The following is a 144,179-nucleotide window of genomic DNA, read 5'->3' on the forward strand; positions in this document are numbered from 1 at the left end:
TTTTATTGGTTTGACTGGGTAATATCACAGCGTCCTCTCGAAAGGGCTTAGGTTATTGCAAGGAAATGTGCCAAGTGAACCCTTTTTTTCCTACAGCAGGCCTTGCACATTAAAAACTTTAAATAGATGTTGCAGCTCTATATATTTTAAAATCTAATTAATCTTGTAATAATCAGTTTTAACATTTTTTAAACATTGGTTGATATGAATTCCTCTGAAAATCTTATACAAAGAAAAAAATGTCTCTCACTTGATTCACCATACTTTTTAATCCCACTACCACTGTCTGTTATAAGAATTCATCACTGGTAAGAAACATATAGTTTGTAAGTTGGTTTTTGGCAGACTAGTATTAATTTAGACACTGAACTGTGACTGCAACCCCAGCACAAATCAAATAATCCACTCTGATGGGTCCATTAATCTATCACTGCTAAAATGTATATTTTGCAAGCAAGAGAGGTATAATGTGTTTGGTCATTTACATAAAATGTACCATCATATTCAATACCTCATGGTTATTTTCATGGTGTGTATAATATCACATGAGTTTTATGTCAAAACTCAATAATGTAAACTAATAAAAAAAAAGGGAAAATAATTAAGCCACTGCCCAAGCATAAAAAAATATTAAATTAATCATTTGGTAAAAAAAAAAACTACAATGATTATAATAAGTAGATCAGTACAAGTACATTATACACTAAAGTGTACTCAGGTAATTTAAAAAAAATGTCAATAGTTTATGTTACACTTTTGTCCAGTAGATGTCAGCAGGTGACCCCAAATTCCAAACGGAGAGTAGAAAACCATTGCAATTTGCTACAGATCTTCATAGTATAACATTATGTGCACAATCAATTCAGGTTCTAAGAAAGTAAGACCCTCACAAGAGAAGAGATCACTTTACTTCCCTGATTTATGTTTATAGATCCAGATGTTCTTACTGCAAAATGGGATAACTAGAGAATAGAAATCACTGTAGCTAGGGAATTATACAGCACAGTGCTCAGATGTTTCTCATTTACAATCCTATTTGAATCTATTTTGTTAAAAAAAGGTTTATTAAATATTGTGTCCCTATCAATAGCAGTTTTGAGGTGGTGTTAGGAGTTGCTATGTCTCCAACTTATTACTGTGTCACCCCAAAACCTCAAAGGAGCCAACTGTCATAAATCTGCAGGGTAGTGCAGCACTATACAAATAAATGATAATAAAAACAGTGCCTTTTTTACATGCCCAGTGCTCTGCACAGAGTAAGGAGAAAGGGAAAAGAGGAAAGTAACAGATAGGCAATAAGGTCCCTGGCACTACCCCCTGCACCTGAGATATTTGGTTTTGTGATTAATATTTTGCTACCCCATTTTATTAAAATCTTGATCTTTAGAATATATTCTTAACAGAGTCACTAGATTGGCTTTTTGTTTTCTGCCTGACTGTGCTTCCCTTTTCTGTAGTAGAGAGCTGAGGTCTTATTCTATTATAGGACGTCCTTCTTGCCCAGCACAGGTCTCTTGAGAAGGGCGGAGACCAGCGCTTGGGTAAGGCTTTGATGCACACATCCCATTTCTTTGCTATGTCAATCAAGCAAAGTTTTGAACTCTTGCTTTTATCTGACGTGAATTTCCTCAGAACTGCTAGATCTTCTGAGAAGAAGCCCCTCTCAGTTTATCTTTGATTTGTTTTGTACACGTTCCATATTTGTAAAGCTATTGAGAGTCTGCTGACAGGTCAAGACAGGTCCTGACTTAAAGGGACAGTCAACACCAGAATTTTTGTTGTTTAGAAAGATAGATAATTCCTTTATTACCCATTCCCCAGTTTTGCATAACCAACACTGTTATATTAATACACTTTTTACTTCTGTGACTAACTTGTATCTAAGCATCTTCTGACCGCCCCTAATCACATGACTTTTAGTTATTATCTATTGACTTGCATTTTAGCCAATTAGTGCAGTGTCTGCCACTAGCCAGGGGCGTGATCACAATGCTGTCTATATGGCCTACATGAGCTTGCTCTCCCCTGCTGTGAAAAGTAAATAAAATAGAGGCGGCCTTCAAGGGCTTAGAAATGATCATATGTGCCTCCCTAGGTTTGCTTTCAACTAGAATACCAAGAGAACAAAGCAAAATTGTTGATAAAAGTAAATTGGAAAGTTGTTTAAAATTACATGCCCTATTTGAAAAATTAACGTTTTTTTTGGACTTGACTGTCCCTTTAAAGCAGTAGCTCATATAGAAGAGAAATCATTAGGTGAATACCTGTTGGGGGTAAGGGCACCTATGATTTATCTTGGGGGGCAGTCAGAGCTGGTTCTAGGGGGTATTAAGGGCATTGAACTCCCTAGTCAATATTGCAGTGTCTCAGTGCTTAAAGGTGTCTACAGGCATATATTTGCCATTTGTGACATATTCTGTGATTTATGTAGGCTACAAATAGGGTTAAATGGGGGAGGGTAAATTAAATAAGTACATAAAGAAGAAGTAACAGAAAATAATGACCCTACACACACACAAGGACTGCCTTCTACCTGATGGGCCATAACAAAGGCTCTGGGTTTGATGATGCAACTTTACAAGTATTGCAAATGCCATCAAAATTCAGAAACAGTTTATTCTTTGCTTTCCAGATACTAAACCCATCAGGTAAAGGGACCTCAGCCGTTATAAATTTACCCATCAAGTTCCCATCCTCCCAGAAGCCCCTTGTGCAGGTGCGGAACTACCATTGGTGCAGCAGGTGCAGTGGCATCAGGGTCCAAGTGCTGGGGGCCCATAACAGCCAGCCTATACATAGGTGTGTGCAGAATGTGTACAATCCTAATGCAGGAAGCCTTTTATTACTGCAAGTAGCAGGTCCATCTATCTATCTATCTATCTATCTATCTATCATCTATCTATCTATCCTCAAAACCATTATACAGAGCAGAATGTATTTTATTACTTTTTGCTTTTTACTGAGTTACCTTTGTGGGGCCACAAAAAAATGTTGCAGCAGGGCCCTCTGTTGAATAGATCCGCTACTGCCCTTGTGCTGTGACAACCCAACAAGGAGGGATAGATGGCTGCTGGTCCTGTCCCAATCCCCTCCTGAGACCAGGCCTTGCCCAGCTTATGTTCATACTAGGTGCCGTAACCATGGGGCGTTTGTTTAAGGTTAAGTAGGCTTGTGCCTACGGCACTGGGTTACAGAAGATTGGGTTCTATGGCATCTTTCCTTTCCACTCCTATACTCTCAAGTGTTTATGCATTAAATGTATTACTAACCAGTAATCCCTGATTATATAGCGTGTGGGCAGGGGGGGGGGGGGGGGGGGGGGGGTCGGCTTGTAAGAAGCCACCCCCTCCCCCCACAAATGAACAGGATCAGAGAGATTGGAATCCACCCCAATGTAAAGAAATAAAATTATTAAAAAGCAGGGAAATGGTGAGTCTCAATGAGTGTGTAAAAAAAATCTACAGATCTATTAATGTACCAAAATAGTGTAGCGATATTGTGTTGTGAACCTCAAATAAGTGAAATAATAATAATATGTAACAAGTAGACCTTACATGTATCTACAAAATGTAATCTATCAAATAAATACGTGTATACGCAAAAGGTGACTATTAAAGCTGCAGAATATGTGTCCTTGAGTATAACTTTATCTGACATTAAGCTGAATAAACTTTAAGGGAGTGAGATCCTCAACGTTTCATAAGTATATATCCAGGAGATAAATGTGATAAAACAAATAGTCGCAAGTAGGGGTAAAAACTTCTATATTTTATTACACAATATACATATACAGGGTTATAAAATTGGATCTTTCTAACCCAAACCTATTACCAAAACTACCCAATGGTAGGAAAAAATTGTACAAATAACGGGAACGTCTCCCCAATGATAATATATAACCTAAAAACTTATTGCATTTTTTCTAACAGTAAGTTTATACATAAATGCCACTAATTCTAAAAAGCATACAATAAGAAATGGTTATTAATATACACCTCAAATTAAAAGACCAACATAGCTTCCCTGTTGGGATCCGCAGTGTTCAAGGAGCAGACTGAGATAGCGGTGTTATGTATTATACAGTTCCAAAACTTGTTATTTGTGCTCAATGCTGCAAGAAACAGGTGTTATACCTTGAAGGCACTTACAGTTCTTGGATCTAACTGGTGTAGGTACGGAGGAACCAAGTTACCTTATCTTCATCATATTCGAGGTGGAGCCGTTACAGATCACTTGCGTCTACTCTTACCCAGTGACTGGAAAGCACTGCATGTGTCTTGGCGTCTGACGTCACCTACGAGTTTCCTGAGTTTAATTGGTTGTTATTGGCTCAGAATAGGTATCCTCCAAATTGTGTTATGTCAAGGTAGCAGTCCCATTCATAAGGTATATCGATGTTACCCTGCACTTAGTGCTTTTGCACACAGGGAAATGGTGAGTCTCAACAGAGATCTCTGTGACTGTTTTTATTCAAAATATACAAGTCGTGAAAGCTCCATTTGCTGATTAGTGGAACAACTACATTTTCATTGTGATAACCCAGGTTACGATTTCACCAACATACCACTCTGTTGAGACCACTCTGTTAAGACTCACCATTTCCCTGCTTTGTAATAATTTTATTTCTTTACATTGGGGTGGATTCCAATCTCTCTGATCCTGTTCATTTGTGGGGGGAGGGGTGGCTTCTTACAAGCCCCCCCCCCCCACGCTATATAATCAGGGATTACTGGTTAGTAATACATTTAATGCAGTGATTTGCAACCTTTTTTTTGCCGTGGCACACTTTTTTACATTAAAAAATCCTGCGGCACACCACCATCCCAAAATTTTACAAAATGACACATTGTAGCCTAATACAGGATATATATATATATATATATATATATATATATATACACATACTGTATACACACATACTGTATGTACTGTGCTGTCATGCCATGCCTCCTACAAACTATACATGACATATTGACATTCTTTTACAAACAATCATAATGATTGTCTGTGAATGAATGTCAATAGTTGTAAATGATGCCTGATGAGCCTGTCACATACCTCCCAATATTTCAAAATTTGAAAGAGGGACACCCCCGCACTATTGTCAGTCTGCCGCGGCACACCTGAGGATATCTCACGGCACACTTGTTGAAAAACACTGATTTAATGCATAAACACTTGAGAGTATAGGAGTGGAAAGGAAAGATGCCATAGAACCCAATCTTCTGTAACCCAGTGCCCTAGGCACAAGCCTACTTAACCTTAAACAAACGCCCTTATACCTTCAGCTTCTTTTAGCGCACCTACACTCCTTTTTAACAACTATTGTCTGTCTATTGTTTGAAGAGTTGTAACGGGGAAGACAACTTTAATAAAAGCCTATAATGCATATATTAATCAGATCAATGTATAATATAGATGACGTTTTGCTGTTCTCATAATGAGTACTGTTAGAGGCCAATTTATTAAAGGTATTACGGACCTGATCTGACAGTGCGGATCAGGTCCGCAAGACCTTGCTGAATGCGGAGAGCAATGCCCTCTACGTATTCAGCATTGCACTCACAAGAGCTGTGCACTCACAAGAGCTGCTGGCGCAACGCCGCCACCTGCAGATTTGCGGCCAATCGGCCGCCAGCAGGGAGGTGTCAATCAACCCGATCGGGTTGAATTCCGGTGATTCCTGTCCGCCTCATCAGAACAGGCGGATAGGGTTATGGAGCTGCTTCATGACTGCTGCTTCATGACTGCCGTTTCTGGCGAGTCTGAAGACTCGCCAGAAACACAGCCCTTCAAGCTCCATACGGAGCTTCAGACTCGCCAGAAACACAAGTTATGAAGCAGCGGTCTAAAGATAAAAGGCCATAACCCTGTCCGCGTGCTCTGAGAAGGCGGACAGGAATCGCCGGAAATCAACCCGATCGAGTACGATCGGGTTGATTGACAGCTCCCTGCTGGCGGCCTATTGGCCGCGAGTCTGCAGGGGGTGGGATTGCACCAGCAGCTCTTGTGAGCTGCTGGTGCAATGTTAAATGTGGAGAGCGTATTGCTCTCCACATTTAGTGAGGTCTTGCGGACCTGATCCGCACTGTCGGATCAGGTCCGCAAGACCTTTGATAAATAGAGGCCATAGTGTGTTACAAGAGGCACAGTGTTGTTATTCTATGAAAAGTTTTGCATAAAATCGTGGACATTAAAGCTGTTTATTGTGCAACTGACCTGTAACGACTGATTGCACATTGGCTGATAAACAAAACTCCTACTATTTTATTGGTAAACGGTGACACCTCACAAGTATAATCTATGGGGATAGGGATAAACTGGCACTACACTGGTTTTAAGTAAGAAAAAGAATCATTAGATTCCGGTGCTACCCCTTGGAAACAATTGGTTAACAAAAGGGAGAAAAAGAATAGACAGGGGTTTATATAGCACTCATACTTACTTATGTGGGTATGAAGTTAGTTAAAAAAACTATACTTTAATTATTTGTTTAAAAGATATGGGGTAACAACCCCTACCGTTGGCTTGTTTTTAGTTTAGTTTAGTTTCATGATATTAGGTAGTGGTTTGTGTGTAACGGTAGGGGTTGTTACCCCATATCTTTTAAACAAATAATTAAAGTATAGTTTTTTTAACTAACTTCATACCCACATAAGTAAGTATGAGTGCTATATAAACCCCTGTCTATTCTTTTTCTCCCTTTTGTTAACCTCACAAGTATAACAACGGTTTTACTTCTTTTCCACACAAAAAAACCCAATAGAAATAAATTGTAGTATGTCATAAAAATGCCCTTTCTCAGATGCAACAAAGAAAACAATGTGCCTATTAAATAAAGTAATCATTCAATAAACGTCACACTACAGATTACTAGGTTTAGTTTAATAGAAACAATCCCAAGAACCTATGGAGTTAACTTGTTTTAGTGCAGTTCTGCCTTTATACCCCTGATATCAACACAAAGTGATTCCCGGGAGATGAAAGCGAAGAAACACAATGAGCAGGTATGTACCCAGCCTTAGATTGCTCTCCTGCATCAGGTGTGGGCGGAAAAGAGAAGAATGATTAAAAGCATTGCCACAGATCCTCTTTTCCAGCTGTTCTGCTGACAGAAGAGGACTTCCAGAAAAAAAGTTTTTATCAAGGCAGGTGAGCAAACTTACCCTATCAGTAGAACAGGACACCAGCGAATAAATACGTAGAAAATACTGCCCAGTGTTTGCTTCAGAAAACAAACATTCATATATAAAGCACTTTTGTTGTTACACTAGAGAAGGGGACGGACAGACTAAATCAGCCACTCAGGTGGTATTTTACAAACGTGATCAATATTGATAGGCTTACTGTAGAAAATAAAGAAGACTGAAATATTAAAAGAAAATAAATGCCATATTATAGTGAAATCATGGCCTCTAAATTTAGGAAGCTGCAAATGGTAATTTAAGAAGCTGCAGTCTTAAAATTGTTGTGCCCTGACCTCTCCACCACCTTAGAGCTGGCAGATTAAAATCACCTAATACTGATGTAACAAGGCTGATTGACAAGCTCTCGCGTGATAGGCTGTGCAAGAACATGCTGTGGCATTGAAAAAGTGTCTGCTCGTGCAGTGATAAATGTGGACAGCAAATGCTGCCAGTTTGCCACAATCCTAAGTGGAAAGGTTCCCTTCCTGGGAGCATTGTTAGTCCAGAATGATAAATCTGGCCCTAAGTGTGTGGGAGCCTAACTGAAAATAAATAATAGTTTAAAACCAGTACTGATGTTTTAGTTTCAGAAAGATGCTGTATAATTGGTGATGCAAATTTATGCTAATTACCATGGTTGGCAAGAAAGCTGGCATTCCTACTAACATGAGATGGAAATGTCCTATTATTTTGCTTCATATACTCCATTCCATGATGTCTCCTTTGGGATGTTCAGTGTCGAATATCAGAAACAGAACTGTCACATAACACTGAAACACAGTGACACACTTTTTGAGGTCTGTTTTACAGGTAACACTATGGATTATTAAAATCATGCTATAAAATTAGGTAAACTGTGCAAGTCTACCCAGACCCTCTTTACATTCATTATATCTAACTAAAATGTTAATCAAAAAGTGTAACAAACTAACTTACAATGTCAATTATATACTCAGATTCTTTATACAGACTGTTTTCTAAAATCAGATATTTCAACTAGCAATGAACATTATACTTTTCAAAAGCTGAACAGATTTATTCAAATATATTTATCAAAAGAAAAAATAAATCTAAAATTATCTACATTTTAAATGTTTTTAAGAATCTCATTCTTACAAATATTTAGCAATTTCCCATCAATTAAATAATAAACTTCAAAATTAAAACCCTTTAAATGCTTTATATATACAGTATATATATATATATACACACTTCCAAAGTACTTTCAGTATTGACTTTGCCTGCTTTTTTCTGGACATTTAACTCTGAAAGTTGTGATTTTTCCACTGACCCAGACCTCAGAACCCTGACCCTACAACATGCTATAAAGTGTGAGCCAGGTTGAGTCCAGTAAGTTATCTTAGACACAAGCAGGGCTCTTCTTCAGAGTGTGATGATAATCTACAAGTGCAGACCCCTCCTCTCTGCATGCCTCAAACACTATCTTCATTTGCTTTGAAGATTTGTGAGTGGATTTCCCAGCCTATGAAGGATTGTGTACAGAGAGAGAATTCCCAACCCATAAAACTTGCAGAGAGTTTGCACAGCCTATTTGCATCCATCAGTGCATGATGGAAGTTATGTCTTGTGTGAGCATAGCTGAAGACTGTAAGGCAGCAGTGCTAAACTCCCCCTTGTGCAGGAACATGCTGCTGATGACTTTGTTGCTCAGTCTGCTGGATTTAGGGGCAATGGGGTCTGAAAGCCCTGACTGCAGTGAGAGGAAAGACGACCCTGCTTGCTTGGAGTTACTGGTAGCCATGCCACCTCAGGACGCCAGCTGTGATGGACCTGTAAGCTGCAGACTGCACTTCCTCTCGCCAGATGAGCAGCCTGAGGAGGTTAAAGAGCAACATCATGACACTCACCAAGAGTTCAAGCAGACCATGAAGCAGGCTGGAGCAGAAGGAGGGGGCAAACAGCAAAGCCCCAAAGCCAAAAATGTGGCAGATAGGTTGAACTTAGTGGAGACCAGCATCATCTCCATCACCTCTAAGCTCCAGAAACTGCAGGAAGAGACCAAGGTGAATCTGAGCAGGATAGAGGACAGGCTGAACTCCCTGGTGGTGCTGCTCCTGGGTATCCTGACTGGATGTGAGATGCCCTGTAATGAGTCAGTGCAGAGACTGTCACTGCTAGGTGAGTGTGAGTCAGTGTAGAGGCTATAACTGCTGGGTGAGTGTGAGTCAATGCAGAGGCTAAAACTGCTGGGTGAGTATGAGTCAGTACAGAAACTGCCACTGCTAGGTGAGTGTGAGTCAGTGCAGAGGCTATAACTGCTGGGTGAGTATGAGTCAGTACAGAGACTGTCACTGCTGAGTGAGTGTGAGTCAGTGCAGAGACTGCAACTGCTAGGTGAGTGTGAGTCAGTGCAGAGGCTATAACTGCTGAGTGAGTGTGAGTCAGTGCAGAGATTGTCACTGCAGAGAGACTGTAAGTCTGTACACAGGTTATTACTGCTGGGTGAGTGTGAGTCAGTGTAGAGGTTATCACTGCTGGGTGAGTGTGAGTCAGTGCAGAGGTTATCACTGCTGGGTGAGTGTGAGTCTGTGCACAGGTTATCACTGCTGGGTGAGTGTGAGTCAGTGTAGAGGTTATCACTGATGGGTGAGTGTGAGTTATTGCAGAGGTTACCACTGCTGGTTAAGTGTGAGTCAGTGTAGAGGTTATCACTGATGGGTGAGTGGGAATAAGTACAAAGGTTATCACTGCTGGGTGAGTGTGAGTCAATGTAGAGGTTATCACTGCTGGGTGAGTGTGAGTCAGTGCAGAGGTTATGACGGCTGGGTGAGTGTGAGTCTGTGCACAGTTTATTGCTGCTGGGTGAGTATGAGTCAGTGCACAGGTTATCACTGCTGGGTGAGTGTGAGTCAGTGTAGAGGTTATCACTGCTGGGTAAGTGTGAGTTAGTGCACAGGTTATCACTGCTGGGTGAGTGTGAGTCAGTGCAGAGGTTATCACTGCTGGGTGATTGTGAGTCAGTGCAGAGGTTATCACTGCTGGGTGAGTGTGAGTCTGTGCACAGATTATCACTGCTGGTGAGTGTGAGTCTGTACACGGGTTATCACTGTGGGGTGAGTGTGAGTATGTACACAGGTTATCACTTCGGGGGGAGTGTGAGTCTGTACACGGGTTATCACTGCGGGGTGAGTGCGAGACTGTACACAGGTTATCACTTCGGGGTGAGTCTGTGCAGAGGTAATCAATGCTGGGTGAGTATGAGTCAGTGCAGAGGCTATCACTGTTGGGTGAGCGTGAGTCAGTGCAGAGGTTAATACTGCTGGGTGAGTGTGAGTCTGTGCACAGGTTATCACTGCTGGGTGAGTGGGAATAAGTACAAAGGTTATCACTGCTGGGTGAGTGTGAGTCATTGTAGAGGTTATCACTGCTGGGTGAGTGTGAGTCAGTGCAGAGGTTATGACTGCTGGGTGAGTGTGAGTCTGTGCACAGGTTATTGCTGCTGGGTGAGGATGAGTCAGTGCACAGGTTATGACTGCTGGGTGAGTGTGATTCAGTGTAGAGGTTATCACTGCTGGGTAAGTGTGAGTTAGTGCACAGGTTATCACTGCTGGGTGAGTGTGAGTCAGTGCAGAGGTTATCACTGCTGGGTGATTGTGAGTCAGTGCAGAGGTTATCACTGCTGGGTGAGTGTGAGTCAGTGCCGAGGTTATCACTGCTGGGTGAGTGTGAGTCAGTGCACAGGTTATCACTGCTGGGTGAGTGTGAGTCAGTGCAGAGGTTATCACTGCTGGGTGAGTGTAAGTATGTGCACAGGTTATAACTGCTGGGTGAGTGTGAGTTTGTACACATGTTATCACTACTGAGTGTGAGTCTGTATACAGGTTATTACTGCTGGGTGAGTGTGAGTCTGTGCACAGGTTATCACTGCTGAGTGAGTATGAGTCTGTGCAGAGGTTATCACCGCTGGGTGAGTGTGAGTCTGTGCACAGGTTACCACTGCTGGGTGAGTGTGAGTCTGTGCACAGGTTATCACTGCTGGTGAGTGGGAGTCTGTACACTGGTTATTACTGCTGGGTGAGTGTGAGTCTGTGCACAGGTTATTACTGCTGGGTGAGTGTGAGTCTGTGCACAGGTTATCACTGCTGGGTGAGTGTGAGTCAGTGTAGAGGTTATCACTGCTGGGTGAGTGTGAGTCAGTGCAGAGGTTATCACTGCTGGGTGAGTGTGAGTCAGTGCAGAGGTTATCACTGCTGGGTGAGTGTAAGTCAGTGCAGAGGTTATCACTGCTGGGTGAGTGTGAGTCAGTGCAGAGGTTATCACTGCTGGGTTAGTGTGCGTCTGTGCACAGGTTATAACTGCTGGGTGAGTGTAAGTCAGTGCAGAGGTTATCACTGCTGGGTGAGTCTGTACACATGTTATCACTACTGAGTGAGTCTGTACACAGGTTATCACTGCTGGGTGAGTGTGAGTCTGTACAAAGGTTATGACTGCTGGGTGAGTGTGAGTATGTGCACAGGTTATAACTGCTGGGTGAGTGTGAGTTTGTACACAGGTTATCACTACTGAGTGTGAGTCTGTACACAGGTTATTACTGCTGAGTGAGTGTGAGTCTGTTCACAGGTTATCACTGCTGAGTGAGTATGAGTCTGTGCAGAAGTTATCACTGCTGGGTGAGTGTGAGTCTGTGCACAGGTTACCACTGCTGGGTGAGTGTGAGTCAGTGTAGAGGTTATCACTGCTGGGTGAGTGTGAGTCAGTGCAGAGGTTATCACTGCTGGGTGAGTGTGAATCTGTGCACAGGTTATCACTGCTGGGTGAGTCTGTGCACAGGTTATCACTGCTGGGTGAGTGTGAGTCTGTACACATGTTATCACTACTGAGTGAGTCTGTACACAGGTTATCACTGCTGGGTGAGTGTGAGTCTGTACAAAGGTTATGACTGCTGGGTGAGTGTGAGTCTGCGCACAGGTTATCACTGCTGGGTGAGTGTGAGTCAGTGCAGAGCTTATCACTGCTGGGTAAGTGTGAGTCTGTACACAGGTTATCACTACTGAGTGTGAGACTGTGGACAGATTATCACTGCTGGGTGAGTGTGAGTCTGTACACAGGTTTCACTGCTCGGTGAGTGTGAGTCGGTACACAGGTTATCACTGCTCGGTGAGTGTGAGTCTGTACACAGGTTGTCACTGCTGGGTGAGTGTGAGTCTGTGCACAGATTATCACTGCTGGTGAGTGTGAGTCTGTACACAGGTTATCACTGTGGGGTGAGTGTGAGTCTGTACACGGGTTATCACTTCGGGGTGAGTGTGAGTCTGTACACGGGTTATCACTGCCGGGTGAGTGTGAGTCTGTGCAGAGGTAATCAATGCTGGGTGAGTATGAGTCAGTGCAGAGGCTATCACTGTTGGGTGAGCGTGAGTCAGTGCAGAGGTTATCACTGCTGGGTGAGTGTGAGTCTGTGCACAGGTTATCACTGCTGGGTGAGTATGAGTCAGTGCACAGGCTATCGCTGCTGGTGAGTGTGAGTCAGAGTAGAGGTTATCACTGATGGGTGAGTGTGAGTCAGTGTAGAGGTTATCACTGATGGGTGAGTGTGAGTCATTGCCGAGGTTATCACTGCTGGGTGAGTGTGAGTCAGCGTAGAGGTTATCACTGCTGGGTGAGTGTGAGTCAGTGTAGAGGTTTTCACTGATGGGTGAGTGGGAGTAAGTACACAGGTTATCACTGCTGGGTGAGTGTGAGTCACTGTAGAGGTTATCACTGCTGGGTGAGTGTGAGTCAGTGCAGAGGTTATCACTGCTGGGTGAGTATGAGTCTGTACATAGGTTATTACTGCTGGGTGAGTGTGAGTCTGTACACAGGTTATTACTGCTGGGTGAGTGTGAGTCTGTACACAGGTTATCACTGTGGGGTGAGAGTGAGTCTGTGCAGAGGTCATCAATGCTGGGTGAGTATGAGTCAGTGCAGAGGCTATCACTGCTGGGTGAGTGTGAGTCAGTGCAGAGGTTATCACTGCTGGGTGAGTGTGAGTCTGTACACAGGTTATCACTGCTGGGTGGGTATGAGTCAGTGCACAGGCTATCGCTGCTGGGTGAGTGTGAGTCAGTGTAGAGGTTATCACTGATGGGTGAGTGTGAGTCAGTGTAGAGGCTATCACTGCTGGGTGAGTGTGAGTCAGTGCAGAGGTTATCACTGCTGGGTGAGTGTGAGCCTGTGCACAGGTTATCACTGCTTGGTGAGTATGAGTCAGTGCACAGGCTATCACTACTGGGTGAGTGTGAGTTAGTGTAAAGGTTATCACTGATGGGTAAGTGTGAGTCAGTGTAGAGGTTATCACTGATGGGTGAGTGGGAATAAGTACAAAGGTTATCACTGCTGGGTGAGTGTGAGTCAATGTAGAGGTTATCACTGCTGGGTGAGTGTGAGTCTGTGCACAGATTATCACTGCTGGTGAGTGTGAGTCTGTGTAGAGGTTATCACTGATGGGTGAGTGGGAGTAAGTACACAGGTTATCACTGCTGGGTGAGTGTGAGTCAGTGTAGAGGTTATCACTGCTGGGTGAGTGTGAGTCAGTGCAGAGGTTATCACTGCTGGGTGAGTGGGAGTAAGTACACAGGTTATCACTGCTGGGTGAGTGTGAGTCAGTGCAGAGGTTATCACTGATGGGTGAGTGTGAGTCTGTGTAGAGGTTATCACTGATGGGTGAGTGGGAGTAAGTACACAGGTTATCACTGCTGGGTGAGTGTGAGTCAGTGTAGAGGTTATCACTGCTGGGTGAGTGTGAGTCAGTGCAGAGGTTATCACTGCTGGGTGAGTACGAGTCTGTACATAGGTTATTAATGCTGAGTGAGTGTGAGTCTGTACACAGGTTATGACGGCTGGGTGAGTGTGAGTCTGTGCAAAGGTTATTGCTGCTGGGTGAGTATGAGTCAGTGCACAGGTTATCACTGCTGGGTGAGTGTGAGTCAGTGTAGAGGTTATCACAGCTGGGTAAGTGTGAGTTAGTGCACAGGTTATCACTGCTGGGTGAGTGTGAGTCAGTGCAGAGGTTATCACTGCTGGGTGAGTGTGAGTCTGTGCACAGATTATCACTGCTGGTGAGTGTGAGTCTGTGTAGAGGTTATCACTGATGGGTGAGTGGGAGTAAGTACACAGGTTATCACTGCTGGGTGAGTGTGAGTCAGTGTAGAGGTTATCACTTCTGGGTGAGTGTGAGTCAGTGCAGAGGTTATCACTGCTGGGTGAGTATGAGTCTGTACATAGGTTATTAATGCTGAGTGAGTGTGAGTCTGTACACAGGTTATGACGGCTGGGTGAGTGTGAGTCTGTGCAAAGGTTATTGCTGCTGGGTGAGTATGAGTCAGTGCACAGGTTATCACTGCTGGGTGAGTGTGAGTCAGTGTAGAGGTTATCACTGCTGGGTAAGTGTGAGTTAGTGCACAGGTTATCACTGCTGGGTGAGTGTGAGTCAGTGCAGAGGTTATCACTGCTGGGTGATTGTGAGTCAGTGCAGAGGTTATCACTGCTGGGTGAGTGTGAGTCTGTGCACAGATTATCACTGCTGGTGAGTGTGAGTCTGTGTAGAGGTTATCACTGATGGGTGAGTGGGAGTAAGTACACAGGTTATCACTGCTGGGTGAGTGTGAGTCAGTGTAGAGGTTATCACTGCTGGGTGAGTGTGAGTCAGTGCAGAGGTTATCACTGCTGGGTGAGTATGAGTCTGTACATAGGTTATTAATGCTGAGTGAGTGTGAGTCTGTACACAGGTTATGACGGCTGGGTGAGTGTGAGTCTGTGCAAAGGTTATTGCTGCTGGGTGAGTATGAGTCAGTGCACAGGTTATAACTGCTGGGTGAGTGTGAGTCAGTGTAGAGGTTATCACTGCTGGGTAAGTGTGAGTTAGTGCACAGGTTATCACTGCTGGGTGAGTGTGAGTCAGTGCAGAGGTTATCACTGCTGGGTGATTGTGAGTCAGTGCAGAGGTTATCACTGCTGGGTGAGTGTGAGTCTGTGCACAGATTATCACTGCTGGTGAGTGTGAGTCTGTGTAGAGGTTATCACTGATGGGTGAGTGGGAGTAAGTACACAGGTTATCACTGCTGGGTGAGTGTGAGTCAGTGTAGAGGTTATCACTGCTGGGTGAGTGTGAGTCAGTGCAGAGGTTATCACTGCTGGGTGAGTATGAGTCTGTACATAGGTTATTAATGCTGAGTGAGTGTGTGTCTGTACACAGGTTATTACTGCTGGGTGAGTGTGAGTCTGTACACAGGTTATCACTGCTGGGTGAGTGTGAGTCAGTGTAGAGGTTATCACTGCTGGGTAAGTGTGAGTTAGTGCACAGGTTATCACTGCTGGGTGAGTGTGAGTCAGTGCAGAGGTTATCACTGCTGGGCGATTGTGAGTCAGTGCAGAGGTTATCACTGCTGGGTGAGTGTGAGTCTGTGCACAGATTATCACTGCTGGTGAGTGTGAGTCTGTACACAGGTTATCACTGTGGGGTGAGTGTGAGTATGTACACAGGTTATCACTTCGGGGGGAGTGTGAGTCTGTACACGGGTTATCACTGCGGGGTGAGTGCGAGACTGTACACAGGTTATCACTTCGGGGTGAGTCTGTGCAGAGGTAATCAATGCTGGGTGAGTATGAGTCAGTGCAGAGGCTATCACTGTTGGGTGAGCGTGAGTCAGTGCAGAGGTTAATACTGCTGGGTGAGTGTGAGTCTGTGCACAGGTTATCACTGCTGGGTGAGTGGGAATAAGTACAAAGGTTATCACTGCTGGGTGAGTGTGAGTCATTGTAGAGGTTATCACTGCTGGGTGAGTGTGAGTCAGTGCAGAGGTTATGACTGCTGGGTGAGTGTGAGTCTGTGCACAGGTTATTGCTGCTGGGTGAGGATGAGTCAGTGCACAGGTTATGACTGCTGGGTGAGTGTGATTCAGTGTAGAGGTTATCACTGCTGGGTAAGTGTGAGTTAGTGCACAGGTTATCACTGCTGGGTGAGTGTGAGTCAGTGCAGAGGTTATCACTGCTGGGTGATTGTGAGTCAGTGCAGAGGTTATCACTGCTGGGTGAGTGTGAGTCAGTGCCGAGGTTATCACTGCTGGGTGAGTGTGAGTCAGTGCACAGGTTATCACTGCTGGGTGAGTGTGAGTCAGTGAAGAGGTTATCACTGCTGGGTGAGTGTAAGTATGTGCACAGGTTATAACTGCTGGGTGAGTGTGAGTTTGTACACATGTTATCACTACTGAGTGTGAGTCTGTATACAGGTTATTACTGCTGGGTGAGTGTGAGTCTGTGCACAGGTTATCACTGCTGAGTGAGTATGAGTCTGTGCAGAGGTTATCACCGCTGGGTGAGTGTGAGTCTGTGCACAGGTTACCACTGCTGGGTGAGTGTGAGTCTGTGCACAGGTTATCACTGCTGGTGAGTGGGAGTCTGTACATTGGTTATTACTGCTGGGTGAGTGTGAGTCTGTGCACAGGTTATTACTGCTGGGTGAGTGTGAGTCTGTGCACAGGTTATCACTGCTGGGTGAGTGTGAGTCAGTGTAGAGGTTATCACTGCTGGGTGAGTGTGAGTCAGTGCAGAGGTTATCACTGCTGGGTGAGTGTGAGTCAGTGCAGAGGTTATCACTGCTGGGTGAGTGTAAGTCAGTGCAGAGGTTATCACTGCTGGGTGAGTGTGAGTCAGTGCAGAGGTTATCACTGCTGGGTTAGTGTGCGTCTGTGCACAGGTTATAACTGCTGGGTGAGTGTAAGTCAGTGCAGAGGTTATCACTGCTGGGTGAGTCTGTACACATGTTATCACTACTGAGTGAGTCTGTACACAGGTTATCACTGCTGGGTGAGTGTGAGTCTGTACAAAGGTTATGACTGCTGGGTGAGTGTGAGTATGTGCACAGGTTATAACTGCTGGGTGAGTGTGAGTTTGTACACAGGTTATCACTACTGAGTGTGAGTCTGTACACAGGTTATTACTGCTGAGTGAGTGTGAGTCTGTTCACAGGTTATCACTGCTGAGTGAGTATGAGTCTGTGCAGAAGTTATCACTGCTGGGTGAGTGTGAGTCTGTGCACAGGTTACCACTGCTGGGTGAGTGTGAGTCAGTGTAGAGGTTATCACTGCTGGGTGAGTGTGAGTCAGTGCAGAGGTTATCACTGCTGGGTGAGTGTGAATCTGTGCACAGGTTATCACTGCTGGGTGAGTCTGTGCACAGGTTATCACTGCTGGGTGAGTGTGAGTCTGTACACATGTTATCACTACTGAGTGAGTCTGTACACAGGTTATCACTGCTGGGTGAGTGTGAGTCTGTACAAAGGTTATGACTGCTGGGTGAGTGTGAGTCTGCGCACAGGTTATCACTGCTGGGTGAGTGTGAGTCAGTGCAGAGCTTATCACTGCTGGGTAAGTGTGAGTCTGTACACAGGTTATCACTACTGAGTGTGAGACTGTAGACAGATTATCACTGCTGGGTGAGTGTGAGTCTGTACACAGGTTTCACTGCTCGGTGAGTGTGAGTCGGTACACAGGTTATCACTGCTCGGTGAGTGTGAGTCTGTACACAGGTTGTCACTGCTGGGTGAGTGTGAGTCTGTGCACAGATTATCACTGCTGGTGAGTGTGAGTCTGTACACAGGTTATCACTGTGGGGTGAGTGTGAGTCTGTACACAGGTTATCACTTCGGGGTGAGTGTGAGTCTGTACACGGGTTATCACTGCCGGGTGAGTGTGAGTCTGTGCAGAGGTAATCAATGCTGGGTGAGTATGAGTCAGTGCAGAGGCTATCACTGTTGGGTGAGCGTGAGTCAGTGCAGAGGTTATCACTGCTGGGTGAGTGTGAGTCTGTGCACAGGTTATCACTGCTGGGTGAGTATGAGTCAGTGCACAGGCTATCGCTGCTGGTGAGTGTGAGTCAGAGTAGAGGTTATCACTGATGGGTGAGTGTGAGTCAGTGTAGAGGTTATCACTGATGGGTGAGTGTGAGTCATTGCCGAGGTTATCACTGCTGGGTGAGTGTGAGTCAGCGTAGAGGTTATCACTGCTGGGTGAGTGTGAGTCAGTGTAGAGGTTATCACTGATGGGTGAGTGGGAGTAAGTACACAGGTTATCACTGCTGGGTGAGTGTGAGTCACTGTAGAGGTTATCACTGCTGGGTGAGTGTGAGTCAGTGCAGAGGTTATCACTGCTGGGTGAGTATGAGTCTGTACATAGGTTATTACTGCTGGGTGAGTGTGAGTCTGTACACAGGTTATTACTGCTGGGTGAGTGTGAGTCTGTACACAGGTTATCACTGTGGGGTGAGAGTGAGTCTGTGCAGAGGTCATCAATGCTGGGTGAGTATGAGTCAGTGCAGAGGCTATCACTGCTGGGTGAGTGTGAGTCAGTGCAGAGGTTATCACTGCTGGGTGAGTGTGAGTCTGTACACAGGTTATCACTGCTGGGTGGGTATGAGTCAGTGCACAGGCTATCGCTGCTGGGTGAGTGTGAGTCAGTGTAGAGGTTATCACTGATGGGTGAGTGTGAGTCAGTGTAGAGGCTATCACTGCTGGGTGAGTGTGAGTCAGTGCAGAGGTTATCACTGCTGGGTGAGTGTGAGCCTGTGCACAGGTTATCACTGCTTGGTGAGTATGAGTCAGTGCACAGGCTATCACTACTGGGTGAGTGTGAGTTAGTGTAAAGGTTATCACTGATGGGTAAGTGTGAGTCAGTGTAAAGGTTATCACTGATGGGTGAGTGGGAATAAGTACAAAGGTTATCACTGCTGGGTGAGTGTGAGTCAATGTAGAGGTTATCACTGCTGGGTGAGTGTGAGTCAGTGCAGAGGTTATCACTGCTGGGTGAGTGTGAGTCTGTGCACAGATTATCACTGCTGGTGAGTGTGAGTCTGTGTAGAGGTTATCACTGCTGGGTGAGTGGGAGTAAGTACACAGGTTATCACTGCTGGGTGAGTGTGAGTCAGTGTAGAGGTTATCACTGCTGGGTGAGTGTGAGTCAGTGCAGAGGTTATCACTGCTGGGTGAGTGGGAGTAAGTACACAGGTTATCACTGCTGGGTGAGTGTGAGTCAGTGCAGAGGTTATCACTGATGGGTGAGTGTGAGTCTGTGTAGAGGTTATCACTGATGGGTGAGTGGGAGTAAGTACACAGGTTATCACTGCTGGGTGAGTGTGAGTCAGTGTAGAGGTTATCACTGCTGGGTGAGTGTGAGTCAGTGCAGAGGTTATCACTGCTGGGTGAGTACGAGTCTGTACATAGGTTATTAATGCTGAGTGAGTGTGAGTCTGTACACAGGTTATGACGGCTGGGTGAGTGTGAGTCTGTGCAAAGGTTATTGCTGCTGGGTGAGTATGAGTCAGTGCACAGGTTATCACTGCTGGGTGAGTGTGAGTCAGTGTAGAGGTTATCACTGCTGGGTAAGTGTGAGTTAGTGCACAGGTTATCACTGCTGGGTGAGTGTGAGTCAGTGCAGAGGTTATCACTGCTGGGTGAGTGTGAGTCTGTGCACAGATTATCACTGCTGGTGAGTGTGAGTCTGTGTAGAGGTTATCACTGATGGGTGAGTGGGAGTAAGTACACAGGTTATCACTGCTGGGTGAGTGTGAGTCAGTGTAGAGGTTATCACTGCTGGGTGAGTGTGAGTCAGTGCAGAGGTTATCACTGCTGGGTGAGTATGAGTCTGTACATAGGTTATTAATGCTGAGTGAGTGTGAGTCTGTACACAGGTTATGACGGCTGGGTGAGTGTGAGTCTGTGCAAAGGTTATTGCTGCTGGGTGAGTATGAGTCAGTGCACAGGTTATCACTGCTGGGTGAGTGTGAGTCAGTGTAGAGGTTATCACTGCTGGGTAAGTGTGAGTTAGTGCACAGGTTATCACTGCTGGGTGAGTGTGAGTCAGTGCAGAGGTTATCACTGCTGGGTGATTGTGAGTCAGTGCAGAGGTTATCACTGCTGGGTGAGTGTGAGTCTGTGCACAGATTATCACTGCTGGTGAGTGTGAGTCTGTGTAGAGGTTATCACTGATGGGTGAGTGGGAGTAAGTACACAGGTTATCACTGCTGGGTGAGTGTGAGTCAGTGTAGAGGTTATCACTGCTGGGTGAGTGTGAGTCAGTGCAGAGGTTATCACTGCTGGGTGAGTATGAGTCTGTACATAGGTTATTAATGCTGAGTGAGTGTGTGTCTGCACACAGGTTATTACTGCTGGGTGAGTGTGAGTCTGTACACAGGTTATCACTGTGGGGTGAGAGTGAGTCTGTGCAGAGGTCATCAATGCTGGGTGAGTATGAGTCAGTGCAGAGGCTATCACTGCTGGGTGAGTGTGAGTCAGTGCAGAGGTTATCACTGCTGGGTGAGTGTGAGTCTGTACACAGGTTATCACTGCTGGGTGGGTATGAGTCAGTGCACAGGCTATCGCTGCTGGGTGAGTGTGAGTCAGTGTAGAGGTTATCACTGCTGGGTGAGTATGAGTCTGTACATAGGTTATTACTGCTGGGTGAGTGTGAGTCTGTACACAGGTTATTACTGCTGGGTGAGTGTGAGTCTGTACACAGGTTATCACTGTGGGGTGAGAGTGAGTCTGTGCAGAGGTCATCAATGCTGGGTGAGTATGAGTCAGTGCAGAGGCTATCACTGCTGGGTGAGTGTGAGTCAGTGCAGAGGTTATCACTGCTGGGTGAGTTTGAGTCTGTGCACAGGTTATCACTGCTGGGTGAGTGTGAGTCTGTACACAGGTTATCACTACTGGGTGGGTATGAGTCAGTGCACAGGCTATCGCTGCTGGGTGAGTGTGAGTCAGTGCAGAGGTTATCACTGCTGGGTGAGTGTGAGTCTGTGCACAGGTTATCACTGCTTGGTGAGTATGAGTCAGTGCACAGGCTATCACTACTGGGTGAGTGTGAGTCAGTGTAGAGGTTATCACTGATGGGTGAGTGTGAGTCAGTGTAGAGGCAATCACTGCTGGGTGAGTGTGAGTCAGTGCAGAGGTTATCACTGCTGGGTGAGTGTGAGTCTGTGCACAGGTTATCACTGCTTGGTGAGTATGAGTCAGTGCACAGGCTATCACTACTGGGTGAGTGTGAGTCAGTGTAAAGGTTATCACTGATGGGTAAGTGTGAGTCAGTGTAGAGGTTATCACTGATGGGTGAGTGTGAGTTATTGCAGAGGTTACCAGTGCTGGTTAAGTGTGAGTCAGTGTAGAGGTTATCACTGATGGGTGAGTGGGAATAAGTACAAAGGTTATCACTGCTGGGTGAGTGTGAGTCAATGTAGAGGTTATCACTGCTGGGTGAGTGTGAGTCAGTGCAGAGGTTATGACGGCTGGGTGAGTGTGAGTCTGTGCACAGGTTATTGCTGCTGGGTGAGTATGAGTCAGTGCACAGGTTATCACTGCTGGGTGAGTGTGAGTCAGTGTAGAGGTTATCACTGCTGGGTAAGTGTGAGTTAGTGCACAGGTTATCACTGCTGGGTGAGTGTGAGTCAGTGCAGAGGTTATCACTGCTGGGTGATTATGAGTCAGTGCAGAGGTTATCACTGCTGGGTGAGTGTGAGTCTGTGAACAGATTATCACTGCTGGTGAGTGTGAGTCTGTACACAGGTTATCACTGTGGGGTGAGTGTGAGTCTGTACACAGGTTATCACTTCGGGGTGAGTGTGAGTCTGTACACGGGTTATCACTGCGGGGTGAGTGTGAGTCTGTGCAGAAGTAATCAATGCTGGGTGAGTATGAATCAGTGCAGAGGCTATCACTGTTGGGTGAGCGTGAGTCAGTGCAGAGGTTATCACTGCTGGGTGAGTGTGAGTCTGTGCACAGGTTATCACTGCTGAGTGAGTATGAGTCAATGCACAGGCTATCGCTGCTTGGTGAGTGTGAGTCAGAGTAGAGGTTATCACTGATGGGTGAGTGTGAGTCAGTGTAGAAGTTATCACTGAGGGGTGAGTGTGAGTCATTGCAGAGGTTATCACTGATGGGTGAGTGTGAGTCAGTGTAGAAGTTATCACTGAGGGGTGAGTGTGAGTCATTGCAGAGGTTATCACTGCTGGGTGAGTGTGAGTCAGTGTAGAGGTTATCACTGATGGGTGAGTGTGAGTCAGTGTAGAGGTTATCACTGATGGGTGAGTGGGAGTAAGTACACAGGTTATCACTGCTGGGTGAGTGGGAGTCAGTGTAGAGGTTATCACTGCTGGGTGAGTGTGAGTCAGTGCAGAGGTTATCACTGCTGGGTGAGTGTGAGTCTGTACACAGGTTATTACTGCTGGGTGATTGTGAGTCTGTACACAGGTTATTACTGCTGGGTGAGTGTGAGTCTGCACACAGGTTATCACTGTGGGGTGAGAGTGAGTCTGTGCAGAGGTCATCAATGCTGGGTGAGTATGAGTCAGTGCAGAGGCTATCACTGCTGGGTGAGTGTGAGTCTGTACACAGGTTATCACTGCTGGGTGGGTATGAGTCAGTGCACAGGCTATCACTGCTGGGTGAGTGTAAGTCAGTGTAGAGGTTATCACTGATGGGTGAGTGTGAGTCAGTGTAGAGGCTATCACTGCTGGGTGAGTGTGAGTCAGTGAAGAGGTTATCACTGCTGGGTGAGTGTGAGTCAGTGTAAAGGTTATCACTGATGGGTGAGTGTGAGTCAGTGTAGAGGTTATCACTGCTGGGTGAGTGTGAGTCTGTACACAGGTTATCACTGCTGGGTGGGTATGAGTCAGTGCACAGGCTATCGCTGCTGGGTGAGTGTGAGTCAGTGTAGAGGTTATCACTGATGGGTGAGTGTGAGTCAGTGTAGAGGCTATCACTGCTGGGTGAGTGTGAGTCAGTGCAGAGGTTATCACTATTGCGTGAGTGTGAGTCAGTGTAAAGATTATCACTGATGGGTGAGTGTGAGTCAGTGTAGAGGTTATCACTGATGGGTGAGCGTGAGTTATTGCAGAGGTTACCACTGCTGGTTAAGTGTGAGTCAGTGTAGAGGTTATCACTGATGGGTGAGTGGGAATAAGTACAAAGGTTATCACTGCTGGGTGAGTGTGAGTTATTGTAGAGGTTATCACTGCTGGGTGAGTGTGAGTCAGTGCAGAGGTTATGACTGCTGGGTGAGTGTGAGTCTGTGCACAGGTTATTGCTGCTGGGTGAGTATGAGTCAGTGCACAGGTTATCACTGCTGGGTGAGTGTGAGTCAGTGCAGAGGTTATCACTGCTGGGTGATTGTGAGTCAGTGCAGAGGTTATCACTGCTGGGTGAGTGTGAGTCAGTGCAGAGGTTATCACTGCTGGGTGAGTGTGAGTCAGTGCACAGGTTATCACTGCTGGGTGAGTGTGAGTCAGTGCAGAGGTTATCACTGCTGGGTGAGTGTGAGTCTCTGCACAGGTTATCACTGCTGGGTGAGTGTGAGTATGTGCACAGGTTATAACTGCTGGTTGAGTGTGAGTTTGTACACAGGTTACCACTGCTGGTTAGTGGGAGTCTGTACACTGGTTATTACTGCTGGGTGAGTGTGAGTCTGTGCACAGGTTATTACTGCTGGGTGAGTGTGAGTCTGTGCACAGGTTATCACTGCTGGTGAGTGGGAGTCTGTACACTGGTTATTACTGCTGGTTGAGTGTGAGTCTGTGCACAGGTTATTACTGCTGGGTGAGTGTGAGTCTGTGCAGAGGTTATCACTGCTGGGTGAGCGTGAGTCTGTACACAGATTATCACTGCTGGGTGAGTGTGAGTCTGTACACAGGTTATTACTGCTGGGTGAGTGTGAGTCTGTACACAGGTTATTACTGCTGGGTGAGTGTGAGTCTGTACACAGGTTATCACTGATGGGTGAGTGTGAGTCTGTACACAGGTTATCACTGCTGGGTGAGTGTGAGTCTGTGCACAGGTTATTACTGCTGGGTGAGTGTGAGTCTGTGCACAGGTTATCACTGCTTGGTGAGTGTGAGTCTGTGCACAGATTATCACTGCTGGTGAGTGTGAATCTGTACACAGGTTATCACTTCGGGGGTGAGTGTGAGTCTTTGCAGAGGTAGTCAATGCTGGGTGAGTATGAGTCAGTGTAGAGGTTATCACTGATGGGTGAGTGTGAGTCAGTGTAGAGGTTATCACTGATGGGTGAGTGTGAGTCATTGCAGAGGTTATCACTGCTGGGTGAGTGTGAATCTCTATACAGGTTATTACTGCTGGGTGAGTGTGAGTCTGTGCACAGGTTATTACTGCTGGGTGAGTGTGAGTCTGTGCACAGGTTATCACTGCTGGGTGAGCGTGAGTCTGTACACAGATTATCACTGCTGGGTGAGTGTGAGTCTGTACACAGGTTATTACTGCTGGGTGAGTGTGAGTCTGTACACAGGTTATTACTGCTGGGTGAGTGTGAGTCTGTACACAGGTTATAACTGATGGGTGAGTGTGAGTCTGTACACAGGTTATCACTGCTGGGTGAGTGTGAGTCTGTGCACAGGTTATAACTGCTGGGTGAGTGTGAGTCTGTGCACAGGTTATCACTGCTGGGTGAGTGTGAGTCTGTGCATAGATTATCACTGCTGGTGAGTGTGAGTCTGTACACAGGTTATCACTGTGGGTTGAGTGTGCGTCTGTACACAGAGGTAATCAATGCTGGGTGAGTATGATTATGAGTCAGTGTAGAGGTTATCACTGATGGGTGAGTGTGAGTCAGTGTAGAGGTTATCACTGATGCGTGGGTGTGAGTCATTGCAGAGGTTATCACTGCTGGGTGAGTGTGAGTCAGTGTAGAGGTTATCACTGATGGGTGAGTGGGAGTAAGTACACAGGTTATCACTGCTGGGTGAGTGTGAGTAAGTACACAGGTTATCACTGCTGGGTGAGTGTGAGCCAGTGTAGAGGTTATCACCGCTGGATGAGTGTGAGTCAGTGCAGAGGTTATCACTGCTCGGTGAGTGTGAGTCTGTGCACAGGTTATCGCTGCAGGGTGAGTATGAGTCTGTGCACAGGTTATCACTGCTGGGTGAGTGTGAGTCTGTACACAGGTTATTACTGCTGGGTGAGTGTGAGTCTGTACACAGGTTATCACTGTGGGGTGAGTGTGAGTCTGTGCAGAGGTCATCAATGCTGGGTGAGTATGAGTCAGTGCAGAGGCTATCACTGCTGGGTGAGTGTGAGTCAGTGCAGAGGTTATCACTGCTGGGTGAGTGTGAGTCTGTACACAGGTTATCACTGCTGGGTGGGTATGAGTCAGTGCACAGGCTATCGCTGCTGGGTGAGTGTGAGTCAGTGTAGAGGTTATCACTGATGGGTGAGTGTGAGTCAGTGTAGAGGCTATCACTGCTGGGTGAGTGTGAGTCAGTGCAGAGGTTATCACTGCTGGGTGAGTGTGAGTCTGTGCACAGGTTATCACTGCTTGGTGAGTATGAGTCAGTGCACAGGCTATCACTACTGGGTGAGTGTGAGTCAGTGTAAAGGTTATCACTGATGGGTAAGTGTGAGTCAGTGTAGAGGTTATCACTGATGGGTGAGTGGGAATAAGTACAAAGGTTATCACTGCTGGGTGAGTGTGAGTCAATGTAGAGGTTATCACTGCTGGGTGAGTGTGAGTCAGTGCAGAGGTTATGACGGCTGGGTGAGTGTGAGTCTGTGCACAGGTTATTGCTGCTGGGTGAGTATGAGTCAGTGCACAGGTTATCACTGCTGGGTGAGTGTGAGTCAGTGTAGAGGTTATCACTGCTGGGTAAGTGTGAGTTAGTGCACAGGTTATCACTGCTGGGTGAGTGTGAGTCAGTGCAGAGGTTATCACTGCTGGGTGATTGTGAGTCAGTGCAGAGGTTATCACTGCTGGGTGAGTGTGAGTCTGTGAACAGATTATCACTGCTGGTGAGTGTGAGTCTGTACACAGGTTATCAGTGTGGGGTGAGTGTGAGTCTGTACACAGGTTATCACTTCGGGGTGAGTGTGAGTCTGTACACGGGTTATCACTGCGGGGTGAGTGTGAGACTGTACACAGGTTATCACTTCGGGGTGAGTGTGAGTCTGTGCAGAAGTAATCAATGCTGGGTGAGTAAGAATCAGTGCAGAGGCTATCACTGTTGGGTGAGCGTGAGTCAGTGCAGAGGTTATCACTGCTGGGTGAGTGTGAGTCTGTGCACAGGCTATCGCTGCTTGGTGAGTGTGAGTCAGAGTAGAGGTTATCACCGATGGGTGAGTGTGAGTCAGTGTAGAAGTTATCACTGAGGGGTGAGTGTGAGTCATTGCAGAGGTTATCACTGCTGGGTGAGTGTGAGTCAGTATAGAGGTTATCACTGATGGGTGAGTGTGAGTCAGTGTAGAGGTTATCACTGATGGGTGAGTGGGAGTAAGTACACAGGTTATCACTGCTGGGTGAGTGTGAGTCAGTGTAGAGGTTATCACTACTGGGTGAGTGTGAGTCAGTGCAGAGGTTATCACTGCTGGGTGAGTGTGAGTCTGTACACATGTTATTACTGCTGGGTGAGTGTGAGTCTGTACACAGGTTATTACTGCTGGGTGAGTGTGAGTCTGCACACAGGTTATCACTGTGGGGTGAGAGTGAGTCTGTACACAGGTTATCACTGTGGGGTGAGTGTGAGTCTGTACACAGGTTATCACTTCGGGGTGAGTGTGAGTCTGTACACGGGTTATCACTGTCAGTGTAGAGGTTATCACTGATGGGTGAGTGGGAGTAAGTACACAGGTCATCAATGCTGGGTGAGTATGAGTCAGTGCAGAGGCTATCACTGCTGGGTGAGTGTGAGTCTGTACACAGGTTATCACTGCTGGGTGGGTATGAGTCAGTGCACAGGCTATCGCTGCTGGGTGAGTGTAAGTCAGTGTAGAGGTTATCACTGATGGGTGAGTGTGAGTCAGTGTAGAGGCTATCACTGCTGGGTGAGTGTGAGTCAGTGCAGAGGTTATCACTGCTGGGTGAGTGTGAGTCAGTGTAAAGGTTATCACTGATGGGTGACTGTGAGTCAGTGTAGAGGTTATCACTGCTGGGTGAGTGTGAGTCTGTACACAGGTTATCACTGCTGGTGAGTGTGAGTCTGTACACAGGTTATCACTGTGGGTTGAGTGTGAGTCTGTACACAGGTTATCACTTCGGGGTGAGTGTGAGTCTGTACACGGGTTATCACTGCGGGGTGAGTGCGAGACTGTACACAGGTTATCACTTCGGGGTGAGTGTGAGTCTGTGCAGAAGTAATCAATGCTGGGTGAGTATGAATCAGTGCAGAGGCTATCACTGTTGGGTGAGCATGAGTCAGTGCAGAGGTTATCACTGCTGGGTGAGTGTGTCTGTGCACAGGTTATCACTGCTGATTGAGTATGAGTCAATGCACAGGCTATCGCTGCTTGGTGAGTGTGAGTCAGAGTAGAGGTTATCACTGATGGGTGAGTGTGAGTCAGTGTAGAAGTTATCACTGAGGGGTGAGTGTGAGTCATTGCAGAGGTTATCACTGCTGGGTGAGTGTGAGTCAGTATAGAGGTTATCACTGATGGGTGAGTGTGAGTCAGTGTAGAGGTTATCACTGATGCGTGGGTGTGAGTCATTGCAGAGGTAGTCAATGCTGGGTGAGTATGAGTCAGTGTAGAGTTTATCACTGATGGGTGAGTGTGAGTCATTGCAGAGGTTATCACTGCTGGGTGAGTGTGAATCTGTACACAGGTTATCACTTCGGGGTGAGTGTGAGTCTTTGCAGAGGTAGTCAATGCTGGGTGAGTATGAGTCAGTGTAGAGGTTATCACTGATGGGTGAGTGTGAGTCAGTGTAGAGGTTATCACTGATGGGTGAGTGTGAGTCATTGCAGAGGTTATCACTGCTGGGTGAGTGTGAATCTGTACACAGGTTATTACTGCTGGGTGAGTGTGAGTCTGTGCACAGGTTATTACTGCTGGGTGAGTGTGAGTCTGTGCACAGGTTATCACTGCTGGGTGAGCGTGAGTCTGTACACAGATTATCACTGCTGGGTGAGTGTGAGTCTGTACACAGGTTATCACTGCTGGGTGGGTATGAGTCAGTGCACAGGCTATCGCTGCTGGGTGAGTGTGAGTCAGTGTAGAGGTTATCACTGATGGGTGAGTGTGAGTCAGTGTAGAGGCTATCACTGCTGGGTGAGTGTGAGTCAGTGCAGAGGTTATCACTGCTGGGTGAGTGTGAGTCTGTGCACAGGTTATCACTGCTTGGTGAGTATGAGTCAGTGCACAGGCTATCACTACTGGGTGAGTGTGAGTCAGTGTAAAGGTTATCACTGATGGGTAAGTGTGAGTCAGTGTAGAGGTTATCACTGATGGGTGAGTGGGAATAAGTACAAAGGTTATCACTGCTGGGTGAGTGTGAGTCAATGTAGAGGTTATCACTGCTGGGTGAGTGTGAGTCAGTGCAGAGGTTATGACGGCTGGGTGAGTGTGAGTCTGTGCACAGGTTATTGCTGCTGGGTGAGTATGAGTCAGTGCACAGGTTATCACTGCTGGGTGAGTGTGAGTCAGTGTAGAGGTTATCACTGCTGGGTAAGTGTGAGTTAGTGCACAGGTTATCACTGCTGGGTGAGTGTGAGTCAGTGCAGAGGTTATCACTGCTGGGTGATTGTGAGTCAGTGCAGAGGTTATCACTGCTGGGTGAGTGTGAGTCTGTGAACAGATTATCACTGCTGGTGAGTGTGAGTCTGTACACAGGTTATCAGTGTGGGGTGAGTGTGAGTCTGTACACAGGTTATCACTTCGGGGTGAGTGTGAGTCTGTACACGGGTTATCACTGCGGGGTGAGTGTGAGACTGTACACAGGTTATCACTTCGGGGTGAGTGTGAGTCTGTGCAGAAGTAATCAATGCTGGGTGAGTAAGAATCAGTGCAGAGGCTATCACTGTTGGGTGAGCGTGAGTCAGTGCAGAGGTTATCACTGCTGGGTGAGTGTGACTCTGTGCACAGGCTATCGCTGCTTGGTGAGTGTGAGTCAGAGTAGAGGTTATCACCGATGGGTGAGTGTGAGTCAGTGTAGAAGTTATCACTGAGGGGTGAGTGTGAGTCATTGCAGAGGTTATCACTGCTGGGTGAGTGTGAGTCAGTATAGAGGTTATCACTGATGGGTGAGTGTGAGTCAGTGTAGAGGTTATCACTGATGGGTGAGTGGGAGTAAGTACACAGGTTATCACTGCTGGGTGAGTGTGAGTCAGTGTAGAGGTTATCACTGCTGGGTGAGTGTGAGTCAGTGCAGAGGTTATCACTGCTGGGTGAGTGTGAGTCTGTACACAGGTTATTACTGCTGGGTGAGTGTGAGTCTGTACACAGGTTATTACTGCTGGGTGAGTGTGAGTCTGCACACAGGTTATCACTGTGGGGTGAGAGTGAGTCTGTACACAGGTTATCACTGCTGGTGAGTGTGAGTCTGTACACAGGTTATCACTGTGGGGTGAGTGTGAGTCTGTACACAGGTTATCACTTCGGGGTGAGTGTGAGTCTGTACACGGGTTATCACTGTCAGTGTAGAGGTTATCACTGATGGGTGAGTGGGAGTAAGTACACAGGTCATCAATGCTGGGTGAGTATGAGTCAGTGCAGAGGCTATCACTGCTGGGTGAGTGTGAGTCTGTACACAGGTTATCACTGCTGGGTGGGTATGAGTCAGTGCACAGGCTATCGCTGCTGGGTGAGTGTAAGTCAGTGTAGAGGTTATCACTGATGGGTGAGTGTGAGTCAGTGTAGAGGCTATCACTGCTGGGTGAGTGTGAGTCAGTGCAGAGGTTATCACTGCTGGGTGAGTGTGAGTCAGTGTAAAGGTTATCACTGATGGGTGAGTGTGAGTCAGTGTAGAGGTTATCACTGCTGGGTGAGTGTGAGTCTGTACACAGGTTATCACTGCTGGTGAGTGTGAGTCTGTACACAGGTTATCACTGTGGGGTGAGTGTGAGTCTGTACACAGGTTATCACTTCGGGGTGAGTGTGAGTCTGTACACGGGTTATCACTGCGGGGTGAGTGCGAGACTGTACACAGGTTATCACTTCGGGGTGAGTGTGAGTCTGTGCAGAAGTAATTAATGCTGGGTGAGTATGAATCAGTGCAGAGGCTATCACTGTTGGGTGAGCATGAGTCAGTGCAGAGGTTATCACTGCTGGGTGAGTGTGTCTGTGCACAGGTTATCACTGCTGATTGAGTATGAGTCAATGCACAGGCTATCGCTGCTTGGTGAGTGTGAGTCAGAGTAGAGGTTATCACTGATGGGTGAGTGTGAGTCAGTGTAGAAGTTATCACTGAGGGGTGAGTGTGAGTCATTGCAGAGGTTATCACTGCTGGGTGAGTGTGAGTCAGTATAGAGGTTATCACTGATGGGTGAGTGTGAGTCAGTGTAGAGGTTATCACTGATGCGTGGGTGTGAGTCATTGCAGAGGTAGTCAATGCTGGGTGAGTATGAGTCAGTGTAGAGTTTATCACTGATGGGTGAGTGTGAGTCAGTGTAGAGGTTATCACTGATGGGTGAGTGTGAGTCATTGCAGAGGTTATCACTGCTGGGTGAGTGTGAATCTGTACACAGGTTATCACTTCGGGGTGAGTGTGAGTCTTTGCAGAGGTAGTCAATGCTGGGTGAGTATGAGTCAGTGTAGAGGTTATCACTGATGGGTGAGTGTGAGTCAGTGTAGAGGTTATCACTGATGGGTGAGTGTGAGTCATTGCAGAGGTTATCACTGCTGGGTGAGTGTGAATCTGTACACAGGTTATTACTGCTGGGTGAGTGTGAGTCTGTGCACAGGTTATTACTGCTGGGTGAGTGTGAGTCTGTGCACAGGTTATCACTGCTGGGTGAGCGTGAGTCTGTACACAGATTATCACTGCTGGCTGAGTGTGAGTCTGTACACAGGTTATTACTGCTGGGTGAGTGTGAGTCTGTACACAGGTTATTACTGCTGGGTGAGTGTGAGTCTGTACACAGGTTATAACTGATGGGTGAGTGTGAGTCTGTACACAGGTTATCACTGCTGGGTGAGTGTGAGTCTGTGCACAGGTTATAACTGCTGGGTAAGTGTGAGTCTGTGCACAGGTTATCACTGCTGGGTGAGTGTGAGTCTGTGCACAGATTATCACTGCTGGTGAGTGTGAGTCTGTACACAGGTTATCACTGTGGGTTGAGTGTGAGTCTGTACACAGAGGTAATCAATGCTGGGTGAGTATGAGTATGAGTCAGTGTAGAGGTTATCACTGATGGGTGAGTGTGAGTCAGTGTAGAGGTTATCACTGATGCGTGGGTGTGAGTCATTGCAGAGGTTATCACTGCTGGGTGAGTGTGAGTCAGTGTAGAGGTTATCACTGATGGGTGAGTGGGAGTAAGTACACAGGTTATCACTGCTGGATGAGTGTGAGTCAGTGCAGAGGTTATCACTGCTCGGTGAGTGTGAGTCTGTGCACAGGTTATCGCTGCAGGGTGAGTATGAGTCTGTGCACAGGTTATCACTGCTGGGTGAGTGTGAGTCTGTACACAGGTTATTACTGCTGGGTGAGTGTGAGTCTGTACACAGGTTATCACTGTGGGGTGAGTGTGAGTCTGTGCAGAGGTCATCAATGCTGGGTGAGTATGAGTCAGTGCAGAGGCTAACACTGCTGGGTGAGTGTGAGTCAGTGCAGAGGTTATCACTGCTGGGTGAGTGTGAGTCAGTGCACAGGCTATCACTGATGGGTGAGTGTGAGTCAGTGTAGAGGTTATCACTGATGGGTGAGTGTGAGTCAGTGTAGAGGCTATCACTGCTGGGTGAGTGTGAGTCAGTGCAGAGGTTATCACTGCTGGGTGACTGTGAGTCTGTGCACAGGTTATCACTGCTTGGTTAGCATGAGTCAGTGCACAGGCTATTGCTGCTGGGTGAGTGTGAGTCAGTGTAGAGGTTATCACTGATGGGTGAGTGTGAGTCAGTGTAGAGGTTATCACTGATGCGTGGGTGTGAGTCATTGCAGAGGTTATCACTGCTGGGTGATTGTGAGTCAGTGTAGAGGTTATCACTGATGGGTGATTGGGAGTAAGTACACAGGTTATCACTGCTGGGTGAGTGTGAGTCAGTGTAGAGGTTATCACTGCTGGATGAGTGTGAGTCAGTGCAGAGGTTATCACTGCTCGGTGAGTGTGAGTCTGTGCACAGGTTATCGCTGCAGGGTGAGTATGAGTCTGTGCACAGGTTATCACTGCTGGGTGAGTGTGAGTCTGTACACAGGTTATTACTGCTGGGTGAGTGTGAGTCTGTACACAGGTTATCACTGTGGGGTGAGTGTGAGTCTGTGCAGAGGTCATCAATGCTGGGTGAGTATGAGTCAGTGCAGAGGCTAACACTGCTGGGTGAGTGTGAGTCAGTGCAGAGGTTATCACTGCTGGGTGAGTGTGAGTCAGTGCACAGGCTATCACTGATGGGTGAGTGTGAGTCAGTGTAGAGGTTATCACTGATGGGTGAGTGTGAGTCAGTGTAGAGGCTATCACTGCTGAGTGAGTGTGAGTCAGTGCAGAGGTTATCACTGCTGGGTGACTGTGAGTCTGTGCACAGGTTATCACTGCTTGGATAGCATGAGTCAGTGCACAGGCTATTGCTGCTGGGTGAGTGTGAGTCAGTGTAAAGGTTATCACTGATGGGTGAGTGTGAGTCAGTGTAGAGGTTATCACTGATGGGTGAGTGTGAGTTATTGCAGAGGTTACCACTGCTGGTTAAGTGTGAGTCAGTGTAGAGGTTATCACTGATGGGTGAGTGGGAGTAAGTACAAAGGTTATCACTGCTGGGTGAGTGTGAGTCAGTGTAGAGGTTATCACTGCTGGGTGAGTGTGAGTCAGTGCAGAGGTTATCACTGCTGGGTGAGTGTGAGTCAGTGTAGAGGTTATCACTGCTGGGTGAGTGTGAGTCAGTGCACAGGTTATCACTGCTGGGTGAGTGTGAGTCTGTGCACAGGTTATCGCTGCTGGGTGAGTATGAGTCTGTTCACAGGTTATCATGGCTGGGTGAGTGTGAGTCTGTACACAGGTTATTACTGCTGGGTGAGTGTGAGTCTGTACACAGGTTATTACTGTGGGGTGAGTGTGAGTCTGTGCAGAGGTTATCACTGCTGGGTGAGTATGAGTTAGTGCACAGGCTATCGCTGCTGGGTGATTGTGAATCAGTGTAGAGGTTATCACTGATGGGTGAGTGTGAGTCAGTGTAGAGGCTATTACTGCTGGGTGACTATGAGTCTGTGCACAACTGCTGAGTGAGTATGAGTCTGTGCAGAGGTTATCACTGCTAGGTGAGTGTGAGTCTGTGCACAGGTTATCACTGCTGGGTGAGTGTGAGTCTGTGCACAGGTTATCACTGCTGGGTGAGTGTGAGTTTGTGCACAGGTTATCACTGCTGGGTGAGTGTGAGTCTGTGCACAGGTTATCACTGCTGGGTGAGTATGAGTCTGTACACAGGTTATCACTGTTGGGTGAGTGTGAGTCTGTTCACAGGTTATTACTGCTGGGTGAGTGTGAGTCTGTAGACAGATTATCACTGCTGGTGAGTGGGAGTCTGTACACTGGTTATCACTGCTGGGTGAGTGTGAATCTGTACACAGGTTATTACTGCTGGGTGAGTGTGAGTCTGTGCACAGGTTATTACTGCTGGGTGAGTGTGAGTCTGTGCAGAGGTTATCACTGCTGGGTGAGCGTGAGTCTGTACACAGATTATCACTGCTGGGTGAGTGTGAGTCTGTACACAGGTTATTACTGCTGGGTGAGTGTGAGTCTGTACACAGGTTATTACTGCTGGGTGAGTGTGAGTCTGTACACAGGTTATCACTGATGGGTGAGTGTGAGTCTGTACACAGGTTATCACTGCTGGGTGAGTGTGAGTCTGTGCACAGGTTATCACTGCTGGGTGAGTGTGAGTCTGTGAACAGGTTATCACTGCTGGGTGAGTGTGAGTTTGTGCACAGATTATCACTGCTGGTGAGTGTGAGTCTGTACACAGGTTATCACTGTGGGGTGAGTGTGAGTCTGTACACAGAGGTAATCAATGCTGGGTGAGTATGAGTATAAGTCAGGGTAGAGGTAATCACTGATGGGTGAGTGTGAGTCAGTGTAGAGGTTATCACTGATGGGTGAGTGTGAGTCATTGCAGAGGTTATCACTGCTGGGTAAGTGTGAGTCAGTGTAGAGGTTATCACTGATGGGTGAGTGGGAGTAAGTACACAGGTTATCACTGCTGGGTGAGTGTGAGTCAGTGTAGAGGTTATCACTGCTGGGTGAGTGTGAGTCAGTGTAGAGGTTATCGCTGCTGGGTGAGTATGAGTCTGTGCACAGGTTATCACTGCTCGGTGAGTGTGAGTCTGTACACAGGTTATTACTGCTGGGTGAGTGTGAGTCTGTACACAGGTTATCACTGTGAGGTGAGTGTGAGTCTGTGCAGAGGTCATCAATGCTGGGTGAGTATGAGTCAGTGCAGAGGCTATCACTGCTGGGTGAGTGTGAGTCAGTGCAGAGGTTATCACTGCTGGGTGAGTGTGAGTCTGTGCACAGGTTATCACTGCTGGGTGAGTATGAGTCAGTGCACAGGCTATCGCTGCTGGGTGAGTGTGAGTCAGTGTAGAGGTTATCACTGATGGGTGAGTGTGAGTCAGTGTAGAGGATATCACTGCTGGGTGAGTGTGAGTCAGTGCAGAGGTTATCACTGATGCGTGGGTGTGAGTCATTGCAGAGGTTATCACTGCTGGGTGAGTGTGAGTCAGTGTAGAGGTTATCACTGATGGGTGATTGGGAGTAAGTACACAGGTTATCACTGCTGGGTGAGTGTGAGTCAGTGTAGAGGTTATCACTGCTGGATGAGTGTGAGTCAGTGCAGAGGTTATCACTGCTCGGTGAGTGTGAGTCTGTGCACAGGTTATCGCTGCAGGGTGAGTATGAGTCTGTGCACAGGTTATCACTGCTGGGTGAGTGTGAGTCTGCACACAGGTTATTACTGCTGGGTGAGTGTGAGTCTGTACACAGGTTATCACTGTGGGGTGAGTGTGAGTCTGTGCAGAGGTCATCAATGCTGGGTGAGTATGAGTCAGTGCAGAGGCTAACACTGCTGGGTGAGTGTGAGTCAGTGCAGAGGTTATCACTGCTGGGTGAGTGTGAGTCAGTGCACAGGCTATCACTGATGGGTGAGTGTGAGTCAGTGTAGAGGTTATCACTGATGGGTGAGTGTGAGTCAGTGTAGAGGCTATCACTGCTGAGTGAGTGTGAGTCAGTGCAGAGGTTATCACTGCTGGGTGACTGTGAGTCTGTGCACAGGTTATCACTGCTTGGATAGCATGAGTCAGTGCACAGGCTATTGCTGCTGGGTGAGTGTGAGTCAGTGTAAAGGTTATCACTGATGGGTGAGTGTGAGTCAGTGTAGAGGTTATCACTGATGGGTGAGTGTGAGTTATTGCAGAGGTTACCACTGCTGGTTAAGTGTGAGTCAGTGTAGAGGTTATCACTGATGGGTGAGTGGGAGTAAGTACAAAGGTTATCACTGCTGGGTGAGTGTGAGTCAGTGTAGAGGTTATCACTGCTGGGTGAGTGTGAGTCAGTGCAGAGGTTATCACTGCTGGGTGAGTGTGAGTCAGTGTAGAGGTTATCACTGCTGGGTGAGTGTGAGTCAGTGCACAGGTTATCACTGCTGGGTGAGTGTGAGTCTGTGCACAGGTTATCGCTGCTGGGTGAGTATGAGTTTGTTCACAGGTTATCATGGCTGGGTGAGTGTGAGTCTGTACACAGGTTATTACTGCTGGGTGAGTGTGAGTCTGTACACAGGTTATTACTGTGGGGTGAGTGTGAGTCTGTGCAGAGGTTATCACTGCTGGGTGAGTATGAGTTAGTGCACAGGCTATCGCTGCTGGGTGATTGTGAATCAGTGTAGAGGTTATCACTGATGGGTGAGTGTGAGTCAGTGTAGAGGCTATTACTGCTGGGTGACTATGAGTCTGTGCACAACTGCTGAGTGAGTATGAGTCTGTGCAGAGGTTATCACTGCTAGGTGAGTGTGAGTCTGTGCACAGGTTATCACTGCTGGGTGAGTGTGAGTCTGTGCACAGGTTATCACTGCTGGGTGAGTGTGAGTTTGTGCACAGGTTATCACTGCTGGGTGAGTGTGAGTCTGTGCACAGGTTATCACTGCTGGGTGAGTATGAGTCTGTACACAGGTTATCACTGCTGGGTGAGTGTGAGTCTGTTCACAGGTTATTACTGCTGGGTGAGTGTGAGTCTGTAGACAGATTATCACTGCTGGTGAGTGGGAGTCTGTACACTGGTTATCACTGCTGGGTGAGTGTGAATCTGTACACAGGTTATTACTGCTGGGTGAGTGTGAGTCTGTGCACAGGTTATTACTGCTGGGTGAGTGTGAGTCTGTGCAGAGGTTATCACTGCTGGGTGAGCGTGAGTCTGTACACAGATTATCACTGCTGGGTGAGTGTGAGTCTGTACACAGGTTATTACTGCTGGGTGAGTGTGAGTCTGTACACAGGTTATTACTGCTGGGTGAGTGTGAGTCTGTACACAGGTTATCACTGATGGGTGAGTGTGAGTCTGTACACAGGTTATCACTGCTGGGTGAGTGTGAGTCTGTGCACAGGTTATCACTGCTGGGTGAGTGTGAGTCTGTGCACAGGTTATCACTGCTGGGTGAGTGTGAGTTTGTGCACAGATTATCACTGCTGGTGAGTGTGAGTCTGTACACAGGTTATCACTGTGGGGTGAGTGTGAGTCTGTACACAGAGGTAATCAATGCTGGGTGAGTATGAGTATAAGTCAGGGTAGAGGTAATCACTGATGGGTGAGTGTGAGTCAGTGTAGAGGTTATCACTGATGGGTGAGTGTGAGTCATTGCAGAGGTTATCACTGCTGGGTAAGTGTGAGTCAGTGTAGAGGTTATCACTGATGGGTGAGTGGGAGTAAGTACACAGGTTATCACTGCTGGGTGAGTGTGAGTCAGTGTAGAGGTTATCACTGCTGGGTGAGTGTGAGTCAGTGTAGAGGTTATCGCTGCTGGGTGAGTATGAGTCTGTGCACAGGTTATCACTGCTCGGTGAGTGTGAGTCTGTACACAGGTTATTACTGCTGGGTGAGTGTGAGTCTGTACACAGGTTATCACTGTGAGGTGAGTGTGAGTCTGTGCAGAGGTCATCAATGCTGGGTGAGTATGAGTCAGTGCAGAGGCTATCACTGCTGGGTGAGTGTGAGTCAGTGCAGAGGTTATCACTGCTGGGTGAGTGTGAGTCTGTGCACAGGTTATCACTGCTGGGTGAGTATGAGTCAGTGCACAGGCTATCGCTGCTGGGTGAGTGTGAGTCAGTGTAGAGGTTATCACTGATGGGTGAGTGTGAGTCAGTGTAGAGGATATCACTGCTGGGTGAGTGTGAGTCAGTGCAGAGGTTATCACTGCTGGGTGACTGTGAGTCTGTGCACAGGTTATCACTGCTGGGTGAGTATGAGTCAGAGCACAGGCTATTGCTGCTGGGTGAGTGTGAGTCAGTGTAGAGGTTATCACTGATGGGTGAGTGTGAGTTATTGCAGAGTTTACCACTGCTGGTTAAGTGTGAGTCAGTGTAGAGGTTATCACTGCTGGGTGAGTGTGAGTCTGTGCACAGGTTATCACTGATGGGTGAGTGTGAGTCAGTGTAGAGGATATCACTGCTGGGTGAGTGTGAGTCAGTGCAGAGGTTATCACTGCTGGGTGACTGTGAGTCTGTGCACAGGTTATCACTGCTGGGTGAGTATGAGTCAGAGCACAGGCTATTGCTGCTGGGTGAGTGTGAGTCAGTGTAGAGGTTATCACTGATGGGTGAGTGTGAGTTATTGCAGAGTTTACCACTGCTGGTTAAGTGTGAGTCAGTGTAGAGGTTATGACTGATGGGTGAGTGGGAGTAAGTACAAAGGTTATCACTGCTGGGTGAGTGTGAGTCAGTGTAGAGGTTATCACTGCTGGGTGAGTGTGATTCAGTGCACAGGTTATCACTGCTGGGTGAGTGTGAGTCAGTGCAGAGGTTATCACTGCTGGGTGAGTGTGAGTCTGTGCACAGGTTATCACTGCTGGGTGAGTGTGAGTCTGTGCAGAGGTTATCACTACTGGGTGACTGTGAGTCAGTGCACAGGTTATCACTGCTGGGTGAGTGTGAGTCAGTGCAAAGGTTATCACTGCTTGGTGAGTGTGAGTCTGTGCACAGGTTATCACTGCTGGGTGAGTGTGAGTCTGTACACAGGTTATCACTGCTGGGTGACTGTGAGTCTGTGCACAGGTTATCACTGCTTGGTGAGTATGAGTCTGTACACAGGTTATCAATGCTGGGTGACTGTGAGTCTGTGCACAGGTTATCACTGCTTGGTGAGTATGAGTCAGTGCACAGGCTATTGCTGCTGGGTGAGTGTGAGTCAGTGTAGAGGTTATCACTGATGGGTGAGTGTGAGTTATTGCAGAGGTTACCACTGCTGGTTAAGTGTGAGTCAGTGTAGAGGTTATGACTGATGGGTGAGTGGGAGTAAGTACAAAGGTTATCACTGCTGGGTGAGTGTGAGTCAGTGTAGAGGTTATCACTGCTGGATGAGTGTGAGTCAGTGCAGAGGTTATCACTGCTGGGTGAGTGTGAGTCAGTGTAGAGGTTATCACTGCTGGGTGAGTGTGAGTCAGTGCACAGGTTATCACTGCTGGGTGAGTGTGAGTCAGTGCACAGGTTATCACTGCTGGGTGAGTGTGAGTAAGTGCACAGGTTATCACTGCTGGGTGAGTGTGAGTCAGTGCAGAGGTTATCACTGCTGGGTGAGTGTGAGTCAGTGCACAGGTTATCACTACTGGGTGAGTGTGAGTCAGTGCAGAGGTTATCACTGCTGGGTGAGTGTGAGTCTGTGCACAGGTTATCAATGCTGGGTGAGTGTGAGTCTGTACACAGGTTATCACTGCTGGGTGACTGTGAGTCTGTGCACAGGTTATCACTGCTTGGCGAGTATGAGTCAGTGCACAGGCTATTGCTGCTGGGTGAGTGTGAGTCAGTGTAGAGGTTATCACTGATGGGTGAGTGTGAGTTATGGCAGAGGTTACCACTGCTGGTTAAGTGTGAGTCAGTGTAGAGGTTATCACTGATGGGTGAGTGGGAGTTAGTACAAAGGTTATCACTGCTGGGTGAGTGTGAGTCAGTGTAGAGGTTATCACTGCTGGGTGAGTGTGAGTCAGTGCAGAGGTTATCACTGCTGGGTGAGTGTGAATCAGTGTAGAGGTTATCACTGCTGGGTGAGTGTGAGTCAGTGCACAGGTTATCGCTGCTGTGTGAGTATGAGTCAGTGCACAGGCTATCACTGCTGGGTGAGTGTGAGTCAGTGTAGAGGTTATCTCTGATGGGTGAGTGTAAGTCATTGCAGAGGATATCTCTGATGGGTGAGTGTGAGTCATTGCAGAGGTTATCTCTGCCGGGTGAGTGTGAGTCAGTGCAGAGGTTATCACTGCTGGGTGAGTGTTAGTCTGTGCACAGGTTATCACTGCTGGGTGAGTGTGAGTCTGTACACAGTTTATCACTGCTGGGTGAGTGTGAGTCAGTGCACAGGTTATCACTGCTGGGTGAGTGTGAGTCAGTGCAGAGGTTATCACTGCTGGGTGAGTGTGAGTCTGTGCACAGGTTATCGCTGCTGGGTGAGTATGAGTCAGTGCACAGGTTATCACTGCTGGGTGAGTATGAGTCAGTGCACAGGTTATCACTGCTGGGTGAGTGTGAGTCAGTGCAGAGGTTATCACTGCTGGGTGAGTGTGAATCTGTGCACAGGTTATCGCTGCTGGGTGAGTATGAGTCAGTGCACAGGCTATCACTGCTGGGTGAGTGTGAGTCAGTGTAGAGGTTATCACTGATGGGGGTGAGTGTGAGTCATTGCAGAGGTTATCTCTGATGGGTGAGTGTAAGTCATTGCAGAGGATATCCCTGATGGGTGAGTTTGAGTCATTGCAGAGGTTATCTCTGATGGGTGAATGTGAGTGATTGCAGAGGTTATCTCTGATGGGTGAGTGTTAGTGAGGAGACCAGGTATTACTATCTTCTAATGCTGCAGACACACCTGGGCTTTAAAGGGACATTAGACTTTATGATGCACTTGAAAGAGTATTTAAATAAATTGATAGTTTAAACAAAAGGAGCTGAAACTGTCTGTTCAGGAGCAGACAGTGCTTTTTTGTGCAATAATAATGAGATAGAAGCTCAGAGGCTGATACATACAATTCTCATTGCTCTATTGGTGGACAGTGAAGTGCCCCAAACGCATAAAACTAGTAGTTTTTGTGCGTATATTAAAGGGATCTTGTATTTAACAATAATCTTCCTCCGTCTAACGCCCCAATGTTAAAAGGACCGTCAAACCCATGAGAAATGGCCTTTTTGTTGTCTCACAACCCATATGTTCGGCAATATTTTAGAAGAAAATGGGATGACCCTCTGTGCCATGTGACAATGTGCCTTCTGTAGAAAACAATAGGGATCACTGCCTAATCAAAACTTCACCCACATCACCAGTGAACTCGTATGTCAGCAGTGGGGAGGGGCGCGTTTACACAACGTAGAACCAGCGTTCACTAAAACTAAAAATGGTTTCTGTGTAGTAACAGTTAAAACACATGTTTCAGTAGATTTCTTACAACTGAAAGGCTGGCGAGACTGCTATGGGATAAAAGATACACCTAAGATGGAGAAACTCACAGCAATGTTTCCCCATTAATATACAGGTTAACCCCTTCTTGCCGTTATGATGTTCTATTCCGTCCTTATTGCGTTAGCTTCCTTAGAACAGCATGGAACTTTTGGCTATCCTGAAGCCTCTGCAGCTTTCTAAATGGGATCGCGGGCTGGAGAGGGCGTGAATAGCGTCATAGGCACACTCCCCCCTGACACTATCCCATCATTAAACGATCATATGATTTCAAATTTTACTTATTTGTTTACATCAGAATTTTGTTCCGACATGGACAAATAAGTCGAGGCGAGAAGGGATACTCCCATGGAACAATGATGAAACTCCAATGGAAAACTTCGATTCGCTCTGTATGGTATTACCATTATTAAAGGGACAGTTAACACCTTAGACACACTCACCTAATTGCACAGAATGCTAATTAACCTATAGGAATGGGGGGATGTGGTATATTATACATGTGTATACAGTTCATTATATGTATGTAGTATTCTGTGGAATTAAGTCTTTTCATCGTTTAAATAAACTTGTTTTATAGGAAGAAGATTTTGTGTACGGAATATTAATATCCCATAGAAGACAGTAGCAACATTTTTTTGTTTTACAAAAAGTGCATTTTCTCAGCTTTGCTCTATATAAAAAGTTCTCACTACTGAGTGCATTTTACTTCTAATATTGCGGCTACACTGTTTATATCGGAAACGTTTGTTACAGTGCGGTCACAATACTGGAAGTAAAACACGTACAGTACAGTGTGAACGCAAAGCAGCTATTAAAAGGAATATTAAAAAAGCTGTGAACTCCAAAAACACATTTTACATAGGGCAAAGCCAGGAAAATGCATTTTAGTAAAACAAAAAAGCCACAACAACTGTCTTCTATGGGCTATTCATATCCCAAACACAAAATATTTTTTCTAGAATGAAAAGAACATGCCAAAAGTTAAAAACACGTTTATTTAACCCCTTCCCGCCGCTAGGATGTTCCATGCCGTCCTAACTGCGCTGGGCTTTAGCGTCGTTAGGACGCTATGGAACATCCTTGCCGTTTGGCTGTACTGAAGCCATAGCCGCTTGGTAAATGGGATCATGGGCTGGAGGACGTGAAAAGCTTCACAGGCACTCCCCCCTGACCCAATCCCATCATTGAAATCACACGATCGTATGAACGATTGCGTGTTTTCACCTTTTACTTATTTGTTTACATCAGAACTTTGTTCCTATGTAGACACATAAGTCCCGTCCGGAAAGAGTTAAATAATGACTTTCTATACAGTATAATATGTAGAAATAACACAGTGTAGACACATAAGTCCCGTCTGGAAAGAGTTAAATAATGACTTTATATACAGTATAATATGTATAAATAACACAGTGTAGATACATAACTCCCGTCTGGAAAGAGTTAAATAATGACTTTTTATACAGTATAATATGTATAAATAACACAGTGTAGACACATAAGTCCAGTCCGGAAAGAGTTAAATAATGACTTTCTATACAGTATAATATGTAGACATAACACAGTGTAGACACATAACTCCCGTCTGGAAAGAGTTAAATAATGACTTTCTATACAGTATAATATGTATAAATAACACAGTGTAGACACATAAGTCCTGTCTAAAAGAGTTAAATAATGACTTTATATATACAGTATAATATGTATAAATAACACAGTGTAGACACATAAGTCCCGTCTAAAAGAGTTAAATAATGACTTTATATATACAGTATAATATGTATAAATAACACAGTGTAGACACATAAGTCCCGTCTGGAAAGAGTTAAATAATGACTGTATATATAGTATAATATGTATAAATAACACAGTGTAGACACATAAGTCCCGTCTGGAAAGAGTTAAATAATGACTTTTTATACAGTATAATATGTATAAATAGCACAGTGTAGACACATAACTCCCGTCTGGAAAGAGTTAAATAATGACTGTATATACAGTATAATATGTATAAATAACACAGTGTAGACACATAACTCCCGTCTGGAAAGAGTTAAATAATGAGTGTATATACAGTATAATATGTATAAATAACACAGTGTAGACACATAAGTCCCGTCTGGAAAGAGTTAAATAATGACTTTTTATACAGTATAATATGTATAAATAACACAGTGTAGACACATAAGTCCCGTCTGGAAAGAGTTAAATAATGACTGTATATACAGTATAATATGTATAAATAACACAGTGTAGACCCATAACTCCCGTCTGGAAAGAGTTAAATAATGAGTGTATATACAGTATAATATGTAGAAATAACACAGTGTAGACACATAAGTCCTGTCTGGAAAGAGTTAAATAATGACTTTATATATACAGTATAATATGTATAAATAACACAGTGTAGACACATAAGTCCTGTCTGGAAAGAGTTAAATAATGACTTTATATATACAGTATAATATGTATAAATAACACAGTGTAGACACATAAGTCCTGTCTAAAAGAGTTAAATAATGACTTTATATACAGTATAATATGTAGAAATAACACAGTGTAGACACATAAGTCCTGTCTGGAAAGAGTTAAATAATGACTTTATATATACAGTATAATATGTATAAATAACACAGTGTAGACACATAAGTCCTGTCTAAAAGAGTTAAATAATGAGTGTATATACAGTATAATATGTATAAATAACACAGTGTAGACACATAAGTCCCGTCTGGAAAGAGTTAAATAATGACTTTATATATACAGTATAATATGTATAAATAACACAGTGTAGACACATAAGTCCTGTCTGGAAAGAGTTAAATAATGACTTTATATATACAGTATAATATGTATAAATAACACAGTGTAGACACATAAGTCCTGTCCGGAAAGAGTTAAATAATGACTGTATATACAGTATAATATGTATAAATAACACAGTGTAGACAGATAAGTCCTGTCCGGAAAGAGTTAAATAATGACTTTTTATACAGTATAATATGTATAAATAACACAGTGTAGACACATAAGTCCCGTCTGGAAAGAGTTAAATAATGAGTGTATATACAGTATAATATGTATAAATAACACAGTGTAGACACATAAGTCCCGTCTGGAAAGAGTTAAATAATGAGAGTATATACAGTATAATATGTATAAATAACACAGTGTAGACACATAAGTCCCGTCTGGAAAGAGTTAAATAATGACTGTATATACAGTATAATATGTATAAATAACACAGTGTAGACACATAAGTCCCGTCTGGAAAGAGTTAAATAATGACTGTATATACAGTATAATATGTATAAATAACACAGTGTAGACACATAAGTCCTGTCTAAAAGAGTTAAATAATGACTTTCTATACAGTATAATATGTAGAAATAACACAGTGTAGACACATAAGTCCCGTCTGGAAAGAGTTAAATAATGACTGTATATACAGTATAATATGTATAAATAACACAGTGTAGACACATAAGTCCTGTCTAAAAGAGTTAAATAATGACTTTATATATACAGTATAATATGTATAAATAACACAGTGTAGACACATAAGTCCCGTCTGGAAAGAGTTAAATAATGACTGTATATACAGTATAATATGTATAAATAACACAGTGTAGACACATAAGTCCTGTCTAAAAGAGTTAAATAATGACTTTCTATACAGTATAATATGTAGAAATAACACAGTGTAGACACATAAGTCTCGTCTGGAAAGAGTTAAATAATGACTGTATATACAGTATAATATGTATAAATAACACAGTGTAGACACATAAGTCCCGTCTGGAAAGAGTTAAATAATGACTGTATATACAGTATAATATGTATAAATAACACAGTGTAGACACATAAGTCCCGTCTGGAAAGAGTTAAATAATGACTTTCTATACAGTATAATATGTAGAAATAACACAGTGTAGACACATAAGTCCCGTCTGGAAAGAGTTAAATAATGACTTTATATATACAGTATAATATGTATAAATAACACAGTGTAGACACATAAGTCCTGTCTGGAAAGAGTTAAATAATGACTTTATATATACAGTATAATATGTATAAATAACACAGTGTAGACACATAAGTCCCGTCTGGAAAGAGTTAAATAATGACTTTATATATACAGTATAATATGTATAAATAACACAGTGTAGACACATAAGTCCCGTCTGGAAAGAGTTAAATAAAGACTTTATATACAGTATAATATGTAGAAATAACACAGTGTAGACGCATAAGTCCTGTCTGTAAAGAGTTAAATAATGACTTTATATATACAGTATAATATGTATAAATAACACAGTGTAGACACATAAGTCCTGTCTGTAAAGAGTTAAATAATGAGAGTATATACAGTATAATATGTATAAATAACACAGTGTAGACACATAAGTCCCGTCTGGAAAGAGTTAAATAATGACTTTATATATACAGTATAATATGTAGAAATAACACAGTGTAGACACATAAGTCCCCTCTGGAAAGAGTTAAATAATGACTGTATATACAGTATAATATGTATAAATAACACAGTGTAGACACATAAGTCCTGTCTAAAAGAGTTAAATAATGACTTTATATATACAGTATAATATGTAGAAATAACACAGTGTAGACACATAAGTCCCGTCTGGAAAGAGTTAAATAATGACTGTATATACAGTATAATATGTATAAATAACACAGTGTAGACACATAAGTCCTGTCTAAAAGAGTTAAATAATGACTTTATATATACAGTATAATATGTAGACACACGTACAATATAATCCCACAGCTCCTATATGTTTATTATTTATGTTGTAGTTGCACTATTGTATTGTAAGAAAAACATAATTTATGTAAGAACTTACCTGATAAATTCATTTCTTTCATATTAGCAAGAGTCCATGAGCTAGTGACGTATGGGATATACATTCCTACCAGGAGGGGCAAAGTTTCCCAAACCTCAAAATGCCTACAAATACACCCCTCACCACACCCGCAATTCAGTTTAATGCATAGCCAAGAAGTGGGGTGAAAAGAAAAAAGTGCGAAAGCATATAAAATAAGGAATTGGAATAATTGTGCTTTATACAAAAAAATCATAACCACCACAAAAAGGGTGGGTCTCATGGACTCTTGCTAATATGAAAGAAATGAATTTATCAGGTAAGTTCTTACATAAATTATGTTTTCTTTCATGTAATTAGCAAGAGTCCATGAGCTAGTGACGTATGGGATAATGACTACCCAAGATGTGGATCTTTCCACGCAAGAGTCACTAGAGAGGGAGGGATAAAATAAAGACAGCCAATTCCACTGAAAATAATCCACACCCCACCTCCATAGGAGGCAAAGTTTGTAAAACTGATTTGTGGGTGTGGTGAGGGGTGTATTTATAGGCATTTTGAGGTTTGGGAAACTTTGCCCCTCCTGGTAGGAATGTATATCCCATACGTCACTAGCTCATGGACTCTTGCTAATTACATGAAAGAAAAGTTGAATTTCAGTTCACTCATTGTTTTGTGTGATGGGATCATTACACCTTTAATGCAGGTGGCGATGCAGCTTTTAGAATTCCGCCAGTGTCAGAGAAGCGTCGTCTAACACAGAGATATTTTAAAGCACCTCAAATACTGATTTCAGCCCTTTATAATATTTCTCTGCCAAGACGGAGCCCTTTATAAGATATTACTATAATCACAATGATTTGAACTGGTCTCAAGCGGTTTGGAAAAAGACAAATATTGCATTAGATAACATGGTGTGTGATATCTGTACACAACACTGATGCAGATTACAATACAAAATGATAAGAACACATTTTGTACTATGCCTCAGCAGTGAAAGTGTTAATGCACCACCAGGTATAGCATCATTTTATAAGTGAGCTTTATCATGAATGAAATATCCATTTAACACCTTCAGTATTAACACATTCCTTGCCAGAGGCCAATTTGAAGCTAAAACTAACCCCAGTTACCACCCTCTATAAGTCATTTGGGTTTGACAGGCTGAATCGCTTTATTGTTAAGTCAGATGGAAATTTGGTTACCTCGTATCCCCTCTGAGTGTCTTGGAAGTTTCTATGACATCACTTGATGTCTATGCTCTTCTGAATGGCGGGATTTACACGAAGGGCTGAAAAGGAAGGAAAGGCAGCATTGAGGGTTGGAAAAAAAAACGTGTCATGGCGGCAATTGTTTGCCCACCAGGACATATTAATTATTGAAGCAAAGATAATTCCATAGGTTTTAAAGGGACACTGACTCCTTTTTATTGCACATAAAAAGAATGTTTTATTACAGGATATTTTCATACAAAATAGAGTTCTGTGTTTATTGACTCAACTTCCTGCACCAGATAATGGTTCTGTGACACTCATTGGGCAGTTTTACTACAAAATAACTATGTTACATAGTTTATATTTTATGCTGGAAAAACCTGGCAGTGTTTACATTCGTTTTCTTTGACAACATAATAAAATGTAGCTCATTTTAGTCTGTGTTAAAGAGCCAGTAGATTCAACATTTAAAGTGAAGGTAAACTTTGGTGAATGAAAGCCCGTTTTTTAAAAATACTATTAAAAACAGGGTCACTTTCATTTATCAAAGTTTACAAAGCAGCCATTTTGATTAAAAACTTACCTTTTTTTTTCTTTTCACAGCCAGAGCAGCTTCCCCCACCTGGATTTCCTCTCTTCACATGTCAGCAACAACTAATCCAGCTTCCTCCAATCATGGCTTTCCCCCCAGGGTGGTCATTGCCTGAGGCCATGCTGTGATTGGAGGAACCCGGATTAGTCATTGCTGACGTGTGAAGAGAGGATTTCCAGGAGGGGGAAGCTGCTCTGGCTGTGAAAAGAAAAAAGGTACGTTTTTAATCAAAACGGCTGCTTTGTAAACTTTGATGAATGAAAGTGCCCCTGTTTTTAATTGTATTTTAAAAAACGGACTTTCATTCATCAAAGTTTACTTCACTTTAAACTTCAGATAGAGCATGTGATTTAAACAACTTTACAGTTTATTTCTGTTATCAAATGAGCTTTGTTCCCTTGGTATCATTTGTTTAAGAATACATTGAAATAGGCTTATAGATAGGGGCTTAGGAGCATGCACGTGTCTTTGGGGGCTACAACTATGTATAGCATTGCTATAAACAACATTGGAAACTCTGCTAAGAGATGACTAAATACACAAACACACATATGAGCTCGCCTAGAATAACTCTTTAACAAAGGATCCCAAAAGAACTTAGCAAAATTGATAATAGAAGTACACTGGAGAGTTGCTGAAAAGGTAATGCTCTATATACAATCCATTTAAATTTAGGTTTGACTATACCGTCCCTTAAATGTTCCGACCTGAACATATTGCAGTTTCAGTTGTATGAAGATATTATTATTATTGGTTATTTGTAGAGCGCCAACAGATTCTGCAGCACTAAAAACGTTGCATAAGTAATTTTGGAACGAACCATAATAAAACTAGAGCACTCAGGACTTCCTAGTGTCAGTGGAGTATAAAGAACAGTTATAATGTTTTATAATTTTGAGGTGTATCCCTGGCCACCTATACAGTTGTAGGAGTTGTCCTTGTCAGCCAGTGAGCTCTCTGTCCTTATGGATGAGTTGCGCACAAAATGTATGTATGCAAAAATGAAGCAACAATTACCCATTATGTTACAAAAACATGGGCGCGATCAAATATACGGTGCAGGTTTCGGCGCAAGCGTGGGAACCTGCGCCGCCCGTAATTTCACCTCGCACATCGGGGTATTACATAAACCTAAAGTGATGTAAGTAGGATAAACTAGCGATGTCCAGAAATGAGTGTAAATACAAATTTCTGGAGTCGCTAGTGACTTACGGCACTTTAGAAACTGCCGGCGCCTAAGAAAAGTACAGAAAATAACAAATCTCCCGTAAAAGTCTAACATGCCTCCCAAAAATAAGCCCAACACGTAAAACCCCTATATCCGCAATCCCCCCCTCTCATTACTAATATTAAATGTATTAACCCCTAGACCGACAACCCCCCACAACGCAATATGCCTATTTAAACTATTAACCCACACCGCAAGTAATAACTAAATTATTAACCCCTAAATCCGTCAACCCCAACATCGCAAACTACCTATTAAAACGATTAACCCCTAATCCGCCATTAACCCACAACGCAATAAACCTATTCAAGTATTAACCCCTAAACCACCGTAGCCCACATAGCCTATAAAATGTATTAACCCCTAATCTGTAACCGCCAACGTCGCTGCCACTATAACAAAGTTATTAACCCCTAAACCGAAGTCTAACCCTAACACCCCCCTAACTTAAATATTATTTACATAAATCTAAATAAAATTACTATTATTAACTAAATTATTCCTATTTAAAACTAAATACTTACCTATAAAATAAATTAATAATTACATTGTAGCTATTTTAGGATTTATTTTTTATTTTACAGGCAACTTTGTATTTATTTTAACTAGGTACAATAGTTATTAAATAGTTATTAACTATTTAATAGCTACCTAGTTAAAATAAATACAAATTTACCTGTAAAATAAATACTAACCTAAATTACAATTACACCTAACACTACACTATCATTAAATAAATTAAATTAATTAACTACAATTACCTAAAATTAAATACAATTAAATAAAATAAACTACAAAAAAAGAAACACTAAATTACAGAAAATAAAAAAAATTACAAGAAGTTTAAACTAATTACACCTAATCTAAGCCCCCTAATAAAATAAAAAAGCCCCCCAAAATAATGAAATTCCCTACCCTATACTAAATTACAAATAGCCCTTAAAAGGGCTTTTTGCGGGGCATTGCCCCAAAGTAATCAGCTCTTTTACCTGTAAAAAAAGAAATACACCCCCCCAACATTAAAACCCACACACCCAACCTTACTCTAAAACCCACCCAATCCCCCCTGCAGGGCCAGGGTTCTGATCTGAGGTCTAATGGGGATGTGTCGTTGACAGAGGGGCTGCAGGGCCAGGGTTCTGATCTGAGGTCTGATGGGGATGTGTGGTTGACAGAGGTGCTGCAGGGCCAGGGTTCTGATCTGAGGTCTTATGTGGATGTGTGGTTGACAGATGTGCTGTAGGACCAGGGTTCTGATATGAGGTCTGATGTGGATGTGTGGTTGACAGATGTGCTGTAGGACCAGGGTTCTGATATGAGGTCTGATGTGGATGTGTGGTTGACAGATGTGCTGTAGGACCAGGGTTCTGATCTGAGGTCTGATGTGTGGCTGACAGGTGTGCTGTAGGACCAGGGTTCTGATCTGAGGTCAGATGTGGATGTGTAGTTGACAGAGGGGCTGTAGGACCAGGGTTCTGATCTGAGGTCTGATGTGGATGCATGGTTGACAAATGTGCTGCAGGGTAAGGGTTCTGATCTAAGGTCTGATGTGGATGTGTTGTTGACAGATGTGCTGTAGGACAAGGGTTCTAATCTGACAATAAGCACAGCAAGTTACTCTAAAATCCAGATTAACTGGCAACATTTGTATTTGCAATAGAGTGTGCCATTTACATTGAGTGTTTTGGAGTAGAGCAGATGGAAACCACCAGTGGGCGTGGTCAGTACTTTAATAACCTGCTTACTTGGTTGCTCTACTGCAAAGTATCCCTGGTATTTGTTTTGCAATGTGGAGTATTATGGTATTCCACTCAGTGCAGCTGTGTCCTGTAGTATTGTGCCCATAGATTATCACGTGGTGAGTGGAGAAAGCGCCTACTATGTACCTCAGCCCGGGATAAGGTGCACCTAGCTGACACCGAGAGGCAAACTGAATTGAGGAGATAGCCCAGGCGCCTGCCAAAAGGAGGCGGGTACTAAAACAATCGAGGATGTTGTAACTGATCTGATTAAAAATTCAATTTAATTACAAAAATGACATAAAATACAAACTAACATGGATCCATGAAAGCTAACAATAATAAATTGAGATAATAAACAATATAAAAACATAAAAGCGACAATATGCAGAATTCAATATAAAATCGACAATATGCAGAATTCAATATAAAATCACAGTGTTGGTGGCTGGTGAAAGGTAGGTACGCTGACTGAGCTGTGTAGAACTCTGATGCGGTGCAGGTAATATGGATAAAGAGGGGGGTGTCCTTCCGCCCTTGTGTATCAAATGGGTGTAGGAGAATAATGAAGGGGTTGTGTAAAAGAAGGGGTTGTGTAAAAGAAATAAAAAATGAGGACAAGAATAGAATCCTAAGGGTGATGCTAAAAGGTTGGATTTACTAAAAAACAGACATGTAGTGACTTAGAAAATCAATCTCCAATATAAAAAATGAAAAGTCGAATACGTGATTAAACGTATCTAGCTTAGCCCAAATACAATGGTGGGAACGTTATAATAGTGTCCAAATAAACAAAAATTGAGTGATAGTTTCCAAATGTAAAAAATGTAACAAAGTGAAAAAAGTGAAAAAATTTTGAAAAAAATGTGGTGTCCAAAAAATAAAAGGAAAATCCAAAAGTAATCGATTAGTCAATCCAAAGTAGTGGTATCAAAAAGAAAAAGATTAAAATAGATAAAGTTACGTGCTTTGGCCACAACAGACAGTGTTTGCTGTGTCACTTGATTGTAGGGATCACCACTACGGTGTGTGTTGCTATTAGGGCTTGGGGTGTGACGATCTCTTCCTAAAACAAAAAAATAAAAATAGTGTAGGTTGTATAACAATGTAGAAAAAGTAGAAATAAGGCTTACCAGTGTCTACGCGTTTCGGCCCGTATCAGGCCTTTCTCAAGACTCTTGAGAAAGGCCTGATACGGGCCGAAACGCGTAGACACTGGTAAGCCTTATTTCTACCCCAAGCCCTAATAGCAACACACACCGTAGTGGTGATCCCTACAATCAAGTGACACAGCAAACACTGTCTGTTGTGGCCAGAGCACGTAACTTTATCTATTTTAATCTTTTTCTTTTTGATACCACTACTTTGGATTGACTAATCGATTACTTTTGGATTTTCCTTTTATTTTTTGGACACCTTCACATTTTTTTCAAAATTTTTTCACTTTTTTCACTTTGTTACATTTTTTACATTTGGAAACTATCACTCAATTTTTGTTTATTTGGACACTATTATAACGTTCCCACCATTGTATTTGGGCTAAGCTAGATACGTTTAATCACGTATTCGACTTTTCATTTTTTATATTGGAGATTGATTTTCTAAGTCACTACATGTCTGTTTTTTAGTAAATCCGACCTTTTAGCATCACCCTTAGGATTCTATTCTTGTCCTCATTTTTTATTTCTTTTACACAACCCCTTCTTTTACACAACCCCTTCATTATTCTCCTACACCCATTTGATACACAAGGGCGGAAGGACACCCCCCTCTTTATCCATATTACCTGCACCGCATCAGAGTTCTACACAGCTCAGTCAGCGTACCTACCTTTCACCAGCCACCAACACTGTGATTTTATATTGAATTCTGCATATTGTCGATTTTATATTGAATTCTGCATATTGTCGCTTTTATGTTTTTATATTGTTTATTATCTCAATTTATTATTGTTAGCTTTCATGGATCCATGTTAGTTTGTATTTTATGTCATTTTTGTAATTAAATTGAATTTTTAATCAGATCAGTTACAACATCCTCGATTGTTTTAGTACCCGCCTCCTTTTGGCAGGCGCCTGGGCTATCTCCTCAATTCAGTTTGCCCATAGATTATCAGTTTGTTGGCCAGGGTGGTATCATCCATATCAGTCCCAGATCCCTATATATAACTATACTGATGGCTGTTCTTCATTGGGTTCCTGGGATTAATGACTGGTAAAACCTGATGCTGCCAGTCTCCCCTCTCAGATTTCTCATAGGAATCCTAAAAAACTCAACATTCACCAACTGTCCTGTTAGCAGAGCACACTACACATTTGCCCTGACCTTGTGCCTTTTCCTGACTTTCCACCTTCACCTGACCTTGCGCCTTCACCTAACCTTGTTTCTTCCCTTGACCTTGAGCCTTCACCTGACCTTGCTCCTTCCCTTGATCTTGAGCTTTCACCTGACCTTCCCCCTTTCACCTGACCTTGCGCCTTCCCTTGACCTTGCGCCTTCACCTGGCCTTTGCACCTTCATCTGTAAAACACTCTTGTCTCACAAACGCTGCTAACTGCACAGCATTCTTACTTTCTCAGTCCTTGGCACACCGACCATACCCACTACATCCAAAGACATACTTGGACATGTGAGCAGCAGTGTCATTTCAATGCTGATTTCTTTAATAAATGGAGAATGTCTCCAGTAGTAGTTTATCTTCTCCTAAATCTAATTTCCTTTTCTTAGCTGCACCCTGTTATCTAAACATCAGCATCTCTATGTCAGATATGTTTGCAATTTGCTCACTTAGTCCTATGCCCCTATGATTGACACTGTGCACACATCACACATTCTCCAGTTTATTTCCCTTTATAACATTGTCCTCTCTTGGTTCTCATCCTACCTAACTAATCTCTTCATCCGAGTGTGTCCTTCCTTTGCTCCATTTCACTTGTATTTCTGTGTCCCAAAAGATCCTGTTTTTAATTACCTCATATTCTCTGTATACACCTCATCATCATTTGATTTCCAGTACCACCTCAGTGCTGATGACACACAAATCTATAAATCAACTCCTGACATCACCAATACCATTACATAAAATGGCTTAATTATCTCCCCATGCACCCAGTGATGTGCCACCAATACCCATTACCTCATTATTAACAATTCTAGATGCTAAACAAACTAAGCATCACCTCTGATTCCAGACTCCCCATTTAAACCTCACATTAAGCAGCTCACCAGTTGTGTCAATTACATAACGTTGTCAAAATGTGTCTGTTCTGCAGCAGAGACACAACATAAATCCTTATTCACTCTCATATTATCTCCAGAACAGATTACTGTAATGTTCTACTGGCTGGCATCCCCCGTACCCACGTCTCTCCTCTGCAATCTATACCTAGCTCTGCTGTCTGTCTCATTTTCCTCACCTCTCATTCTTTATCTGCTGCCTCTGTTAGCAAATCCCTGCCCTGGCTCCCACATTCCGCCAGCATTAAGTTTAATTTACTAGTTCTCACTTTAAGGCACTCACCGCACTCTCTGCGCGAGCATCTTGTTTCTTCTCACTCACACACAGGGCTAACAACTTTGTTTGAAGGAATTAAAGAAGACTAAGGAAGCGAATTGACAAAGTATACAGTAGTTAGTAAAGAAAGCAGTTTTCAATTTGATGCAGTTTAGCACAAAAACATAAATTTCATACAAATCATCCTCTCTCACACAGTCTAGCTTAAAAGGATATACAACCCCAACAATCTCATTTGGGATTCACACAGAGCAAACAATTTTTTAAAAAAGTTTTCCTATTTTCTTTTATTTTCATCTACTATCAAACTTGCTTCCCTGGATATTCTTTGCTGAAGAGATACCTAGGTAGGTATCTGGACTGGAGCACTACTTTCCAGGGAATAGTGCTGCCATCTAGTGCTCTTGCAAATGGATAATATTCTTGCAAACTGCTGCCATATAGTGCTCCAGACAAGTGCGTGCTCCTGAGATTACGTTCCTGCTTTTCAACAAAATATATGAAAAGAACAAATAAACTGTGATAATAAAAGTAAATAAGAAAATTGTTTAAAATTATGTGTTCTATCTGAATCATGAAAGAAAACAAATTGGGTTTCATGTCCCTTTAGTGCATTCAACACCTTTTTACAAATCCATGAATTATATAGCACAGTAAAGACATTAATCTGTGAGATACATAAAAATTATTAACTAAATAACAGTACAAGAGTACAATTAGTAACTAAATAACAGTACAAGAGTACAATTAGTAACTAAATAACAGTACAAGAGTACAATTAGTAACTAAATAGTACAGGAGTACAATTAGTAACTAAATAACAGTACAAGAGTACAATTAGTAACTAAATAACAGTACAAGAGTACAATTAGTAACTAAATAACAGTACAAGAGTACAATTAGTAACTAAATAGTACAGGAGTACAATTAGTAACTAAATAACAGTACAAGAGTACAATTAGTAACTAAATAACAGTACAATAGTACAATTAGTAACTAAATAACAGTACAAGAGTACAATTAGTAACTAAATAGTACAGGAGTACAATTAGTAACTAAATAACAGTACAAGAGTACAATTAGTAACTAAATAACAGTACAATAGTTCAATTAGTAACTAAATAACAGTACAAGAGTAAAATTAGTAACTAAATAGTACAGGAGTACAATTAGTAACTAAATAACAGTACAAGAATACAATTAGTAACTAAATAACAGTACAATAGTACAATTAGTAACTAAATAACAGTACAGGAGTACAAGTAGTAACTAAATAACAGTACAATAGTACAATTAGTAACTAAATAACAGTACAGGAGTACAATTAGTAACTAAATAACAGTACAAGAGTACAATTAGTAACTAAATAACAGTACAATAGTACAATTAGTAACAAAATAACAGTACAAGAGTACAATTAGTAACTAAATAATAGTACAAGAGTACAATTAGTAACTAAAGAACAGTACAAGAGTACAATTAGTAACTAAATAACAGTACAGGAGAACAATTAGTAACTAAATAACAGTACAAGAGTACAATTAGTAACTAAATAACATTACAAGAGTACAATTAGTAACTAAATAACAGTACAATAGTACAATTAGTAACAAAATAATAGTACAAGAGTACAATTAGTAACTAAATAACAGTACAATAGTACAATTAGTAACTAAATAACAGTACAGGAGTACAATTAGTAACTAAATAATAGTAGAATAGTACAATTAGTAACTAAATAACAGTACAAGAGTACAATTAGTAACTAAATAATAGTACAAGAGTACAATTAGTAACTAAATAATAGTACAAGAGTACAATTAGTAACTAAATAATAGTACAATAGTACAGTAGTAACTAAATAACAGTACAAGAGTACAATTAGTAACTAAATAACAGTACAAGAGTACAATTAGTAACTAAATAATAGTACAATAGTACAGTAGTAACTAAATAACAGTACAAGAGTACAATTAGTAACTAAATAACAGTACAAGAGTACAATTAGTAACTAAATAATAGTACAAGAGTACAATTAGTAACTAAATAACAGTACAAGAGTACAATTAGTAACAAAATAATAGTACAAGAGTATAATTAGTAACTAAATAACAGTACAATAGTACAATTAGTAACTAAATAACAGTACAGGAGTACAATTAGTAACTAAATAATAGTAGAATAGTACAATTAGTAACTAAATAACAGTACAAGAGTACAATTAGTAACTAAATAATAGTACAAGAGTACAATTAGTAACTAAATAATAGTACAAGGGTACAATTAGTAACTAAATAATAGTACAAAAGTACATAATAGTACAAGAGTACAATTAGTAACTAAATAACAGTACAAGAGTACAATTAGTAACTAAATAATAGTACAATACTACAATTAGTAACTAAATAATAGTACAAGGGTACAATTAATAACTAAATAATAGTACAAGAGTACAATTAGTAACTAAATAATAGTACAAGAGTACAATTAGTAACTAAATAATAGTACAATAGTACAGTAGTAACTAAATAACAGTACAAGAGTACAATTAGTAACTAAATAACAGTACAAGAGTACAATTAGTAACTAAATAACAGTACAAGAGTACAATTAGTAACTAAATAATAGTACAATAGTACAGTAGTAACTAAATAACAGTACAAGAGTACAATTAGTAACTAAATAACAGTACAAGAGTACAATTAGTAACTAAATATCAGTACAAGAGTACAATTAGTAACTAAATAATAGTACAAGAGTACAATTAGTAACTAAATAACAGTGCAAGAGTACAATTAGTAACAAAATAATAGTACAAGAGTACAATTAGTAACTAAATAACAGTACAAGAGTACAATTAGTAGCTAAATAATAGTACAAGAGTACAATTAGTAACTAAATAACAGTACAAGAGTACAATTAGTAACTAAATAAGAGTACAAGAGTACAATTAGTAACTAAATAACAGTACAAGAGTACAGTAGTAACTAAATAAGGGTACAAGAGTACAAGTAGAAACTAAATAAGAGTACAAGAGTAGAGTAGTAACTAAATAACAGTACAAGAGTACAGTAGTAACTAAATAAGAGTACAAGAGTACAATTAGTAACTAAATAACAGTAGAAGAGCACAGTAGTAACTTAATAAGAGTACAAGAGAACAATTAGTAACTAAATAACAGTACAAGAATACAGTAGTAACTAAATAAGAGTACAAGGGTACAATTAGTAACTAAATAAAAGTACAAGAGAACAATTAGTAACTAAATAACAGTACAAGAATACAGTAGTAACTAAATAAGAGTACAAGGGTACAATTAGTAACTAAATAAGAGTACAAAAGTACAGTAGTAACTAAATAGGAGTAAAATAGTAACAAGATAACAGTACAAGAGTACAGTAGTAACTAAATAAGAGTACAAGGGTACAATTAGTAACTAAATAAGAGTACAAGAGTACAATTAGTAACTAAATAAGAGTACAAGGGTACAATTAGTAACTAAATAACAGTACAAGAGTACAATCAGTAACTAAATAAGACTACAAGGGTACAATTAGTAACAAAATAAGAGTACAAGAGTACAGTAGTAACTAAAAAAGAGAACAAGAGCACAGTAGTAACTAAATAAGAGTACAAGAGTACACTAGTAACTAAATAAGAGTACAAGAGTACAGAATTAACTAAATAAGAATACATGAGTACAGTAGTAACTAAATAGCAGTGCAAAAGTACAGTAGTAAATAAATAACAATACAAGAGTACAATTAGTAACTAAATAATAGTACAAGAGTACAATTAGTAACTAAATAATAGTACAATAGTACAGTAGTAACTAAATAACAGTACAAGAGTACAATTAGTAACTAAATAACAGTACAAGAGTACAATTAGTAACTAAATAATAGTACAATAGTACAGTAGTAACTAAATAACAGTACAAGAGTACAATTAGTAACTAAATAACAGTACAAGAGTACAATTAGTAACTAAATAATAGTACAAGAGTACAATTAGTAACTAAATAACAGTACAAGAGTACAATTAGTAACAAAATAATAGTACAAGAGTATAATTAGTAACTAAATAACAGTACAATAGTACAATTAGTAACTAAATAACAGTACAGGAGTACAATTAGTAACTAAATAATAGTAGAATAGTACAATTAGTAACTAAATAACAGTACAAGAGTACAATTAGTAACTAAATAATAGTACAAGAGTACAATTAGTAACTAAATAATAGTACAAGGGTACAATTAGTAACTAAATAATAGTACAAAAGTACATAATAGTACAAGAGTACAATTAGTAACTAAATAACAGTACAAGAGTACAATTAGTAACTAAATAATAGTACAATACTACAATTAGTAACTAAATAATAGTACAAGGGTACAATTAATAACTAAATAATAGTACAAGAGTACAATTAGTAACTAAATAATAGTACAAGAGTACAATTAGTAACTAAATAATAGTACAATAGTACAGTAGTAACTAAATAACAGTACAAGAGTACAATTAGTAACTAAATAACAGTACAAGAGTACAATTAGTAACTAAATAACAGTACAAGAGTACAATTAGTAACTAAATAATAGTACAATAGTACAGTAGTAACTAAATAACAGTACAAGAGTACAATTAGTAACTAAATAACAGTACAAGAGTACAATTAGTAACTAAATATCAGTACAAGAGTACAATTAGTAACTAAATAATAGTACAAGAGTACAATTAGTAACTAAATAACAGTGCAAGAGTACAATTAGTAACAAAATAATAGTACAAGAGTACAATTAGTAACTAAATAACAGTACAAGAGTACAATTAGTAGCTAAATAATAGTACAAGAGTACAATTAGTAACTAAATAACAGTACAAGAGTACAATTAGTAACTAAATAAGAGTACAAGAGTACAATTAGTAACTAAATAACAGTACAAGAGTACAGTAGTAACTAAATAAGGGTACAAGAGTACAAGTAGAAACTAAATAAGAGTACAAGAGTAGAGTAGTAACTAAATAACAGTACAAGAGTACAGTAGTAACTAAATAAGAGTACAAGAGTACAATTAGTAACTAAATAACAGTAGAAGAGCACAGTAGTAACTTAATAAGAGTACAAGAGAACAATTAGTAACTAAATAACAGTACAAGAATACAGTAGTAACTAAATAAGAGTACAAGGGTACAATTAGTAACTAAATAAAAGTACAAGAGAACAATTAGTAACTAAATAACAGTACAAGAATACAGTAGTAACTAAATAAGAGTACAAGGGTACAATTAGTAACTAAATAAGAGTACAAAAGTACAGTAGTAACTAAATAGGAGTAAAATAGTAACAAGATAACAGTACAAGAGTACAGTAGTAACTAAATAAGAGTACAAGGGTACAATTAGTAACTAAATAAGAGTACAAGAGTACAATTAGTAACTAAATAAGAGTACAAGGGTACAATTAGTAACTAAATAACAGTACAAGAGTACAATCAGTAACTAAATAAGACTACAAGGGTACAATTAGTAACAAAATAAGAGTACAAGAGTACAGTAGTAACTAAAAAAGAGAACAAGAGCACAGTAGTAACTAAATAAGAGTACAAGAGTACACTAGTAACTAAATAAGAGTACAAGAGTACAGAATTAACTAAATAAGAATACATGAGTACAGTAGTAACTAAATAGCAGTGCAAAAGTACAGTAGTAAATAAATAACAATACAAGAGTACAATTAGTAACTAAATAAGAGTACAAGAGTACAGTAGTAACTAAATAACAGTACAAGTTGACAGTGGTAACTAAATAAGAGTACAAGAGTACAGAATTAACTAAATAAGAATACAAGAGTACAGTAGTAACTAAATAGCAGTGCAAGAGTACAGTAGTAAATAAATAACAATACAAGAGTACAATTAGTAACTAAATAATAGTACAATAGTACAGTAGTAACTAAATAACAGTACAAGAGTACAATTAGTAACTAAATAACAGTACAAGAGTACAATTAGTAACTAAATAAGAGTACAAGAGTACAATTAGTAACTAAATAACAGTACAAGAGTACAGTAGTAACTAAATAAGGGTACAAGAGTACAAGTAGAAACTAAATAAGAGTACAAGAGTAGAGTAGTAACTAAATAACAGTGCAAGAGTACAATTAGTAACAAAATAATAGTACAAGAGTACAATTAGTAACTAAATAACAGTACAAGAGTACAATTAGTAGCTAGTAACTAAATAACAGTACAAGAGTACAATTAGTAACTAAATAAGAGTACAAGAGTACAATTAGTAACTAAATAACAGTACAAGAGTACAGTAGTAACTAAATAAGGGTACAAGAGTACAAGTAGAAACTAAATAAGAGTACAAGAGTAGAGTAGTAACTAAATAACAGTACAAGAGTACAGTAGTAACTAAATAAGAGTACAAGAGTACAATTAGTAACTAAATAACAGTATAAGAGCACAGTAGTAACTTAATAAGAGTACAAGAGAACAATTAGTAACTAAATAACAGTACAAGAATACAGTAGTAACTAAATAAGAGTACAAGGGTACAATTAGTAACTAAATAAGAGTACAAGAGAACAATTAGTAACTAAATAACAGTACAAGAATACAGTAGTAACTAAATAAGAGTACAAGGGTACAATTAGTAACTAAATAAGAGTACAAAAGTACAGTAGTAACTAAATAGGAGTAAAATAGTAACAAGATAACAGTACAAGAGTACAGTAGTAACTAAATAAGAGTACAAGGGTACAATTAGTAACTAAATAAGAGTACAAGAGTACAATTAGTAACTAAATAAGAGTACAAGGGTACAATTAGTAACTAAATAACAGTACAAGAGTACAATTAGTAACTAAATAAGACTACAAGGGTACAATTAGTAACAAAATAAGAGTACAAGAGTACAGTAGTAACTAAAAAAGAGAACAAGAGCACAGTAGTAACTAAATAAGAGTACAAGAGTACACTAGTAACTAAATAAGAGTACAAGAGTACAGAATTAACTAAATAAGAATACATGAGTACAGTAGTAACTAAATAGCAGTGCAAGAGTACAGTAGTAAATAAATAACAATACAAGAGTACAATTAGTAACTAAATAAGAGTACAAGAGTACAGTAGTAACTAAATAACAGTACAAGTTGACAGTGGTAACTAAATAAGAGTACAAGAGTACAGAATTAACTAAATAAGAATACAAGAGTACAGTAGTAACTAAATAGCAGTGCAAGAGTACAGTAGTAAATAAATAACAATACAAGAGTACAATTAGTAACTAAATAATAGTACAATAGTACAGTAGTAACTAAATAACAGTACAAGAGTACAATTAGTAACTAAATAACAGTACAAGAGTACAATTAGTAACTAAATAAGAGTACAAGAGTACAATTAGTAACTAAATAACAGTACAAGAGTAAAGTAGTAACTAAATAAGGGTACAAGAGTACAAGTAGAAACTAAATAAGAGTACAAGAGTAGAGTAGTAACTAAATAACAGTACAAGAGTACAGTAGTAACTAAATAAGAGTACAAGAGTACAATTAGTAACTAAATAACAGTATAAGAGCACAGTAGTAACTTAATAAGAGTACAAGAGAACAATTAGTAACTAAATAACAGTACAAGAATACAGTAGTAACTAAATAAGAGTACAAGGGTACAATTAGTAACTAAATAAGAGTACAAGAGAACAATTAGTAACTAAATAACAGTACAAGAATACAGTAGTAACTAAATAAGAGTACAAGGGTACAATTAGTAACTAAATAAGAGTACAAAAGTACAGTAGTAACTAAATAGGAGTAAAATAGTAACAAGATAACAGTACAAGAGTACAGTAGTAACTAAATAAGAGTACAAGGGTACAATTAGTAACTAAATAAGAGTACAAGAGTACAATTAGTAACTAAATAAGAGTACAAGGGTACAATTAGTAACTAAATAACAGTACAAGAGTACAATCAGTAACTAAATAAGACTACAAGGGTACAATTAGTAACAAAATAAGAGTACAAGAGTACAGTAGTAACTAAAAAAGAGAACAAGAGCACAGTAGTAACTAAATAAGAGTACAAGAGTACACTAGTAACTAAATAAGAGTACAAGAGTACAGAATTAACTAAATAAGAATACAAGAGTACAGTAGTAACTAAATAGCAGTGCAAGAGTACAGTAGTAAATAAATAACAATACAAGAGTACAATTAGTAACTAAATAAGAGTACAAGAGTACAGTAGTAACTAAATAACAGTACAAGTTGACAGTGGTAACTAAATAAGAGTACAAGAGTACAGTAGTAACTAAATAAGAGTGCAAGAGTACAGTAGTAACTAAATAAGAGTACAAGAGTACAGTAGCAACTAAATAAGAGTACAAGAGTACAAAATTAAAGGGACATGAAACCCAATTTTTTCCTTTCATGATCCAGATAGAGAATGTAATTTTCAAAAAGTTTCCAATTTACTTCTATTATCAAATTCGCTTTGTTCTCATGTTATTCTTTGTTGAAGATATATCTAGATAGATAGCGTGCACATGTCTGGAATACTACATAGCAGCTGTAGACATGTTTACTTTTTAACAAAGGATAACAATAAAACAAAGAAAATTAAATTTGATAATAGAAGTAAATTGGAAAGTTGTTTAACATTGTATGCTCTATCTGAATCGTGAAAGAAAATCCTGGGGTTTTATGTCCCTTTAAATGATTAAAATGAAGATTTTTACAGATTGAAAGAAATAAGGGCAGATAAATAAGGGAGCCTATGAGATTGTAAAGTGTTTGTGCAAACAAGGGAGATCCCAGGCAAATAAGGGAGTTTGGTAAAACTACTGAAACATCTATAACCTCTCTCATGCGGCTTCCTGTAACGCTCTTCTATACACAGTCAGACTATGTCCCATGTCAAATCTAAAAACCTGTCTTTTTCCCAGTGTGTCTGTGTATAAGAGAAGCAACGACCTGCTGATGTTGTAGTTCCACCAGTAATAATAAATGACCAAGAAATAATTGTGATTAACACATACTGATGTAATTGCGCCACAGTTCATTAAAGGGATAGAAAGGCAAAAATTAAGACGTGCACGGGTGCATTTCAATTTGAAAAATAAGCATTTTTACAATATAAATCGATTAGCAATAATGCTTCTAGTAAACGTTATTATTGTTCTCAGTGGCATACGCACATATGCTGCGAGGGCCTCTGCACCAGTATTCAAGCACCATGCCTGATCAGAGAGCTGGCCGTGGTCTGTATTGCTTTTGTGAAGATGTAATTTGTGTCATACAAGCCAATGCTGAATATCTGAGAAAGTGTAATGTTTTATTGCTGATACGCACACCCTCACAGCATATGTGCATATGCCATAGAAAAACCTTAACCTTATAACCTTAAAGGGACACTGAACCCATTTTTTTTATTATTTTGTGATTCAGATAGAGCATGCAATTTTAAGCAACTTTCTATTTTATTCCTATTATCAAATTTTCTTCATTCTCTTGGTATCTTTATTTTAAAAGCAAGAATGTAAGTTTAGATGCCGGCCCATTTTTGGTGAACAAGCTGGGTTACCCTTGCTAATTGGACAGCACTAATAAACAAGTGCTGTCCATGGTCTGAACCAAAAATTGGCTGGCTCCTTAGCTTAGATGTCTTCTTTTTCAAATAAAGATAACAAGTGAACAAATAAAATTGATAATAGGAGTACAGTAAAGTTGCTTAAAACTGCATGCTCTATCTAAATCACGAAATAAAAAAATTGGGTTCAGTTTCCCTTTAACAAGAAGCATTTTTACTAATTGAGATATATTGCAAAAATGCTTCTATTTCTAATTAAATTAACCATTTCTATCCCTTTAAAGCCCTCTTTGGTAACAAAATGGTTAAAGTGAATCACTGGTAAAGGGACATACACATAAAATCATTTGCACTATATGCACATTAAATATGTTTGTTTTAGCTTTTTAAACCCAAATCCTTTAGCAAATCCCCATTAAAGGGACTTTAAACACTTGTTGCTTTATTGCATAAATTCTGCTTTGTATCACACTCCCTAGAGAGGCCAAAAAGCAAAATCTGTACCTATGTTTTCAAAATGCTGCAAAGTGCACAAAACAACTATTTGATTTGCACCATTTGAATGTTATATAATTTGCTTTTTGGCCTCTGTAGAGAGTGTGGCACAAATAAAAATGTTACACAAAAGCAAAAGGTGTTTAAAGTACCATTAAATACAATAGAATTGCATAACCCTCTAATGCACATAAAAGGACAACACTGTAGCACTTACTCTGATTTTTATATTATCAGTAGATTTTTTTTTCTGAGAAATTTTACAGATTCCTTCAATTTCCCTTCATGTGAGAACCATCAGCCAATCACAGACACACATAAGTATACACTGTGAGCTCTTGCACATGCTCAGTAGAAGCTGGTGCCTTATAAAGTGGGCATATAACTGTATCATGTGACAGCCATCAGCCAATCACAGACACACATAAGTATACACTGTGAGCTCTTGCACATGCTCAGTAGGAGCTGGTGCCTCATACAGTGTGCATATAACTGTATCATGTGACAGCCATCAGCCAATCACAGACACATATACACTATGAGATCTTGCACATGCTCAGTAGGAACTATTGCCTCATAAAGTGTGCATATAACTGTATCATGTGACAGCCATCAGCCAATCACAAACACACATAAGTATACACTATGAGCTCTTGCCCATGCTCAGTAGGAACTGGTGCCTCATAAAGTCTGCATATAACTGTATCATGTGACAGCCATCAGCCAATCACAGACACACATAAGTATACACTGTGAGCTCTTGCACATGCTCAGTAGGATCTGGTACCTCATAAAGTGTGCATATAAATGTATCATGTGACAGCCATCAGTATACACTGTGAGATCTTGCACATGCTCAGTAGTAACTGGTGCATCAGACTGTGTGCATATAACTGTATCATGTGACAGACATCAGCCAATCACAGATACACATAAGTATACACTGTGAGCTTTTGCACATGCTCAGTAGAAGCTGGTGCCTCATAAAGTGTGCATATAACTGTTTCATGTGACAGCCATCAGCCAATCACAGACACACATAAGTATACACTGTGAGCTCTTGTACATGCTCAGTAGGAACTGGTGTCTCATAAAGTCTGCATATAACTGTATCATGTGACAGCCATCAGCCAATCACAGACACACATAAGTATAAACTTTGAGCTCTTGCACATGCTCACTAGGATCTGGTGCCTCATTAAGTGTGCATATAACTGTATCATGTGACAGCCAACAGTATACACTGTGAGATATTGCACATGCTCAGTAGTAACTGGTGCCTCAGACAGTGTGCATATAACTGTATCATGTGACAGCCATTAGCCAATCACAAAAGCACATAACTATACACTGTGAGCTCTTGCACATGCTCAGTAGGAGCTGGTGCCTCATAAAGTGTGCATATACCTGTATCATGTGACAGCCATCAGCCAATCACAGACACACTTAAGTAAACACTGTAAACTCTTGCACATGCTCAGTAGGAGCTGGTACCTCATAAAGTGTGCATATAACTATCATGTGACAGCCATCAGCCAATCACAGACACATAAGTATACACTGTGAGCTCTTGCACATGCTCAGTAGTAGCTGGTACCTCATAAAGTGTGCATATAACTGTATCATGTAAAAGCCATCAGTATACACTGTAACATCTTGCACATGCTCAGTAGTAACTGGTGCCTCAGACAGTGTGCATTTAACTGTATCATGTGACAGCAATCAGCCAATCACAGACACACAAAAGTATACACTGTGAGCTCTTGCACATGCTCAGTAGTAACTGGTGCATCAAACAGTGTGCATATAACTGTATCATGTGACAGACATCAGCCAATCACAGACGCACATAAGTATACACTGTGAGCTCTTGCACATGCTCAATAGAGGCTGGTGCCTCATAAAGTGTGCATATAACTGTATCATGTGACAGGCATCAGCCAATCACAGACACACATAAGTATACACTGTGAGCTCTTGCACATGCTCAGTAGAAGCTGGTGCCTTATAAAGTGTGCATATAACTGTATCATGTGACAACCATCAGCCAATCACAGACACACATAAGTATACACTGTGAGCTCTTGCACATGCTCAGTAGGAGCTGGTGCCTCGTAAAGTGTTTATATAACTGTATCATGTGACAACCATCAGCCAATCACAGACACACATAAGTTAACACTGTGAGCTCTTGCCCATGCTCAGTAGAAGCTGGTGCCTCATAAAGTGTGCATATAAGTGTATCATGTGACAACCATCAGCCAATCACAGACACACATAAGTAAATACTGTGAGCTCTTGCACATGCTCAGTAGAAGCTGGTGCCTCATAAAGTGTGCATTATAAAGAGACTGAGAACAATTTGATAATGGGAGTAAATTGAAAACTGTATAAAATTGCATCCTCTAAGCTCATGAAAGTTTAATTTTGACTTTAGCGTCCCTTGTTCTTTTATAGTCTATGGGGATTTGTGTAGATAAATTATAAGATGTGAATCCATTATAGAATGAGTATACTGTAGAATATTTATTGAAAGCTTATTACAAATAGTAATGTGAAAACATGGATCTAATTCTCCCTGATTGGTGCCTTTTCATTGCCTCATGCACAGAGGAAACCAATCAGCAGCTCTGTATACTTCTGAGGCGCATATAGTGACAATCTCAGAGTTTAAATAAAACCTTAAAGGGACACTAAACCTAAAAATTGTCTTCATGATTCAGATAGAGAATACAATTTTAAACAACATTCCAATTTACTTCTGTTCTCTAATTTGCTCAATTCTTTAGATGTCCTTTGTTGAAGAAATAGCAATGCATGTGGGTGAGTCAATCACACGAGGCATCTATGTGCACCAACCAATCAGCAGCTACTGAACCTATCTAGATAGAAAATGATATCAAGAGAATGAAGCAAATTAGATAATAGAAGTAAATTAGAAAGTTGTTTAAAATGGCATCCTCTTTCTAAATCATGAAAGAAAGAAAAATGAGTTTCATGTCCCTTTAAGCTGCATATACAGTAGATGGTAAAATAAGGTAAAATTGTATACTTAAACTGTATAGACTCAAGTTACTATTTCACTTTTATGGCTCCTTAATACAAAACATGATATACTTTCTAGTTTATGCAACTTTAAGTCAAAACTAACGTTTGATGACTGTTGGCTCTTTTTTCACTGGGGAGCGAGTTTTATTTTCCATCAGGTAAAGCGGAATGCTGCGTATATGAAGCCATAACAGAGTAGCTGATAGATGAGCTGTACTATACAGAGGTCTGAGCGTATGTTCTTCAGGAAATATGGCCCTGCTGAGCCGCAGGTGTACAAGAGATAACGCAGCATTCGCCGTATATCATCTTTTGTAGCTTAAAGGTGAAGCAGAGGTGAAACAAAGATTAATGGTTATATACCCCCAGCGTACACAAGTATGGTCTTCATTACACGCAGCTTTAATATAGTGGCGCTTGCTGTTCCATTTATATTCAACTTTGCACAGAGCAGTGGATACGTCAAAGGATTCCAGCAAAAGTAGCGCCGGTTATCATAAAACTTGTGATTTGCTGAATATAAAGCAGAGATCAGCAGGGTGTGAAGCTAAGTGCAAAAACTCGTCAGAGAGCACTTTACAATTGCACTATTGCTTGCATATAACTATGGTTAAACAGTTAAAGTCAACCCCAGAGCAGTAATGCACTAATATGAGCATTAGATGAGCCAATGACAAGCAGCATATCTGTGTAGCCACCAATTACCGCTAGCTCCCAGCAGTGCCTTGCTGCTCCCAATCCTACCTAGGTATGATTTGCATCAAAGGGTACCAAGAGAATGAAGTGAATGTTATAACAAAAGTAAATTGAAGTCTCTAAAAATCACATGCTCTATTTAAATTGTTAAGGTTTAATTGTGACTGTCATGTCCCTTTAAATGCATATTAATATATTTACATTTTGAAGCAAAACATTTTCCAACACACGTGATAGCAGAAATTCTTCAAGAAAAAGTTATTGCCGTCTCAGTTATAGTTTCTGCTCTGCACGCAACATATGCACATATGCACATGCTGCTCCTGCTCAGGCGAGAGCGAGTATTCATCAGCAATGATGCAAAGTGACTCATCACTGTCACTGACATATAAGTTCCCTGAGCAGGCACAGTGTGTGAATGAGTGTGCACAAGGCATGTATAAATATGCTGCGTGCACAGCTCTCGCTGGTCAGGACTTCTCTAGAAGCATTTTTTGCTAATACATGTGAAAAACTGGAATCTATTCCTGTGTGTTTCACCATTGGGTTTTATGTCCCCTTAAAGGGACATGAAACCCATTTTTTTTTTCTTTCATGATTTAGAAAGAGCAACAATTTTAAACAAGTTTCTAATTTACATCTATTATATAATTTGCTTCATTCTCTTGATAATCGCTGAAAAGCATATCTAGATAGGCTCAGAAGCTGCTGAATGGTGGCTGCACATAGATGCCTTGGGTGATTGGCTCACCCATGTGCATTGATATTTCTTCAACATAGGATATCTAAAGAATGAAGAAAATTAAATAATATAAGTAAATAGGAATGTTTTTTTTAAATTGTATTGCTGAATCATGAAAGAAAAATTGGGTTTAATGTTATTTTAAACCCGATGCATATGGTGATTGGGATCATTATTTTCAGTGAACATGATGGGAATAAGAATTTGCTGTTTCCTAAAGCTCTGTATTAATTATTAATATACCTTTAGCCCCACTGGCCTAGATTCACTAGTTTGACATTTGCATTATTATCCCATATACTGTAGCAGATTCACTAAGGATATAGAGAGCCGTTTTGGTGCTTTAATGAATCAGAATAACATAGGGATTAGAACGTTCGATAAAACGGAAGAGAAGAACTTGTCATTGTTTCTCTTTCCTCCCCCCTCCCCCCACGCCCAGCTATACGTCTCATTGGCCTCATTTAAATTGCAGACTTTATCCTCTCTTTTTTTTTTGCACCACAAACAGCCCTTTCATATTCATACATATATGGCACAGGCGTTAATGGATGTGCTGTTCTATAACTAGTAAGTTTTTCAGCCTTCATTATTTCTCCTGCACAGCCTATCTCTAACGTTATATGTAGAAATCAGTCCCACTCATACTACTGATGCAGAAAATGCAGTATGCACAGCCTGTTTTTTATGCATAATTTGTTTTTAATTAGTTAGATAATTATAGAGATATGGTCAGCAGAATACACTAGAGACAATTTTATTGATTTTGTCATTGGCTCACCAGATGTGCTCAGCTAGCTCTCAGTAATGCACTGCTTCACTGAATCTGACTTTAGCTATGTTTTTAAAGGGACACTGTAGTATAAAATGTGTTTCCGCTAAAAGGTTAAAGGGATATGAAACACAATTTTTTTCTTTCATGATTCAGATAGAGCAGTAATTTTAAGCAACTTTCTAATTTACCACTATTATCAGTTGTTCTTCGTTCTCTTGGTATCTTTATTTGAAAAGCAGGAATATAAACTTAGGAGCCGGCCCATTTATGGTTCATCACCTGGGTAGTGCTTTCTGATTGGTGGCTAAATTGCTGCTCTATCTGAATCATGACAGAAAACATGTGAGTTCCAGATCCCTTTAAAGGGGAGAAAGTGTTACAGTACAATATCCCTTTAACAAGAAATAATACAATTCTCTAATTTATTACAGCATTTCTTTCATACAAGATGAGGAGGGACCTGCTCTGAAGAGCTTATCATTTACAGCATCAGTAATTAAGCGCTGCATTGCAAAACATTCTTCATATAAAGTATCTTAATGGCATTTAAACTGTCATTTTGTTAACATTTTCATTATTTTTGGAATGTCCTTTGCTGTGGTCAGTAGGAGGCCACAGCACTTCTCTATCACTGAGGAGCATGTAGCAGGGAACACTGAAAAGCGCAGTATACTTAGGTAAATCTCAGGAAAAGCAGACAGTTTTACTTTTAAAGCCCCTCCCTCTTAGTATGGAATGTACTGTAGGTTACACTCAGCACTGCAATGTAGTGAAAGCTGATTTCATTATGGCGCCGCCCATGACTGGAGTATACATCTGTCCTTCACGGCCTGTAGGTGACTTCACACACGTGGTATTACACAATGGTCCCTCCCCAAAGCTTTACCTTAGGCCTCATCCTTGACCTCACTTTATATATTGTTCATAAATGAGCAGAGATTTTATTCTTGTCCCTTATACGTCCCTTTATTAATGTCACCTACACAATTGTGGCCACCAGCTATAAACTTGTATAGAATTTATAATACATGTGGTGCACATTACAGAGCACTCAGTAATGAGGTTTCTGTGGTACCTTGTGCTGCCGTCAGGGTCACCTGCTGTAAATGAGTCCTCAGTCCCCTCTGCATCACGTTACTCCTAGGCTGGGAACCTATAATACCATCAGTATGGTTAGTGAAGCTGCTCATATTGTTTCACTAATGACAAACTGTTTGGATCATCACCAAAAGGTATTGGTGGCTGAACTGATGATTTGGTTCAGGTGTTCTATGTATAGACACACTAGGGAGCAATTAACTCATTCTCAGCGGGTACTGCAACCCATTGTTATAAAATATAGTGTTGCTGAGCAGTGAGTGTTGTCTAAATAGTGAGTGCTGTCTGAGCAGTGAGTGTTGTCTGAGAAGTGAGTGCTGTCTGAGCAGTGAGTATTATCTGATCATTAATTGTTGCCTGAGAAGTGAGTGTTGTCTGAGCAGTGAGTCTTATCTGAGCAGTGAGTGTCATCTGAGCATTGAGTGTTATCGAGCAGTGAGTGTTATCTGATAAATAAGTGTTGTCTTAGCAGTGAGTGTTATCTGATCAGTGAGTGTTATCTGAACACTGAGTGTTGTCCGATCAGTAAGTGTTGTACGATCAGTGACTGTTATCTGAGCAGTGACTGTTATCCGATCAGTGAGTGTTATCTGAGCATTGAGTGTTATCTAAGCATTGAGTGTTATCTGATCCGTGAGTGTTATCTGAGCAGTGAGTGTTGCCCGATCAGTGAGTGTTATCTGAGCAGTGAGTGTTGCCCGATCAGTAGTGTTGTCTGATCAGTGAGTGTTATCTGAGAAGTGAGTGTTATCCAATCAGTGAGTGTTATCTGAGCAGTGAGTGTTATCCAATCAGTGAGTGTTATCTGAGCAGTGAGTGTTATCCGATCAGTGAGAGTTAACTGAGCAGTGAGTGTTGTCCAATCAGTGAGTATTGTCAGATCAGTTAATGTTAACCGAGCAGTGAGTGTTATCTGAGCAGTGAGTGTTATCCGATTAGTGAGTGTTATCTGAGCAATGAGTGTTATTTGAGCATTGAGTGTTATCTGAGTAGTGAGTGTTATTCGATTAGTGAGTGTTATCTAAGCATTGAGTGTTATCTGATAAGTAAGTGTTGTCTGAGCAGTGAGTGTTATCTGATAAGTAAGTGTTGTCTGAGCAGGGAGTGCTGTCCGATCAGTGAGTGTTATCTGAGCAGTGAGTGTTATCTGATAAGTAAGTGTTGTCTGAGCAGGGAGTGCTGTCCGATCAGTGAGTGTTATCTGAGCAGTGAGTGTTATCCGATGAGTGAGTGTTATCTGAGCAGTGAATGTTATCCAATCAGTGAGTGTTATCCGATCAGTGAATGTTATCTAAGCAGTGAGTGTTATCCGAACAGTGAGTGTTATCTGAACAGTGAGTGTTATCCGATCAGTGAGTGTTATCCAATCAGTGAGTTTCTTCCGATCAGTGAGTGTTATCTGAGAAGTGAGTTTTACCTGAGCAGTAAGTGTTATCCGATCAGTGAGTGTTATCTGGGCAGTGAATGTTACCCGATCAGTGAGTGTTATCTGAGCAGTGAGTGTTGTCTGAGCAGTGAGTGTTATCTGATCAGGGAGTGTTTTCTGAGCAGTGAGTGTTATCTGATCATTGAGTGTTGTCTGAGCAGTGAGTGTTATCTGATCAGTGAGTGTTATTTGAGCAGTGAGTTTTATCTGAGCAGTAAGTGTTATCCGATCAGTGAGTGTTATCTGAACAGTGAGTGTTACCCGGTCAGTGAGTGTTGTCTGAGCAGTGAGTGTTATCCGATCAGGGAGTGTTGTCTGAGCAGTGAGTGTTATCAGAGCATTGAGTGTTGTTTGAGCAGTGAGTGTTATCCGATCGGTGAGTGTTATCTGAGCACGGAGTGTTGTCTGAGTAGAGAGTATTGTCTGAGCAGTGAGTGTTGTCTGTCCATTAAAATCTATCTGATCAGAGTGTTGTCTCAGCAGTGAGTGCTGTCTGTTCAGTAAGTGCTTATAGAAAAGAGAAATGTATGATGGCACCACTTACTATTAATAATGAGGGTCTCTTTACCATACAATAAGGGTCAAATTGGCCTCAGAATGTAGCTTTTGATTTGTGGTATATGTGCTAAGTATCAAACATACAATTAACTAATATTCAATATAAGAGATTGAACAAAAAGGATACTATAAAAGCACTCATTGAGACTCTTAAGTGAAAAAGATGCGGTGGGGAAAAAAAGTCACACAAATTAAAATATAAATCTTTATTAGAACGTGATTAAAAACTGGGTGTGATTAAAACTTAAATGCTAGCAGATAATGAGTCCAGTTAAATAAATTGTGTGATACAGGTAGGTACTGGTGGCCTGATAGACGCATCCAATATTAACTCAGAACAACAGAGTCTATATCACATATAATGTTTAGATTAGTACTCATGTGATTGCGCTTAAGGGGTGTCCAGTTATATCACCTGTACATCTATAGTCTATCGTTCATTACGAGTAAAATGAACGTGTTTATGTGTTTATAATAAACATTTATGCATCATTGCTCATGCAAATATCAACTGCAGTTGCCAGTGATAGTTCTTATTGTATCGATATATTATGGTATACGTATTATATTTTAATAGTTGTACTACAGTGTCACCAGTATAAAACTGAATATTATCTGTATATCAAATAGCGCCACTAATAGAAAATATTGCACTTATACAAGATTAATTATATAGTTCTGTTTAAATGATAGCTTAATTGAGCCTATATGTAATAATATCATAGATTGTACTAGCTATTTGCTACAAATGTTGCTGAAAGTGTTAATATGATACATTGTATTGCTGCTGCTTAAGTGCTATAAGATTCTGTCAATTGAGAGACAAAATTTTCATAGAATTTAAGTACAGATAGCCCTCAGTTTACGCCGGGGTTAGGTTCCAGAAGGAATGGTTGTAAATCGAAACCGTTGTAAATTGAAACCCAGTTTATAATGTAAGTCAATGGCAAGTGAGGGAGATAGGTTCCAGGCCCCTCTCAAAATTGTCATAAGTAACACCTAATACATTATTTTAAATGCTTTGAAATGAAGACTTTAAATGCTAAACAGCATTATAAACCTAATAAAATAATCACACAACACAGAATATATAATGAAACTAAGTTAAATGAATAAAAACATGTGCTAAACAGCTTTATAAACCTAATAAAATAATCACACAACACAGACTTTACTTGCATTTTTCTGCAAATAGTTCTTTCTATGCATTCCAATCTGGACTGATTTATAGACAGGAAGATCTTGTTCCTTTGAAATCTGCTCAATAGCTCAGGTCTGGTTAAATTAATTAATTTCAACTTGCTTGGCTTTGCTGCAACACAAGCGGACAGCTCCACCTACTGGCTATTTTAATAAATGCACTGCTTCTCAATGCTTTTCAATAGCAGTCACATGACTGGAAAAAAGGATGTTATTCTGAAACGGTGTAAATTGAACCGTTTCAGTGCCACCTGGTGTATTTATCACTTTATAATTAGCAGTATGTTGAATTGCATGGTTATATAACAACATAAAAATATTTGGTCATTTAAGGCTCAGTGTATGCTATTAGTTTGGGGTTTAAAGATGTTCAGGCAGTATTTAAACTAGGATATCGTACCAGTGTTTATATTAGCTGCAAATATATAGACAAGAGCTGCGGAAACCCAGCGAAACATGTTAGGGAGAGCGAGCTGATGGGAGCTCTCTTAATATATTTTAATCAAACTTGTTAGCAGTAAATTGTGGGTAGATTTGGTGCTGGGGCTTGGGTAGTATATCCTGATATAAAAAGTTGACTGTGTTTTGATGCTGTAAGTTATGCAATATATTAAGCTAACTCTTGATTAATTCTAAATATTACTTTGAGCATAACGTAAGGCAGTATATCCGCTTACACTTTAAGGATACAATAGATTAACAGCGCAACACAATGGATTGCGCTTGTATCACATGTGGAATCTTTTGATTACACTCCGCAGCTCTTGTCTATATATTTGCAGCTAATATAAACACTGGTACGATATCCTAGTTTAAATACTGCCTGAACATCTTTAAACCCCAAACTAATAGCAGACACTGAGCCTTAAATGACCAATTATTTTTCTTTCATGTAATTAGCAAGAGTCCATGAGCTAGTGACGTATGGGATATACATTCCTACCAGGAGGGGCAAAGTTTCCCAAACCTTAAAATGCCTATAAATACACCCCTCACCACACCCACAATTCAGTTTTACAAACTTTGCCTCCGATGGAGGTGGTGAAGTAAGTTTGTGCTAGATTCTACGTTGATATGCGCTCCGCAGCAAGTTGGAGCCCGGTTTTCCTCTCAGCGTGCAGTGAATGTCAGAGGGATGTGAGGAGAGTATTGCCTATTTTGAATGCAGTGATCTCCTTCTACGGGGTCTATTTCATAGGTTCTCTGTTATCGGTCGTAGAGATTCATCTCTTACCTCCCTTTTCAGATCGACAATATACTCTTATATATACCATTACCTCTGCTGATTCTCGTTTCAGTACTGGTTTGGCTTTCTACAAACATGTAGATGAGTGTCCTGGGGTAAGTAAATCTTATTTTCTGTGACACTCTAAAGCTATGGTTGGGCACTTTGTTTATAAAGTTCTAAATATATGTATTCAAACATTTATTTGCCTTGACTCAGAATGTTCAACTTTCCTTATTTTTCAGACAGTCAGTTTCATATTTGGGATAATGCATTTGAATTAATCATTTTTTCTTACCTTCAAAAATTTGACTCTTTTTTCCCTGTGGGCTGTTAGGCTCGCGGGGGCTGAAAATGCTTCATTTTATTGCGTCATTCTTGGTGCGGATTTTTTTGGCGCAAAAATTCTTTTCCGTTTCCGGCGTCATACGTGTCGCCGAAAGTTGCGTCATTTTTTTGACGTTATTTTGCGCCAAAAATGTCGGCGTTCCGGATGTGGCGTCATTTTGGCGCCAAAAGCATTTCGGCGCCAAATAATGTGGGCGTCTTGTTTGGCGCTAAAAAAATATGGGCGTCGCTTTTGTCTCCACATTATTTAAGTCTCATTATTTATTGCTTCTGGTTGCTAGAAGCTTGTTCACTGGCATTTTTTTCCCATTCCTGAAACTGTCATTTAAGGATTTTGATCAATTTGCTTTATATGTTGTTTTTTCTATTACATATTGCAAGATGTTCCACGTTGCAACTGAGTCAGAAGTTACTTGAGGAAAATCACTGCCCGGGGCTGGAGCTACCAAGCTAAGTGTATCTGCTATAAATTTTTGGTACCTGTTTCTCCAGCTGTTGTTTGTATTGCATGTCATGACAAACTTTTTAATGCAGATAAAATTTCCTTTAGTACTGTTATATTACCTGTTGCTGTTTCGTCAACATTTAATTTTCAGAGTGTTCCTGTTAAACATAAGAGATTTTATTTTTTAAATCCATTTAGAAGGCTATGTCTGTTATTTCTCCTTCTAGTTTACATAAAGTCTTTTAAAAACTTCTCTTTTTTCAGATGAATTTTTAAATGAACATCATCATTCTGATACTGATAATGGTTCTTCTGGTTCAGAGGTTTCTGTCTCAGAGGTTGATGCTGTTAAATCTTTTTATTTTGTTCAAGATGGAATTTATTCGTTCTTTATTTAAAGACGTATTAATTGCTTTAGATATAGAGGATTTTGGTCCTCTTGATACTAAATCTAAACGTTTAAATAGGGTTTTTTAAATCTCCTGTATTTATTCCAGAAGTGTTTAATCTCCCTGATGCTTTTTCTGAAGTAATTTCCAGGGAATGGAATAATTTGGGAAATTCTTTTACTCCTTCTAAACGTTTAAGCAATTATATTCTGTGCCATCTGACAGATTAGAGTTTTTTGGGACAAAATCCCTAAGGTTGGGGCTGTCTCTATTCCTGCTAAAATTTACTACTATTTTTACGGCAGATAGTACTAAATTTAAGGATCCTTTAGATAAGAAAATTGAATCCTTTCTAAGAAAAGTTTACTTATGTTTAGGTAATCTTCTTAGACCTGCTATATTTTTACCGGATGTTGCTGCAGCTTCATCTTTTTGGTTAAAAGTTTTAGCGCAACAAGTATCAGATCATAATTTTATAGCATTATTTTTATTCTATAACATGCTAATAATTTTATTGGTGATACCATCTTTTGATATCATTTGAGTTGATGTCAGGTATATGTCTCTAGCTATTTTAGCTAGAAAAGCTTTATGGATTTAACTTGGAATGCTGATATGTCTTCTAAGTTAACTTTGTTTTTCCCTTTCTTTCCAGGGTAATAATCATTTTTTCGTTCTTTTTCTCATAATAAGGAACAAAAGCCTGATCCTTCATCCTCAGGAGCGGTTTCAGTTTGGAAACTATTTCCAGTTTGGAATATATCCAAGCCTTATAGAAACCTATAGTCAGCTCCTAAGTACCCATGAAGGTGCGGCCCTTTTTTCCAGTTCAGCTGGTATGGGGCAGATTACGTTTTATTCCAAGGAGTTTGGATCAATTCCGTTCTCAATCTCTGGTTTCAGAACATTGTTTCAGAAAGGTACAGAATTGGCTTCAGTTAAGGCCTCCTGCTAAGAGATTTTTTTCTTCCCGTGTCCCAGTTAACACAGCAAGGCTCAGCATTTCTGAAATGTGTTTCAGATCTAGAGTTGGCTGGAGTAATTTTGCCAGTTCCAGTTCTGGAACAGGGGCTAGGGTTTTATTTTATCTCTTCATTGTACCAAAGAAGGTCAATTCCTTCAGACCAGTTCCGGATCTATCAATATTGAATCGTTATGTATACCAACATTCAAGATGGTTACTGTAGGACTATTCTGCCTTTTGTTTAGCAAGGGCATTTTATGTCTACTATAGTTTTGCAGGATGTGTATCTGCATATTCCGATTCATTCAGATCACTTTTAGTGTTTGAGATTCTCTTTTTAGACAAGCATTACCAGTTTTGTGGCTCTACTGTTTGGCCTAGCCTCAGTTCCAAGAATTTTTTTCAAAGATTCTCGGTGCCCTTCTTTCTGTATTCAGAGAACAGGGTTTTGGTATTTCCTTATTTGGACGGTTATCTTGGTATTTGCTCAGTCTTCTCATTCGAAGAATCTCATGCAATTCGACTTGTGTTGTTTCTTCAAGATCATGGTTGGAGGATCTATTTACCAAAAAGTTCATTGATTCCTCAGTCAAGGGTAACCTTTCTGGGTTTCCAGATAGATTCAGTGTCCATGACTCTGTCTTTAACAGACAAGAGACGTCTAAATTGTTTTCAGCTTGTCGAAACCTTCAGTTACAATCATTCCCTTCGGTAACCTTATGCATGGAAATTCTAGGTCTTATGACTGCTGCATTGGACGCAATCCCCTTTGCTTGTTTTTCACATGCGACCTCTTCAGCTCTGTATGCTGAATCAATGGTGCAAGGATTACACAAAGATATTTCAATTTATATCTTTAAAACCGATTGTTCGACACTCTCTAATGTGGTGGACAGATCACCATCGTTTAATTCAGGGGGCTTCTTTTGTGCTTCCGACCTGGACTGTAATTTCAACAGATACAAGTCTCACAGGTTGGGGAGCTGTGTGGGGATCTCTGTCGGCACAATGAGTTTGGGAATCTCAGGAGGTGAGATTACCGATAAATATTTTGGAACTCCGTGCAGTTTTCAGAGCTCTTCAGTTTTGGCCTCTTCTGTAGAGAGAATAGTTCATTTGTTTTCAGACAGACAATGTCACAACTGTGGCATACATCATCAAGGAGCGACTCACAGTCCTCTGGCTATGAAAGAAGTATCTCGAATTTTTTTGGTTTGGGCGGACTCCAGCTCCTGTCTAATCTCTGCGGTTCATATCCCAGGTGTAGACAATTGGGAAGCGGATTATCTCAGTCACCAAACGTTGCATCCGGGCGAATGGTTTCTTCACCCAGAGGTATTTCTTCAGGTTGTTCAAATGTGGGAACTTCCAGAAATAGATCTGATGGCGTCTCATCTAAACAAGAAACTTCCCAGATATCTGTCCAGATCCCGGGATCCTTAGGCGGAGGCAGTGGATGCATTATCACTTCCTTGGAAGTATCATCCTGTCTATATCTTTCCGCCTCTAGTTCTTCTTCCAAGAGTAATCTCCAAGATTCTGAAGGAATGCTCGTTTGTTCTGCTGGTAGCTCCTGCATGGCCTTACAGGTTTGGTATGCGGATCTTGTCCGGATGGCCTCTTGCCAGCCGTGGACTCTTCCGTTAGACCAGACCTTCTGTCACAAGGTCCTTTTTTTCCATCAGGATCTGAAATCTTTCAATTTAAAGGTATGGCGATTGAACGCTTGATTCTTGGTCAAAGAGGTTTCTCTGACTCTGTGATTAATACTATGTTACAGGCTCGTAAATCTGTATCTAGAGAGATATATTATAGAGTCTGGAAGACTTATATTTTTTGCTGTCTTTCTCATCTTTTTTCTTGGCATTCTTTTAGAATACCGAGAATTTTACAGTTTCTTCAGGATGGTTTAGATAAGGGTTTGTCTGCAAGTTCCTTGAAAGGACAAATCTCTGCTCTTTCTGTTCTTTTTCACAGAAAGATTGCTATTCTTCCTGATATTTATTGTTTTGTACAAGCTTTGGTTCGTATAAAACCTGTCATTAAGTCAATTTCTCCTCCTTGGAGTTTGAATTTGGTTCTGGGAGCTCTTCAAGCTCCTCCCTTTGAACCTATGCATTCATTGGTCATTAAATTACTTTCTTGGAAAGTTTTGTTCCTTTTGGCAATCTCTTCTGCCAGAAGAGTTTCTGAATTATCTGCTCTTTCTTGTGAGTCTCCTTTTCTGATTTTTCATCAGGATGAGGCGGTGTAGCGAACTTCTTTTGAATTTTTACCTAAAGTTGTGAATTCCAACAACATTAGTAGAGAAATTGTGGTTCCTTCATTATGTCCTAATCCTAAGAATTCTAAGGAGAAATCATTGCATTCTTTGGATGTTGTTAGAGCTTTGAAATATTATGTTGAAGCTACTAAGTCTTTCCGAAAGACTTCTAGTCTATTTGTTATCTTTTCCGGTTCTAGAGAAGGCCAGAAAGCTTCTGCCATTTCTTTGGCATCTTGGTTGAAATCTTTAATTAATCTTGCCTATGTTGAGTCGGGTAAAACTCCGCCTCAGAGGATTACAGCTCATTCTACCAGGTCAGTTTCTACTTCCTGGGCGTTTAGGAATGAAGCTTCGGTTGATCACATTTGCAAAGTTGCAACTTGGTCTTCTTTACATATTTTTACTAAATTCTACCATTTTGATGTATTTTCTTCTTCTGAAGCAGTTTTTGGTAGAAAAGTATTTCAGGCAGCAGTTTCAGTCTGAATCTTCTGCTTATGTTTTTTATTAAACTTTATTTTGGGTGTGGATTATTTTCAGCAGGAATTGGCTGTCTTTATTTTATCCCTCCCTCTCTAGTGACTCTTGTGTGGAAAGATCCACATCTTGGGTAGTCATTATCCCATACGTCACTAGCTCATGGACTCTTGCTAATTACATGAAAGAAAACATAATTTATGTAAGAACTTACCTGATAAATTCATTTATTTCATATTAGCAAGAGTCCATGAGGCCCACCCTTTTTTGTGGTGGTTATGGTTTTTGTATAAAGCACAATTATTCCAATTCCTTATTTTATATGCTTTCGCACTTTTTTATCACCCCACTTCTTGGCTATTCGTTAAACTGAATTGTGGGTGTGGTGAGGGGTGTATTTATAGGCATTTTAAGGTTTGGGAAACTTTGCCCCTCCTGGTAGGAATGTATATCCCATACGTCACTAGCTCATGGACTCTTGCTAATATGAAAGAAATGAATTTATCAGGTAAGCTCTTACATAAATTATGTTTTTATGTTGTTATATAACCATGCAATTCAACATACTGCTAATTATAAAGTGATAAATACTTAAATTCTATGAGAATTTTGTCTCTTAATTGACAGAATCTTGTAGCACTTCAGCAGCAGGAATACAATGTATCATATTAACACTTTCAGCAACATTTGTAGCAAATAGCTATTACAATCTATGATATTGTTACATATAGGCTCTGTTAAGCTATCATTTAAACAGAACTATATCATTAATCTTTTATAAGTGCAATATTTTCTATTAGTGGCGCTATTTGATATACAGATAATATCCAGTTTTATACTGGTGACACTGTAGTACAACTATTAAAATATAATACGTATACCATAATATATTGATACAATAAGAACTATCACTGGCAACTGCAGTTGATATTTGCATGAGCAATGATGTATAAATGTTTATTATAAACACGTTCATTTTACTCGTAATGAACGATAGACTAAAGATGTACAGGTGATATAACTGGACACCCCTTAAGCGCAATCACATGAGTACTAATCTAAACATTATATGTGATATAGACTCTGTTGTTCTGAGTTAATATTGGATGTGTCTATCAGGCCACCAGTACCTACCTGTATCACACAAGTTATTTAACTGGACTCATTATCTGCTAGCATTTAAATTTTAATCACACCCAGTTTTTAATCACGTTCTAATAAAGATTTATATTTTAATTTGTGTGACTTTTTTTCCCCACCGCATATTTTTCACTTAAGAGTCTCAATGAGTGCTTTTATAGTATCCTTTTTGTTCAATCTCTTATATTGAATATTAGTTAATTGTTCAGTAAATGCTGTCTGCTCAGATAAATAGATAGATAATAGATAGATGCTAGATAGATAGATAGAAGATAGATAATAGATAGATAAAAGCTAGATAGATAGATAATACATAGATAGAAGCTTAGATAGATAATAGATATATTATAGAAAGATAGATAATAGATAGATAAATATATATATATAAATAAATAGATAGATAATGGATAGATATGATAGATAATACATGGATAGAAGATAGATAGATAATAGATATATTATAGAAAGATAGATAGATAAATAAAAAGTTAAATAAATAGATAGATAATAGATAGATAGATAGATAAATGATCTATATTCTGTTTTCAGCTAATAAAACAAAAGCTTGTGTAAAACTGGAGCACCTACAAAATCCAGACTGCATTTACTTTCTCTGGCATTAGCGGGGTTAACGCTAGTCCTTCCAGTCTCCAGATAACAATTTGTTTCAGGCAAACTCTCTCACAGCACTTTTATCGTGTTTAATACGTGCTTTGTTAAATGTACGACACAAAATAGGGGGAATACTTTGGTCTTTTGTGTAAACTTATTACTCATTACAAATTTCAACACTGAATTGTTTAAGAACCACTGATGCAGAATGCTGAAAAAAAAAGCCGAAAATCAAAATGAGGATGTGCGGCTTGTTTAATGTTCTCCTCTTCCCTTTGAAAGGCCTTCGGCGCACTTCTGTCCCCGGGTGCTGGATGGGATCTGTCACTCGCTTTCTGATGTGACCGTCATCGCTTCCAGCTCCAGTGCTGAACAAAGAAAGGACAATTCTTTTGGATCTTAGTACAATTCCCACTCTGTCTTTAGCTCAGCGCTTTGCATTTGGCCATTGCAGATTATTAAAAGAGGCAGAATGTATAGAGAAATGCAGTTGTTAAGTACGGGAGACCAACATACAATAAGGTGCTGTTTAGTGTTAGACAAGGGGTTTTTTTTTTCTTTAAAAAGGAGCAAAACACAGAACTAATTGCTAAATTAGAGACACACAGTTGTAAACTACATTTTCTATCATAAAGTAAATGTTTAAACCACAAAACATTTTGGGACAGATTAAAAAATGGCGCACTAACTGTTACACGTGAGTGATAAGGGTGTTTGTGATCGTCGGAAGGAGCACTCATATTACAAGTTGAAAGTTAATGCAAGCGAATGAGCGCAATCGCGATTTACGCTAGAATGATTACTGCGACCTCAGAGCTCTGGTTCTGTTACACAAAACAAAAAAGTGTTACAAAACACATCAAAACTACATTTAGAAGTACAGTTACAATCATAATAACACTGTCTGATAAAAATTATTAAAATAATATTACACAAAAAAGGTGTAAGGGCTCAAAGACATGAGGTCTCAGGTGTTAGAAAAAAAAAGCCTTCAAAGCGCTCAAACATAAAGATACATACAGATACATGTCTAAATATGTATTTCTGTATATATGTATATATGTATTTATGTACTTATATGTGTATATATGTATATATGTACTTATATGTGTACATATGTATTTATGTACTTATATGTGTACATATGTATTTATGTACTTATATGTGTATATATGTATTTATGTACTTATATGTGTATATAGGTATTTATGTACTTATATGTGTATATATGTATTTATGTATTTGTATGTGTATATATGTATTTATGTACTTATATGTGTATATATGTATTTTTATGTGTATATATGTATTTATGTACTTATATGTGTACATACGTTTTTATGTACTTATATGTGTATATATGTTTTTATGTACTTATATGTGTATATATGTATTTATGTACTTATATGTGTATATATGTATTTATGTACTTATATGTGTATACATATATATTTATGTATTTTTATGTGTATATATGTATTTATGTACTTATATGTGTATATATGTACTTATATGTGTATATATGTATTTATGTATTTGTATGTGTATATATGTATTTATGTACTTATATGTGTATATATGTATTTTTATGTGTATATATGTATTTATGTACTTATATGTGTATATATGTATTTATGAACATATAAGCACATTTAAACACATAAATACATAAGGTTACATATATATATATATATATATATATATATATATATATATATATATATATGTGTGTGTGTGTGCATTAGAACCCTTTGCAGTTAAGTAGATGAAAACATGTAAAATAATATTTATGCAATATTCATATTTAATAAAATGTTTAACTTTGTATTTACTGGAAACATTTCACAGTCTAATGTTCTGCACATAGGGGAATATGTTCTAAGTCTTTTTAAATAGATATTCCTATATATATCTGTATATATCTATATCTATGTATAATCATCTTATATATATAGGTATAGATGTGTGTGTATGTGTACATGAATGTGCATGTGTGTTTATGTGTGTATGCATGTATGTGTCTATATACATGTGTGTGTGTGTGCATGTGTCTGTGTATGTATGTGTGTGTGTATGTGTCTGTGTATGTGTGTGCATGTGTTTGTTTGTTTGCATGTATGTATGTGTGTTTATAGATAACACAGTGCCCCCTGCAAAATTGATTGTGCTGTATTATTATTTATTTTATTTTGTAACTTGTTTGTATTGTAAAATGTTATTGACTTTCCTATTCCTGCTAAAAGTGGAAGTTGCCACCATATTTAGCACTGCTATATTCCACACATTCATTGGTTTGCACACTCTAGTGACCCCTGTATAACTATCCCTAATTAACCCTAGCAGAGAAGTAAACCTGGGTTACAAAATGATACTCCCCATTGCTTTAAAATGTTTCTCTGGTTGTAACAAACATGAATTTACTAAGGGTGCAGCTTTCTTAGTTATTTTAACTGTAATGTCTCTTAAGCATTCCATATCCCTTTAAGCTCACCAGAAGGTCTCTTAAGAATTCTGTATCCCTTTAAGATTACCAGAAGGTGCCTTAAGCATTCCGTATCCCCTTAAGATCATCAGCAAGTGCTGTGTGAGTGTGAGGTTGTGCGTGGGTACTATTTGGGGTTTGTCTCCTATTCACAACATGTTCTTTTCTTTGACTTCACTCAACAAGTCTCTATTGTAGAAAGTCGACGTCTCAAGACGCTGGAGACAAAGGAGGATCTTCCACTGAGTGTGAAAGGAGCAGGGAATATGGGATCACCTGGTGAGTCTCACACCTGTCCAACTGATTCTTATCCATTCTAGTGACAGGATGGTCTAATTCGTTAGAGTATGTCATTGTATCACTGTGCCGCAGCAAAGCAATGTGCTGAACCCCCTCCCCCCCAGTTGTTAAACAAATAGTTAAAGTACCACTTGGGTGCCGCAGAGCACAGCTGGTCCAGAGCGCAAACTTACACTGATCCAATCAGCTGTGCTATTTGCACAGGACTTTCACAGAATCAATAATAAAATAAAGCGCTGATGTGAAACAATAAACGTGGGTGATTGTGATCAAATTAAAACTGAAAACATCTGCAGCCAATAATGAGCAGATGAAAGATTGTGATCAACACCATAGTTATCTAAGGTCAGTAATTAAAAAATGACATTCTATAACAAATTAGTGCAGGTCACTTTTGGATTAGAATGTTCCTTAAAGTCTTTGACTTGTTTTTAAAATGTACAAAATTCTCTTTAAAAATAGTGACACCTTGTAAAAGTGGTATCTAACCTTTTCTAATGAGTGTCCATATTGAAATGTATTTCCACTTGCAGGGTCAACAGATTTTAAATATTTATGTTAAAAATAGAACTTCTCAACATTCAAGCCCCCTTTTTATAAGCATTAGCACATAATTAAAACACTGAAAGCCAAAGAAGGCTCCAAAATATTGCTTAGCAATGTAGTATAGCCCTCCTAACTATAAAGCTAACCCTAGGACTAACTATAAAACTTACCCTAGGACTAACTATAAAGCTAACCCTAGGACTAACTATAAAGCTAACCCTAGAACTAACTATAAAGATAACCCCAGAACTAACTATAAAGTTAACACAAGGACTAACTATAAAAAAACAAGGACTAACCATAATGCTAACCCTAGGACTAACTATAAAGCAAACCCTAGGACTAACTATACAACTAACCCTAGGACTAACTATAAAGCTAACCCTAGGACTAACCATAAAGATAACCATAGGACTAATTATAAAGCTAACCCTAGGACTAACCATAACGATAACCCTAGGACTAACTATAAAGTTAACCATATGACTAACTATAAAGCTAACCCTAGGACTAACTATAAAGCTAACCATCGGACTAACCATAGAGCTAACCCTAGGACTAACTATAAAGCTAACCATCGGACTAACCATAGAGCTTACCCTAGGACTAACTATAAAGCTAACCCTAGGACTAACTATAAAGCTAACCCTAGGACTAACTATAAAGCTAACCATCGGACTAACCATAGAGCTAACCCTAGGACTAACTATAAAGCTAACCTTATGACTAACCATAAACCTAACCCTAGGACTAACTATAAAGCTAACCCTAGGACTAACCATAAAGCTAACCCCAGGACTAACTATAAAGCTAACCCTAGGACTAACCATAAATCTAACCCTAGGACAAACTATATAGCAAACCCTAGGACTAACCATAAACCCAACCCTAGGACTAACCATAAACCTAACCCTAGGAGTAACTATAATGCTAACCCTATGAGTAACTATAAAGCAAACCCTAGAACTAACTATAAAGCTAACCCTAGGACTAACTTTAAAGATAACCCTAGGACTGACCATAAACCTAACCCTAGGACTAACTATACAGCTAACTCTAGGACTAACTATAAAGTTAACCCTAGGACTAACCATAATGCTAACCCTAGGACTAACTATAAAGCTAACCCTAGGACTAACTATAAAGCTAACCCTAGGACTAACTATAAAGCTAACCCTAGGACTAACTATAAAGCTAACCCTAGGACTAACCATAAAGGTAACCCTAGGACTAACTATAAAGCTAACCCTAGGACTAAACATAAAGCTAACCCTAGGACTAACTATAAAGCTAACCCTAGGACTAAACATAAAGCTAACCCTAGGACTAACTATAAAGATAACCCGAGGACTAACTATAAAGCTAAACCTAGGACTAACTATAAAGATAACCCTAGGACTAACTATAAAGCTAACCCTAGGACTAAACATAAAGCTAACCCTAGGACTAACTATAAAGCTAACCCTAGGACTAAACATAAAGCTAACCCTAGGACTAACTATAAAGATAACCCTAGGACTAACTATAAAGCTAAACCTAGGACTAACTATAAAGATAACCCTAGGACTAAAGATAAAGCTAAACCTAGGACTAACTATAAAGATAACCCTAGGACTAAAGATAAAGCTAAACCTAGGACTAACCATAGAGCTAACCCTGCCCCTAACCATAAAGCTAATCCTACGCCTAACCATTAAGCTAACCCTACCGCTGACCATAAAGCTAACTAGACATGTGCAACGCAAAAAAAATAGTTTCGTTTTCATTAATTAAATAAATAATTTTGTTTCGGCAAATTAGTTTAGTTAAGTTTAAAAAAAAAAATTGTTTTGGAAAATTAGTTATGTTAAGTTAAATCATTTTTTCGGATCCATTTGTTTCTTTCAGATCCATTCTTTATTCATATGCATTATTCTATTCTGAAGTTTAGAATAGAATAATGCATATGAATAAAGAATGGATCAGAAAAAATGAAAGGATCCGAAAAAACGATTTAACTAAACATAAATAATATGCCGGCGATTGCCGAAACAAAATTATCTAAAACCACCGCCGCCAATACCCATATTGCCGACACTAAATAAAGCTATTAACCCCTAAACCGCAGTCCTCCCACATAGTCGACATTAACTAAACCTATTAACCCCTAAACCGCAGTTCCCCAACATCGCTGACACTAACTAAATCCCTAAATAAAGCTATTAACCCCCTAAACTGCAGTTCCCCAACATCGCTGACACTAACTAAACCTATTAACCCCTAAACCGCAGTTCCCCAACATCGCTGACACTAACTAAATCCCTAAATAAAGCTATTAACCCCTAAACCGCAGTTCCCCAACATCGCTGACACTAACTAAACCTATTAACCCTTAAGCCACAGTTCCCCGACATCGCTGACACTAACTAAACTTATTAACCCCTAAACCACTGTTCCCAAACGTCGCCAACACTAACCAAATCTATTAACGCCTAAACTGCAGTTCCCCGACATTGCCGACACTAACTAAACCTATTAATCCCTTAACTGCCATACACCAACAAGGCCAACACTAATTTAACCTATTAACCCCTAAACTGCCGGCCCCCACATCGCAACAACCAAAATTAAACTATATTAACCCCTAAACCTAACACCCTCTAACTTTAGCATAATTAAAATAGACCTAAATTAAAGTTACAATTTTTAACTAACTTCCTTTTTAAAAATAAATACAAAATTACCTATGAAATAAAAATAAAACCTAAGCTTACACTAATAAAACCTAACATTACTAAAAAAAAAACAACCTAAGATTACTAAAAAATTAAAACTACAATTACAAAAAATAATAAACACTAAAATTACAACAAAAAAAAACTACCATTACAAAAAATAACAAACGAAATTATCCAAAAAAATTAAAATTATTCCTATTCTAATACCCTGTTTAAAAAAAAATACAACAAACACCTCCTAACATTACAAACCCCCACCCCCCCCAAACCCACAAAATAAAAATAAACCTAATCTACCCATTGCTCTGAAAAGGGCATTTGTATTGGCATTGACCTTAAAAGGGCATTCAGCTCTTTTTCGGCCCAATAAAAATAAAAAATGCCTCATCTAAAAAAAAAAAAACACCCCAAAAATAAAAAAAAAATCCCATTACAAAAAATAACAAACAAAATTATCCAAAATAATAAAAATTATTCTTATTCTAATACCGTTTAAAAAAAAAAACACCTTAAAAGGGCTTTTGTAGGGCATTGCCATAAAGTTAACAGCTATTTTGCTAAAAAAAAAAATACAACAAACACCCCCTAACATTACAAACCCCCACCCCCCCAAAATAAAAAAAATAACTAAAAAAAACATAATCTACCTATTGCCCTGAAAAGTGCTTTGTATGGGCATTGCCCTTAAAATGACATTCAGCTCTTTTACTGCCCATTAAAATAAAAAAAAGCCCTAATCTAAAAAATAAAAACACCCTAAAAAAAAGCAAAAAAAACTAACACTAACCCCAAAGTTGGTACTCACAGTTGCTGAAGTCCGGCGAATGATCTTCATCCCAGCAGCGAAGCATCTTTATCCAGACGGCTCCATCTTCCTCCATCGCAAAACTGGTATCTTCTTCATCCCTGGCGGAGGCAGAGCGGTCGATGGGCGGAGGTCCATCGGTCCGACGTGGAGGTCCTCTTCATGTGATCGTCCGCTGCACACTAAGGATTCAATGCAAGGTACCCCTTTTATACTGGGGTTTTGTTGCATTCCTATTGGCTGAAAAAATAAAATCAGCCAATAGGAATTAGAGCTTCTTAAATCCTATTGGCTGATTTGAACAGCCAAAAGGATTTAAGCAGCTCTCATTCCTATTGGCTGATTCAAATGATGGATACGGATGGAGCCGCCTGGATGAAGATGCTTCGCCGCTGGGATGAAGATCTTTCGCCAGACTTCAGAAACTGTGAGTACTGATTTTGGGGTTAGTGTTAGGTATTCTTTTTTTTTTTTAGGGGTGTTTTTTTTTTTTTTTTTTTTAGATTAGGGCTTTTTTTATTTTAATGGCCGAAAAAGAGCTGAATGTCCTTTTAAGGGCAGTAAAAGAGCTGAATGCCCTTTTAAGGGCAATGTCCATACAAATGCCCTTTTCAGAGCAATGGGTAGATTCGTTTTTTTAGTTCGTTTTTATTTTTATTTTGTGGGTTTAACGGGGTGGGGGTTTGTAATGTTAGGGGGTGTTTGTTTGTTTTTGTTTGCAAAAGAGCTGGTAACTTTAGGGCAATGCCCTACAAAAGGCCCTTTTAATGGCCCTTGGTAGTTTATTATAGATTAGGGTTTTTTATTTTGGGGTGTTTGTTTGTTTAGGCTTTATTAGTGTAAGCTTAGCTTTTATTTTTATTTCACAGATAGGGTTTGTATTTATTTTAACTAGGTAGTTAGTAAATAGTTATATTGTAGCTAGCTAGGGTTTTATTTTTATTTCACAAGTAAGTTTGTATTTATTTTAAAATAGGTAGTTAGTTAAAAAATTGTAACTTTAATTTAGGTCTATTTTAAATATGTTAAAGTTAGGGGGTGTTAGGTTTAGGGGTTAATAGGTTAATTTAGGTTGTTGCGATGTGGGGGCCGGTGGTTTATTGGTTAATAGGTTTAGTTAATGTTGACAATGTTTGGGAATGGCGGTTTAGGGGTTAATAGGTTTATTTAGTGTTTCAGTTAGTGTTGGTGATGTCGGGGAACTGTAGTTTAGGAGTTAATAGGTTTAGCTAGTGTTGGCGATGTTTGGGAACAGCGGTTTAGGGGTTAATAGGTTTAGTTAGTATCAGCGATGTCGGGGAACTGCGGTTTAGGGGTTAATAGATTTAGTTTACGTTGGCGATGTTGGGGAACTGCGGTTTAGGGGTTAATAGGTTTAGTTAGTGTCGGCGATGTTGGGGAACTGAGTTTTAGGGGTTATTAGGTTTAGTTAGTGATTTAGTTAGTGTCGGCGATGTCGGGGAATGGCGGCTTAGGGGTTAATAGCTTTATTTAATTATTTAGTTAGTGTCGGCGATGTCGGGGAATAGCGTTTTAGGGGTTAATAGCTTTAGTTAGTGATTTAGTTAGTGTCTGCGATGTTGGGGAACTGCGGTTTAGATTAGAACAATGAAAAATTCCAAATATGAATAATGAATCCGAAACGGATTTATTCATTTTTTGAATTTTTTGGGATTTTAGTTATGGTGCCAATTCGGAAATTCAGATGCCAAAATCCGTCCGAAAACGTAATTCGTCCGAAACGCACATGTCTAACCCTGCCCCTAACCATAAAGCTAACCCTACCCCTAACCATAGAGTTAACCTTACCTCTAACCATAGAACTAACCCTACCCCTAACCATAAAGCTAACTCTATTCCTAACCATAAAGCTAACCCTACCCCTAACCATAGAGCTAACCCTACCCCTAACTATAGAGCTAACCCTATCTCTAACCATAGAGCTAACCCTAACCATAGAGCTAACCCTATCACTAACCATAAACCTAACCCTTGAGCTAACCCTACCCCTAAAGCTAACCCTATCCATAACCATAAAGTTAACCCTACTCCTAACCATAAAGCTAACCCTAACCAAAGAGCTAGCCCTCATTCACAAACTTAAAGTTAAAGTACCCCTTTAATTAGAATACACAGTGTATTCTAATAAAAGGGGGGCTTTTCCTTTAAGTTTGTGAATAATGTTTCAATTTACAGCACTCTTACTCTGAATAAACTGAAAAAAAACCTATATATAATAGTTTAATCATATATGAGATACAAAGAGTCATAACTAATAAAAGTAGTGCCATTGGTTTCTCTCTAGTTTAATGCAAAGAGCTAACCCTGCCTTTAACCATAAAGCTAACCCTACCCCCTAACCATCAAGCTCACTGTACCCCTAACCATAGAGCTCACCCTAGCCCTAACCATATAACTAACCCTATGCCTAACCATAAAGCTAACCCTAGCCCTAACCATAAAGCTATCCCTATCCCTAAAGTTAATCCTACCCTTAACCATAAAGCTAACCCTACCCCTATCCTTAAAATTAACCCCATCCCTAACCATAAAGCTAAACCTACCCCTAGCCATAAAGCTAACCCTATCCCTAACAATATAGCTAACCCAATACCCATAACCCTAAATATAACCCTACCCCTAACCATAAATATAACCCTATCCCTAACCATAAAGATAACCCTAACCTTAAAAATAACCCTATCTCTAACCATAGAGCTAACTCTACCCCTAACCATATAGCTAACACTACCACTAAACAGAAAGCTAAACCTATCCCTAACCATAAGGCTAACCCAACCCCTAACCATAAAGCTAACCCTACCCCTAACCATAGAGCTAACTCTACAGTCTAAACCTAAACATAAAGCTACCCCTACCCCTAAAGCTAACCCTATCCCTAAGCATAAAGGTAACCGTATCCCTAACTATAAACCTAACCCTAACCTTAACCATAGAGCTAACCTTATCTCTAACCATAGAGCTAACCCTACCCCTAACCATAAATCTAACCCTAGCCCTAACCATAAAGTTAACCCTAACCAAAGAGCTAACTGTGCCTCTAACCATAAAGCTAACACTATCTCTAATCATAGAGCTAACCTTGCCCCAAACCATAAACCTAACCCTACCTCCTAACCATCAAGCTCAGAGTAAAAGGAAATGCCAAGATACAGCGCTACACTACCCTCAGATGAGGGTTGGGTTGCTAAAGATGGTGTCCACGACTAGGAATGTGTATACATCAAGGTTAATATATAATATTGTGTTACACAAAGAATATATATAAAACCATGTGAAAAAGTACTTAAAAGGTAAAAGATTAAAAACAAAATATATATATATATAGGATGTGATATTAAAATGTATTAAACAAACATTTTATTAACATAAACTGACAGTTAAAAATACAGTTGAAAATAGATTCAACAATCTAATGGATTGCCCCATACAATGTCCAAGAAGTTATGTCCTATGTAACATACAAGTGTTTAAGTCCCATACCAAAATGTCCAAAGCAAATGTTCAAGGTTAATATCCAAAAAAAAAAAAATTAAAAATAAAAATGATAATATGTCCAAAGTTGGTGTAAAAATCAAAAAGGTGAAAAAATGTAAAAATTATAAAAAATATATTAAATATTTTTTGAAAAGATGAAAAAATGAATAAAAATATATAAAAAATATATGAGTTGTGATCAGCAACCCATATGGAAGGAATATAATATATGTGATAGTGAATAATTCTCGTGAGGTGTACACCTAAAAAGTGTGTATATAAAAGGGTGTGGTAAAAAATGTGTCATAAAAAAGGATTCAAAATCCTGGTGAAATAAATAAAGTCCAAATTGCTCCAAAAAAATGTGTATATAATTCCAAGTATTCCAAATGTGAGTGTAAAAAGTGCTGGGTTGATGTTCCTCTTCTTAAAAGGTTATCAAATGTAATGGGATATCCTCCTGTACCTAAAAAAGTGTACAGAAAATAGACATAGTGCAATAAAATCACTTTAGAATGACAACAACAGTATTCTACTCACCAGATATATTCTGAGCTGCAAAACCAGTGTATAGCCAACGCGTTTCGGTCCTCAGGGACCTTTCTCAAGACTGGTCTTGAGAAAGGTCCCTGAGGACCGAAACGCGTTGGCTATACACTGGTTTTGCAGCTCAGAATATATCTGGTGAGTAGAATACTGTTGTTGTCATTCTAAAGTGATTTTATTGCACTATGTCTATTTTCTGTACACTTTTTTAGGTACAGGAGGATATCCCATTACATTTGATAACCTTTTAAGAAGAGGAACATCAACCCAGCACTTTTTACACTCACATTTGGAATACTTGGAATTATATACACATTTTTTTGGAGCAATTTGGACTTTATTTATTTCACCAGGATTTTGAATCCTTTTTTATGACACATTTTTTACCACACCCTTTTATATACACACTTTTTAGGTGTACACCTCACGAGAATTATTCACTATCACATATATTATATTCCTTCCATATGGGTTGCTGATCACAACTCATATATTTTTTATATATTTTTATTCATTTTTTCATCTTTTCAAAAAATATTTAATATATTTTTTATAATTTTTACATTTTTTCACCTTTTTGATTTTTACACCAACTTTGGACATATTATCATTTTTATTTTTAATTTTTTTTTTTGGATATTAACCTTGAACATTTGCTTTGGACATTTTGGTATGGGACTTAAACACTTGTATGTTACATAGGACATAACTTCTTGGACATTGTATGGGGCAATCCATTAGATTGTTGAATCTATTTTCAACTGTATTTTTAACTGTCAGTTTATGTTAATAAAATGTTTGTTTAATACATTTTAATATCACATCCTATATATATATATATTTTGTTTTTAATCTTTTACCTTTTAAGTACTTTTTCACATGGTTTTATATATATTCTTTGTGTAACACAATATTATATATTAACCTTGATGTATACACATTCCTAGTCGTGGACACCATCTTTAGCAACCCAACCCTCATCTGAGGGTAGTGTAGCGCTGTATCTTGGCATTTCCTTTTACTCTTAACTTTTGGAGTCTGGTTGGGAGACTCCGCCTATATCAGATATAGCTTGTATGGTATTATTGTGGCGCTGATAGATATACATTCATTTGAACTATAACCATCAAGCTCACCCTACCCCTAACCATATAGCTCACCCTAGCCATAACCATAAAGCTAACCCTATGCTCAACCATAAATCTTACCCTAGTCCTAACCATAAAGCTAACCCTATCCCTAACCGTAAAGTTAATCCTACCCCTAACCATAAAGCTAACCGTACCCAAACAAAAGAGCTAACCCTACCCCTAACCTTAAATATAACACTACCCCTAACCATAAAGATAACCCTAACCATAAAGATAACCCTATCCCTAACCATAAAGCTAACCCTACCCAAACAAAAGAGCTAACCCTACCCCTAACCTTAAATATAACGCTACCCCTAACCATAAAGATAACCCTAACCATAAAGATAACCCTATCCCTAACCATAAAGCTAACCCTACCCCTAACCATAAAGCTAACCCTACCCCTAACAAAAGAGCTATCTCTACCCCTTACCTTAAATATAACAATACCCCTAACCATAAAGATAACCATATCCCTAACCATAAAGATAACCCTATCCCTATCCATAAAGATAACCATGTCCCTAACTATAAAGATAACCCTATCCCTAACCATAAAGATAACCCCACCACTAACCTTAAAAATAACCCTACCCCTAACCATAAAGCTAACCCTACCCCTAGCAAAAGAGCTAACCCTACCCCTAAACTTAAATATAATCCTACCCCTAACCATAAAGTTAACCCTACCCCTAACCATAAAGCTAACCCTAACCAAAGAGCTAACCATGTCTCTAACCATAAAGCTAACACTATCTCTAATCATAGAACTAACCTTGCCCAAACCATAAACCTAACCCTATCCCCCTAACCATCAAGCTCACCCTACCCCTAACCATATAGATCACACTAGCCATAACCATAAAGCTAACCCTATGCCTAACCATAAATCTAACCCTAACCATAAATATAACCCTACCCCTAACCTTAAATATAATCCTACCTCTAACCATAAAGATAACCCTACCCCTAACCATAAAGATAACCCTATCCCTAAACCTAAAGCTAACCCTACTCCAAACAAAAGAGCTAACCATGCCTCTTATCATAAAGCTAACCCTACCCCTAACTAAAAAGCTAACTCTACCCCTAACCATAAAGCTAACCCTACTCCCCTAACCATAAAGCTAACCCTACCCCTAACTATAGAGCTAACCCTACCCCTAACCATAGAGCTAACCCTATCTCTAACCATTAAGCTAACCCTACCCCTTACCATAAAGTTAACCCTACTCCCCTAACCATAAAGCTAACCCTATTCCTAAGAAAAGAGCCCCTACCCCTTACCATAAAGCTAACCCTACTCCCCTAACCATAAAGCTAACCCTACCCCTAAGAAAAGAGCTAACACTACTCCCCTTACCATAGAGCTAACCCTATTCCTCTAACTATAAAGTTACCCATGGGGATTCCATGTCCCTCTAGAGGTTTGGTCAGGATTTTTCACCTGCACTTTAAATTCAATTAGTTTATGTTTTGAAGGCATTCTGTAACTTTACAGGTTAGATGTGGCTTGATTGATCATAGAGCAATTTTGGAGTTGTGATTTTGTGTCGAGGTTTTAGTTTTCAAAAAGGGTTTTATTGAATCTTCAGACACTTCTTGTATCGAGATACAACTGCAGTATTCTCACATAGGAATTATATGGCAAGAGCTCAGTACACACTTACTTGCAAGATACCTCCATAGTTTAGAAAAAAACTCTTCTGTTTTCTGTTTGGGGAGGTGACAGCCAAATTGAATGCCACATGTCCTTTCTCTTTGTGGGCAGACAGTAAATATGGGTCTCAGGGCTGTATGCATTCAGAGGTTTGTTCTACGTATCCTGCTAAAATTTCATGTTTATTTATATACATGCACATATACTTATTTTAACTAATGTTCGCCCTAAAAAAACATTAACCTGCCCTACAAATTTGCATGTGGCCCCTTGTATTATGCTACAGCCTTGTTGGGAAGCTAAAATTCCTGTTTCCATCATTGTCTATAGGCTCAACTCATTTAACAGTAGATAATGGCTATTTCTGTTTTGTTATTTTTCCTTAAATATGATTTGTGTAAATGTTGCACAGACGCAATTAACAAAATCAAGTTTTAATTAGAGTTGCAGTCCAACCTAAAATACAATTTGATGCTTATAAACATCAACATGAATAGTAAGTCATATTTCTTTTTCTTTTTTTCTAAAAGTTGAGTCTTCGGAGAAGCCAGAAAGATTGTTTCCGAGAGACTGTGCTGAGATCCACAAACAAGGAATTAGAGACAACGGGATTTACACCATCCAGCCGATCCCACTGAGGCAACCATTTGAGGTGCTGGGATATGTACTGTCCCCTGATATAAACTCCCTGGGCCAGAGAGAGTTACAGTGTGGGAAAAAATATTTATAATCAATCCCTTGACAGACACGGGGGTGAGGGGCAGACATGGGGGTGAGGGGACAGACACAGTGGTGAGAGGACAGATACAGGGGTGAGGGGACAGACACAGTATGAGGGGACAGACACAGGGGTGAGGGGACAGATACGTGGTGAGGGGACAGATACAGGGGTGAGGGGACAGACACAGTATGAGGGGACAGACACAGGGGTGAGGGGACAGATACGGGGTGAGGGGACTGATACAGGGGTAAGGGGACAGATACAGGGTGAGAGGACAGACACAGTGGTGAGTAAACAGACACGGTGGTGAGTAAACAAACCCAGGAGTGAGGGGACAGAATCGGGGATGAGGGGACATACACAGGGTGAGGGCACTGACAGTAGGGTAAGGGCACAGACAGTAGGATGATGGAACAGACAGTAGGGTGAGGGCACAGACACAGGGTGAGGCCACAGACAATAGGGTGAGGCCACAGACAGTAGGGTGAGGGCACAGACAGTAGGGTGAGGGCACAAACAGTAGGGTGAGGGCACAAACACTAGGGGGAGGGCACAGGCAGTAGGGTGAGGACACAGACAGTAGGGTGAGGGCACAAACAGTAGGGTGATGGCACAGACACTAGGGGGAGGGCACAGGCAGTAGGGTGAGAGCACAAACAGTAGAATGAGGGCACAGACAGTAGGGTGAGGGCACAGACAGTAGGATGAAGGCACAGGCATTAGGGGGAGGGCACAGACAGTAGGGTGAGGGCACAGACACTGGACCAAGGGAACAGACAGTAGGATGAGGGCACATACAGAAGGGTGAGGGCACAGAGAGTATGATGAGGACACAGACAGTAGAATGAGGGCACAGACAGTAGAATGATGAAACAGACAGTTGGATGATGAGGGCACAGACAGTAGGGTAAGGTCACAGATGCTAGGGTGAGGGCACAGAAACTAGGATGAGGGTACAGACAGTAGGGTGGGGGCACAGACAATAGGGTGAGGATGCAGACACTAGGGTGAGGGCACAGACAGAAGGGTGAGGACACAGATAGTATGGTGAGGGCACAGACAGTAGGGTAAGTGCACAGACACTAGGGTGAGGGCATAGTCAGTAGGGTGAGGGCACAGAGTCTACAGTGAGGGCACATACACTAGGGTGAGGGCACAGACAGTAGGGTAAGTGCACAGACACTAGGGTGAGGGCATAGTCAGTAGGGTGAGGGCACAGAGTCTACAGTGAGGGCACATACACTAGGGTGAGGGCACAGACACTAGGATGAGGGCACAGACACTAGGGTAAAAGCATAGACAGTAGGGTGAGGACATAGAGAGTAGGATGAGGGCACAGACAGTAGGGTGAGGGCATAGACAGTAGGGTGAGGGCACAAACAGGAGGGTGAGGGCAAAGACAGGAGAGTGAGGGCACAGAGTCTACAGTGAGGGCACATACACTAGGGTGAGGGCACAGACACTAGGATGAGGGCACAGACACTAGGGTAAAAGCATAGACAGTAGGGTGAGGACATAGAGAGTAGGATGAGGGCACAGACAGTAGGGTGAGGGCATAGACAGTAGGATAAGGGCACAGACAATAGGGTGAGGGAACAGACACTAGGGTGAGGGCAAAGAAGTTAGGGTGAGGGCACAGACACTAGGGAGAAGGCACAGACACTAGGATGAGGGCACAGATGCTAGGGCAAGGGCATAGACACTGGGTTGAGGGCACAGACACTAGGGTGATGGCACAGACAGTAGGATGAGTGAACAGACAGTGGGATGAGGGCACAGACAGTAGGGTGAGGACACAGACAGTAGGATGAGGGCACAGACACTACAGTGAAGGCAGAGTCAGTAGGGTGAGGGCACATATGCTAGGGTGAGGGCACAGATGCTAGGGTGAGGGCACAGACACTGGGGTGAGGGCACAGACAGTAGGGTTAGGGCACAGGCAGAAGGGTGATGGCACAGATGCTAGGGTGAGGGCACAGACACTAGGGTGAGGGCACAGACAGTAGGGTGAGGGCACAGATACTAGGGAGAGAGCTAGGGTTGCCACCTCAGCCATGTTTTCCTGGACACTTATGAGTTACACATGCTTCAGGGTGTGCAGGGAGGAACATGCATTGTGTTTCTGGACAGCACTATTCATATTCCTCCCTGCAGCATGTGTAACTTATAAGTGTTCTGTATTTTAAGGGACGGGTGGCAACCCTAGAGATGGCACAGTAGTAGGAGGAGGGCACAGACACTGGGGTGAGGGCACAGACAGTAGGGTGAGGGCACAGACGCTACAGTGAGGGCACAGACAGTAGGATGAGGGCACAGAAGTAGGGTGTGAGCACAGACAGTAGGATGAGGGCACAGAAGTAGAGTGAGGGCACAGACAGTAGGGTGAGAGCACAAACAGTAGGGTGAGGGCACAGATGCTACAGTGAGGGCACAGACAGTAGGATTAGGGCACAGAAGTAGGGTGTAAGCACAGACAATACAGTGAGGTCACAGACAGTACGGTGAGGGCATAGACACTAGGGTGAGGGCACAGACAGTAGGGTGAGGGCAAAGACAGTATGGTGAGGGCACAGACAGTAGGGTGAGGGCACAGACAGTAGGATGAGGGCACAGACAGTAGGGTGAGGGCACAGACAGTAGGGTGAGGGCAAAGACAATGATGAGGGCACAGACAGTAGGGTGAGGGCACAGAAACAATGATGAGGGCACAGACACAAGGATGAGGGCACAGCCACAAGGATGAGGGCACAGACACAAGGATGATGGCACAGACAGTAGGATGAGGGCACAGACAGTAGAGTGAGAGTACAGACACTACCGTGAGGGCACAGCAGTAGGGTGAGGGCACAGACAGTAGGGTGAAGGCATAGACACTAGGGTGAGGGCACAGACAGTAGGGTGAGGGCACAGGCAATAGGATGAGGGCACAGACAGTAGGGTGAGGGAACAGACAGTAGGGTGAGGGAACAGACAGTAGGGTGAGGGCACAGACACAAGGATGAGGGCACAGACAGTAGGGTGAGGGCACAGACACAAGGATGAGGGCACAGACAGTATAGTGAGAGTACAGGCATTACCGTGAGAGCACAGCAGTAGGGTGAAGGCACAGACAGTAGGATGAGGGCACAGACAGGAAGGTGGGGACACAGACAGTAGGGTGAGGGCACAGACAGTAGGGTGAGGGCACAGAAGCTACAGTGAGGGCACAGCAGTAGGGTGAGGGCACAGATGATAGGAAGAGGGCACAAACAGTAGGGTGAGGGCACAGAAACTAGGGTGAGGCACAGACAGTGGGGTGAGGCACAGACAGTAGGGTAGGGGCACAGACACTAGGGTGGGGGCACAGACACTACAGTGAGGGCACAGCAGTATGGTGAGGGCACAGACAGTACGACGAGAGCACAGACAGTACGATGAGGGCACAGACAGGAATGTGAGGGCAAAAACAGTAAGATGAAGGCACAGACAGGAAGGTGAGGGCACAAACAGAAGGGGGAGGACACAGACAGTAGGGTGTGGGCACAGAAAGTATTATAAGGGCACAGACAGTACGATGAGGGCACAGACAGTAGGGTGAGGGCACAGACAGTAGGATAAGGGCACAGGAACTAGGGTGAGGTCACAGACAAGAGGTTGAGGGCACAGACAGTAGGGTGAGGGCATAGACAGTAGGGTAAGGGCACAGTCACTAGGGTGAGGGCATAGACAGTAGGGTGAGGGCACAGGCAGAAGGGTGAGGGCACAGGGGAGACCTCATCTTGTCAGAAATAAGGTACGCATTATTTACACATTAAATATGTACCACCAAATATTTTAGTTACCAGAAAAAATGAACTTATGTATATATTTATTTTCAGGTGATTCATTTAGCATTTTAGAATGTTTTATTTAAAACATACATTTTCCAGTCCAATATCTGAAAGGTATAGAAGATGAAATGTTTTGGAGCAGTATTTATAATGGCTCTATGGAAATTGTGATAAAAAAAGGGAAGAGAAGTTACTTTGTACAAACTTGTGGTTTGTTTCCAATGACTTGCAAGTGTGAAAATAGCCATTCAGTGGCAAATGCATCGCTAATAGAGTGTGCTGGCAGCGGGCCATTAAGTCTTGCAGACACAAAGTCAATATTCGTGTAGGGAACAGGATACAGAGCGGTTTGTCTTCCGTTTATTAAGGTTCTTTGATCTTTGGCATGATTTAAATTAGTTTCTCTTTGTGAATACTGCTCTCACATTCTGTACTGTGTTCATCAATACCAGAGCAAAATAAATTCAGCAGCTCCCATTAATTATTACTCCTTAATCGATAAACTATGTTTACTAATTTTATTCCCAATGGAAGTAAACCTCTGTTTTTAAATTACCATATATACGTGCACCTTTAACCCACTGGTTAGATAGATACACAGACAAGCGGGCAAATAGGCATGTAAACAGACAGATTGTAGATAGATAGACAGACAGATAGATACATAGATAAATAGATAGACAGATAGATACACAGAGACAGACAGAGAGATAGACAGACAGATAGAGAGACAGGTATATATATATATATATATATATAGACAGACAGACAGATAGATAAACAGACTACAGATAGATAGATAGATAGATAGATAGATAAATAGATAGACAGATACACAGAGACAGACAGAGAGATAAATAGACAGACAGATACACAGACAGAGAGACAGACAGATAGATATATAGATAGACAAACAGATACACAGAGAGACAGACAGAAAGACAGATAGATTGATTTATGTGCACACTCTAGTCTCTTTTCCTCTTTTCCAAGACAAATATTTTTGACAAATGTTGGCTGTTCCTTGAGTTATTGTCTGCATTTGCCACACACAAACCTATCGCCAGATATTTTAAAGCTGCCTTTGCTCCTACATTAGGATGTTAAGAGTTTTGGAAAACAACCTCATGCTGTTTTTCTTGTCTGTTTTAGGCCTATTGTGACATGGTTACGGATGGCGGAGGATGGACCGTATTCCAGAGGAGACAAGATGGTACAGTAGATTTTAATCGTACCTGGCAGGACTACAAGCTGGGGTTTGGCAGTTTACAGGGGGAGCATTGGTTAGGAAATGAGAACCTACACAGCCTTACCAGGCTCGGCCAACACATCCTACGGATAGAACTGGAGGACTGGTATGGTGTCAAGAGGTATGCTATCTACAAAAAGTTTAAAGTAGCCAGCGAACAAAACAAATACAAGCTAACAGCCAGGGAGTATAACGGTAATGCCGGTAATGCACTAAGCTACAGTCGAAACTACAACCACGACCATAAGTCCTTCACAACTCATGACAGTGACAATGACAATTATCCATCAGGAAATTGTGGCACCTACTATGGAGCTGGATGGTGGTTTGATACTTGTCTTGCTGCCAATCTGAATGGGAAGTACCATCGCGGCCGGTACAGTGGCTTGACCAATGGCATTTACTGGGGTACATGGTATATCCTCACAGACAAAAGGACAAACCAGAAATATTCATTTAAGAAAGTAGAGATGAAAACCAGAATTCTTAATTAAAGTGATTCTATCGATGAGACTAAAAACTTTTTTCTTTTTCAAAGTTTACCCAGCAGTATAATATAATAATCTGGATAATCAGAAGCTGAATGTGATTTATCTTCTATGGCTTCATTTTAAGATGGACAGCTAAGTAATATGTTCTCACTTCTGAATTAGTTTGGTGAGTGAAATCTGAACAAATATGAAACATTCACAAACGGACTAGCAGCCACTGAGTATATTTTTGTACAGAGAATAATATTACATATAGACATTTAAAGAGAAACTATAACCCCTATCTTATTTATAAGGTGAAAGAGTTAAAGTGCACCGGTCATGGTAATCACTAGATCATTTTACAAAATAGCTGTTGTGCTACATTAGAGTTCTGTTGATTAAAGAAATATCCTAATGCAAACAAAAAACAAACAAACACATGCTCTGATTCGATTGGCTCATCAGCGGTTTCCTTCTCTGGAGAAACTTGCTTGCTGCTCCGGAGCAGAATTTTACTTGTGTTTTTAACACATATTTGTGAGTTAAAGATTTAGAGGTTAAACACAATCCTTTAGAAACATGAATCTAATGATTATTAACACAAGAACACCATTAAAGTCTAGAGATTTTTGCAGATAAATCATTTGATAAGATAGAATTTCCCTTTAAGTGCTGGCATAGTTTTGCCTTTGTAATGAATTGTGCACCAGTTTGTGGCATACTACGGGTATTTGCGGCACTTTGTAATAAATTTGTGTAGTGAAAGGGAGCGAATATGGGAACTGCGGATTAACTAAATTTTCGTTAGCCAGTGCAAGAACTAAAGAGTGCACAGCTCCTTAAGTCAGTACTGGGAGCTGCAAAATAAACACACTGATATAATAGGTACAGATATGGATCACGAAAAGGTATCAAGTTTAGAACAAATGCAAAATAAATATGCAACCTTACTTTATCTGAGCTGCCTAATAACGACTCCTCCCTCAGGCTGATAAGATGGGCACTGGAGTGCACTGCTCAGCCGGTGCAGGAGCTCATTTGTAATAAACCGCAAAGCTGTGTATAAGAAAAAAAACATAAGTCTGCTTTGTTTTATTTTTGCAGTGGAAGCAATACATTATAGTGCATACATCGTTTGAATGTCTGTTCAGAAAATACAGTATACAATGCAATGAATAATGTTACCGTAAACAATTGCTATCATCACATTTGTTTTGAAACTGTAATAGTTTTATTGTTTATTTTGTATTTTTACACAAAAAAGACATTTCTCTGGTCTAGAAAATGTAAACAGTGTTGTGTTTTTTTGTGTTATATGTTTGTTGTTTTATAAAAAAGGAACATTGTTCTTGTATGGCTCAGCTAAGGCTGCTTAATGCATATTTCCATCATATACCAATATGATAGTTTGTTTACAGCTGTAATCTATAACTCCCTTTCTCAAGAGCCCTATCAGACCATATTTAAAGGGACATAATACTCATATGCTTAATCACTTGAAAGTGATGCAGCATAACTGTAAAAAGCTGACAGGAAAATATCACCTGAACATCTTTATGTAAAAAAGGAAGATATTTTACCTCAAAATTACCTCTTGAGATTTCATAGTAAACTTTCTTAAACTAAGTAAGAAAATAACATGGCTGTGCCTACACATGCCAGATGTACACACCCTAGCAAGTCCTGGGACTAGCATCCTGATTGGCTACTTAAAGTTTATGTACAGTGGGGTATGAATACTTAAGAAATGTTAAGGTAAAATATCTTCTTTTTTTACATAGAGATGTTCAGGTGATATTTTCTAGTCAGATTTTTACAGCTATGCTGCATCACTTTCAAGTGCTTCAACATTTAAATATCATGTACCTTTAACCTCTTGAGTGCTAACAACGGCTCTGAGCTATCGCAAATTGTCTCACTCAGGTGCTAACGATGGCTCAGAACCATCGCTAGCACTCTCCCACCTTGAGGGAGATCTGGAGGCTTCCACCCGCTCCTACCCCAGCGATCAGGCCTGTATAGTGACAGGCATCGCTGGGGCTTCACGTTTTGCGCGGTGACGTCATGCGCAATGATGTGATGACGTCACCGTGCAACTTTATTTAAAATGGACAATGTAAAGTATAGAGAAAGGGGGCATGCTGCTTAGAAGGCTGTATCTCAGACATTGGAATAAGTCTTGGGGATCTGTAAAAAAAAAATTTAAAAATTGTTTTATGTAAAAACATAAAAAAAAAAAAAAAATTCAGCTTAGCACCCAGGTGGGAAAGTGCTTAGCACTCAAGGGTTAAAAGATTCCCCAACCTAAGAACATGTCTTCCGCAACAGTGCTGTCCAAGTAGGAAAACAATTACAGGGCAGTATACACATTGTAATTACAAGATATTTCTGCAGACTATATAACAACTAACACACCGGGTGAGTTTGAAAATGTTTGAAATGCATTAACACCATTTTGCCATTAACACCATATTTTTCAATAGCCAAACTCCTCGCCCCCAAATGCATCAAAATGTAGAACTTGAAAATGCCAACAATTATGTGAAAAACATCTGAAAAAGTGTTTCCTTATTGACTGCAATATAGCTGTGGTATTGTCGGTATACAAGGTACATGGGGTGTTATTGTCGCTACTCAAGGTACATGGGGTGGTATTGTCGCTATACAAGGTACATAGGGTGGTATTGTCGCTATACAAGGTACATGGGGTGACATTGTCGCTATACAAGGTACAAGGGTGGTATTGTCGCTATACAAGGAACCTGGGGTGGTATTGTCGCTATACAAGGCACATGGGGTTGTATTGTCGCTATACAAGGCACATGGGGTGGTATTGTCGCTATACAAGGTACATGGGGTGGCATTGTCGCTATACAAGGTACAGGGGTGGTATTGTCGCTATACAAGGAAAATGGGGTGGTATTGTCGCTATACAAGGCACATTGGGTGGTATTGTCGCTATACAAGGTACATGGGGTGATATTGTTGCTATACAAGGTACATGGGGTGGTATTGTTGCTATACAAAGTACATAGAGGGGTATTGTCGCTATACAAGGTACATGGGGTGGTATTATCACTATCCAAGTACATAGGGTAGTATTGTCGCTATACACGATACATGGGGTTGTATTGTCGCTGTACAAGGTACATGGGGTGGCATTGTCGCTATACAAGGTACAGGGGTGGTATTGTCGCTATACAAGGTATATGGGGTGGTATTGTCGTTACTCAAGGTACATGGGGTGGTATTGTCGCTATACAAGGTACATAGGGTGGTATTGTCGCTATACAAGGTACATGGGGTGGCATTGTCGCTATACAAGGAACATGGGGTGGTATTGTCACTATACAAGGTACATGGGGTGGCATTGTCGCTATACAAGGTATATGGGGTGGTATTGTCGCTATACAAGGAACATGGGGTGGTATTGTCACTATACAAGGCACATTGGGTGGTATTGTCGCTATGCAAGGCACATGGGGTGGTATTGTCGCTATACAAGGTACATGGGGTGATATTGTCGCTATACAAGGTACATGGGGTAGTATTGTCACTATACAAAGTACATAGAGAGGTATTGTCGCTATACAAGGTACATGGGGTGGTATTATCACTATCCAAGTACATAAGGTAGTATTGTCGCTATACACGATACATGGGGTTGTATTGTCGCTGTACAAGGTACATGGGGTGGTATTGTCGCTATACAAGGTACATGGGGTGGAATTGTCGCTATAAAAGGTACATAAGGGGGTATTGTCGCTATACAAAGTACATGGGGTGGTATTATTATTATCATTTATTTGTATAGCTCGTCAAATTCCGTAGCGTTGGGTACAATGATAGGGGTATACAATGACAACATTTTTGATAAAAATACAAAACATAAAACTAAACAAATCTGGTACAGGAGGAAGAGGGTCCTGCTCTGGAGAGCTCCCAGTCTACAGGTTTAGGGTGCAGGGACATAAGGTTGGTGTAGCTTGTCACATCGGTTGTAGTTGCAGCAGTGAGTCAGGTAGTTCATCTATTAGTTTGGTTCGGATGAGGGATGGAGGACAGATGGTGCACCTCTCTGAATAGGTGGGTTTTCAAGGATTGTCTGAAGCTATACAAGGTGGGAGACAGTCTTATGGAGCGGGGTAGAGAGTTCCAGAGGACAGGAGCAGCATGTGCAAAGTCTTGGAGGCGGGAGTGGGACGTAGAGATAACAGGAGTGGAGAAACGTAGGTCAGAGGTTGATCGAAGAGGACAGGATGGGGAATATTCCACGATAAGAGAGGAAATATAGTTAGGAGTTAGATTGTTTAGTGCTTTGTAAGTTAGGGTTAATACTTTAAACTGTATTCTGGAGTGTATGGGGAGCCAGTGTAGAGACTGGCAGAGTGGAGTCGCTGATGTAGATCGGCGACTTAGGTGGATGAGTCTAGCTGAAGCATTCATAATAGATTGGAGGGAGGAGAGGCGGTGTTTTGGAAGGCCTTTTAGGAGTAGGTTGCAGTAATCAATGCGTGACAAAATGAGCGAATGAATAAGTATTTTTGTCGTTTTTTTGCGTAAAGAAGGGACAAATTCTGGAAATGTTGCGTAGGTGTGAACGGCAGGATTTAGTAAGTGCTTGTATATGTGGGTTTAATGTGAGCTTTGAGTCTAGTGTGACCCCAAGACAGCGAACCTGGGGTGAGGTATTGAGAGTAGAGTCTCCAACTGTCAGATAAATGTCAGGTGTTGGATGTCTCGAAGAGTGGGGAATAAGAAGCAGTTCAGTTTTGGACAGATTGAGTTGTAGGTAGTGTAAGGACATCCAAGAGTAAATTGCAGAGAGGCATTTGGAAATCTGGTTGAGTAAAGAGGGAGAGATATCAGGAGAGGAAAGATAGATTTGGGTATCATCAGCATATAAGTGGTACTGGAATCCAAAGGAGGCTATAAGTTTTCCAAGGGAGGATGTATAGAGAGAGAAAAGCAAGGGACCCAAGACAGAGCCTTGCGGTACTCCAACTGAGAGAGGCATAGGATAGCAAGATATGTTGTTAAAGGAAACTGAAAACGAGCGGTTTGAGAGATATTAGGCAAACCAGGAAAGGGCTGTGTTTTGGATTCCAAATGAATGTAGTATTTTTAGGAGGAGAAGATGTTCCACTGTGTCAAAAGCAGCGGATAGGTCAAGAAGAATTAGTAAGGAGTAGTGGCCTTTTGCTTTAGCTGATAACAGGTCATGTGTTACTTTAGCAAGAGCAGTTTCTGCTGAGTGTTTAGGGCCAGATTGTAGTGGATCAAGTAAAGAGTTAGTTGTGAGAAATTGAGTTAGCCGATTGGAGACCAGTAGTTCCAATAATTTTGAAGCAAAGGGAAATAAGGAGACCAGTCGATAGTTAGAAGGGGTGGAGGGGTCAAGCGAGGGCTTTTTTAGGATTGGTATGATTGATGCATGCTTGAATGTATCCGGAAATGTGCCATCGGTGAGAGATTGGTTAAAGAGAGGTTAGGGTAGGGGTTAGTGAAGCCGAGAGAGAGGGAAGAAGTTGTGAAGGAATAGGGTCAAATGGGCAGGTTGTGAAATGAGCCAAGGATAGGAGTACAGAGACTTCTTCCTCTGTTACAGGGGGGAAGTAGCATAGAGTTTTGTTAATAGAAGGGGTGGGTAGGATTGCTGAGTTTGAAGGGTGTGAGGTGCAGATCTCTTTCCTAATGGTGTCAATTTTATTTTTGAAGTGATCAGCAATAATCTGAGCAGTGAGGTTGGTAGTGGTCGGTGGTGCAGGCGGACGCAGAAGGGAGTTAAAGGTTGAGAATAGCTGGGGTTGGATGCATGAGATGACACAAGGGAGGAAAAATAGACTTGTTTGGCCAGGCTTAGCGCAGAGTTGTAGGACTTAAGGATGAATATATAATGCCGGAAATCAGCACAGGTGCGTGATTTCCTCCACTGCCGTTCAGCAGCCCGTGAACATTGCTAAAGATATTTGGTCTGTTTTGTGTGCCATGGTTGCCGTTGAGTGATTGATGTACGACGAACAGTGGAGGGTGCAGCTATGTCAAGTGTTGATTTTAGTGCAGAATTGTACTGTAAAGCAACAAAGTTTGGGCAGAAGAGGGATGAAATGTCAGAAAGCAGAGGATTCAGTTGCGTGGAAAAGTCTGTGAGATCCAAATCCTTTAAATTCCTGTAAAGTAGCAGTTTCTTGGGGGCTTGTAAAGATGTAGCAGGTAGAGTAAGAGAGAAAGTTAGTAGATGGTGGTCAGAGAGAGGAAAGGGGAAGTTAAGGAAGTTGGAAACGGCACAGAGATTAGTGAAGACCAGGTCTATGGAGTTGCCTTCACAGTGGGTTGGAGATGTTGTCCACTGGGACAGGCCAAAAGAGGAAGTAAGGGATATAAGTTTAGAGGCAGCAGGCATGTTAGGATTATCAATGGGTATTAGCACTATACAAGGTACATGGGTTGATATTGTCGCTATACAAGGTACATGGGGTGGTATTATCGCTATACAAAGTACACGAGGTGGTATTGTCGCTATACACGGTACATGGGGTGGTATTGTCGCTATACAAGGTACATGGGGGATATTGTCGCTATACAAGGTACATGGGGTGGTATTGTCGCTATACAAGGTACATCAGGTGGTATTGTTGCTATACAATGCACATGGGGTGGTATTGTCGCTATACAAGGTACATGGGGTGGAATTGTCGCTATACAAGGTACACAGGGTGGTATTGTCGCTATACAAGGTACATGGGGTGGTATTGTCAATATACAAGGTACATGGGGTGGTATTGTCGCTATACAAGGTACATGTGGTTGTATTTTCGCTATACAAGGTACATGGGGTGGTATTGTCGCTATACAAGGTACATGGGGTGGTATTGTCGCTATACAAAGTACATGGAGTATATCTTCAATACAGAATATCATGGGAACTAAGAAAATTTGATAATAGAAGTATTTTTTTTAAATGGTATCCTCTGTCTGACTCACAAAGGAAATGTAAGAGCTGACTTCATATTATAACATTTAAATGCAACAACAACCCTCTGATTATCTGTAGCATTACTGAAGGCAAAAAACAACCTTTAGTATTAATATAATAGTTATTTCGGCTGCTCTTCCTGTAATTTAACTCTGAAATGTATGGGGGATTTCCACTGCCCCGGAGAGTCTAAAAAATAAGCCAAGGAAAATGTAGACTATATGAGACTAGTGGAGCGCAGCAGAGCAGCCACTCTAGAAAATGCTTTAACATCATTAAAAATATTGATGTCTTGAGAAATGTTTATGGATAAGCCAAAAAGTTGACACATTTGATGTTTCAACAGTGAGGAAATAAAGTATTACTGTTTTAAGACATGTGAACGCCCTTTAATATACAATACAGTGTCTTACAAAAGTGAGTACACCCTCACATTTTTGTAAATATTTTATTATATCTTTTCATGTGACAACACTGAAGAAATGACACTTTGCTACAATGTAAAGTAGTGAGTGTACAGCCTGTATAACAGTGTAGATTTGCCGTCCCCTCAAAATAACTCACCCCACAGCTATTAAATGTCTAAATTGTTGGCAACAAAGGTGAATACACCCCTAAGTGGAAATGTCCAAATTGGGCCCAAAGTGTCAATATTTTGTGTGGCCACTATTATTTTCAAGCACTGCCTTAACCCTCTTGGGCATGTAGTTCACCAGAGCTTCACAGGTTGCCACTGGAGTCCTCTTCCACTCCTCCATGACGAACTCACGGAGCTGGTGTGAGACCTTACGCTCCCCTACATTCCGTTTGAGGATGCCCCACAGATGCTCCAATAGGGTTTAAGTCTGGAGACATGCTTGGCCAGTCCATCACCTTTACCCTCAGCTTCTTTAGCAAGGCAGTGGTCATCTTGAAGGTGTGTTTGGGGTCGTTATCATGTTGGAATACTGCCCTGCGGCCCAGTCTCCGAAAAGAAGGGGATCATGCTCTGCTTCAGTATGTCACAGTACCTGTTGGCATTCATGGTTCCCTCAATGAACTGTAGCTCCCCAGTGCCGGCAGCACTCATGCAGGCCCAGACCATGACACTCCGATCACCATGCTTGACTGTAGGCAAGACACACTTGTCTTTATACTCCTCACCTGGTTGCCGCCACACGCTTGACACCATCTGTACCAAATAAGTTCATCTTGGTCTCATCGGACCACAGGACATGGTTCCAGTAATCCATGTCCTTAGTCTGCTTGTCTTCAGCAAACTGTTTGCAGACTTTCTTGTTCATCAACTTTAGAAGAGATTTCCTTCTGGGACGACAGCCATGCAACTCAATTTGATGCAGTGTGCAGCGTATGGTCTGAGCACTGACAGGCTTACCCCCCACCCCTTCAACCTCTACAGCAACGCTGGTAGCACTCATACGTCTATTTCCTAAAGACAACCTCTGGATATGACGCTGAGCATGTGCACTCAACCTCTTTGGTCAACCATGGCGAGGCCTGTTCTGAGTGGAACCTGTCCTGTGAAACCCCTGTATGGTCTTGCCCACCATGAAGCAGCTCAGTTTCAGGGTCTTGGCAATCTTTTTATAGCCTAGGCCATCTTTATGTAGAGCAGCAAATCTTTTTTTCAGATCCTTAGAGAGTTCTTTGCCATGAGGTGCCATGTTGAACTTCCAGTAACCAATATGAGAGAGTGTGAGAGCAATAACACCAAATTTAACAAACCTGCTCCCCATTAACACCTGAGACCTTGTAACACTAACAAGTCTAATGACACCGGGGAGGGAAAATGGCTAATTGGGCCCAATTTGGACATTTCCATTTAGGGGTGCACTCACTTTTGATGCCAATGGTTTAGACATTAATGGCTGTGTGTTGAGTTATTTTGAGGGGACAGCAAATTTACAATGTTATACAGTCTGTACACTCACTACTTTACATTGTAGAAAAGTGTCATTTCTTCAGTGTTGTCACATGAAAAGATATAATAAAATATTTTCAAAAATTTGAGGGGTGTACTCACTTTTGTGAGATACTGTATATATAAATGATTTATGTATCTTTAGTGGAACTTTCTCAACTCTTTGGCAACACTTTGCTGTTATATACTCTACACTATATATATATATATATATATATATATATATATATATATATATATATAAAGTTTCTGTAAGGATGCAGTCAGTAGTTCTCTATGTATATGAACTAGATTCCGTAATGACACAATCCTTTTACGTATGAGAGTACTGATGGAAGCCTTCTCCTATCTCTCTTAATCTCTGATCACACCCAGAATCCCCCCAGACACCCGTATGTCTGACACGAGGCTCACCGCTGGCCCCTGAAGGTATGAAACACAATATCACTTAGAAGCACCATATCTGTAAATTGCATGAATCAGCCTGAGAAGATAACAAGATTCTGTTTTCTCTTCTTCTTTCGCTGGCTGTAGACCAAACAGAGGAAGCGCTAGATAATCATAACGTTTATGGTCTAATTTAGGAATGTGCATTATTGCACCATGGCATGGATGATTCCCTCAGCTTCTCACAGGGAGACACCTGTGGGTGACGTTCCTTTTATCACACAAATATGACAGACTGACACTCTGGGGTAATCTAACTGCCTTTGAAGTGGGTTAATTATTTTTAACTCTCTTGCTGACAGATTAGCAACAGGCCGAAAAGGTTCAATATGTCAGTCTTGAATGTATCTGCTAGAATTACACAGTTGTAGTGCTATGACTTCAAAACATTAAAGACACCTGGGTTTCCAAATCTTTTAATATGCATGTAAAAATCATGCTATTGTATTAGAGGAATGGTCTATTAAAGTTGCGTGATAAATAGGGCGAGAGGTACATAACTTAAACAGGACATAGCTAAAGTGCCGACGCAGGCTGCAGACCATTTTATGGCGCTATAACCTGAAGGGCAGTGAGTACCAATAGCAATGCCCTGTTGTGTGTAGCGCAAGAGCAGGCGCTTGTACTTAGCACAGCTTTCGCATTATATAGCAGCAGGGTCGACAGCAATGTGTTTCTACACTCTGAAGGTAACTGGTTGAGTCATTTTGAAGTTATTAAGTATAGAAAAATTATACTTTTCCCAACAGTAAAAATTACCCGAACCTTCATCAAAAATAAATTAATCTTTATGAAATTTGGCGTGCACTTGGCAGGGGTGGTTCTAGAACTTAATATTTGGGTTGGCTAATAAAGTTGTTGATGACCAGACCTCCCAACTGTCCCTATGTGAGAGGGACAGTTCCTAATTCTGGTCATATGTCCTTATTTTCAGAATTTCCCTTAGCCCCACTCACAGAACACAGACACACCCACAAACTACCCACACACACCCACTGACCACTCAGACACACCCTCAACTCCGCCCACGATCCCACCCCTCCCAACACAGCTCCACTGACAAAACAGTGACAGGCCCCCATCAACTTCCTGAGTCCCTCATACCCAGCCACCAATGTTGGGAGGTATGGAAGACACAGCACAAATAATATATGGAGCCCTTTGGTGCTACACATGCATTTGGGCTGCACCCCCCAATACCCCAATAGAACTGCCACTGCGTGCAAATAGATTGTCTTGCAAGTGCTTTTTTATTATGGGGGGGGGGGGAGGAGCAGTTGTTGCTGAGATTATAGATTTAAACTTATATTGATATATTTTGAGGATGCTTAGTAGAAGCAAAAAGCTGACAACTAAGAAAAGATGTGCTCAGCAGTGCTTTGACAGTAGAGTAGGGTAACCAATTATTTATGCCAAGCACTAGCACTGGTATTAGTTATATGTCCATCGCAGCGCTATGACATGCAATATCTGCAGCTGTTAGCAGCTCTGGAGGTGGGGAACTACAGTTCACCTTCATAAGAGCTGATTTACAACAGTGAAACTCCCTTTGTCTCCCATAACTGTCACCTTGCATATTAGGCCCATGTTTTTAGCTCAGCAGTATCTGTTGGCGCTTTACAAATAACTGATAATAGTAATAATGCTGTGGTGCTGGACATGTGTAAAAGGAGGTAGGAGAATTACTCAGTGTGTTTATGGTTAATAACTACTAATGTACTTTATTGTAAAGTGATGTCTGCTTTGAATATTATATTTATGTCACCAAACGTGTTAATGTGTGGGAGGTAGAAGAAACACATTTCAAAACATAAAATAAAAAAGTGGGTACAAAGATGGAATCTTCTGTCAAATTAACAAGTTACTATTGGTAGGAATTGCAACTGATTATGCCTGGTATATATATTGCTATCTGTATGTTTTCAGCAACCATATGAAGTTGTTAATAAGTGATGATAGTGGCAGCTATTATTTTCATTCATTATTTAATATAAAGTAAATCATTTGAATTGCTTCCCATGACTAGTAAACTATAGTGATAGTTTTCCTCTATTGTAGATAAGTATGTGTATCACATCCCTGAAATGGTTAATCAGAGAGCAAAAAGCTATCAGCTGTCTAATCCCGACATACAAAGTGCTGCATAAGCTGTATCTAATTATAGGATGGGTGATAATCAAACTTCAAAGCATGCTTCCGAGCTACAAGTATTGTGGAGAGGTTTATAGTATTCCGTCACAAAGTGCCGGAGTATTTTGTTTAGCGGGTTGGCTCATGTTGTCTGCCTACTAAAGGGCAAGGTGAGACCAAGGCTTTGAAGGACTCGCTTTGCCAGGACAGAGCCAACTCAGTTTTTTATTCCAACCCTGCGGCTCGATTCCCTTTGAAGACGGACGGAATAATTAGCATGTTAAGGAGAGGCCTCTGAACTACAAATTACAGCCTTCTGAGGCAAGTGAAAGACGAGCAATTAGAGGCTGTGATGTTGGAAGTGTTAATGTACAAATATGTGCTGGGAGTCACAGCAGCTCTGCTCATTAATAAAAAGGGAACCTGTCTGAAATTGCTACGTTTTTGTCTTATCCTTCCTGAATACACAAATGGGAACAATGTATATAACGTGATAAACCTTTTTTTTTTTTTTTCTCTTCATGTTAAAGTAAAAAGGATTCAGAAATGAACCATTATTTCAGCTGTCTGAACAGATCCAGGGGGGAGTAAACTGAACGAATCACACTAGCTGAACATTTGTTAAACATTGTTTTGTACCTTTGGTGTTTACTAATAATGTCATATTGTCATGCACTGTCTGTTACAGGTGTATTAAAGGGACTTTAACCACCACTTGCTTTGTGTAAAGAACTGTGCTTGTCTCATAGTCCTTACACAGACCACAAAATAAATTCAGTAAGCCTATTTTTTCACCAAAATGCAGCAAATTGTGTAAACCAGCTACATACTAGATAGTGATTGCTTAGAGCAGTAGACAAACCCGAACAGCTAGCACTTATATAGCACAATTATGGGACTCACCTGGGATTTTAAGCAGTTTTGCAAGTTATAGTTTTAAATTATTTGAATGCTTTTATTTTGTATGCAGGTCTTATGTAAATCACCACTTAAAGGGATAGGAAAGTCAAAATTAAACTTGCATGATTCAGATAGAGCAGGTAATTTTAAGACACTTTTAAATTCACTTCTACTTTCAAATGTGCTTTGTTCTCTTCATATCCCTTGTTAAAAAATGAATATGTACATACCATACACTAGTGGGAGCTGCTGCTAATTGGTGCCTGCGCACATTTGTCTCTTGTGATTGGCTAAATAGATATTTTCAGCTTCCTGTCAGTAGTGCAATGCTGTCCCTTCAGCAATGGATAACAAGAGAATTAAGAAAATGTGATAATAGAATTAAATTGGAAAGTTTTTTTAAAGTAGTATTTTCATAAAAGAAAATTTTGGGGTTTACTATCCCTTTAATAGGACAGGAAACACAACATTATTTTTTCAGGATTCAGACAGAGCATACAATGTTAAATAACTTTCCAATTTACTTGTATTATCAAATTTGCTTCATTCTCTTGGTATCTTTTGTTGAAAGGAAAACAATGCACTATTGGGAGCTAGCTGAGCACATCAGGTTAGCCAGTGACATAAGACATATATGGGCAGCTATCAATCAGCAGCTAGCTCCCAGTAGTACACTGTTGCTCCTGAGCCTACTTAGATATGCTTTTCAACAAAGGGTACTAAGACAAAGCAAATTAGTAGTAACTTGACAAGTTATATAAAATGTGTTTTCATGTTCCTTTAACTGCTGGTGGCATGTATTGTGTTTGTAAAGACTTTGTGTCATACAAGCCATTGATGACTCTCTGGGAAGCCGTGGTGCTTTAATACTGGTGCAAGGTTCTCATAGCATATGTGAGTATGCTACTGAAAAAGAATAACTTTTACTAAGAGCATTTTTGCTAATAGAATTATTAATTTTACCCATTCTATCCCTTTAAGCTAAGAAAAACTATCAACTAAAGGCTGTAACTACAAGATATGTGACTGGGATGGGGCATATAAATGGAATCAGGACCCCAGAAACCCAAGAAATGGCACTGATGGGAAACACTGCAAAACAATAGATAAAAAATAATTCATCTAAAAATGAACATGTTTTATGGGCACATTATAGGGAACCGCAATATCAAGAGCAGATATTGGATCAGTACAGTCAGTTATGATGTAAAACAGACAACCCAACTATCGTTACCTGAGATGGACAGTCCCTAAATCTGAGCTTTGTATCCCTATTTGCAGATTTTCCCTTAGCCCCGCCCACAGACTGCCCAGACATGGCCAATAACTGCCAGAAAAACCTTATTAAAGAACTAGAAAACAACAATGATATAATTTATAAAAATGCTGATAAGGGAGGAGGGATTGCATTTTGGACAAAACACATTATATGAGAATATATGAGGATCTATTAACAGATATTAACACCTATAAGAAAAGCAAAATTAACCCCACTACCTTTTACACTTGGGAGTTAAAAATTTTACTGGATAAAAATAAACATCTAGGGGTAATTAATGAGAAAGAATATGAATTTTTATTAAAAAAAACTACCCAAAATCCCTGTTTTTTATATCTTACCTAAGATCCACAAATCAGTAACAAGCCCACCAAGAAGGCCGATAGTGTCTGGTATTGAATCAATAAGTGCAAATTTATCTCAATACGTTGACAAATACTTACAAAAGTATGTAGTCTCATTAGATTCATACTTAAAAGATTCCACGGAGGTTATACGCCAATTGGAAAATATAAAATGGACTGAAGATATGTGTTTAGTGAGTTACATCGTTGTACACGATTATTAATCACTCACAGGGAATAGACGCAGTAAACTATTTTATTAGCAAAGACTCTAGTATCAAGACAGAACAAAGAAACTTTATTCTTGAAAGCATAAACTTTATAAGTCATAATTATTTTCTTTTCAATTATTTTTTCTATGTACAAACATGTGGTACTGCTATGGGGACTAGGTTTGCACCCAGCTATGCGAATTTGTTTATGGGATTTTGGGAACAACAATTTTGGACCACGCATGAGCTGGGTGCAAGCCTAGTCTTGTACAAAAGATATATAGATGATGTACTCATTATTTGGAAAGGCACACAGGAATCTTTTGAAGACGTATTTGGAAGTATGAATGAGAATATTTATAATATTAGATTCACAAAAGAAATAAGCAAAAATAAACTCAATTTCCTAGACCTTGAAATCTATATTGAAAATTATGTAATTAATACCAAAACATATTTTAAACCAGTGGACAGCAATAATTTTATACATTCAACAAGCTGTCATCACCAAACTTGGAAAAGTAACATCCCCAAGGGACAATTGATGAGGGTAAAGAAAAATTGTAATAAAAATGACGATTATTTAATTCAATCACAAAACTTAAAATCCAAATTCATAGAGAGAGGCTACAATGACCAGTTAGTAGAAAACATAAGACAGGAAGTTGCGAATATGGATAGAAAATCCATGCTAAATAAGAAACAGAAAGATAAAAAATACTTGCCAAACTAATGAAATTAAGGTACCCTTTATTACAGATTATAATACTAATCATAAACTGACAGAAAAAATTGTGAAAAAGTACTGGCACATGTTAAAACAGGATAAAATACTAGGACCATTGATTACTAATAAACCATACTTCGTTTATAGGAAAGCGAATAATTTGAAAAATATATTGGCCCCCACTGCTATAAAGAAACAAAGAAAATTTGATAAAGATCTAAATGGAATAGAAATAAAAGGTTTCTTTCCCTGTCTAATATGTAAATCCTGCAGACATTCCAAAAAAAGTAAGTCAGTCACCTCGAATATAAATAATAAAGAATTAAAAATTCAAGATTGTATTAGATGTACTGATAGGAACATTGTATATGTAAGCCAATGCAAATGTGGGATGCAATACGTGGATGAGTCAGAGAGACCCCTACGTGAAAGAATTTGCAAACACATATTGTCAATTGAGAACATGAATCAAGATAGGAATAAAGATTTACCTGTTCCAAAACATTTTAAAAAATGTAATAAAGGTAACCTTAAATGTTTTAACTATATGGGTATTGCTAAATTGTCAAAACAGGTAAGAGGGGGGGATATACATAAAAAATTATTATAATTAGAGACCAAGTGGATCTATAATTTAGATACCTTGCACCCACAAGGTCTTAATTTAGAAATTGAACTAGGGAGTTTCTTTAAATGAATTAGTTTTATGTATTTAAATTTAATATTATAGATTAACTCATGGTGTATACAATTAACATTTTTTAGATCTTCATATATATGTATATATTTTTTATCTGGCTTTTATCTATTTTACCCTTTTTTTAAGAATCAATTTTTCAATAGATAGATCCATTTTCTAAAACAGATCAATTTTTTAAATTAGACCAATCTCTATTTAGATCAAATTTATATAAAAATCTTTGAAAAAATTCAGGTAGATTACAAGTTTTGTCGGTAAAAACTTGCGGAGCCAACGCTCCTTTTTTTTTCCAGCGCTCACTTTAAACAACGCTGGTATTACAAGTTTTCTAAATGGCTGTGTTAGCCTCAGAAAAGTGAGCGTTGAGCAAATTCGTCGTTAGTAGTCGGAAAGAAGAGGATGCTCCGCATCGGATGTCTTGAAGATGGACCCGTTCCGTGCCGGATGGATGAAGATAGAAGATGCCGCTTGGATGGAGGACCTCTTCTGCCCCGATCGGATGAAGACTTCTGGCCGGATTGGATGAAGACTTGTGCCGGTCCAGATGTCCTCTTCTGCCCCATCGGTGCCCGGCTGGCTGAAGACGACTCAAGGTAGGGTGATCTTCAATCGGGTAGTGTTAGGTTTTTTTAAGGGGGGGATCGGGTGGGTTTTAGAGTAGGGGTGTGTGGGTTGTAATGTTGGGGGGGTATTGTATTTCTTTTTTTACAGGTAAAAGAGCTGATTACTTTGGGGCAATGCCCCGCAAAAAACCCTTTTAAGGGCTGGTAAAAGAGCTGATTACTTTGTAATTTAGTTTAGGATAGGGAATTTTGTTATTTTGGGGGGCTTTTTTATTTTATTATGGGGCTTAGATTAGGTGTAATTAGATTAAACTTCTTGTAATATTTTTTTTATTTTTTGTAATTTAGTGTTTGTTTTTTTGTAATATAGTTTAGTTTATTTAATTAAAATAAATACAAAGTTGCCTGTAAAATAAATATAAATCCTAAAATAGCTACAATGTAACTATTAGTTATATTGTAGCTATATTAGGGTTTATTTTATAGGTAAGTATTTAGTTTTAAATAGGATTAATTTATTTAATTATAGTAATTTTATTTAGATTTATTTAAATTATATTTAATTTAGGGGGGTGTTAGGGTTAGACTTAGGTTTAGGGGTTACTAACTTTATTATAGTAGCAGCGACGTTGATGCAGGAGATTAGGGGTTAATAATTGTAGGTAGGTGGTGGCGACGTTGGGGGGGGCAGATTAGGGGTTAATAAAATGTATTATAGTGTTTGCGATGCAGGATTGCGGCGGTTTAGGGGTTAATACATTTATTATAGTGGCGGCGATGTCCGGTCGGCAGATTAGGGGTTAAATAATTTTATTATAGTGTTTGCGATGTGGGGGGGCCTCGGTTTAGGGGTTAATAGGTAGTTTATGGGTGTTAGTGTATTTTGTAGCACTGAAGTTAAGAGCTTTATGTTCCGGCGTTAGCCCATAAAACTCTTAACTACTGAGTTTTATATGCGGTAGGAGTCTTGGAGGTAGAGGCTGTACCGCTCACTTCTTCCTTGACTTGTAATACCAGCATTAGGAAAATCCCATTAAAAAGATAGGATACGCAATTGACGTAAGGGGATTTGCGGTATGAAAAAGTCGCGGAAAAAAAGTGAGCGGTAGACCCTTTCCTGCCTGACTCGTAATACCAGCGGGCGTTAAAAAGCAGCGTTAGGACCCCTTAACGCTGCTTTTTAAAGTTAACGCAGAACTCGTAATCTAGGCGATTGTGTTTTAAAATAAATACCATTTTAATTAACTAATTAAAATTTACATATGTGATTATGAATATTGCACAGTGTCTGTTGCTTTTGATACAACATATTTAATCAGTTATACAGTCACACTACAACATATACAGCTAGATTTAGAGTTCTGCGGCCAAAGGGGTGCGTTAGCTACGCATGCTTTTTTCCCCCCGCACCTTTTAAATACCACTGGTATTTAGAGTTCACAGAAGGGCTGCGTTAGGCTCTAAAAAGGGAGCGTAGAGCATATTTAACGCCACTGCAACTCTCGATACCAGCGGTGCTTACGGACGCGGCCAGCTTCAAAAACGTGCTCGTGCACGATTCCCCCATAGAAAACAATGGGGCAGTTTTAGCTAAAAAAAAAAACTAACACCTGCAAAAAAGCAGCGTTCAGCTCCTAACGCAGCCCCATTGTTTTCTATGGGGAAACACTTCCTACGTCTGCCCCTAACACCCTAACATGTACCCCGAGTCTAAACACCCCTAACCTTACACTTATTAACCCCTAATCTGCCGCCCCTGCATATTATTATTAATCCCTAATCTGCCGCTCCGTACACCGCCGCCAGCTACGTTATCCCTATGTACCCCTAACATCGCCGACCACTATGTTATATTTATTAACCCCTAATCTGCCGCCCCCGCTATCGCTGACACCTGCATATTATTATTAACCCCTAATCTGCCCCTCCGTACACCGCTGCAACATACATTATAGTTATGTACCCCTAATCTGCTGCCCCTAACACCGCTGACCCCTATATTATATTTATTAACCCCTAATCTGCCCCCCACAACGTGGCTGCCAGAAACCTACAATAATTAACCCCTAATCTGCTGATCGGAGCTCACCGCTACTATAATAAATGTATTAACCCCTAAAGCTAAGTCTAACCCTAACACTAACACCCCCCTAAGTTAAATATAATTTAAATCTAACGAAATAAATTAACTCTTATTAAATAAATTATTCCTATTTAAAGCTAAATACTTACCTGTAAAATAAATCCTAATATAGCTACAATATAAATTATAATTATATTGTAGCTATTTTAGGATTAATATTTATTTTACAGGCAACTTTGTATTTATTTTAACCAGGTACAATAGCTATTAAATAGTTAAGAACTATTTAATAGCTACCTAGTTAAAATAATTACAAAATTACCTGTAAAATAAATCCTAACCTAAGTTACAATTAAACCTAACACTACACTATCAATAAATAAATTAAATACAATACCTGCAATTATCTACAATTAAACCTAACACTACACTATCAATAAATAAATTAAATTAAATACCTACAAATAAATACAATGAAATAAACTAACTAAAGTACAAAAAATAAAAAAAGCTAAGTTACAAAAAATAAAAAAATATTTACAAACATTAGAAAAATATTACAACAATTTTAAACTAATTACACCTACTCTAAGCCCCCTAATAAAATAACAAAGACCCCCAAAATAAAAAAATGCCCTTCCCTATTCTAAATTTAAAAAGTTCAAAGCTCTTTTACCTTACCAGCCCTGAAAAGGGCCCTTTGCGGGGCATGCCCCAAAGAATTCAGCTCTTTTGCCTGTAAATAAAAACACATACAATACCCCCCCAACATTACAACCCACCACCCACATACCCCTAATCTAACCCAAACCCCCCTTAAATAAACCTAACACTAAGCCCCTGAAGATCTTCCTACCTAATCTTCACCTCGCCGGGTATCACACCGATCCGTCCTGGCTCCGATGTCTTGATCCAAGCCCAAGCGGGGGGCTGAAGATGTCCATGATCCGGCTGAAGTCTTCATCCAAGCGGGAGCTGAAGATGTCCATGATCCGGCTGAAGTCTTCTATCAACGGCATCTTCAATCTTCTTTCTTCCAGAGCCATCATCTTCCAGCCGACGCGGATCCAACCTCTTCTACCGACGCCTACTCGCCGAATGACGGTTCCTTTAAATGACGTCATCCAAGATGGTAGGAAAATTCTGATTGGCTGATGGAATCAGCCAATCAGAATCAAGTTCAATCCGATTGGCTGATCCTACCTTAATTCCGATTGGCTGATAGAATCCTATCAGCCAATCGGAATTCGAGGGACGCCATCTTGGATGATGTCCCTTAAAGGAACCTTCATTCTTCAGTTGGACGTCGGAAGAAGAATTGATCCGCGCTGGAGGTCTTCAAAATGGAGCCGTTCCTCATCGGATGAAGATAGAAGATGCCGCTTGGATCAAGATGGTTGCCGGTCCGGATCTCCTCTTCTTCCCGGATAGGATGAAGACTTTGGAGCCTCTTCTGGACCTCTTCAGCCGCCGCTTGATAGAAGATTTCAGCCGGATTATGGATCGCCAGCCCCCGATTGGGCTTGGATGAAGATTTCGGAGCCTGGAGCGATCGGTGAACCTGGCATGGTGAAGATAAGGTAGGAAGATCTTCATGGGCTTAGTGTTAGGTTTATTTAAGGGGGGTTTGGGTTAGATTAGGGGTATGTGGGTGGTGGGTTGTAATGTTGGGGGGGTATTGTATGTTTTTTTTTACAGGCAAAAGAGCTGAATTATTTGGGGCATGCCCCGCAAATGGCCCTTTTCAGGGCTGGTAAGGTAAAAGAGCTTTGAACTTTTTAAATTTAGAATAGGGTAGGGCATTTTTTTATTTTGGGGGTCTTTGTTATTTTATTAGGGGGCTTAGAGTAGGTGTAATTAGTTTAAAATTGTAATATTTTTCTAATGTTTGTAAATATTTTTTTATTTTTTGTAATTTTTTTTTTTTTGTACTTTAGTTAGTTTATTTAATTGTAGTTATTTGTAGGTATTGTATTTAATTAATTTATTGATAGTGTAGTGTTAGGTTTAATTGTAGATAATTGTAGGTATTTTATTTAATTAATTTATTGATAGTGTAGTGTTAGGTTTAATTGTAATTTAGGTTAGGATTTATTTTACAGGTAATTTTGTAATTATTTTAACTATTTTAGCTATTGTACCTGGTTAAAATAATTACAAAGTTGCCTGTAAAATAAATATTAATCCTAAAATAGCTACAATATAATTTTAATGTATATTGTAGCTATATTAGGATTTATTTTACAGGTAAGTATTTAGCTTTAAATAGGAATAATTTATTCAATAAGAGTTAATTTATTTTGTTAGATAAAAATTATATTTAACTTAGGGGGGTGTTAGGGTTAGGGTTAGGGTTAGAATTAGCTTTAGGGGTTAAAAAATTTATTATAGTAGCGGTGAGCTCCGGTCGGCAGATTAGGGGTTAATGCTTGAAGTTAGGTGTCGGCGATGTTAGGGAGGGCAGATTAGGGGTTAATACTATTTATTAGAGGGTTATTGAGGCGGGAGTGAGGCGGATTAGGGGTTAATAACTTTATTATAGTAGCGGTGCGGTCCGCTCGGCAGATTAGGGGTTAATAAGTGTAGGTAGGTGGCGGCGACGTTGGGGGGGGCAGATTAGGGGTTAATAAATATAATATAGGTGTCGGCGGTATTAGGGGCAGCAGATTGGGGTACATAGGGATAATTTAGCTGGTGGCGGTGTACGGAGCGGCAGATTAGGGGTTAAAAAATTTAATAGAGTGGCGGCAATGTGGGGGACCTCGGTTTAGGGATACATAGGTAGTTTATGGGTGTTAGTGTACTTTAGAGCACAGTAGTTAAAAGCTTTATAAAACGGCGTTAGCCCAGAAAGCTCTTAACTACTGTTTTTTTTCCGCGGCTGGAGTTTTGTCGTTAGATTTCTAACGCTCACTTCAGCCACGACTCTAAATACCGGCGTTAGAAAGATCCCATTGAAAAGATAGTATACGCAAATGGCGTAGGGGGATCTGCGGTATGGAAAAGTCGTGGCTGCAAAGTGAGCGTTAGAGCCTTTCCTGACTGACTCCAAATACCAGAGGGCGGTAAAAACCAGCGTTAGGAGCCTCTAACGCTGGTTTTGACGGCTACCGCCCAACTCTAAATCTAGCCAATAGTTTTTTGCATCAATTTGATATTTATTAATTTGATATTTATTAATTTATCAGAATAGTTGCTATTTCCTGTCATACTGACAATCGAGTTAGATAAGGATATTGCTTAAATACTATCACTATAAGTATATAATTTGTAACCATGTAGAAGCAAATTACAACAAAAGGATGATATCTGAAAAATACAGTTGCACCGCAAGTGTACAATAAGATGAGGGTATTTAAGGACATTTGAGGAGTAGCTCCACTATGGCTTGACAAAGGCTCTTTCGGAGCTGAAACGCGTTGCCGTTCTACGGACTACTCACACAGTTACACTGTGAAACCCCTGTGACGTATTACACCGGAAACCGGAAGTTCAGACATCACCCCCGCATCTGTGGGCATGCTTTGGAAACAAGCACGTATTGTGTTTGGCATCAGCGGCAGCATACAGTAACGCTGCAGTAAGGATATACTATCACAAGAGACTTTTCGGGAACAAATACTCAGCACTGTTACTATACAATTTGGGGATCCTCAGGTTTCCGGTAACGGCGTCTGACCACGCTGTGACGTAGGTGCGCATGGAAGAGCGGAGGCGGCAGTGAACGGCTGAGCACGCCAGCAGCAAGCGGAGAGGAGAGTGGTGACAGCCCCAAGCAGCAATTACAGAACAGCCGACTGACACTACGCCTCCGGCTCCTCACGGCCAGCATACACAGAAATTCGGAGGCAAGCAGGAAGCAGCCTGGGTCTGGCTGAACACGCACACCTACCTTTGTCCGTGGCCTCAAGATCTCTTGGCAGGAGTATCCAGTCTGAGATATAGCCGGAGCAATTCGGAAGGGAGGCCGCACAAGCTAAGCAACATCATAGCTTGGACCGGTAAAACCTAACACAGGCCTAATAATGTCTATTGGCCACAGACAGATTAGTTAGTATATGCTTCGCACTAATAAGGAATACAAGGAGTATAAGTGGGGTCTTTTTTGGAACAAGCATTATGGTATAGCCCCCTGGCTTATGTACTTACAGACACAGGTATTTTAAGTCTGGCAGACCTGGGAGGGTGAAGAGAGTTTAATGGGGCACAAGCAGCAAAGTGTTGTATACTGATGGAGGCTAACAGCTGCTTGGTATGCCATCAATTTACAGAGTAAGTCCCTCTTAGAAACTGCCAGTGAAGTTACCTGATTCTGCCTGCTCTTTGTCGAACAGTTTGCTAATACAGGTAACACGTTGAGGAGGAACAGGGCCAGTCGCCAGTCTGGAGGAATAGGGGGGGTGAAGAGTGACAAATTAAGAGGGGGAAATAAGGAAAAGGATATTCTGCATGTAATGCTACCCCCCTGGTGACATACCCTAGGTCTAAGTCCCTCACCCTGTCCCCAGTGAAGTAGCCCTAGGTAAAATAGTAATCTACCCCGCACAGAATTGGGGAAGTTGGAGCTAAGAGAAGTGTATTGGTCTGTTGGGAGGGTGAAGAAAATCCGTTATTTGGTCACTACCATTAAAAATTTCTGGTCGTTTGTTGAAGGGCAAAGCAAAATCAAGGGAACTGTGTTTTGGCCTGCATATCTTTGGCACAGCGCTATATTATAAAAATTGAGTCTCTGCGGACTTAGTAATACTGCATCTGAAAATCAGGAAGTCCCTCACAGACCCTATACCTCACTGTTGTTTATAGTTGATGGACTCTTGTTTAAAAGGACTAGAACGCTGATATATGTGGTTATATTAAATATAATGCAGGTCTGTTTAGCTAGTTGATGATATGCTTAAACAGTTCATTGTTGTATGGCATGCTGCAGTGGAGATTGATGATAAGGTCTGCTCATTCAATATACATATAATTGTCTTAGACTTTTTGGTACATGCACTAACTGTATATAAGGCAAAGTGAAATTCACTTATATATAATTTTTTTTTTTTTTTTATTGTTTTTGAATTGCACAAATTTAAATTTAAGTTTGGTTATCCTAGGACATAGAGAGCTTAGGGGAATATTGTTTGGTTATCCTAGGACATATAGATCTTAGGGGAATATTGTGGTATGTTGCACAGTCTATGGTATAGTCACGTTTTTATATTTTCTGTAGTTAAATTAGATATACCTCTATGGTACACATATGGAGAAATTTGTACACACAGTGAAAACAAAATCGCCAGTAATGGCTCCTAAAAAAGACAAAAAAAGCAAAGCCACTGTTTTGCAGGATAGTATATTGGAAGAGGGTAGTAGCTTTAAAATGGACACAGACTCACAGGCTTTGATAAAAGCCATATGCGTGGCAATGTCCCCACAATTTGACCAACTGCGCCAAGACGTACTCACACTTACAAATGAAATACATGGATTCAATAGCAGAATAGAAGCAGCTGAACTTCGCATTTCAGATATCGAGGATAGAATGAATATAGTAGAACAAGATACAAGCCAGCATAAAACATCACTAGAAAAACTGCAGGACAAGGTAGATGACCTCGAGGATAGAGCCAGAAGGAATAACCTGAGATTGGTAGGGGTCCCAGAAACATCAGAATATACCGACTTAAAAAATTTTTTCGTAGAGAAATTACCCCTCCTGTTAGATTTACCAGATCCTACACGACAGATAGTGATCGAAAGAGTGCACAGAATAGGGCAGTTAAGAACTAGAGCTGATGGTGCGCAGATACCCAGACAAGTGATAGTGAAACTGCTAAATTACCAAGATAAAGTAGATCTGTTGAATGCCTATCGCAAAAAGAAGGAAGTCTTGTTAGAAGGTGCTAAACTATTAATGTTTCAGGATTACTCGGTTGAAACAACAAATAGGCGGAAGGTCATGGCCCCTTTATGTACACGCATTATTAAAAAAGGTTTCGAAGCATTCTTATTATATCCAGCTAGGATAAAGGTCCGTAAAAACAACACCTGGTTTATGTTAAATACATATCAAGAAGTTAACATGTTTTTAGAGGAGAATGACTAAGAATGTGTTTGGTTCTTAAAGAAGATGAAAGAATCAAATTCCTATAACAGTGATGATGCATATAATTGAAGATGTTTTTAAGTTTCAGTGTTGGTTTTTTTCCCCTTTTTTTTTTTTTTTTTTTTCTTCCCCTCCTCTCCCTTCTCCTTTTCTCTTTGGCATTCTTTTCCCCTGCCCCCCCCCTCCTCCGATAGTGAGAGTCGCATCAGGTTTATGGGACATCTATTATATTATGGAGCATAAAGTCAAAAGAGATTTAAAGTTTCCAGGTTAGTAGAATGACAGAGACTGTAAACATCAATCTGGTATCTTGGAATATCAGAGGCATAACTAACCCAATTAAAAGAAAAATGGTTATAAAAAACCTTAAAAAACTTAAATGCAATATTGCATTTTTACAGGAAACGTATGTAACCCAAAAGGAAGTAAATAAACTGAAAACAGATTGGGTGGGTGAAGTTATCGCTTCAGTTGGGACTACCAGAAAATGTGGAGTGGCTATTTTGCTACACAAAAATTTAAATTATAAGATCGCCCAGTTAGAGATAGATGTAGAGGGACGGTTCATTATAATGCAGATAGAGATAAAGGATCAAGTATATATATTGTGCAATATTTATGGACCCAACAATCAAAGCCCAGAATTTTGGGAAAAAATAAAAGCTAAATTGACACCATATATAGAAAGCAATCTGATAGTTGCTGGGGATTTTAATCTAGTCGCTCAACTCCCACTAGACAGATGGCCGCTCAAAGTGAGAGGTCTAGGTCGAGAGAAATGCAATATCACTCGTTTTCGAAAATTTAGAAACACGTTAAACTTAAAGGATGTGTGGCGGATTCAGAATCCAGAGTCAAAAGCTTATACATGTAAGTCCAATACGTATAAATCACTATCACGGATAGATTATATACTAATAAATGAAAGGCTTGTTGGGATTGCTGAGGCAGATATAAATTCGATTATTATATCAGACCATGCTCCAATATCACTATCTTTATCAATTGGTTCTGCTAGTAAAAATAGCCCCACATACCCTTTCCCAAAACACCTATACTCAAATCTTAAATTTCAGAATTGGTTAATAGAGGCCTGGAAAAAGTATGAATGTTTGAATAAGAATTCAGTCAAAAGCCCTGAGACATACTGGGAAGCCTTGAAGGCGGTACTACGTGGCGAAATAAAGGCATATTTACATAAGCTATGGAAAAAAACTCAGCTTCGGGAGGGACAGCTAACAAATCAGTTATCAAATGCATATAACACATATTTACATACAGCCTCGCCATCTAATTGGCAGAGCTATGCTAAAGTAAAAAAAGAAAGAGATATATTCCTCCAACAAAAAGCTGCTTACACGGTGGCCAGGGTCAATGCAAGATTATATAAGTATGGGGGAAAGATAGGTAAAAATTTAGCTAACTTAGTCAAACAAAATCGGGGTTCTAATTTCATATCTGCAATATCAGTTAATGGCAGTCGCTTAACACAATCTAAGGACATAAGCAAAAAATTTCTAGAATATTATACCCAAATTTTTCTATCTAAGGATATTAATGAGGACAATAAAAAAGCTGTTTGGGATACATGTAGGCTCCCGACATTGGATGAGAATGCATGCAAATCGATGTGCGAACCAATTAATAAAGAAGAAGTCACTCAGGCAATAAAAGGTAGCAAGCTTAATAAGGCATCAGGTCCGGACACTTTTCCGGCAGAATTTTATAAAATTCTTATACAGCAAATAACGGATCCTCTATGTGAACTGTTCAATGCATATTACCTGCAAGGACACCCCATTTCGAATAATTTCAGTGCCTCCCTAATAGTGTTAATTTTAAAGAAGGGCAAGGATGCAGAAAATCTAGACTCCTATCGCCCTATATCCTTGCTCAATGCCGATTATAAATTATTAACAAGTATTTTAGCAGCTAGATTACAAAAAATTCTGGACAAACTTATCCACCCAGACCAAACTGGTTTTTTAAAGGGCAGATCTCTCTTTTCAAATTTAAGGAAACTATTACTAACAACAGAATATTATAACATTAGGAAGAAATCACATAAGGCTGATAGGGAGGACAAGGCTATCATTGCTCTTGACGCCGAAAAGGCATTTGATTCCATTGTTTGGGATCACTTATTTACCACAGTTGAACAGTTTGGAATTAGAGGTGCCTTTCTCTCCTTTATACAAGCACTATATCAGAATCCAAGGTCTGCCTTAATTGTAAATGGCAGGACTACAGAATGGTTTCAATTGCCGCGGGGTACCCGACAAGGGTGCCCACTCTCTCCATTACTTTTTAATCTCTGCATTGAACCCCTGGCTATAGTACTACGCAATTCCATTAAGGGGATTAGACTTGGGGAGACAGACATCCAAATCTCCCTATATGCAGACGATTTGCTTGTATTCCTTTCTAACACTAAGGAGAATGTACCTATATTACTGAGTCTATTGAAGCGATATGGTTCATTCTCAGGTTATACAATAAATGATAATAAATCAGAGATTATGTGGTTAAACAGGACCAGAGATTCTTTGGGGGCATTGCCCTTTAAGGAGGTTAAAATGGTAAAATATCTCGGTATTAATGTCACAAACTGCCCGGAAGAGTGGTATCGAGTTAATATCGATGGCGTAATCAAGAAAATCTTAGAGGATATCTCTAGATGGACATCATTCACATTAACACTAGCTGCCAAAATAAATCTCATAAAAATGATCGCACTCCCTAAACTTCTGTATATAATGCAGAATATCCCACTTTTCTTACGAAAAGGAGATATAAACATGCTAAATTCGGCATTTAGGAGATTTTTATGGGGAAAAGCAAAGCATAAGTTATCATTAAAAAGTCTATCTCAACCAAAGGAAAACGCAGGCTTTGCCCTCCCCTCAATTTATAATTATAATCTGGCTTGTTTGATGAAGATAGTACCAGATTGGCTATTAGATATGGGTCAGCTAGCGCCTCAGGATGTTGAAAATGGCCTTCTTAAACCTCATACCTTAAAAGCCCTAATACATATGAGGCAAAAAGATTGGCCTCCTTTACTTAAAGAGATGTACACTCTTAAAAACCCTATCATAGCCTGGCAAAAATTATGCATGGCTGTGGGTGTCAATTTCCAGTGTTCTAGATATTTACCAATACAGAATAACCCACTTTTCCCTGCAGGCTCTGATACTGAAATTTTTAAGAGGTGGAAGGTAGGGGGCCTAGTCTATTTTGCACAATGTATTGATGAAGATAGACAAGTTATACACTCATTTGGCTCTCTAAAAGAAAAATATAATCTCCCTAACCGTGATATGTTTGGCTATTTCTAAATTAGGCATTATCTCAACAATACAGCACTTGCAGACTTTTACACAAACTGGGAAATTTTAACTAAAGCTCTGTCCCGCCGTCAGCTTGGCAAAGCTTCCATATCACAATGGTACAGCTTATTATTGCTTAAAGAAGGTGTATATAGCATGGAACGACTCTGTGAAAGATGGTCATTAGACATCCCGCAAACAGAGCTTAAGACAATCCAAGAAAGTATTGATAGGGCTTGGTCAGCGACTCCTTTGTTATCCTGGTGCGAATCTCACCTCAGATTAATTAATAGGACTTATATTACCCCAGAGAAGCTAGGGAAGTGGAATAATACACAAAGATATGAATGTACACGCTGTCACTATCCAAATGCCAACTTGATCCACTGTATCTGGGCATGTCCCAAAGTCAAACAGTTTTGGGCAAAAGTCTCATTTTGGCTCTCAAAAATATTAAAGCTTAAAATCTCTCTGAAGGTGGAGGAAATTATCTTTCTAAGGCAATATGATGGAAGGGAGGGAAACATAAAATTTATTAATTTTGTAATCTTATCTGCTAGAAACATTATTTTTTCCTCTTGGAAATCTAACAGAAGCCCTATGTTCACCTCCCTTCTGAACATGTTAGACTCCAAATTAATATATGAACAATATGAGACGCAGATATCTTCCGAAAAAGAAATTGCCAACTTTTTCAGGAAATGGGGAGAATATATTCTCTCCAATACACCGGAAGTTCAAAGAAGTCTCATTGCTCCCTTTCAGCATTCTGAATGGATTCAGAATGCTGTATTGAGAGGGGAAATTAGTAGTGGTGTAATTACTTAATCTTTGATGGCTCCGGCCTCTCGGGGAGGGGGGGGGAGGGGAAATTTAATTCCCTTTTTTTTTTTTTTTTTTTCTTTTCTTTTTTTTTTTTCTTTTCCCAGTTTTATTTTTGTAAAATTTGTCCTGGGTTACTGTATGTTAAAAAAGGAGAAAATGTTTTGAGGTACAGGCTTCCTAATTTTATTTACAACTTCTACTCCAAGAAGTATTATTGGATAAGGTTGCTGAACTCGGTAAAAGCATTTTGTACTGCCTTTGTGTTATAAGCGGCTGTTTATAATATCAATCATGAAGTATGTACGCTTTTCAATGTATTACTTTATAGACGCACTTGTGAAACTTGTTCCTCATTACAATAAATAAATAAAATTCTAAAAAAAAAAAACTATACAATTTGGGATAAAGGCTAAGGTACCTAAACAATCTATTGTATAAGTATCAGCCTAAAGGATAAGGACAGTATGTGATGATTTAACTACTTGCCCAACTATATTGGTGACTTTATTTGCTACTAGCTATTTTAAGGAATTGCAAAGACAACAGTAGGAACTGGGGCCAAACAATTGTAATCTATAATATATATATAACATGACATATTTGTTATATTAACATTTGTTGTTTTGTGCCATATGATTTTCCACTTTCTATTAACTTTTAAAAGATATGTCTTTTTTTTAAAAATTGCATATTAGATTTAGGTTTAACTAGAGTTACTTTTTAATACATACTTTCTCCGTTAATATTGGTACCAATATATCTAGAAATTTACGTAAACACATATATAGATATAATTCTTTTTATCATAATCATTTTATTTATAACTTTTTGAAAATAAACTATATGTTTTGAAGCAATTTGCATTTGTGAATTAATTTTTTAATCAACATATGATAGTATATAATTTTTAATAATTTTTTTATAAATTCAAGACATTGCCATATATAAGATCTTAAAGGGACATGAAACACACAGTTTTTCTTTCATGATTTAGAAAGAGAATGCAATTTTAAACATCTTTCTAATTTACTTATAATATCTCATTTGTTTTATTCTCTTGATATTATTTGCTGAAAAGCATATCTAGATATGCTCAGTAGCTGCTAATTGGTTGCTGCACATAGAAGCCTTGTGTGCTTGGCTCACCATGTGCATTGCTTTTTCTTCAACTAAGGATATCTAAAAAAATGAAGCAAAATAAAAAATAGAAGTAAATTGTAATGTTGTTTAAATTTCTATTCTCTATCTGAATCATGAAAGATTTTGGGTTTAGTGGCCCTTTAAGCTAGTGTTTCTTACACAAGCGCTCACACATAGCATCTTTGTATGCTTCTCAATAACCGCCCACTATCCACCCGTGACCTTGTCTTCTTCTGATATGGTTCTGCCTACAAAACGGCACCAGCCCTTCTCAACCTCGAGTCCTTAAAGGGACAGTAAACCTTTAATTTTTCTTTATTCTATTGTGTGTAATGTGTACTGAGCAGTGACGTGCTGTCATAGGAGGCAGGGGAGGCAGCGCCTCCCCTGTCCTATGTGTGTAATTACACTCACTTTATTTATAATGTTAAAAATAAAAAAGATATATATTTTTTATTTTTATATATAAAAAATTTTTAGGTAACCAAGGTACCCCCCTCCCCCCCCACCTCTGCCGCCTGCCACCCGCCAGCTAGAGAATGTGCCACCCAGTGGCACTTAAGTCTTTGTCTGCAGCCCATACCGTATCTTATAGAGGCTGCTCTCTAAGCAGCTGCCGGAGTGTGATGTCAGAGCTCAGCTCACTGCTCCATGTCTAAGTGCTGCTAGAGACTGCGCCACCCAGTGGCACTTAAGTCTCTTTGCAGCCCATACAGATCCTATTAGAGGCTGCTCTCTAAGCAGCTGCCTGAGTGTGACGTGGGTGTCAGAGGCTCAGAGCTCACTGCTCTTGGAGGCGTGCTCCAGTAGGACTGGCGGGAATCAAGGACAAGAAGAGAGAAGAGCTGAGTGCTGAGCCTGACAGTGCTGAGATGGACCTGCCCTGGATAACGGTAAGTAAAGTATTTTATTGCCCTGTTTGTGAGCCAGGCAGCCTACAGGTCTACAATGACAATCTAGAGAGAGTAAGTTACACTATGGTACTGTACTGGTGCTGGTGTAATTTTATTTTCTCAACTTTTTTTTTTCAACTTTTTTTTTTCTTGCGACCCCCCCCCCCGCGGCCCCCCCTCGCCCCCCGCGGCCCCCCCTCGCCCCCCCCCCCCGCGGCCCCCCCTCGACCCCCGCGGCCCCCCCACTGGTACATGACAGTTTTAAATCAGAGCATTGCCTTGGTAACCTGGGACAACACTCTGATTTCAAACTGTCATTTCCTGCTGAGAGGGAAAGAAGCTGCCTGTGTGTGTGTAATGCAGTTGCCCGGTGCCATAGTGTGAAGTGCTCAGTCAGACAGTGTCACCATGTCTAGCAGAGCTGCAGATTAAAGGTATGTGCACTGCTCAATTTGCTTGGTAATGGTACACCATTGCTGACTTCAGAACCTCCATTTCATCCCCTGTGTCTCCCCCCTCCCCCCCCCCTCCCCTGGTTCTCCCCTCCACTCCACCCCCCCTCCCCATGGGTCTCTCCCCCCCTCCCCTGTGTCTCTCCCCCCTCCCCTATGTCTCTCCCCCCCTCCCCTATGTCTCCCCCTGTATGTTTCTCTCCCCTCTGTCTCTCTCTCTCCCCTCTGTCTCTCTCTCTCCCCTCTGTCTCTCTCTCTCCGCTCTGTCTCTCTCTCTCTCCCCTCTGTCTGTCTCTCTCTCTCCCCTCTCTCTCTCTCTCCCCCCTCTTTCTCTCTCTCCCCCCCTCTGTCTCTCTCTCTCTCCCCCCTCTGTCTCTCTCTCTCTCCCCCCTCTCTCTCCCCTCTGTCTCTCTCTCTCTCCCCCTCTGTCTCTCTCCCCTATGTCTCTCTCTCTCCCCCATGTCTCTCTCTCTCCCCCATGTCTCTCTCTCTCCCCCATGTCTCTCTCTCTCTCCCCCATGTCTCTCTCTCTCTCTCCCCTCTGTCTCTCTCTCTCCCCTCTGTCTCTCTCTCTCCCCTCTGTCTCTCTCTCTCCCCTCTGTCTCTCCCTTTCTCCCTCCTCCTCTGTCTCTCCCTTTCTCCCTCCTCCTCTGTCTCTCCCTTTCTCCCTCCCCCTCTGTCTCTCCCTTTCTCCCTCCCCCTCTGTCTCTCCCTTTCTCCCTCCCCCTCTGTCTCTCTCCCCTCTGTCTGTCTCTCTCTCCCCTCTGTGTCTCTCTTTCTCTCTCTCCCCCTCTGTCTCTCTCCCCTCTGTCTCTCTCTCCCCACTGTCTCTCTCTTCTCTCTCTCCCCTCTGTCTCTCTCTTTCTCTCTCCCCCTCTGTCTCTCCCTTTCTCCCTCCTCCTCTGTCTCTCCCTTTCTCCCTCCTCCTCTGTCTCTCCCTTTCTCCCTCCCCCTCTGTCTCTCCCTTTCTCCCTCCCCCTCTGTATCTCCCTTTCTCCCTCCCCCTCTGTCTCTCCCTTTCTCTCTCTCCTCTGTGTCTCTTTCTATCTCCCCCTCTGTGTCTCTCTCTCTCTTCTCTCTCTCTTTTTCTGTCTCTCTCTCTCTCTCTCTATCCATCTCTCTCTCCCTGTCTCTCCAACCCCCTCTGTCTCTATCCTTATGTGTCTCATTCTCCCCCATGGTCTCTTTGTCTGTCTCTCTACCCTCTGTCTCTCTTTGTCTCTCTCTCTCTCCTCTGTCTCTCTCTCCCCCTCTGTCTCTCTGTCTATCTCTCTCTCCCTGTCTCTCCCACCCGTTATTACTACTTTCCTTCATTCTCTTGATATCCTTTGATGAAAATCATATCTAAATATGCTCAGTAGCTGCTGATAGGTGGCTGCACAATAGATACCTCATGTGATTGGCTCACCCATGTACATTGCTATTTCTTCAACAAAGGATATCTAAAGAATGAAGGCATATCCTAGCCAGTGCCTCACCTGCCTCTGACCTCACTGCACGTCACTGGTACTGAGGTTTCAATTTGCAAATATGTGTCATTAAAGGGACAGTCTACACCTTAGTCATCTTAAAGTCGTACTTTAGATTAAGCTGCAAATAGCTTCTTGCGCCTTATCTATATTATGCAGCAGTAATAATATACAGTAAAAGTTATTTTAAAATTAATATTGTTTCTGGTCACTTTGAAATGGCTGCCAAGCTCCGCCCATTGATGACATAATGATCTCAGCTGCATCTGTGCACTCTGCTGAATAGCATTGGCAGTCTGACTACTCCAATTAGTGAGTCTTTTTTAACTAGTGAAGCCTTTATTGCAGCCCAGATCATGATGTCATCAGTGGGTGGAGCTTGGCAGCCATTGAAAGTGAACAGAAACAGTATTCATTTTAAAATAACAAAGGTGTATAGTGTTCCTTTAATTATTTTTCTTAACTTCTTCACAATATTACCTTAAATATCTATTATTTTCCAAGCCCTCTGTTTTGACCATCAAGCAAGCACTAGCCATAAGTGCTATGTGGATAGGACCTAGGTGGTGAGCGCTTCACTTTAGCGCATGTGCACATCTATCAGTAAATTGCAGCGTACAATTCTGATGTTACAAACGGATGTGGCGATATTTGACGACGTTGCGCAAGCTTGTTACGGTACTGAGTGTACGCACCGGAGCGCACTTCACATAATTAGTTATGCATAAATTAAAAACAATGATTGGCCACGTTATAAATGAGGGGGCTTGCTTTTTTTAAAGGGTTAAAGTTAAAGATGCGCTCATGGACACTTTGAAAGGCTATGATTGGACTTAAGAAATTAGTTATTAATTGAAATGTAAGTTATATTTTAACATTGTTGATAGATACACAAGTGTATTTATATATATATATATATATATATATATATATATATATATATATATATATATATATATATATATATATATATAAAAAGACATTTACTTTGAAAGTTTACGGTTCCTTTAATACATAATGTTGGGAGGTATTGTCTAACCATTTTTACACGTACATAGCTCTCTGATTCCAATTTCTCTGCCAAACGGAACAGTTATAAATCATTTTCTAAATCCTTTTTTTTTTTAGTTAAATTTACAGAACTTGGGGCATTTAAAGGGACATTCCGGTCAACATTTAAATACACAGCTAAATTACATCTTTGAACAGAAACATATTTGCAATATACAGGTATTAGCAAAAAGGCCTCTACTAAACGTTATCACTGTTTTAGTGTTAACATTTTTCTCTGCACGTGCAGCATAGCTAGATATTTTAAATACTGCAGCTGCTCAGTGCGCTAGTGGACCTTGTATCATGTCACCAATTAACAAATTGAGTCATTACCAGATGTTACAAGCACATTAGGCTCTGAGCAAGTGATGTGTTTAAAATGCTGGTGCACGGTGCATACATATTACAAAAATGCTTCTGTTCAAAACTGAAATGCATCCATGTGGATTCCAATTTTGGCTGGAATGTCCCTTTAGAGCCTCAGACTTATGGGGACTTGAAACCCTTTGGGATTGTAACAAAAATCTTTCCAATATATTTTCTTTAATCAGTGCAAAAGTCATGGTGGTGCCTGCGTGTATTTAAGCCTACTGAATATGGGGAGCATATGGCTCTATGCTTTGTTACCCACAACATACAGTATAATGATTAGCAAGAGCAGAGCTTGTGTATATATTGTACATCCTATAACCGGACTCTACGTTGGTGGCAAGACACACATGGTGGACAAGAGGAATTGGATTTTTGTAGTAATAAACGGCTGATTTTCTGCACAAAGCTGTTTATTAACAAGCAGAGCTGGATGAATGAGACACAGCGGGGAGCGACAGATCTGTCAGTGACTGCCGAGAGAAGTGATTGTGTGAGTATTTTGTACGCCGCTGTTTTCCTGCCAGAATTTACTGTATCGGTCCCTTGGTGACTCTAATCCACAAACAATCATGCAACGTGCTGCGCTTCAGCCACACAAATAGCAAAACAATCTCAGGGCAAACAGTAGCTTTAGGTTAAGAAATCTGCAAATTTAATAAGAAAGAAGGTTTAATCCTTTGGCTGACAGAGTGCTAACCATAGGAGGCAGCAAAGGGGTTAAAAGTCTCAATACCAAACAGGGACTAAAGACACCAGTAAGTGAAGCTTAAATGGAACACTGTGATTTTACAGTGAACTTCAAAGTAGCTGAATATTAAATGCCAAAATGGTAAAAAAAACTGCTATATTTTGATACAATGATCCTTTTTTTAATAAATTATTTTCTGTCCCTGTTTAACCTCATTCTAAGGGTTTAAGCACATAGTCAAAGTCAACATGCTGCCCTAGATTGGAGCATACACACGTATGCATCTCTTGATTGGCTTACTGGTCATACCTCAGTATGCCCTCATGGTAAAGAGCTTTGTTTCAACAATGGAGACCAAGAGAAAGATCAATTTATTAATAGATGCAAATTGGAAAGTTTTTTTTAATTGCATCAAAAAAATGTTTTTTAAACACCCAGGGCCTGATTTTTAAAACCTTGCTGCAGAGGTGAGATATTTTAAGTCTTGTCAGTACGGCGGGGCCCTTATAAAAATTAGAAACACAAATATCTTGAGAAATGTTTTGCTGCTAGTGTTTTTTATGTGAAACAGACTCCTACATTACAATACAAGGTCTGAAAAATCCCAAAGATTTTGCGTGATTTCTCTCCATAGGGCAAGGTTTTGAATATCAGGCCCACAGTGAGAAAAAAAAAGGCCTAGATTACAAGTGGAGTGTAAATATAAAAGCGCTTTTGAGGGCTAATACCGCTAAAGTTAAATCAATAGTGCTCTTATTTTTGCGCTCATATTACAAGTTGAAAGTAAAAAGTTAAAACTCAAGTGAAAGCCTCAGGAGCGCCAACATCTGGCGATCGGATAGTGTAGTCACGCTAAATCTGTCACCCCATAGACTTCTCTTGAGTTTGAGTGCTAACCTAAAAGTGCAATTAGCCAAAGTGCACTAAAGCTGAAGGTGCATTACCAATCAGTTTAAATAGCAATCACCTAGATTACAAATTTTGCGCCATAGGAGGTGCGAAACGAACGCAACAAAAGTTGCGTTATTCCACCCTCCATAGCGCTGCCATTACAAATTTTTGAAAGGCCGCCTTATGCGTGTGATTAGGTGGCGATAAGCTCCATACCGCACAAAATACAAGCGCTGCTTTAACGTGTTCGTGCACGCTTTCTCCCACAGACAACAATAGTGTTAGAAAAAAAGTATTAGAAAAAAACCTAACACCTGCGACTGCGGAATAAAAAGCTCTGTAACGCAGCCCCATTGATGTTCTATGGGGGGAAAAAGTTACGTTTAAACCTAACACCCTGACATAAACCCCACATCTAAACACCCCTAATCTGCTGCCCCGACACCTACATAAAGTAATTAACCCCTAATCTAACGCTCCCGACATCGCCGGCACCAAAATAAAGTTATTAACCCCTAATATGCCGCTCCCGATATCGCTGCCACTATAATAAAGTTATTAACCCCTATTCCCCCGCACCCCAACATCGCCCACACTATAATAAAGATATTAACCCCTTTTTTGCCGCTCCCCGACATCGCTGCCACTAAATAAAGGTATTAACCCCTAAACCTCTGGCCTCCCATATCACTACCACTAAATAAACCTATTAACCATTAAACCACCAGCCCCCACATCGTAAAACACTAAATTAAACTATTAACCCCTAAACCTAACACCCCCTAACTTTAAATTAAAATTACAAGATCCCTATCTTAAAATAAATAAAAACTTACCTGGGAAATTAAAAAAACCTAAGTTTAAACTATAAATTAAACTAAGATTACTATTATACTAAAATTAAAATAGCTATTAAATAAATTAAATTACAAATTAAAGAAACCTAACCTACTAAAAAAAAAAAAATCTACAATTACCAAAAATAAAAAATACTAAATTACAAAAAATACTAAAGTACAAAAAATAACAAACACTAAATTACGAAAAATAACAAACTAAATTATCCAAAATAAAAACAATTACACCTAGTCAAATAGCCCTATAAAAATAAAAAAGCCCACCCCAAATAAAAACCTAGCCTACAATAAACTACCAATAGCCCTTAAAAGGGTCTTTTGTATGGGCATTGCCCTTAAAAGGGCATTCAGCTCTTTTTCATTGCCCTTTTTAGCTCTTTTAAGAAAGCCCAAAACCCTAATCTAAAAAAAAAACACCCAAAAAAGTTTTAAAAAACCTAACAGTAACCCGACGATCCACTAACAGTTTTTGAAGTCCAGACATCCAGCCAGCGAAGTCTTCATCCAGGCGGCGAGGTCTTCATCCATCCAGGCAACGTCTTCTATCTTCATCCCAGCAGCGCGGAGCGTCTCCATCCTGAAGACATCCAGCGCGGAGCATCCTCTTTATATGGTCGCCGCTGTATACTGAATCTTCAATGCAAGGGAGCCTTTTCAAAATGGCGTCCCTTGCATTCCTATTGGCTGATCTGATTTTGGAAATTCAAATCAACCAATAGGATGAGAGCTACTGAAATCCTATTGGCTGTTCAAATCAGCCAATAGGATAAGAGCTACTGAAATTCTATTAGCTGATTTGAATAGCCAATAGAATTGGCTGATCCTTGAAAAAGCCAAGCTGTGATTGGTAAAACGTACGTTAGAGTAGTGGCGTGACAAAGGGGGCTGAGCCTTGTTCCTTAGTCTATGATTGGGACAGTCTCATTGTATATGCCTTGTGACATGTTTTTAATAAATTTGTTATACTTTTTAACCACTTCTGATTCATCCTTTGGAGCTGGAACATCCTTCTTTGCCTTGCCTCCTATTAGGAGCTTCCTGTGCCTATATATCTAGAGCTTGATTTTGAAGCTCTAGACAAGAGTACCTTTCTAGGTTCTGCTGTAAATTTCACATAACCACAGAACTTCACTATATGTGTTTCTTCTTTTTTTCCCTGAGGTTCACCTGCTGAGCATTACTACCGTGATTACCTGGGACTTAGATTAGGTGTAATTGTTTTTATTTTGGATCATTTAGTTTGTTATTTTTCGTAATTTAGTGTTTGTTAGTTTTTGTACTTTAGTAGTTTTTTATTTTTTGTAATTTAGTATTTTTTTATTTTTGGTAATTGTAGATTTCATTTTTTTTTAGTAGGGTTAGTTTTTTTTAATGTGTAATTTAGTTTATTTAATTGACAGTTATTTTAATTTTAGTATAATATAATGTTAGTTTAATATACTGTATAGTTTAAACTTAAGTTTTTTTTAATTTCCCAGGTAAGTTTTTATTTATTTTAAGATAGGGATCTTGTAATTTTAATTTAAAGTTAGGGGGTTGTTAGGTTTAGGGGTTAATATTTTAATTTAGTTTTTGGCGATGTGGGGGGCTGGCGGTTTAGGGGTTAATAGGTTTATTTGGTGGTAGTGATGTGGCAGGCCAGAGGTTTTGGGGTTAATAACTATTTAGTGGCGGCGATGTTGGGGAGCGGCGGAATAGGGGTTAATATCTTTATTATAGTGTGGGCGATCTTAGGGTGCGGAGGAATAGGGGTTAATAACTTTAGTATAGTGGCGTTGATGTCAGGAGCAGCAGATTAGGGGTTAATAACTTTAAAATAGTGTTTGCTATGCGGGAGGGCTTCGGTTTAGGGGTTAATAGGCAGTTTATGGGTGTTAGTGTACTTTGCAACAGTTTAGTTATGAGTTTTGTGTTACCGTTTTGTTGCGTAAAACTCATAACTACTGCTCTCAGCTTTTTAGCCTCACCGCAAAACTTGTAATGGCAGCGCTATGGAAATCCCATTCAAAAACGTAATTTTTTCGAGTGCAGGACTGACGTTGCTTTAAAGGCTATTGCGGTACAGTAATGGCTGTGTTGCTGTTTTAACGCTGAAATGGCCAATTTTTCAGGGTTAAATCACGATCGCAAAATTCGTAATTTAGGTGATTGTTCTTCAAAAAAAATAAAATTTTGTTTTTATTAAAATATATATTTCTATTGTCCTATATATCTATGGATATATATATATATATATATATATATATATATATATATATATATATATATATATATATATATATACTTTGTTTTTTAATGAGCGAAGAACAAACCTGTTTTTAACTATTTCTTAAAAAATGTGGTGTTAACATTGTTTTAAAGTGATATGACAAAGGGTTGGACTGGGAAGGGCTCAAAGGTATACATATATGTGAGTATATTTGCATGTGTGTATGTATACAGGGAGTGCAGAATTATTAGGCAAATGAGTATTTTGACCACATCATCCTCTTTATGCATGTTGTCTTACTCCAAGCTGTATAGGCTCGAAAGCCTACTACCAATTAAGCATATTAGGTGATGTGCATCTCTGTAATGAGAAGGGGTGTGGTCTAATGACATCAACACCCTATATCAGGTGTGCATAATTATTAGGCAACTTCCTTTCCTTTGGCAAAATGGGTCAAAAGAAGGACTTGACAGGCTCAGAAAAGTCAAAAATAGTGAGATATCTTGCAGAGGGATGCAGCACTCTTAAAATTGCAAAGCTTCTGAAGCGTGATCATCGAACAATCAAGCGTTTCATTCAAAATAGTCAACAGGGTCGCAAGAAGCGTGTGGAAAAACCAAGGCGCAAAATAACTGCCCATGAACTGAGAAAAGTCAAGCGTGCAGCTGCCAAGATGCCACTTGCCACCAGTTTGGCCATATTTCAGAGCTGCAACATCACTGGAGTGCCCAAAAGCACAAGGTGTGCAATACTCAGAGACATGGCCAAGGTAAGAAAGGCTGAAAGACGACCACCACTGAACAAGACACACAAGCTGAAACGTCAAGACTGGGCCAAGAAATATCTCAAGACTGATTTTTCTAAGGTTTTATGGACTGATGAAATGAGAGTGAGTCTTGATGGGCCAGATGGATGGGCCCGTGGCTGGATTGGTAAAGGGCAGAGAGCTCCAGTCCGACTCAGACGCCAGCAAGGTGGAGGTGGAGTACTGGTTTGGGCTGGTATCATCAAAGATGAGCTTGTGGGGCCTTTTCGGGTTGAGGATGGAGTCAAGCTCAACTCCCAGTCCTACTGCCAGTTTCTGGAAGACACCTTCTTCAAGCAGTGGTACAGGAAGTGGTCTGCATCCTTCAAGAAAAACATGATTTTCATGCAGGACAATGCTCCATCACACGCGTCCAAGTACTCCACAGCGTGGCTGGCAAGAAAGGGTATAAAAGAAGAAAATCTAATGACATGGCCTCCTTGTTCACCTGATCTGAACCCCATTGAGAACCTGTGGTCCATCATCAAATGTGAGATTTACAAGGAGGGAAAACAGTACACCTCTCTGAACAGTGTCTGGGAGGCTGTGGTTGCTGCTGCACGCAATGTTGATGGTGAACAGATCAAAACACTGACAGAATCCATGGATGGCAGGCTTTTGAGTGTCCTTGCAAAGAAAGGTGGCTATATTGGTCACTGATTTGTTTTTGTTTTCTTTTTGAATGTCAGAAATGTATATTTGTGAATGTTGAGATGTTATATTGGTTTCACTGGTAAAAATAAATAATTGAAATGGGTATATATTTGTTTTTTGTTAAGTTGCCTAATAATTATGCACAGTAATAGTCACCTGCACACACAGATATCCCCCTAAAATAGCTAAAACTAAAAACAAACTAAAAACTACTTCCAAAAATATTCAGCTTTGATATTAATGAGTTTTTTGGGTTCATTGAGAACATGGTTGTTGTTCAATAATAAAATTAATCCTCAAAAATACAACTTGCCTAATAATTCTGCACTCCCTGTATATGTGTATGTACTTTATATAGACATATAGATACACATCTGAGTCCTTCTCAGTCTAACACCTTGTCATATCACTTAAAAACATAAATTATGCTTACCTGATAATTTCATTTCCATTAAGGGGAGGAGAGTCCACGGCTTCATCCATTACTGTTGGGAATTAAGAACCTGGCCACCAGGAGGAGGCAAAGACACCCCAGCCAAAGGCTTAAAGGGACATGCCACCCACATTTTTTCTTTTATGATTTAGAAAGATAATGCAATTTTAAACATCTTTCTAATTTACTTATATTATCTAATTTGTTTTATTCTCTTGACATTCTTTGATGAAAAGCATATCTAGATATGCTCACTAGCTGCTGATTGGTTGCTGCACATAGAAGCCTTGTGTGATTGGCTCACCATGTGCATTGCTTTTTCTTCAACTAAAAAAATTGAAAAAATGAAGCAAAATAAATAATGAAAGTAAATTGTAATGTTGTTTAAATTTCTATTCTCTATCTGAATCATGAAAGAAAGATTTTGGGTTTAGTGGCCCTTTAAATACCTCCCCCAATTCTCTCATCCTCCACTCATTCTGCCGAGGGAACAAGGAACAGTAGGAGAAATATCAGGGTATAAATGGTGCCAGAAGATGATTTAAATTTAGGTCCGCCCATCAGAGATACGGACGGGAACCGTGGACTCTCCTCCCCTCGATGGAAATGAAATTATCAGGAAAGCATAATTTATGTTTTCCATCTAAAGGGGAGGAGAGTCCACGGCTTCATTCATTACTGTTGGGAACATATACCCAAGCTCTAGAGGACACTGAATGAAACCTGTGATGAGACCAATCTCGCCACTGTGCATTGGAGGAGCCTGGTTGCCCGCCTGCTGCCTTTAGACTATGGCCCCATGTTGAAACGCTTGATTTTCCCCTGTAAAGACACAAAAGCCAGGTCATTCGGTACTTGCCCTATTTGAACAGGGATACCCCAGATAGCTATGCCATAGAGGCCATTTGTATAACAAAAGACTATTGTGAAAGACTTTGGCTCCATGGCAATTAAACTGTATGTTCTGAGACAGGTTTCCTGACATCAGCTATTGTTTACTGTAATTAGGTTTAGGGGATACGCTTTCACCTTGTTTAATCACCTCCAGAGTCCAGACTGCTAGGTGCCAGGAAGGAATCCATTGTTTTCTTGTGTTTGATTGTTTATTTGTTTACATAATGTAAGTTTTATGTGAATGTGATGTATACTTTTAAAGTTATGAATAATGTGGAAAAACTGTATTTCTCTGCCTGTGATAATTACATTAACCCATTGTGTAAGGTAATTGTATTACAGGCAGAGGGGAGGATTTTGTGTGGGAGTGTCTGAGTGTATTGTATGTGTTTATTGGTTGTTTTACAAAACCCTGTGGGTGGTACTAATGTGTAAGAATGTGTATATAAGAACAATAAACCCACAGCTCTGGCTGTTCACTGCTTGACCCTCAACACAGAGCTCTGTCTCGTTCTTAGGGGGATTTACTGTATGCTATTAGAGACTGATTGCCAGGAGTGTAAGCCGCTTGGGTGCTTTTCCTGTTCAGCTGTTAGCAGCTATGCGTGAGATTCCAGTTCGGGAGTTTGGAGTGCTACTTTGTATCCTGTTCGGGAGTTTGGTGTTCTGCGGTAGCTGCCTGTGTCTCTGGAAGAGAAGATCTACTAAACTGCGGTTTAACCCTTTTATGCCTGGGGGTGCCGTTACAAAACCGGGAGGGAAAAGCGGACCCTAATCTGAGGGCAACACAGCCTGCAAAACCTTCCTCCCAAAAACAACTTCCGCAGAAGCAAAGACGTCAAATTTGTAAAACTTTGTAAAAGTGTGTAAGGAGCACCAGGTAGCCGCCTTACAAATTTGCTCAATAGAGGCCTCATTCTTGAAGGTCCAAGACGAAGCCACAGCTCTAGTTGAATGAGCCGTGATCCTCTGAGGAGGCTTATTTCCCGCTGTCTCATAGGCCAAGTGAATCAAGCTCCTCAACCAAAAAGACAAAGAAGTAGAAGAGGCCTTGCGCTTCCCTGAATACACCACAAAAAGAGATGTAGACTGTCTGAAATCCTTCGTAGCCATAAGATAGAACTTCAGTGCACGAACCACATCCAGATTATAAAGTAACCTCTCCTTAGAAGAAGGGTTAGGACATAAAGAAGGAACCACAATTTCCTGATTGACGTTACGGTTAGACACAACCTTGGGAAGAAACCCCAAACCAGTGCGTAGCACAGCCTTATCCACAAACAGATAAGGAGGCTTACATTGCAAGGCAGCCAGGTCAGATACTCTGCGTGCCGATGCAATGGCCAACAGGAAGAGAACCTTCCAATCTCCACGCAGTCAGCCTCAGAGAATCGAGATTTTGAGGTTGAAAAGGTCCCTGTTCCAGCAGATCCCTGCGACAGGGTAACCTCCACAGCGTAGAGGATGACATCCCCACCAGATCCGCGAACCACGTCCTTCGTGGCCACAATGGAACAATTGTAATGGCCAAAGCT

At 40.2% G+C, this 144,179-nt stretch overlaps 1 protein-coding gene across 1 annotated transcript; it reads left to right on the top strand.

Annotated features, from left to right (window-relative positions):
* The first annotated feature begins 8,822 nt into the window (after positions 1 to 8,822).
* On the top strand, positions 8,823 to 102,598 carry LOC128635844 (fibroleukin-like). Its single transcript, XM_053688957.1, has 4 exons — positions 8,823 to 9,326; positions 84,049 to 84,129; positions 95,586 to 95,707; positions 100,738 to 102,598. Exons 1-4 carry the CDS (start codon positions 8,834 to 8,836, stop codon positions 101,326 to 101,328), a joined length of 1,287 nt encoding a protein of 428 aa, XP_053544932.1. The 5' UTR covers positions 8,823 to 8,833; the 3' UTR covers positions 101,329 to 102,598.
* The last annotated feature ends 41,581 nt before the right edge of the window (positions 102,599 to 144,179 follow it).

Source organism: Bombina bombina, chromosome 7, assembly GCF_027579735.1.
Source record: "Bombina bombina isolate aBomBom1 chromosome 7, aBomBom1.pri, whole genome shotgun sequence".
Taxonomy (NCBI): Eukaryota; Metazoa; Chordata; class Amphibia; order Anura; family Bombinatoridae; genus Bombina; species Bombina bombina.

What these genes read in the sequence shown, in the direction of transcription:
- LOC128635844 (XM_053688957.1), top strand. Translation starts at nt 8,834, where the DNA reads ATGCTGCTGATGACTTTGTTGCTCAGTCTGCTGGATTTAGGGGCAATG. An exon ending in AGGGAATATGGGATCACCTG is followed by an intron (nt 84,130 to 95,585) that starts GTGAGTCTCACA and finishes TTTTTCTAAAAG; the next exon opens with TTGAGTCTTCGGAGAAGCCA. An exon ending in CACTGAGGCAACCATTTGAG is followed by an intron (nt 95,708 to 100,737) that starts GTGCTGGGATAT and finishes TGTCTGTTTTAG; the next exon opens with GCCTATTGTGACATGGTTAC.